This window comes from Tamandua tetradactyla, chromosome 21 (genome assembly GCF_023851605.1).
Source record: "Tamandua tetradactyla isolate mTamTet1 chromosome 21, mTamTet1.pri, whole genome shotgun sequence".
Classification (NCBI taxonomy): Eukaryota; Metazoa; Chordata; class Mammalia; order Pilosa; family Myrmecophagidae; genus Tamandua; species Tamandua tetradactyla.
The window spans coordinates 2655335-2799513 of NC_135347.1; the positions used below are offsets into that span (position 1 = coordinate 2655335).

The 144179-nt window shown below is 38.4% G+C and overlaps 2 long non-coding RNA genes and 2 pseudogenes across 3 annotated transcripts; 2 read left to right on the forward strand and 2 right to left on the reverse strand.

The window, feature by feature from the left end:
• Positions 1-21570: 21570 nt before the first annotated feature.
• Positions 21571-49140, reverse strand: LOC143665248 (uncharacterized). Of its 2 annotated transcripts, none has more exons than XR_013166811.1 (4): positions 49048-49140; positions 47850-47938; positions 32938-33015; positions 21571-21681 (listed from the first exon to the last, which is right to left on the reverse strand). It is a non-coding gene; the product is annotated as an uncharacterized LOC143665248 (long non-coding RNA). The 2 variants fall into 2 exon arrangements; XR_013166812.1 differs by having other exon boundaries at positions 48996-49113.
• A 119-nt stretch (positions 49141-49259) lies between these two features.
• Positions 49260-93463, forward strand: LOC143665249 (uncharacterized). Its single transcript, XR_013166813.1, has 3 exons — positions 49260-49365; positions 81555-81644; positions 93169-93463. It is a non-coding gene; the product is annotated as an uncharacterized LOC143665249 (long non-coding RNA).
• On the reverse strand, positions 59213-64325 carry LOC143665741 (monocyte to macrophage differentiation factor pseudogene; annotated as a pseudogene).
• Positions 93464-103001: 9538 nt separating the features above from the next.
• LOC143665250 (26S proteasome regulatory subunit 4-like) lies at positions 103002-104280 on the forward strand (annotated as a pseudogene).
• Positions 104281-144179: the final 39899 nt, after the last annotated feature.

A 144179-nucleotide genomic window follows, 5' to 3' on the forward strand; every position in this document is an offset into this window, starting at 1 on the left:
GAAGAGTCTTTCCTTGCACTGTACTGCCAGAGAGATAGACAGGTAGAAAATAATAATCTCTTAAAATAAAATTATTTTTCATACCAAAATTTGATTTTTCAGAGAATTTTCAATGATACTTATTTTTCCCCTCAATATTAGATGATATTTGAAATGGATTAATTTATTGGCTAGAAGCTCTTCTTTACAAATATTTTATTCCACCCTTTTTTTAACCAAAAAATATTTAAACTATTTGATGATCTACTCCATGTTTCAGCCACATTTGAAGAGAGCTTTTCATATTAAAAGATAGTAATTGTCCACCTACAAATGAAGATGCATTGGTCTTGGGGAGAAAGCTGCAGAACTGATCTTGCCAATGAGAGTTACATAACCAACGGTAGTTATTGAGTGTTTACATTATTCCAACATCCACACCCTGATTTACAGGGAGTAATTGTGGTAGTTTGAAGATATAGAGACCCCACAAAAAATATGTTCTTAAACCTAATCCATTCCTGTGGGTATGGACTCACTGCATGAAGGAAGTTTTGATGAGGTCATTTTAGTTAAGTAGCCCACCTCAATCAGGATGGGTCTTAATCTTATTACTGGAGTCCTTTATAAGAAGAATGAAATTCAGTTAACAAAAGAAAGCCAAAAAAGCAAGAAGCTGAAATTCAATGGAACCCAGAAGACAATATAGAGGCCAAGAGAGGCTGCCATTGCTTTGCCACGTGACAAGTTAGGGGATAAAGATCACCAGCAGGCAGCCCCAGAATGCCACAGTCTTCAGGGAAGAAAGCATCACTTTGATGGCAACTTGATGTGGAATTTCTCTTTGTCTCAAAACTGTAAGCAAATAAATTCCCATTTTTTAACCTAACCCAATTCACAGAATTTGCTTGAGCTGCCGGTGGAAGCAAAAACAGTCACATTTTGCCATACTTACATTTTCTCTCTCCCCATTTGTAGGCATCACCCTGAAGTTGGTTATATCATCCTCATGCATGTTTTATGCTTCTCATATACTGCACAATGCGTTTACAAATAATATGATAGCAAGTAATTTTACGGACTCTGAAAGATGTAAAATGAGTGGTAGACACAGCATCACTTAATTCAGGACCACTGAACCAAGAAACTTCAAGGTGCTGTGAATTTAATAGTCCAGGAAGGTGTAGTTGGCTGGGCTTTTACTGGAAAGGAAAGTTGCACTGGCTAAAGAGGATGGGGGGACATTCTAAATGAAGGAAGAATGGGAACAGAGAAACAACTGAAAAATGTATAAAACATTCGCTTACTTGTCTATTTCCTATCTCCCGTCATTTGCATCAAATTGAGCTTTACTTTACACCTTGCACTACTCTGGGCAGCACAGGAATAACAAAAGTTTAATACTATAATCCCCTGAACCTCATTGAATTAAACATATACATTAATGTAAAGTGAACTAAAATATTTACATTATTAGTAATATTGCCCCTTCCCATTATGAACTATGGTATGACTCTCCATATCCAGAACTATCCAGTTACTTTATATTTCTTAGAAAAGTTTGTATCACTTTTTTTATATGTAGAATATGAGAAATTTCACATAATTCTTAGAGAGCTGGTTCATAGATGGTGTATGGGTTGTATTTTTATTATCAATAGAATTTCTTTATTCTCACTATACTTCCTAACTACCTAAAGCTGTGCACTGGAACTCTTTAGATATTTGGATATTCACCTGATATTCAGGTGCTTTGCTGAGTCTTACAAATCATGGGGAGTTTTCAGCTAATCATTTTTTACATTTCTAGGTATTTTTGAATCCTCTATTCCAGTAGTTTTAACATTTTGTTTTGTTCATGTTTTATTGCATAGGTCAGAATTTCTGGAATAATACCAAGGAAAACTAGTTGTAATAAGTAGCCTTGTTTTATTCCAACTTGATAGAAATGCCACAAGTGATTGATTTTTAAGTATTATGTTGGCTACTGCTTTGAAATAGATTATCATGCTAAAGAAAAATTTCTACTGTTATAAGTATTACCAGTCATCATTATTGTATAAACCTTAGAGTACATGCTCTCCTGATACAAGACTTGGCCCTTCCTACTACTCATAAAAAACCCTCCCATGGTGTACCAGTTTGAATCTTTTATGCACCCCAGAAAAGCCAAGTTCTTTAATCCTCATTCAATGTTGCTGGGTGGGAGCTTTTGCTTGTTTTTTTCCATGGAGATGTGACCCACCAATTGTGGGTGGTAACTTTTGATTAGATGGTTTCTATGGAGATGTGTCTCCACTCATTCAAGTGCGGTTTGCTTACTGAAGCCCTTTACAAGGGAACCATTTTAGAAAAAGCTTTAGAGCCACCAGAACCAACAGAATGGACAGAGCCCCTGGGAAGCCATTGAAGATTCCTAGAGAGAAGCTAGCAGATGCCACCATGTGCCTTTCCAACTGGGAGAGAAACCCTGAACATCATCGGTCTTCCTTGAACTAAGGTATCTTTCCAGGGATGCCTTAGTTTAGACATTTCTACTTCCTTAGAACTGTAAACTTGTAACTTGTTAGATTCCCTTTTTAAAAGCTGTTCCAGTTCTGGTATATCAAATTCCAGCAGCTTGCAGACTAGAACACATGTGAAATCACTAACCTTTACTCCCTTCCGGAGAGTGAGTTCGGCTCCCATAATCCTACATCCCTAAACAATGGAAATCACACCCTGCATGGTACTTTGTCCAAATAGGACTGTTACAAACCCATCCAGGTCCCTTCTCTGCATGAAGTGAAAAGGTCATGTTTCCTAATGGAGTGGTGAGGAACAGTGGGGGGGGTCCACAAACAATAGTTTTGGGGATGTCAATCCAGTCTAAATATGGATTTTTAAAAGAAAATGATCTCTGATCTGAAGATACACTATTTAGCAATGCTAAAAACAACACCACAAGGTGATCATCTGTTTTCAGGGTCGTGATGACTTCAAAGATTTTGTCCAAAAACAGTGGGGGAGAAAATGCAATATGCCCTGCAACTACAATATGCCCTGCAACTCTCTCCCATACCCCATCCACATGTGCTTCTTTTCTTGGCCTAGTCATATTCGGACATGCCACGTAATTTACTTATTTATTATACTACTGTCTCTCTTCTTCATCTAGAATGTGAGGTCTGCAAAGATAGAAATCTTGGCTATTTTGTTCATTAATGGATCCCAAGGATGCAGAATAATGCATGATATATGATAGTCACTCGATATATATTTTTTAAATAAATGAGTGAAAAACCAGGTTCTGATACTTTCTGTAAAACAAAGAAAAGCTATTATAAAGGAAAATCGATGTTTTCCACCCATGGAAGTAGAAAATTAACAGCAACTTTTGAATTATTTCTCTCTGAGTTTGAAAGGTAAAATTCCATCTTCCTGAGCCCCCATCACATTAAATTATTTTTCTCAGTACTGTAGGTTCTTGCCCAGGAATACACAATGAAGAATGCAGTGTGTTGAAAAAAAGAGCCTACCTAAGAAGACAGAGGTATCAAAACTAACCACCATATGTGATGATGAGGTGCTGAGGCGCTGGAGGAAGGAAGCATTCCTCTTTAGTGAGGAATGATGCTGAGAAAGTAATGAATGTTTCATGCATGTTTACTAATTAAATGAGTGGACAAATGAATTTTAAAAGGAAATATACTAATGATATAAAAAAAAATTCGTGTGTGAGAATGTCCAAGAAAGTTCTGGAAAGCTAATGCATTTCACTAAAGAAATAATCCTTTTAAAACTGGTTTAGCAGTTGAGATCAGGAGAGGAATTTTGACTAAAGAAATCATTCTGGGAGATTCAAATTACCCTGGAGATTTACTAATAATACTCCAAGCCTGCAATGGAAGATAGGAACAAATCGTGTTTCGTAGACATCAAATACTGGCCATCCCTACATTGTCTACTTTCCCCCATTTCCTATCTTAACACTCCTGAACTGAATGTGGGATGTGTGAGTCAAGGAGATGAAAGAGTTATAAAAATCTACGAATCTAAAATACCACCTCGAGATGGTAAAGTAAGAAGCTTCAGGGGTCCATCCCCCCACAGAAGCATCGAAAAACCAGCAAATGAGCCCCCAGTCTTGGGGTTTGTTCATATGAAACTTAACCCTGCAAAGGATAGGTCAAGTCTACTCAAAATTTAGGCCTAAGAGAGAGAGCCTTTTTTGTTGCTCAGATGTGGCCTCTCTCTCCAGCCAACACAACAAGCAAACTCACCCCCTCCCCCTGTCTATGTGGGACATGACTCCCAGGGGTGTGGAACTTCCTGGCAATGTGGGACAGAAATCCTGGAATGAGTTGAGACTCAGCAACAAGGGATTGAGAAAAACCCTAGAATGAGCTGAGACTCAGCATCAAGGAATTGAGAAAACCTTCTCAACCAAAATGGGGAAGAGTGACATGAGACAAAGTGTCAATGACTGAGAGATTCCAAACAGAGTCAAGAGGTTATTCTGGAGGTTATTCTTATGCATTAAATAGATATCACTTTGTTATTCAAGATGTAGTGGAGAGGCTGGAGGGAACTGCCTGAAAATGTAGAGCTGTGTTCCAGTAGCCATGTTTCTTGATGATGATTGAATAATGAGACAGTTTTCACAATGTGACCGTGTGATTGTGAAAACCTTGTGTCTGATGCTCCTTTTATCTACCATGTCAACAAACAAGTAGAACATATGGAATAAAAATAAGGAATAGGGGCAACAAATGTTAAAATAAATTTAGTTTGAAATGCTAGTGATAAATAAAAGTGAAGGGTAAGGGGTATGGTATGTATAATCTTTTTTTTTCTTTTATCATTTTATTTCTTTTTCTGTTGTCTTTTTATTTCTTTTTCTGAATTGATGCAAATGTTCTAAAAAATGATGAATATGCAACTATGTGATGATATTGAGAATTACTGATTATATATGTAGAACAGGATGATATGTTAATGTTTTTGTTTGTTCTTAATTTTTTTAATTAATGAATAAATTTTAAAAAAAGAAAATCTAGCAAAAACTGGTAGAAACATCTTTCTCAAAGCTCAAAATAAAAAGTTAGATTGCAGTAGCAGGGAGAGCCCTAAATCAAGGAAACTGCACCTTAAAAGCAGTAGGATCTCCTAGTACCTAGGATCGCCCCTTCCCCACTCCTCACTAGCTCACTGCAGAGCCACTCTGAGCCCCCAGCTTGGATCCCTGGTCCTGACTCCAGAGGACACTGAATAAACCTCATGCACGTACTGAACTCTATATATGTCTAGTCCAATCCACTCAGTGGTGGCCAGAGGGGCTCACTATCCCAGAACTTGCTGTGGATATAGAAAACAGAGCTATTCTATAGGACACTATGGGGGAGCAGTCAAATGTCTGCCTGGGAGAAGGGATTGCTGGCTGTAGGACAAACAGCTCAGTGCCAGGACCATAGTAAAACTATTTCCTAAGGAAGAGGAATTTGGAACCATGTATCCAGGTGATTCCTAGGGTCAGACATGATGCCTAAGACAAGATTCATGACAGAAAGAACTAAGGAGACCTCTATGCTTTGGCCAGGAGTTATTCTTTAGCTCATGGTATAGATGAGTTCTGAGGAGGGGCACTAGCTTTGGACAGTCTGTACAGACTGGGAAAGATATTTCTATATTTCCTTCTTTCATTTGCTTTTTTGTTATCTCCTGGCATTTGAGGAAGTTGTCATAAAAGTAGCTAGATACAAGCTTAAGAAATAGCTGCCTCACCTCTCTCTCTCAGCCAACACGACAAGCAAACTCAGTGCCCTCCCTCTCTCTTCATGGAACATGACTCCCAGGAGCATAAATCTTCCTGGCAACGTGGGACAGAAACCCTAGAATGAGCTAGAACTCAGCATTAAGGGATTGAGAAAACCTTCTCAACCAAAAGGGGGAAGAGTGAAATGAGACAAAGTGTCAATGGCTGAGAGATTCCAAACAGAGTCGAGAGGTTATCCTGGAGGTTATTCTTATGCATTATATAGATACCACCTTTTTAGTTAAGGTGTAACGGAGAGGCTGGAGAGAACAGCCTGAAAATGTAGAGCTGTGTTCCAGTAATGATGTTTCTTGAAGATGATTATATAAGGATATAACTTTCGCAATGTGACTGTGTAATTGTGAAAACCTTGTGTCTGATGCTCTTCTTATCTATGGTATGGACAGGTAAGTAAAACGTACGGATCAAAAATAAATAAATAATAGGGGGAACAAATGTTGAAATAAATTTAGTAGAATGAAAAAAAGATATAGCTGCCTCAGAGTATAAATTCCAGTAATAACATTAAAATCAAAATGTTCAGGTTTCAACAAAAGATTACAAAGTATACAAAGATACAAGAGAGAAAGGTTTGGGCAAAGAATAAAATTAAAGCATTAGAAACTTTCAGTGAGGAGGATTAGATGTGGAACATTCCAAAGGCTATTTAAAAATGGTTCTAAGGCAGTGCAACAGTCGCTCAGAAAGCAAAATTCTTGCCTGCCATGCCAGAAACCTGGGTTCGATTCTCGGTGCCTGCCCATGCAAAAAAAAAAAAGAAAAATGATTCTAAAAATGCTCAAAGAGCTTAAAGAACTACAGCAATCAAGAAAATACTAGATGAACGCAAACAGAATATCAATAGAGAGAAGGAAATAATGAAAAGAGACAAAACAAAGGACCACAGTAACAGAGGTTTAAAATTCCCCTAAGAGATTCAACAGCAGATTGGAGCCAGAAGAAAGAAAGAATCAGTGAAATTGAATATAAGACAATTGAAATCATCCAGGAGCAGAAACAGGAAAGAATGAAGAAAACTGAAGAGTCTGAGGATGCTGTGAGACACCATTAAGTATACCAATATACACATTGTGGTGGTCCCAGAAGGAGAAGAAAAAGAAAGGAACAGAGCAAATATTCAAAGAAATAATGGCTGAAAACTTCCCAAATTTAACAAAAGACATGAATATACTCATCTAGGAAACTCAATAAACTCAAAACATGATAAACCCAAGTAGATCCACACCATGCCATGTCATAAAAAACCTGTTGAATTCCAAAGATAAAGAGAAAATTCTAAAAGCCGCAGAGAGAAGCAATGTGTCACAAACAAGAGACCCTCAGCAAGATTAAATGCTGATTTCTTATCAGGAACCATGGCAGTAAGAAAGCAGTAGGAAGATATATTTGGCATGCTGTCAGCTAAAAATTGCCAAACAAGAATTCTATTTCCAGCAAAACTGTCTCTCAAAAATGAGGGAGGAATTAAGATATTCCTAGAAAAAAGATAGTAGAAGGATTCATCACCCTAGACAGGCCCTATAAGCAATGTTATAGGAAGTTCTGTAGGTTAAAAAGAAAGGACACTAGACAATTAACCAAAGCCACATGAAGAAATAAATGTCTCAGGTAAAAGGTAATGACATTTGTAAATATAAATATGAGTACTATTGTATTTTTATCTTGTAACTTCAATTTTACTTCCTAGAGGATCTAAAAGGCAAATTCATAAAATTTAATGATAAATCAATGGTTTGGGACTCATTATGTGTAAAGATGGAAATTGTGACAAGAATTACCTAAAGGTAAAGGGACAGAGGAGTATAGGAACATAATTTATGTATGCCATTGAAGTTAATATGGCATCAAAGCAATGAGATTGTTATGGATTTAGAATGTTAAAATTAAGCCCCATGTTAACCACAAGGAAAATATGCAAACTCATAAAGACAGAAAGCAGAGTAAACGTTACCAGTGGCAGAAGAGGGGACAAGGGTGAGTTAAGGTAAAATAAGTGCAGGGTTTTTGTTAGCATGAAGGGAAAGTTCTACTAATGAATGATAGTGAGAGTATTGCAACATTATGAATGTGATTAAATCCACTGAAGGCATGCTTGGGAGGACAATTAAATGGCATACATGACATTGGATGGGATCTAAAAATGAAGGACAATGTCTCAAAAAGATATTGGGACATAGAAAAAATTGGAATATAAAACATAAGCTTTTTATCAATTTTCAATTGCTGGAACTTTATAACCGCACTTAAAGTGACTGCATGATGTCCTTGGTCATAGGAAATATCCATGGAAGTATTATACGCTTCAGGACGATGATGTGTGCAACCTGCTTCCAAATGTGCAGAAAATCAGTAGATAGGTAGGTAGGTAGGTAGGTAGGTAGGTAGGAAGATAGAAAGGCAGAAGGAATGAAGAAAGGAGAAAGGGAGGGAGGGAGGGAAGAAAGGAGAAAAGGAAGGGAGGGAGAAAGAAAGAAAGAAGAGAAAAATAAAGGAAGAAGAGATGGAGCAAAGTAATGATATGTCAAAGGTGGCAAAAATTTTAAAATTGGTGGATCTGAGTATCTGGGGGTATTGGAGTTCTCTTGTAAAAGTTTGTATTATTGTTGCAACTGCCCTGTAAGTTTGACAGTATTTCAAAATAAAAGGTAAAAAAAAAAGGTCAATATCAATATGAATATATTCCAAGGAGAGCTATCATGGCTAATGACATGTCTGAGGGTCTGTATAAGGAACAGCGGATGAACAAAGGATGTTCACTCTAGGGAAAACCGAGTATGATATGTGTGTGATTGTTTAAAATATCTGAATGACTGTATGTGTTGCCTAGATAAAACAATCAACTACCAAAAAGAGAAGGGAAATATACCCATCTTATCCATTTATAATCAAGAACCTCCAGGCAAAACATCCCATTTCTTTTGTTCAGAAACCATCTCTTCCCCCTACATTAAGGTGTTAAATGAAGGCGACTTTGTGACAGTGATTCAGAATTCCTGGCATTCACCACCCAGTTAATTGTGGCTTCCAATTAGCCTTTCCTGATAAGAAGATGCAGTGTGTCCTCATTGATGTGATCAGACACAAATTGGTCTGTGGAAACAGATTATAGCTTTGTGCCGCAGCAGCACTTTATAAACTGAATCTGAAATTCAGAAGGGAGTTTTCAACCCTGGTTTTCTTGGTATTACTTCAACCTTAATATTGCAATTTACCGCAAATCAGTGCTTACAGGGAAAGAGTATGAGTCTTCAGTGGTATGCCCTCTCTGGTTAATTTTACTGGGACTACACTAATGGCTTTGCTATTTCACAGGACTGCACATTTCATCAGATGAAGTGGGCTCTACATACACGTCTATGGATTCCGCAAGGATTTTATAGCTTTTTCAAAACACTACTTCATGGGCATTTCAGTGAAATCTTTGTTAAGGGAATATGCATTACTGGAAAGGTTTGGGGGTTTTTTTTGTTTGGTTGGTTGGTTGGTTTTTGTTTCTTTCTCTTTTTTTCTTTTTTATTGTAAGCCTACATCAAAACAGAGATTTTCCAAGTGTGGTTTCCAGATCAGTAGCACCAGCATCACCTGAGAGCTTGTTAAAATTCCAGATCCAGGGACACACGCCAAGTCTACCGAATCAGAAACTCTGAAAGTGGGTCCATTAATCAGTGTCTTAATAAGCCGTATGGTGATTTCTGATACAAGCTCAAGTTTGAGAATCAAAGGTTCAAAGAAGTTATTAGAGAAAATTGCCATAGCTCGCCCACTTCATTTTGCATCAGAATTATCTGGAATATTTGTGGAGAGCCTGTTTGCAGGGCCTCGATTCCAGAGTTTCTAATTCCGTAGGTCTGGAGGGCTGCCCAAGAATTTACATTTTTAAATTCCCAAGTGAAATTGATGCTGCTGGCCTGAAGACCACACTCTGAGGAACACTGCAAATTCAGTAATTTACTTCTTTGTTCGCTTTTGTGGCACTATCAGTTTGTACTTTGGGTATGTAATGAATAAAATCTGGCAGAATCTTGGAAATCAGAAGAGTTCCATAATCTCAGAAAATTTTAAGTGATGGAACTAAATGGAAAATGCTAACGGTTTTAAGGGGTCAGAGAGAGATTTGCTTATGATACTACAACTTTGAAAGGCCTCTTAGGCAAGTTCTGTGCTCTGAAATGTACCGTAAGCTGGTAAATGACAGGGCATAGATACCTATTTAAATTTTTTGCTGGTAGTTATACTGGAGAAATATGTCTATCAGCTAAGAAGTATAGCAGTAAAGGACTACAAAGAATAAAGCACCATACAGGAATTGAGAAGAATATAATCCTAGTTGCCATTCTCTCATTAATTTGCCTCATGAACAAGTTTTTTAATGTCCCTGGTAATCAGTTTCTCCTTTTATAAAATTCAGTTAACAAATATCAATTGACTCAATGATGTGCAAAACACCAAACTTCATGTTGCTGAAGAGACAAAGATGAATTATATGTTGTACTGGTTTGAAGCTATTACGTACCCCACAAAAAACATGTCTTTTAATTCTCATTCAATATTGCTGGGTGGGACCTTTTTTAATGTTTCCAAGGAGATATGACCCACCCAATTGTGGGTGGTAATTTTTTATTAGAAGTCTTCCACAAAAATGTGTCTCCACCCATTCATGGAAGGGTTGCTTACTGGAGCCCTTTAAGAGGGGACCATTTTGGAAAAAGCTTTAGAGCCATGTTAGCCACCAGAATCAACAGAGTCCACACAGCCAGAGACTTCCGGAGATAAAGAAGGCAAATGCCTCCAGGGAAGCTTCATTAAACAAGAAGCCAGGAGAGAAAGCTAGCAGACATTGTCATGTGCCCTCCCAGCTGAGAGAGAAACCCTGAACTTCATTGGCCTTTCTTGAGTGAAGGTAACCTCTTGTTGGTGCCTTAATTTGGACATTTTCATGACCTTAGAACTGTAAATGTGCAACTTAATAAATTCCCCTTTTAAAAAGCCATTCTGTTTCTGGTATAACACATGCCAGTAGTAAGCAAACTAGAACAAAGGTCTTCGCTGAAGAAATACATACGTGTAAGTAGTTACTGTACATGGTAGAAAATGAGAGTGTTGCTGAGAAAAGCACTGTAAATACTATGAAATGATGGTTCCTGTAAATGCATCCTAATTTACAGGATTAATTAGGATTAATTAATTAATTAACTATGCCTCCATTCACCCAGGTCCCAGGCTTGATGGTTGAGGGTCATCTTCTTCCTCCTCCATTTCCACTACTCTCCAAGGCTCTACTGATCCTCCCTTGAAATTTCCCTAAGCATCACTTCTACTCCTTCTCCACAGCATCCTGCCATTCTCAGTTTTTTCACTTTACTCACAATGACTGCAGCAGACCCCACATCCCACTCTAGATGCCTGCCATCTTCCTTCCTTCTGAGGCATCCTGTTGCCTGTTACAGATTCATCTTTCTGAACTGCTTTTAGCAACCTTTCTCAACTCTGATCTGCCTCTGTTCCTTGGTTCCTGCCTAAACTGCTCCATCTGGTATGCAGGAATCTTCATGAAGTGCCTCCTTCTCCAACTACCGCACTTTCATTTCCTCCCTAGCTTTATTCTGTTCTTAGTGCTAAGAGACTTGGCTGTTTTCTGCTTCACCAAGACATTCTATGCATCAAAACACTGAGGCTTTATTAGCAATTCTACCAGGCTCTTGACAGATCCCGTAGCCTACTGCACTCACCAGCACTTGGCATATTATTCAAGAACCCCTTTAAGGGTCTTTCTCTCACTTCTCCAAGCACAACATTTTACTCCTGCTCTGAATTCCTCCTACCTGTATCAATAAATTCATCAGAGTCCCTTTCTTTCTGTAATTGATTTTAGAGTCTAGAGACTCTAGAGACTCGAGTCTAGAGACTCTTTGAGGGAAGGGATCTGGCCTTTGACTTTTGAATTTCTCCCCCCTATTCCCATCACCCACTCCCGGTCCCACATGGTTTGATTTCTTTTGCTCAGATGTGCCTTCAGGGCAGGCATGCAGCAGAAACTCAACTGATGTTTGGTGGATGAGTGAATAAAGGTGGTGGACATCTGTTGTTTTCTTTTTGCCAGGCTGGCACGCATTTGCTCTTCTGAGTTCGATGCTCTCTTTATAGTGGTTTGGGTAATGCTGAGAGATGTGGTCCAGGCCTGGCTAACTGGAATTCTGGATGCCTGGTCAGCTGTGAATGCTCCTGAGTGATTAAGTGGCCCAAAGCCAGGCTGAGAAGGACCAATGAGCCTCAATTTGAAGCCTTCTGTCAGAACTATAAGAAAAAAGAGACTGTTTATCTGCTGTTCTTGAAGATAATTGGAAACTTAATCTGGACATGCTGGCTGATATCTTAGCAGAGAAAAACTGACTCAGAAACATGCCAAGCCAGAGGAAAGAAGAGCTACAAGACGGAAAAAGACAGATTTTCACAACATCATTGATATCCTGAAACACGCTGTGCCTGAAGTCAGTGCCTTGGACTTTTCATAAACAATAAAAGCCATGTTTTACTTAAGCGCTTTGACTTGGTTTCTATATTTGCTATGAATAAAGACCAGACCAATTTAAATTAAAATAATAAAAAACTGATGCAAATTGAAAATTTACTTCATGTAAGGTAACATACTAAGTATTTATAGAAAAAAAAATTTTAATCTTTGATAAAAGACCCCTTCTAAATAATTGTGGTTTATCAATAATTTTTGATGGCTGTTTCTGGTTGAAATCGGATACAGATGGCAAATTTTATACCAGTCAGTATTATGGATACTTTTATGATAGGATCTCTAATCCTAAAATGTGGGAAAGTGCTGGAGAAAATGTCAAAACCTACATCTGTAGCTACTGAGTTATACCTGCTTGTATCTGCCAATCACATTTATTCCAGGAACAAAAACATTTAATTCCATTAAAAAAGTTGTATGAACGTAGCATATAGAGTAGATTAATATATCTGTGGGTCAGTTTTTCCAAGTACAATTAACTCATTAAACATCTGAACATTAATGTATGTATTTTAATTTTTTAAATAATATTATATAAAATCTTTAACACATAAGTAAAAGGTTTAGGTATGAATATTATTTAGGATCTTCTGAAATAAAGATCATAGGCATGCATTTTACAAAAGAGTGACAATTGAAATTAGTATGCATGCACAAACACCAATTTGGGACTATGAGGGGTGATTTGGTTAACAGGAAGGCTTGAATTCTTTTCATGTTTATTGCTATAATTATTTTAGTCTTGAGTTCTATTTGTAGTCTTTAAAATATGATTCCTCTATATATGTGGACATGTAGTTTAAAACTTGGGAATAAATGAGCATTCTAACTTGGATTTTAATATCTCCAAATACTATCTTTTTTCTGAAAAAAAAGAGAAGTCTGGGTAAAACATCTTAAATCTATGCTTAGTGAACTGCCAGGGTTTTATTTTTTAGCTCCTTTCAGCAGAATGGTTTGTTAAATCGAAAAAGCTCTATTAGTCTTATTAAAACTTGGCTGTTTGACTAATAAAGGTTTGCTGTCACATAGACCATTAACTATCTTTTCCTTCCTGCAGTATCATAAATTTGATATCATTATTTGTAAATCATATATTTTATCTGTCACATTTTTATCAATTTTATTGAGATATATTCACATATCATAATCATCCAAAGTGTGCAATCAGTGGTTCAGTGTCAACATACACTCGTGCATTCATCACCACAATCATCAGACATTTTCATTACTCAAAAAAAAATTTTTTAATAAAAATAAAAAAACAATATCCAAAACATACCATACCCCTTACCCGCCCCCTCACCATTATTTATTTACTTCTTGTTCTTATTTTCTTGCTCATCTGCCCATAAATTGGTTAAAGGGAGTGTCAGTCACAAGGTTTTCACAATCTCATGGTCACACCATAAAGTTCTAGAGTTAGTCAGTCATTTTCAAGAATCAAGTTTGCTGGATTGCAGTTCAATACTTTCAGGTATTTCCCTATAGCTATTCTAATATACTAGAAACCAAAAAGGAATATCCATATAATGATAAGAATACTCTCCAGAATGACATCTCAACTCTTTTTGAAATCTCTTAGCCACTGAAACTTTATTTTGGTTAATTTCTTTTCCCCCTTTTGGTCAAGAAGTCTTTCTCAATCCTACAATAGTGACTCCCAGCTCATTCCCAGGAGTCCTGTCCCACATTGCCAGATAGATTTTCACGCATGGAGTCATGTCCACATAGTGAGGAGGGCAGTGAGTTCATCTGCAGAGCTGGTGTAGAGAGAGAGGCCACATTTGAACAACAAAGGAGCTTCTCTGGGCATAATTATAAGTAGGCTTAGCTACTCCTTTGCAGGAATAATCCTTTGCAGGAATAAGTTTCTCAAGGGCAACCCCCAAGATCGAGGAGTTGGCTTACTAAATTGATAGTCTGTAATGCTTGTGAGAATATCAGGAATTACCCAGGTGGAGAAGTTTGATATTTTCACATTTTTCCCAGTCCCTCAAAGGGACTTTGAAAATACATTTTTGTTTTCTGCCAAATTACTCTGAGATGTATCAGGGTATTGTAGTAACCTGCACAAAATAACAAGATCTCATTCCCTATTTAAGTTTTCATGTAATGATGTTGCTTAAACAAACTGACCATACAGGTTAAATTGGATAGTGTGATACAGAAAACATAAATTTTGTACCAAATGAACATCTCTTATAAAATACAACCAATATCAGTCTTTGCCCTTTAGTCTGATTTACCTTGGTCCTTAACCACATCAGCTCATTCATATCTCTAGTTGAAGTCTGATCTCTTTTTCAACTTCTTTAACAGTTGCTGTATGGAGTAATGGTGACCTTCAGAGCTGCAGAACTCTCTGAGTCTCAGGCATCACACACATACCCAAAGTTACAAGGAATAGCCAGGTTATACACAAAGAGCTCATTATCTCTAGGTTCAGATTCAAAGGAATAGATGTGGCTGCTATAATAGTTTACAATCTAGAAACCTTTACAATAACCCTTATTGAATATTCTGTTCTCCTTAATCAATTGCCAATCTCTGCCCACATTCTATCCCCTGATAACCTATGCTCTCTAATTTAATTCTCAGAGTTGGCACATTATAGTTAGTCCATATTAGTGACACCTTACAATATTGTCTTTTTGTTTCTGGCTTATTTCACTCAGCATACTGTACTCAAGTTTCATTCACCTAGTCACATGCCTCAGAACATCATTGCTTCTTGCAGCCACTCAATATTCCATTGTGTGTATATACCATAGTCCTCCCTTCCAATCATCAGTCAATTTAGGTCACCTCCTTCATTGCAAATCATGAATACTGCTGCCATAAACACTAGTGTGCAAATGTCCATTCATGTCCCTGCCTTCCATCCTTCCAGGTATATATCTAGAAATGGGTTTGCAGAATCCCATGGTAACCGTATATCCAGCCTCCTGCTGAACCACCACACTGCCCTCCAGTGGGGCTGCACCATTATACTTCCTTACCAACACTGAACAGGTACATCTCTCTTTCTACATATTCTCCAGCACTTGTATCTTTCTTTTTATTTTAAAAACAGTTTTATTCACACACCATGCAATCCATCCTAAATAAACAATCAATGGCTCCTGGTATAATCACATGTTTATGCATTCACCATCACAATCTATATGAGAACATTCCCATTTCTTCTGCAAAGAAAGAAGAAAGAAAAAAATGAGGGATTGAAACAAAAAAGGAGGAACACTGGGGATGTCCCCTTCTTTTTGACATTTAACTTTTCTACATTGCCTTTGCTGCACTTAATGGAACTATATTACAATGCTACTGTTACCTATAGACCCTGGTTTGTGCTGATTCTGTTTTTTCCATATACCATCCCATTTTCAATACCTTTCAATGTTGACATTAATTTGTTCTCCCTCATGCAAAAACATTCTTATATTTGTAGATTTTATCACCATCATTGTCCGCCCTAGGTTTCACTAAGTTATACAGTCCCAGTTTTCATTTTCTATCTTTCCTTCTGGTGTCAGACAAGCAGTTGGCCTTCCTCTTTCCACCATATTCACACTCAACATTGCTCAATCTACTTACAATATTGTGCCGTCTTTTTTTCCCTACAGATAGCCTTCATTTCTACATTCTTCTCCAGACCTCTCTCTCCTGTCATTCCCTATCTGCCTGTAGTGCTCCTTTGAGTACGTCTTATTGAACAGGTCTCTTGTTCACAAACACTGTCAGTGTCTGTTTCGTCTGAAAATATTTTAAACTTTCCCTCAGTTTTGAAAGATAGTTTTGCTAGATATAGAATTCTTGGTTGGCAATTTTTCTTTCAGTATCTTAAATATATCATACGACTGATTTCTTGCCTCTATGGTTTCTGCTAAGAAATCCACCCATAGTCTTCTTGAGCTTCCCTTGTATGTGATGGACTGCTTTTCTCTGGCTGCTTTCAGAATTCTCTTTTTCTTTGACATTTAATGATCTGACTAATAAACATCTTGGAGTGGATCTATTCAGATCTATTCATTTGGGGCATGCTGCACTTCCTGGATCTGTAATTTTATGTCTTTCATAAAAGAAGGAAAATTTCACTGATTATTTATTATTCTCTCTGCCCTTTTTTTTTTTTTGCCCTCTTCACCTTCTGGGACACCATAATAGGTATATTCATGCATTTCATTTTGTCGTTCAGTTCCCTGAGATCCTGCTAAGGTTTTTTCCATTATTTGCCCTGTTTGCTCTTTTGTGTATAGGATTTCAAATGTCCTGTTTTATAGTTCACTAATCCTTTCTTCTGCCTCTTCAAATCTGCTATTGTATGTCTCCATTGTGTTTTTCACCTCTTCTATTGTGCCTTACATTTCCATAAGTTCTGCCATTTGGGTTTTTTTTTTTATTTTGATTGACAAATCTTCACACACATACAATCCATATATAGTGTACAATCAATGACACACAATATCATCATTTAGCTGTGTATTCATCATAGTGATCATTTTTAGATCATTCCAGAAGAAGAAATAAAAAGAAAAACTCATACATCCCAGGTCTCTTACCTTTCCCTCTCATTGACCACTATTATTTCCAACTACTCAATTTATTTTGCCCATTATCTCCCTATTATTTATTTATTTATATACATATTTTTTTACTCATTTGCCATATTCTGGATAAAAGGAGCATCAGACACAAGGTTTCATAATCACACAGTCATATTGTAAAAGTTATATTGTTCTACACTCATTTTCAAGAATCAAGGCTACTGGAACACAGCTCAACAGTTTCAGGTACTTCCCTCCAACCAAAATGTACCACAAACTAAAAATACATAAGAATAACCTCCAGGATTACCACTTGACTCTGAAATCTCTAAGCCACTGAAACTTTACTTTGTCTCATTTCTCTTTTCCCACTTTTGGTCAAGAAGGCTTCTCAATCCCATGATGCTGAGTCCTGCTAAATCCTGGGAGTTCTTTTCCATGTTATCAGGGAGATTTACACCCCTGGGAGTCATGCCCCATGTAGCGGGGGAGGGCAGGGAGTGCCATTTGTTTTTTCAAGTTTTCAAGTTCTTCTTTATGTTCACCTGATGTCTTCTTCTTTTTCTAATTTTTTGGGGGGAGGTGGTATGCATGGTCCAAGGATTGATCCCAGGTCTCTTGCATGGAAGACAAGCATTCTACCACTGAACCGCCCATGCATCCCAATGTCTTCTTTATATTCTTCTTCTCTTTTGCCACTTTTCCCTCAATTCGTTGATTTGATTTTTTATTTAATTTAGCACGTTTGTTTGAACATCTTTAATTAGTTGTTTCCACTCCTATGTCTCATTTGAAATGTTAGCTTGTTCCTTGACTGAGTCATATCATCATTCTTCCTCGTATGAGTCATGATTTTTTTTGTTGGTGTCTAGGCATCTGATTAGTTTACTTCTCTCTTTTACTTAGGCTTTTCTTGTAGGTTGACTTTGTTTTCTATTCTTTGATATTCAGTTCAGCTTATTCTAGATCTCTACTATAGCTTCTTTTTAATTATCAGAATTTTTCAGCTCTTGTTTTTTTTTTTTTCTTTTGTTCTTGCCCTGCCAGATAGGATTGACCCCAATCAGATTTTCACAGAAAACACAGGTCCAGGACTCATGATGAGGGAGCAATCAGTATCAAGTTTCCCTAAGGAAGCTTGTTCTGTGTGCCCTTTATTTGGGGCCATAGCCTTTTTCCAGTATTCTGAACTTGGCCAACTCCAAAAACCTCTTTTTTTCTCATCAATCCCACCTCCTCTCTGCCAGTGGGAAACCTTTATGTTCCTTTCATGCTTGCTGCAGGTTTATCTGTGCTTGGAATTGTATTCAGCAGTCCAAATTTGTTCATTAATTCCACAAGTGGAGATTCCTTGAGCTACCTTCCCTTGCTCCTATAAAGATTGCTTCTTTTTCCCACAAGGCAGCAACTCCAGAACCTCCTGCCATGTTAGTGGGGGACAGGTGCTAGCCTCCGCATCTTGGGAGACAAGTTCTACACTGTGATCTTGGCCTTGCCAGCCATTCCAGACTGGTGTACAATGTGTATCCAGTCATGGGAGTCCCCCAAAGTGTTGCTACAAACAATTCCTGGCTATTTCCTAGCTACCCTAGAGAAGGAACTAAACTCCATACCTCTCTATACTGCCATCTGGCCTTGCCTCTCCCCCACCATTAACTTTTTTTTGGGGGGGGGGGAGGGTTCATGGTCCGGGAACCAAATCCAGGTCTCCCACATGCAAGGCGAGCATTCTACCAATCCCCAACCATTAACTTTTAAATTCAAGGTCAGTTCATGTGACCTTTATCTACTTCGCAAGGATAAGGTTTCTGACTCTTGAGGAGACCTAAACCTGGGAAACTCTAATTCAATATGGTGATAGAAGCCCTCTTTCATCAGAGGCAGATGTCCACACCTGGGCTTGTTGGAAGGAGGAAGTAGAAAAAAAATTAAAATTGAAGAAAGGGAGAAAATGAAAGGGAGGAAGAAGAAAAATAAAGAGACCATCTTGCTGTGAAAAGTTAAGGAAAAAATTTGTTTCTTCTGGGCATTCTTTTTATGAGCTTATAATGCACTTCCATACCCCCACACTTCTTTGCTTCTCTTGTCACCACTGGTGTCCATGTAGAAAAACCAACTTTATCTAGAACAATCACAAAGACTTCGAAAAGACCTGGCTGTTATATAGTTGGTGTTGACCAGCTTGAGGCCAAGCCTAAGTTTAAATTCCTTCACCTTGAGAAAAGAAAATGAAACTGATGTTTATACAATGTAAAAATTATGCTGGAGAAATCTGAAAATACTTGATCCCCAGTGCTTTTGAGCCAGATTGCTCTGGTGGGACCATTGTGAAGAGACAATAGAGTCTTCTCTGACTCATCATCATGCACTAGCTGTGAAATGTAATTTTAGAGCAAGTCACAGAGAAATAGAGACCTGTTTGTAAAAGGGATCAGCGACTCTGAAATTTCTCAAAGCCTCTAAATGCAAAATGACATTAGCCTGCATGCAGTTCTGGACACGGCATATCACTCAGCAGTGTTGAAGCAGCAGATTTTGGACACGCTCACTGAACATGTGGAGCAATCCAAAAGGGCGGTTGTCATTTTGTCAGAGCCAGGAAAATTGTGGCAGAAGAAAAGCTCAGCCACAGATCTGAGAGCAGCAGCTAAGGGAAGCAGGCATGTGGGAGCCAAGTCTCCATCGACCATGAAGAATGTCTGCCCCTGAAACATGAATTCACAGAACCAGGCAAATGTTTGAGCCACGAGAATGCACCAGAGGGATATCTTATTTAATGACCCTCTAGCTGAAAAGTCAAGTTCAAACTGGTATCTGATCCAAAAAACAGAAACAAGTTTTGCTTGAACTTGAATCAGAAAAATATATATATATATAAATTTCTTGATCTCTAAACCCAGATAAAACATATGTAAAATAAAAAGCTTGGCCAAGACAATGACTAAGATTCCATATCTTTATTTTGTCAAGTGAAAGGAGAAAGAATTAAAAATCTCAAAGGATAGAATGGCAATAATAGAGCTTGCTAAAAAGATCCATTTAACTTTTGCTGAGTGGTTTGCACTATCTTAGAAATTATGAAGCCTATAAAGAAATCAAGGGTCTTGATCTTTTAGGGGAAATAAGAACCACTTAGAAAGTTAACAATGCATTTACTCATAGAAAGGGAAACAATCGTTCAAGACCACAATCCAAGTGATGTCACAAAGCTGAACTGGTGCCAGGTGGCAGTAAGTTACTGCTACAGATCGCCCCATCATTTGGCAGTCACTACATCATACTGGTATCCAACAACTGGGACATGCAACCCTTTACAAGCCTTCTAATGTCTCTGATTATTAAGGTCGGCACCTCAAAACTAAATGTCGGACTTGAGGCCTCCTCCACACTCAAATCTCTGTGGATCTTTGACATTTTACTGCAGTATGAGATCCTATACAGTCACTGTGGTGTACAATTGACCTTTTTTACTCTCCAAATAGAAAACTAACTAAAGCTGATATATTGAAAGTCAAAGATGAACACAGGGATGCTAGAGCTTAAGGAGTAAAATGCTTCTTCCTTTACAGATACCTGTTTATGTACAGTCAGCCAGTGTCCCTAGATTGATAAACAAGAATTATAACGTATAGAATTCTTTATCAATTTCCTACAGCTTTTTAACTTCAGAGTCTATATAATTCATCAAGTGGTTAATACTTGAACCGGAAGGCTGAATGAAGAGATGTACTTCTTACTTTCAAAAACAAAAGATAGAACATAAAAAGTTAAAATTTTTTTTGCTTGTGTAACATGCTCTTTACTCTGCCATACCCCTCAGATTTTAAAATATACAAGTGATTATCATCAATGGCAACCCACGCGTATCTCAAATAACATTCTGTCCTTCAGGAACAAAAACTAGAGCAGCGGTATTCAATAGTTGGAATTCGTGTAGGCTATTTTTTTGGTTTTTATTTCAAGACTGATTCTATGGCACTTAAAATTTAACCAGTGCCTACAAATCATCATATTGACTTCTTTAGAATAATAACCATCTTTCCTACATTGATTGCTTCTCTTTTCCTCTCACTTTAATTAACTAACAACTGATAAAGTTGGAGCATCCGTTTCCCTTTTTCCTACTTTCACTTAAAAGACAGTAATAATATTGCACATGTAATGTCATGTGAGAAGGTTTTACATTTATTTGTATTGCACCACGTCTCTTGAATTGTCATTGTACTAGCAAGAGTAAATGGTAGAATGCAAAGCACAACTAACTCATGAAATGCCCACAGAGAGTTTTATCTTTAAAACATAGAAGAGCAAACTGAGGCACAGGCAATTAAGGGATGATTTAACAAATCACTAAGTCAATCTTAGTTTTCCTGGACCATTGTCCTAAACATAGGAACGTGCTAATTTTGGGCTGACGTAGAAAACTACCCCAATCTAATGTCACACTTTAACTTTCTAAACACCAAATATTTGACAAATAATTTACAGAAAAGGCACATGACTTTAGCTTTCAGACATAACTCCCTCTTTTCATCCCAATCATTCATTTCCTAGCATAATTTGTCTTTTATTATGGAGCATTTTCAGCTGCTGTACTTCCATTGATGATGTTAATTGCTAAGTATATTTGCAATCTTTGAAATACATACTGGAATTTTGATGCAATATTGAAAAATTAGAGAGTAGACATAACAGAACTAGTTGAGTACAACTTTTACTTTGAAAGTTCATAAACAGAGGGTGCGCAGGTGGTTCAATGTAGAATGCCTGCCTTCCATGTAGGAGGGAGACCCAGGTTCGATTCCCGGACCATGTACCTGAAAAAAAAAAAAAAAAAGAATTTCATAGACAGGACAAATCTTAGCTTCTTCATTTTAACCATAGCTAACACTTTTTAAAATTTTTAAATTTGTATTTATTCATCACTCCATCATACATCAAGGATTTAGGGCAAACATAACCTAACCAGCAGCATGACCATGTTGTCATTCTATTATAGAATAAAATTGCTCATTCGCTCTCCTTTCCCATGACCCACCTCTGTGGACACCTTTCCCTCTCATTTGCTTCCCCTCAGTTGTTGCTCTCACTTCATTTGGATCACGATATGGAAAGAGATGACCAATGGAGTCACTCTCCATAGTTCAGTGGAGAGTGACCCTTCCTTGCTCCAGACTCAGCAGTGGTATTGGAGGAGTAGTTGTGGGGTCATGTGCTTTGGAGAGAGGACAGTTGCCACTGTTGCCACTCCCTAGTTACATGATTGTGATCAAATTGGCCAAACTCTTTGCGTCTGTTTTTTTATTATATTATCCATGCATTCAATTCTTAATCTATGAAATATCTACTTCTTGGGTTTTATGAGATTTTTATGGAAAAAAAATTATCTTAAATGGCTCTTTTCCTGTGTTTCAGAATTTCCTTGTCTCTATCCTGATACCCTTTCCTCGAGCAAACCAGCATGATAGATGAAGCTCTTCTGCCCCATCCCTAAGGAGAATGCAACAGGAGTACCATTCTAACTTGAGCCCAGTATCCATGTCTTACTCAAAGAGAGGCCTCTTTACCCCTCCATATTCCCACTATTTAGCCTGTCCTCTCTCCAAAGCGCATGACCCCACAACTACTCCTCCAACACCACAGCTCAGCCTGGAGCAAGGAAGGAAGAGGAGTATTCTATATACACATTAACACAATGCAAATGACAGAACCACACTAGAGTTTACCTGTGGTTTCATCAGCATGGCATTGTTGGAGGTAAGCCCCTGACTGCAATACTTTTACTTTTAGAAATATGAAGACCTAGAAATCATTTCCTGTCCTTGAGTACCCCAAATTCTTTTGACCAAAGCATTTAAGAAGTTGCTTATGTAGACATAGCATTACCTTCAGCTGCCAATTTTGTAATTAAATGGTTTATTATATGACAATATTTTAGCAGAACGTATTTTCCAAAATAAATGACATTTAATCTACATTCCCACCAACCAATTAGGGACTTGAACTCTGAAAATATGGCAAAAACAGCAGAGCAATGACAAAAAAGAAAAGCACATGCTCACTGCGTATGGTAAAAATTAGTCTTCCCTTCTTCTCACATGAAGGCACATACACTTGGGGAATCATTAAAGGGAATTCAGCTTCCCATAAGAGCAAGGACATCCTAAAATATGTCCACTTGTTATAAGTTAAAGTTGTATTAGACATTGTGGTGAACTGAATTATGTACCCCGATTTAGTCATATTCTTAATCGTACTACACATTCCTGTGTGTATGAACCCATTGTAGATAAGATCTCTTGGAGAAATTATTTTTAGTTAAGGTGTAGCTTCAATTGAATTAGGTTGGGTTCAGACATAGTAAGAGAAAGCCAATGGAAGGAGCCAGAAGATAAAAGTAAATGGGACCCAGAAGAGACAGGAGAGGAATCAACATGAGGTAGAAACATAAGCCAAGGAACTCAAGGGATTATTGGCAGCCAGTGCTGTGATGTTACAGATTTTGGGGAGAAGTCACCTCAATTTAGGGCTTCTCCTAGTCTCAAAAATGTGAATCTGATCAGACTTCAAATAGAGATATAAATGAAGCTGACCTGGGTAGAACTAAGGTAAAGCAGACTAAAGAGTAAAGTATAATATTGATTGCATTTTTTAATTTCAGTTTCTGTATGAGACCAAAGGAAAGGATATTTATTTGATGCAAAATTTATATTTTCAGTAGCACAGTATCTAAGTTAACTTGTGTTGTCAGCTTACTTGAACACCATAGTCACATGGAACAATCAATAGAGAGTCAAAGCCTCTTGGTTTGTACAGGTTGGTGAGATGCCCCAATATATCCCAGAGTAAGCTAAGATGAAGAGTAAAAAGTATTCACAAAGTTCTCTTGAGAGACTGGGGAAAAGATAGAAATATTAAACTTCCCCACCTGGGGAAGACCTGATATCCTTGTAAGCATTGAGGACTGTCCATTTGATGGGCCAAACCCTCAATCTTGGGGTTTCCCCCTTATGAAACTCATTCCTGCAAAGGAGAAGCTAAGCCTACTTATGATTATGCCTAAGAGTTACCCCCAGAGAGCCTCTTTTGTTGCTCAGATGTGGCCTCTGTCTCCAAGCCAACACAGCAGGTGAACCCACTGCCCTCCCCCCATGTGGGACATGACTCCCAAGGGTGTAAGTCTACCTGGCAACATGGAACATGACTCCAGGGGGTAATCCTGGCCCTGGCATGGAAAATGGAAAATCTTCTTGACCAAAAGGGGGAAAAGAAATGAAACAAAAAAGAGTTTCAGTGACTGAGAGAGTTCAAATAGAGTTGAGAGGTCATTCCGGAAATTATTCTTATACACTATATAGCTATATCTTTTCAATTTTTGGTGTATTAGAGTAGAAGGAAATGGTTGAAACTGTTGAATTGTAATCCAATAGCCTTGATTCTTAAAGATGATTGAATAACTATAGAGCTTTTAAGTTATAACTGTGAAAACCTTGTGGCTTTTGAGGTGTGGCTGTGTGATTGTGAAAACCTTGTAACTGACACTCCCTTTATCCAGTGTGCACACAGATGGATACAACAAAAATAAATAAATAAACAATAGGGGGATGTGGGAGTTATGGGGTTTTTTGGGTGTTCTTTTTTTACTTTTATTTTCATTCTTTTTTTTTTTAGAGTGATGGAAATGTTCAAAAATCTATTGTAATGATGAATGCACAGCTTTATGATGATACTGTGAACCATTGATTTCATACTTTAGATGGTTATATCTCAATTAATAATCACTGAAGGAAAAAAAGCATGTCAATAAATACGTGTTGTTTATTAAGCCCATTATGTAGTATTTTTCATAGCAACCTGGTAAACTAAGGCAAACGTATTCAATATATGCTGTCACAATTTACAGTTCCATTTAAAAATTAATATTGAGATCTTCTTTATTTATTTTTATTGATGAATTAAAAACAAACTTAACCTGAAATACTAAACCAAATGTTTTGATAAGTCAGGACAGCAGTTTAATTGGAGAAAGTTGCACTAGGAGTCTTAAAAATAATTTAAGCATTTTTTCATGGAGCTGAGGACCCTACCTATCTTCGGAAGACTTGTATTTACAGTTCTCAGAGTTAATGAGCCAGGAAGTGATCGTTTAAGGGCTTGTGTCATAGCAGTGGCCATATGAGTTTGTCATTGAGATGACATTCCTTGGAAAAATCATCGCAATTCGTTCCCAGAGAAAAGACATTTATACTTTATTCCTACCCATTTTCTCCATCTGGGAATAGAAGCAGTGTCTGATTAAACATATGGCGCATAAACAGTAATTTAATTAAATGTGAACAAAGCCTTTGCATGTACCGTATTTAAATTTTTGAAATGTGGCCCGGTTTTCCTTCTATTTAAAATACACGGGACAACATACAAAAAAAAAAGTCACATAGTTCATGGCAGATGTGATAGTGGCGTGGAAACTGCTCTTGCTCTGTGAGATAGCCTGGCACCATCCACATAAGCTATTTTGAGGATGTTCCATCTCAGTCCTCTACAGGATTGAGTAATTTTGTTTTGACCAACCTATCATTTTAATAAAATTGCATGCATACTTTTGTTTTGTGCTTTCATCCAATGCTTGCATCTGAAATGGTTTGGCCTAAATCATTCTTGTTTTTACAAGCCAAACCACAAGCTAACCAGAGACAGTTTGTTTAAACTTTTATGTTCTCTTAGAAGTTCCTCAGCAAGTCAGGAAACAAACACAAGTTTGGGAAAAAGGACAGTTTCTACACACTGCCTGTAAAAATTTGAAATTTATTTAGCTACAGCAAACTAGAGAATTTAAACAAGGACTTACATAAATCAAAATTAACAGGATAATTCCTGAATATCTCCCATCATGGGGGAGCCAAAGGAGTAAAAGTAAAAACAGACTGTGAGAATCTTGAAATATTTATTTTTCCTTGATAGAAATTATCAAAATGCCTCAAAGCCCCTTACTACCAAAATGTCTGAGGCAGATTAAATTGTATATATAGAGCATGATCCACTACTTGCACTACTTTTTGTAAAGCCTTAAAAAGTTTAAACAAAATTATCAAATATCTTTGTAATTACAATAGCCCAGTTACAAATCTTTACTCAGGTATCACACTCTCTACTATGAAACGGATAACTCACAGCCCTGTTCCTGGCTCTCACACAATAAATTTGGATAGATACCTGTTGGAAATTTTTTTTAGCCATATAATTAGGTCAAACACTAAAAATACATCAAGACTTTCTGAATGGAAACTCTCAGACTGAATGTCCTGACTGCTCGGTCTAACAAAGTGTCATGTGTTATATAAATATTTCAAACTGATGATTGCTTTTGGCTCAGGTGTCTCCACCATTTGTCAGCTTCCATCTTCTAGAGATCATAAGAGAAAAAAGAACAATAAAATTCAAAACATGTTGTGCCGAACACTTTTTTCCACTAATTTTTAAACCCATACATATGGCAAGGGAAATAAAATCCGCGTGTTTCTGACTCATTTACACTTAACTCATCAAAGTGTTCTTTTTAAAAAGACAACTGCTGCCCAGTGAGTCTTCTGAACCTTTTCTGCTTTTACATATCAGTCCCATCTTGTAGACTCACAGCTTCCGAGGTTCAAGGTTGGTTCACAGCTTTGAACCCATATGCTGAGAGTAACCTTGAAACTTCACAAAACAAATATGTTTTGCTCTGAAAATAACTCCAGACAAGCTTTGGGTGTGATATTTTGTCACTTCTACTTCAAATTTGTGTTAAAATTAGAGTCAACAAGGCAAGCGAAAGCAAAAAGAGAAAGATGAAGAAGGAGAGGGGGAGAAAAAAAAAAAAATGAGTAATTTGTTTGCAATATGGCACACAGAAAGAATGCTGGACCAGAAATGAGGGGAGACCCTAGGGCCAGAGAGGTCAGTTCACCCCAGATCTGACAGTAGGTAGTGTGTGGATGGCAGGGTCAGCCATGAACTCTAGGCTACAAGATTCCTGACACCTTTTATACCTGAACAATAAAGCAAGCGAAACCACTCAAGAAGCTCAGTGATCATGCCAATTGCCCCAAGTTGGCATTCATTCCACCTCTCATTCTGTTTTCGCCTTCTCTACTCTGCACGCTTCTCCAGGAAATTTGTCTAACCTCTTGACTGCTTCAAACACTCCATCTTCATGCTCCTATTGATACATTCCTGTTAAATGCTCTTATTGACCCATTGCTCTGACTTTAGAGTCTTCTGCTTAATTTCACAGTCCATAGTTGGCCATGAATTGGTTCCTTGGGTCCTGCCATGGGATTTGGCCCCAGTACACCTTCCATGGTTTACAGTCTCTGAGCTCCTGCCCTCCGAACCTCTTCAATTTCCAAAGGCCAGATTCCTACAGCTCACAATTTCTAAAAGCCTTTGTGTAAATACTGTGAAAATTAGTTTAGACTTAACTGAAGCTTCAGTCAGCTGGAAAACTAGGCAATCAAACATTAATCCATGATAACTTTTGCTCTAGTATTCTGTTCTGAAAACACTTCCAACCTGGGGAAGAGAAAAATTACTTCTACCCTAGTTTCATAAATATAAAAAAACTTTTTAATAGATATATGTTCACTATATTATCATTAAAAAGAAAGACAGTCACTGGGACAACAAAAGTTTTGAGGAATGGCACTTATCTTTTTTTGTGGAAAAATTAACCTACTAGCTTCAGCACAATGTTAGTTACATCTGGGCCATGAAGGGCTGTTTTGTGCTGATTTTAAAGTTCTTCCACTTCAGGAATATAGGTATAAGATGACCTATATTGCAAGTTCCCTGACTAAACATTCTCACATTCCAGAGACCCCACTTATGCTTGTGATGACTTTGACGTCTTTTGGTAACATTAAAGACTCTGTAACCATGTGTGTGAAAAATAATTTGCCAAGTTTCAGACCTCTTGGAATTTCCTTAGTTCTGTTTGGAATCAGGCTTAAGCTTTTCCAGGTTCTGTTTACTGTGAGCTAAATGATGACTTCCTTATTCGAATGGGGGAAAGACTTGTGAACGTATATTAAAATGTGTGTATGATTTCTGAGACATCAAATAGCTGGAATAACAAGTTAACATTCTGATGAGTTAAGTGCAATTAACTAAAAACATATGAACTAAATTATCCTTGAAGCACAGATGGTTTTAGAACCCAGAAGTGCTTGGGAAAAAAATATATAGCTTTTATTTTCATGAACTCCCAAAGTTTGAAAAAATAGTTGAAGATCAATTCCCAGCTCTTTCCAATTGTTGTTTCAGATTTTTAATACATTGTATCCTTTTCGTTTGTTTGTTTTAACTTGTATCCTCTAAGGAATGACATCATTTCTTCTTCTTCCTCCACTTCCTTACTCAAGGATGAGTAAACATCAAGGACAAGAAACTTAACTTCCAAGTGGGGAGAGTACTAACCTGAGAAATTAAATTCAAGACACTGGCCAGCCATATATTCTAATGGATGAAACACTAGAGGTTCAGTAAACCTGTATAGTGTTCTGCTCCAATCTTATTTCCCTTGATGCTGGCAGAAATATCTTTTCACATATCATTAGATACATGGAACTTCTGGTGTAGCCTTACAAAGATAACATGCCCTGTGTTCAGAATGCTTTGTTTCAGGGCTCATGGCAACCAATGAAGGAGGGAAAAGGACCATGGGTGGTGCAGACAAGTTATTAGAATCTTCTGGGCACATGTTTATTTTTTGTCTACTTGATTAGTCAGATTATAAGAGAAGTATATTTAAAATCTTCTTCTATAAACTTGCATCAAATTCTCCTTCTATTTCTGAGACTTTGGGGCTGAATGTTATCTGGTGCCTAAATATTGTGACTATAATAACTTCTGAGCAAATGTTACTACTATCATTTCTTCATTTTTCTTTTTGTCCCGTTTAATGATTTGTGTATTGAATTTCACTTTATTTGATATTAATATCGCCAATCCAGCTATCCCTAAATGTCATAATATGCGTCTCTGCTAATGTAATAACAGTTAAGCATAACTATGTCTTCACATCAAGTATTTTCACATACCCGTCTCTCTGCCCACGTCATCGCATTCTTGCTAGCACACCAATGAAACCAGAATATGCATGGGTTTCCCACTTACTCTCTCAGCTCCTTTTCCTCCAACTCACACCAACTTTTCTGCTTTTACTGAGCTTGTATAGGATTTTCCATTTCAGGCTTTTTTTTTTCCCTTCCATTGATATATGTCTCTTCTATTTCAGCAACATAGATGCATGCCTAGTCATATTGTCACTATTTGTTTAGACTAAAGATACATCGCTTAAAACTATTTCCTGTCTTCTCTTCCCTTCCCTTGGTTGAGATTTCTTCTGACTTTATAAGCATTGAGTGTAATATTTCCTTGACTATTTTTGTCAGAAAAGTAACATGGATCATAACATATCTACTGCCCTCCATTGAATGTTACCTTAGCTGGCTATGGACTCTGGAGCCATTGCCATTTTCTTTTCATAATTGAGCTTCTCACTTCTAGTGAAGCAGACATTAGAGCTGATGCTAATCAAACTGCAGTGGGTCTTCGTCATTTGTGGCCATACATGCAGTTTTTTCACATCTTCTCCTTATTTGTATAGTTTCCTAACATTGTGAATTGCTCCTTCCCAAGATAGAATACCAAAGCCTACATTTTCCAGCCTGTCTTGCAGCTAGAAAGAGGCAGCCAACTAAGCTCCAGCATCTAGTGTACACGCATGAAACTCTGATTTGGATGTATGCTGCAAGAAGAAATGGCTGGGAGCAGGGCAGCCATATCACTGGTACAAGGAAAAAAAAAAAGAAGGGATTTGAGTTGTGAGTGGTGACAATACCCTTATCAGGCTAGAACCATACAATAATTGTAGATGTTTTTCCTGAACACATAACCTTGATCCTTTTTCCCCTGCCTATCCCACAAATTTCTGAGCTATTGAAAATCCTTTATTAAACTCCTATTCTCTTTAAACTAATCAGAAAGGATTCTGCTACTTGTAATTAGTACGTCTTTCAAATCTAACAATTTATCTTTTACTAGGGAATTATCTGAAAACTTGTTGAATTTTTCTTTTTATCCTTTATTTTAGAAATTTCCTTGCATTTGCAGTGAAAATATCTTTTTTATATTACTCATGCCTAGAATCCCAAGTGCTCTTTCTATTCTTCCTTTTGATCAGATAAATTTTTCTTTAATGATGATGATGATACCAAAAGTAATAGTGTAAGATGTAACAAGAATAACTAACTAATAATAAGTGTTTGTTAAGCTGTTGGAATGCAATCTACCAGAAATGGAATGGCTTTTAAAAATGAAATTTAATAAGTCAGAAATTTATAGCTCTTAGGCCATGAAAATGCCCAAATTAAGGCACCAACAAAAGGTTACCTTCACTCAAGAAAGGCTGATGCCATCTGGGACACCTCTGTTGGCTAGCAAGGCACATGGCTTGTGTCTGCTGGTCCTTATACCTGGTTCATTGTTTCCAGCTTCTGATGCTGGTAGTTTTCTTTCTAAGTAGCTATGCTGGTTTAAAAGGATGTATGCCCGCTAGAAAAGCCATGTTTTAATCAAAATCCTATTTCATAAAGATAGAATAACCCCTATTCAATACTGTATGTTTGAAACTGTGATCAGATCATCTCCCTGGATGATGTGATTTAGTCAAGAGTGGTTGTTAAAGTGGATTAGGTGACAACATGTCTCACCCATTTGGGTGGGTCTTGATTGGTTTACTGGAGTCCTATAAAAGAGGAAACATTTTGGAGAATGGGAGATTCAGTGAGAGCAGAAAATATTGTGGCACCATGAAGCAGAGAGTCCATGAGCCAGTGACCCTTAGAGATGAAGTAGGAAAATGCCTCCCGGGGAGCTTCATGAAACCAGAAACCGGGAGAGAAAGTTAGCAGATGACACCATGTTTGCCATGTGCCCTTCTATCTGAGAGAGGAACCCTGACTGTGTTCACCATGTGCCTTCTCACTTGAGAGAGAAACCCTGAACTTCATCGGCCTTCTTGAACCAAGGTATCTTTCCCTGGATGGATGCCTTTGACTGGACATTTCTATTGACTTATTTTAATTGGGACATTTTCTCACCTTATAACTGTAAACTAGCAACTTATTAAATTCCCCTTTTAAAAAGCCATTTTGTTTCTGGTATATTGCATTCTGGCAGCCAGCAAACTAGAACAACATGTCTCCACCCATTTTGGTGGGTCTTGATTGGTTTATTGGAATCCTATAAAAGAGGAAACATTTTGGAGAATGGGAGATTCAGAGAGAGCAGAGCAGAACAACATAGCCACAAGAAGCAGAGTCCACCAGCCAATGACCTTTGGAGATGAAGAAGGAAAGTGCCTCCCAGGGAGCTTCATGAAACCAGAAGCCAGGAGAGAAAGCTAGCAGATGACACCATGTTCACCATGTGCCCTTTCAGCCAAGAGAGAAGCCCTGACTGTGTTCGTCATGTGCCTTCTCACTTGAGAGAGAAACCCTGAACTTCATCGGCCTTCTTGAACCAAGGTATCTTTCCCTGGATGCCTTTGATTGGACATTTCTATAGACTTGCTTTAATTGGGACATTTTCTCAGCCTTATAACTGTAAACTAGCAACTTATTAAATTCCCCCTTTTAAAAGCCATTCTGTTTCTAGTATATTGCATTCTAGCAGCTAGCAAACTGGAACAGTAGCTGTGGACTTAGCTCCTCTGGGACACAACTCTGGGTTCTGGCTTGCTTAACATCCCATGGGAAGGCACATGGTGACCTGTTTCTAGGCATCTGCTCTCTCTGTCGTCACTCTAAATATCTCCAAATATCTGTGTTTCTATCAGCTCTGAAGCAACTGTTCTCTAAGTGTCTGTACCTGTGGTTTCTTCCTAATATTTCCCCTTTTAAATGACTCTAGTAACCTAATCAAGACCCTACCTGAATGGGCAGAGTCACATCTCCATCTAACCAAAAGCTCACACCCACAATTGTGCATGCCAATCTTGGTGGAAATAATCTAATCAAAAGTTTCTATCTTACATTATTGAATCAAGATTAAAAGAAATGGCTGCCCCCACAAGATTAGATCAGGATTGGAACATGGTTTTTCTGGGGTACATAATAGTTTTAAAATGGCACAATGACTTATTGATATCTTACTTTTCCAGGAAATGTTATACATGCTTTACCTACAGTAAATTGCTGAATGCTCACTCTAAGCAAATATCTTGCATATAAGGTAAATTCCATGATTATTTCAAATTTATAGATTAAGACTCTGGTGAGCTATTTAATTATTATTTTTCTGTTTCTGTTTCCTGTGCTGGAATTCCTGTAACTTACATGTTAAATTTTCTGGATCTGTTCTCTTTTTCCATTGTCAACTGATTTATGGTTTTCATCCCCTTCTAACTTTGCCAAATGTTCTAAACTATTTCTACCATTTGATCTTCCTGAACACTATTTAGTTCTCAACAATGGTCAATCTTTTCTGCAGATCATATAATAAATTATAAAATTTGGAAAATAAATAATATATGCTACTCCCACATTAAGGAATTCTAATAACCTCAACTTTGCACTCTTTTGGTTAAAGGAGATGTAGTATATCACCAAATTTCTCCATTGTATCAGGTCAAGTACACATAAAAAAAAAATCAGAATTGTATAAACAGTGCTTTACTATAGCTTTGATTTATTCCAACCCACATAAAGGGTTGGGGGGAGTGGAGTAGGTGGGGAAGAGATTCCAAAGTGGTTTGGCTTCTCTATCCAGCTCATTCCCAATCTTCTCACATAAGTAGGGGCATGAATCCCTAGTGACACAGATATTTGCCTTCCTCCCCTTCCCACGGCCCTTTGTTTCATTTAAATCTTTAGGTGCTCTTCCATGAACGTATAAACGAACTTCTTGTACTCAACTTTAAGCAGGGGTGGTCGCCCAACTCAGGTCCATTCTGATGGTGCTGGACATGGCCAGATGACTCTGGAACTTTAGAGAGTAAGATAGGAGCCTGGAGAATAAAACTGCAAGCTTACCTTGGAGTAAGCTGTCGGTAAGATAAGCACACCCCCTGCAATGCTGATGTTCCAATTCTTCTAGCCTCAGGAGCCCAACTGTAGGAAATAGAGGGTGAGGATGGGAGAAATTACTGTCATGATGATACTAATTAAAGAAATGAGATAGAGTTGTATGATTGATATGAATGGATTATAAAGGACATGATATAGTGTTACGTGAAAAATAATGTTAGAAGGCAAAGCAATACATATCATATAATTCCCTTCTTTTAATTCAGTGAAAGAAAAGCCTGTGGCAAAACACTATGTATAATACGGTTCTGTTTTTTTAAACTATATATAATTGTCCTCATATGTAAAATGTGCATGCTTGCATATGTGGAAAACTAAGTGTAGAAAATTCACACAAAACTGACAGCAATGAGGCCAGGTTAAAGGTTGGAACGGAGGGAGAGTGAAGGACGTATTTTACTTTTTATTCTTTACACATTTGCATTGCTGAATTTTGATTAGAATATATTTCCTTCATTTAAAATGATGATGAGAAGGTTTTTTGTTTTGTTTTGGTTTGGTTTGGTTGTTTTTTTGTTTTTTTGTTTTTTGTATGCTGTATAGCGGGGTCACATTTCATTGTTTTTCCATGTGAGTATCCCATTACTGCAATACCACTTGTTGGATTTTATTTGTTTGTTTTGTTTAGTCTTATTTGTTTTGCTTATTTATTTGTTTTTTGGGAAGTACATGGACTGGGAATCAAACCTGGGTCTCCCACACAGCAGGTGATAATTCTACCACTGAACTACCTTTGTACCTTCCCCCAATGATAAGTTTTATAAAGAGAAAATTGTAACTGTAAAATTTAACACAGAACAAGCAAGAATGAGTTAGGCCATGTATTGACACAGGAAGATGTCCATCACAAACTAAGTAATAAAATCAAGGTACAAAACCAATATGAATAATATAAATTTCATTATATAAAACAAAACAATATGTAAAATTTTCTCATAGATGAAATCCAAAACAGTGCTTGCCAAAATGGTAACAGTGTGGTTTCTGAGTACTCTCTTCATAGGGAAGGAATTTCATGTTTTAGTCTAAACACACATTTGTACTGTGTAGATTTGAGGGTATATTATTTAATGCTTAAAAAATGCAAAAACTCTTAACTGATAAAAAGTGGTTGCAATGTGCGTTAGAGTGGTAATACTGCTTTCTCTAGGCAATAAAACCTCCATTTTCTTACTTTGATGAGTATGAACATTGTGTGTTGAATTTCACTTTGTTTCCTAAAACACTGTCAAGCTCAGGCTGATATACACCAGGTAGAATTAATTTCTGAGCTAAATCTTTCTGGCTGCTCAGTCCCTGACTCAATCTAATTAAGAACAACTAGTTTAAGTCGCATTACCTGGGCAAGAAAATTAACACCAGGAAAACACTTCCGAGTGGAAAGTTTGTACCTGTTAAGACAACATTTCAATTACCAAGTTGCTGTTGTCTCAACATCAATTTTAGAGACTGATATTTGTCACCACTCTGACAATTTCTGCTGCGAGTCATGCTCAGTGTATAGCAATGGCATCTATGTAACAGACCAATTTCCAAATTGGTTCAGTGATATAATTTTATTTTTCTAAGATATTAATGTCATTTGTAATTTTTCTGTCTGAATGAAGTACATCTTACTCTAGTTAGTAAGGTGTTTTAATCACTTAAACTCAAAATACAGTGGCATTAACAAAAACAATTCTATTAGTCAGGATTCTCAATGGAAACAGAACGAAGAGGAGATTTCTGTAAATATTATGAGGTTTTATAAGAATTATCTCACACGACAGGGGAGATGGGCAAGTCCAAACTCCACAGGCCACATTGCAAGTTAGGAACTCTGATGAAGGTTTTCAATGAACTCCCCCAGAGAAGCTGCTGGCTGAAGGAGAGAGAGAAATTCTCTCTTCTAACTTCTAAAATCACCACTTGGCCTCATAAAGCCCTCAACGAACTGCATGAGACTTCTCTCATTGCTGAAGGCAGTTTCCTCAGTTGACTGTAGATGTAATCAGCCACAGATGCAATCAACTCACTGATGATTTAAGTCCATGAAATGTTCTCACTGTAACAATAAAGCCACTGCTTGCTTGACCAAACACCATAACCATAGCCAGGTTGACACATGAACTTAACTGTCACAACAACTTTACCCTTTTTTAGTAAATTACAGAAATAGAGTTGTACGATTTTGGTCTATGAGTACACAAACTGATCAATAAAATGAACAGAAATAAACACTATTTTTCGTATTATTATATTACACGTAATTATATATCACATATATTATAAAATTCACATGTCAAATAAAAGATGATGTGCTCGTTAATTATATGTGTCAAACTGGCTAGGCAATGGTGTCCAGTCATTTGGTCAAACACCAGCCTAGATGACGCTATGAAGGTGTTTTGTGAATGTGACTAACATCTATAATCAGCTGACATGAAGTAAAGGAGCTTATCCTCAACCCTGTAGATGGGCCTCATCCAACCAATTGAAGGCCTGAAGAGCAAAAACCTGAGGTTTCCTGAAGAAAAAATTCTGCCTTGGGACTGCAGCATCAACTCTTGCCTGAGTTTCCAGCCTGCCAGTCTCCCCTATGGATTCAGATTCAAGATTGCAACATCAGCTCTTGTCAGAATGTCCAGCCTGCTGGCCTGCCTTACAAACTACTTCATCCTTGCTAGTCCTTACAAACATGAGTCAATTACTTAAAATAAATCTCTTAATATAGAGGTGTATATCTTATGAGTTCTGTTTCCGTGGAGATCCCTCACTGATACAGATGGATTATTCAATAACTGGTGGCAATACAACCAGGTAACGATCTAGAAATTAAAAAAAAAAAAATGATTCAATCCTCACTTCATACTTTATGTCAAAATAAATTCCAGATAGCTCAAATATTATAACATGAAAAATGAAACCAAAGAAGTACTAATAATATGGGAGAATTATTTCTATAGTCTCAGAATGGAATAGGCTTTTCTAATGCTGTACAAAGCTAGGAAACGACAAAATAGAAGACTGAATAATTTGACCACATAATAAGAAAATGTCTGCATATCAAAATATACCGTAAGCCAGATAAAAGGCAAACGACAAACTAATAAAAAAAAGTTTAAATGACATATCACAAAACAAGAGCCAATATTTTTAGCTTAGAAAAGCTCTTAAAATCAATAAAAAAGACCAATAAATTTATAGAAAAATGGAAAAAGGATCAGAATAAATGGAAATGTACAGTCTCTTAAAAAATTACATGACACTCAACTTCATAACAAGAGAAATGCAAATTAAAACTTTGAGATACTATTTTTTTTTTTACCTTTTACTGGAAAAGATAAAAAAGTTAATAACATGCTCTCTTGGTAAAGGTAAAGGAAAATAGGCATTTCTATCTTATTCATGTGGATAAGATGGTAAATCAAAATAATTCTGTTGCAAAGAATTTGACCATACCTCTTAAAATAAAATATATATATATTTGACCCATCAATTGTACTTCTAGGAAGTTATTCTACATATTGACATGTACAAGGTCAAAATAACAAATGGCAAAGGATTTTTATTATAGTACTGTTTGCAAAGAGAAAAATAATGGGAAGCAATTAATAGAGTTCTTATGTTTTTTCCTTATGTTCGAATACTATGCAGCCATTGTAAAAAGGAGCTAGCTCTAGGGTACTAATATGTACTGATAAAGACATTTTAAGTGAAAACTGGGAGATATGGAACATAGTACACTGCAAATTGCTTTAAAAAGGAAAAAGTACACATGCATACATGAATAAGCATAGAGTACCTCTAGGAGTGTAGATTTAAGCCACTGGAGACAGTTGTCTCCTTTGTGTAGAATGCATGAGCTCCTGAGGGATGTGGGTGGGATAAAGACTTGCCTTTCACTATATACCTCTGTTAAATTTTGTGTTGTATCATTTCCTCAAGTATCCCAAGAAGGGTCGTTGCTCCTCTTCAAGGGCACTGCCTCCTATTTGTACTTACCAATTGAGTGACTGGACGCCAAAGAATAAAAGAAAACTTTCTAAACAGTAAGAGTGCCAAGCCTGGGAAATCAGATCATAAAGTTTTACCATCATCCATATCATAGAAGCCGGAAGACAGGATGTAATGAAGACCTTTCCCCTGCTCTTGTATGAACACATGTGAAGCCTAGCTTTTAGGACAATTATTTTGCAGTGGCGTGAAAAGCATAGTTTGGCATCCACACTAAACCATGACTTCTTTGTTGTAGGTGTGCTCAGTCCTCATCCTCAAACAATGAATGGTTTGATGTAATATAGAGGGAGTCAAAAAATATCACTGATAGAGACTGCAAAATGCACTGGTGTAATATATCATCTCTTTTACAGCAGTTATGTCATTTTTGTTTATTGTAAAGCAACTAAAATTCTGTTAGGCATAAGTAAATGTGTGCTACTATACACTCTGACTATAATGGTGAAAAATCAATTGTTTGTCAAGGACTAATAGCTATTGCATATTTGTAAATGAGAATTATATTTTCCACTAAATATTTACTTGATAAGCAGAAACTACACAGGACATATAAATACTTCCTTTTTGTTGGGATCCACTTCTCTCCAACTTTGAACACACAGTCAAGACTCCAGTAAAATCACCACTTTTAGCTTCACCTGCTCTAAAAGCATCAGCATGTCAATTACCCAAAGAAAGTCAGAAGTGTGTGTGTGTGTGTAAGATATATGGCCTGACACACACACAAAATAAAATCATCAGGTAAAGCAGCAATCAACTATTTATAGCACTTTAGGTGTATTTCCAAATATAATGTGAATAAACTTGGAAACCCCCAAAGTATTTCTTGCCTCGTATATTCATCAAAGCGTTGGAAAATTATACCGAGAGCAATCAGATAAGGCAGTTAATATGGTTGGCACCAATGTGACTGCTTTACTCCTCCCTTCATGATTAATTACAACTAAATTGACGCTACCAGTGATGATTAATTTACAACTTAGGTGCAAAGTAAATGAACTAAGCAAATTGAAATTGGCACTCACAATTTCTTAAGCTCAGCAGAGCACCCCAATCATGATAAGCCATTTGCACAGAATAATTTCTCCCCCAAAAACGGTTAGAATGCATAGGTGTAGGCTTTGGTTTATTTTTATGAACAGTTATATTTTCTTGTATCTTATTAAGTAAAGCTTTAATATAAAAAAATAAACTTAGATATTCTGTGCTTGGCTAAACTGCATAAACATGCCTGGGAAGACCAGTGTCTCAAGTCTTTTATTAAAAATAAATGCAAAAGGTTATCTTCTGTTCTCATCTTTTAATATTGGTTTTAAGACCTTAGCTTGAGTTGTGTACTCAAGCTAACTGTGCTAGTTTGGAGCTCCATATCCATCACATTCCTGAGGATGTGACTCTTGTAAAGAGGGCATTTTGATGAGGTTACTTAAGGTATAGCCCAATCCTACCAGGATGGATCTTGAGCCTATTACTGAAGGCCTTATAGAGAAGTTTACAGAGAGAAAGTCAAAGGGAACAACCAGAAGTGGATCCTCAACAGAACTCAGAAGAGAAGAAAGAAGCCAAGAGGGGCCACCATATACATTACCATGTGATGGAAAAGCCAAACACCAAGGATCACGGTCAACTAGCCCCCAAACACCACAGACTCTGGGAAGAAAGCATTACCCTGATTATGCCTTGATTTTGGAGTTCTAGATTCAACACCATGAGTCAATAAATGTCCACTGTTTAGATCAACTTATTGCATGGTATTTGCTTTAGCAACAAGGAAAGTGAAACAGAGACACAAGCCCATCCTTGGTTAACTCATGCAAACTCTGAGCCAATCTTCTCATATTTAAAAAATTGTAACTATTCCACTGAACTATATACAAAATAATAGCTGAGAAAATATTTAATATCATGCACAGAGCAGACTGTCTTGGCTAACGAGGCTGCTAAGACAAATATTTGTAATGGGTTGTCTTAAAAGTAGGAATTTATTGGTTCATGGTTTTAGAGGCTAGAAGGCTTACATTCTCCTGGGTTATTAGTGTGTCATAATCCTTGATGCTCCTTGGCTTACATCTCTGCTTCCCATTGCATGGTGATGTCCTCTCCTTTCTCTTACAGTTTGCATTGATTTCTGGCTTCTGGCTTCTCCCCAGCTCTCTCTTTCTATGTCTGAACTTCTGCTTACGAAAGGCTCCAGTAATATGGATTAACTGAATGAAATTGGGCCACACCTTAACTAACATAACATCTTCAAGAGATGTGGATCAAGTTTACCCTTTTTCCTATTTGGGTGATATTCTCTTCTCATCTTTATTACGTTAATGTCTTCTCATTGTTTACTGAATTACAAAGCTTAAATATGTTGGGAAACTACCTGAAAAAAAAACCGTATTAAATCTGTCCATGTGAAAATCCTCTAAGATATGGAAGCCCATGACAAACTCTGGGATCTGTCCTGTAACTACTTGTGAAGAGTGCTTGGAAAATTATTGCTTTTTTCTTTCTTTGCTTTTTATATACATTACATTATACAATTAAAAGGCTTTTTAAAAAAGAGAGATGTGGCTCAAGACCAGGAACATGTCTAAATTGGGGTACATGATTCACTCTACCACACAGACCTCTTTAAGATTGCCCAGCACAGTTTCAATAAGTTCTATTAAACACAGAAGGAGTTTGTTCTAGTTTGCTAGCTGCCAGAATGCAATTTACCAGAAATGGAATGGCTTTTAAAACAGGGAATTTAATAAGTTGCTAGCTACAGTTCTAAGGCTGAGAAAATGTCCCACTTAAAACAAGTCTATAGAAATGTCCAATCTAAGGAATCCAGGGAAAGAGACCTTGGTTCAAGAAGGCTGATGAAGTTCAGGGTTTCTCTTTCAGGTGGAAGGGCACATGGCAAACCTGGCAGTGTCTGCTGGTTTTCTCATGGCTCTACAAGAGGGACTCTCATCAAAATGTTTCCTCTTTTAAAGGATTCCAGTAAGCAACTCCATCTTCAATGGGTGGAGACACACCACCAAGGAAATCTTCTAATCAAAAGACAGTATTTTAGTTATTTATTTCAAGCACTTAGAACAGGGTCTGGTATGAAGGTACTCCTTGATAATTCTTTGCTGAAATAAGTAAATGTTTTAGCCTTTATGATTCATAATTTATGGACAGTTAGTTCAGAATAATGAATTTTTCATAAAGAATATACCAACAATCTTTATCGTGTAAAATTAGCCTTTGACACAAAATTTTATACAAAGTCACATATCCACCGAGTTAAGGGACATAAAATATTATTAATGCCTATTATCTTTCTTTTAAACAGTTAAAATTCTTGCACGTTCCTATCGGGTGGCATCTTTTACACATTTGAAAAGATACACTTTGGTGATTTTAAAGGAAATTACTAGGTTGCCTATAAATGCTAGGTTTAATCCTAAAACCAGAGATATGCTGATGAGAGCTGAGTTTGCAAATAGAATTTTTTTAAAAGAAATGTGTTGCAGTGGATGGGATTACACAGAGGAAAAGTAGGCAAGAAAAGTAGAAGAGAATCAGCTCCATAATGTGAAAATATTAAATATATGATAGGTACAGTCTCAGACAGGAATGGAATAGTAAGCCCTTAGTTAAGTTAAAGTTGTACTTAAGCTTTAAATTAAGTTAAAACTTAACTTTTTCCACCGTGAAGGCTAGCTCTTTTTCCTTCTGTTCTCCTTGGTATTGACCATTTGATGGGACTCTTATACTATCCATCTCTTTACATACATCACTTTAGTGGCCTGAAACACTCTTTACTAGCTTCCTTTAGTACCCTTACTTTTTAAGTACAAAGCAAAAAAGTAGAACCTTTACTTCAATAACTAAGCTATCCCTTTATTTCAATACCTTGCCTCAATTTAAGTAAAAAGCTTTATGAACAGATGTTCCTTTTGTTGCTTTTACTTTTACCACTGAGACAAACTTCTAATTTGATTCCCTTCAGGACCACATATGTGTGGCTCTGTCCTTAAGAGATACAAAGGTGAACAAGAGTCAGTGCACACTTTCAGGGCATCTAAAGTTTAGCAAGGAGTTTGATATATATATATATATAAATATGAAGGTGTAACAAATTCCACAATAGATGCACTAGTTGGACTTTTGTGTCATTCAGGTGGCAAACTGAGTATGGTGGAAAAGAGTTAAAAAGAGGGAAAATATTACATAAGTAAAATACCATGAGTCAATGGTACATCTTGGGCCACTTAAATAATGTGATTGGAGAAAGACGGCATTCAATGTTTAGAATCTCTTTTAATGTATATGTGCAAGAGTGTGTGGCTGCATTTATGCAAAGTATATGTATTTCATTTCTGAGTGCTCATTTTTTCCTAATTCACCTCAGATAACTAGGGGAAATAGATGAAGTTGTAAATTAAGAAAACAGCTGACAGATTTTACTTCCTTCTCTTGGATTCTACTGAGTAACATCATCCATTGATATGTAATTATAGAATCTTTATGATTCAGTGGAAGATGGTTTTCATCAGAAAAGAGCAGAAAACATAGTGTTGCCAAGGAAGTGAGATGGACACCATTCTTCCTTTAGGTATCTATCATAATCTAACATAATTTATGCATCTCCTGTATCATCGCCACACATCGAAGGACATTTTCCCTGGTATACTTGGGTTTTCTACTATATTAAACTTCCCCAGCTAGTATTTAAAGACATTTCATTTCATTTTTCAGCCACTTTGATTGTCAAATTCTTAACTGCTACACCCTTCCTGTGCTAAGCTTCAGACTCTAAAGAGCAAGCAGGGTTATTTCACTTCAACAGCACAGAGGATACTGGGAACTGTAAGGGCACTTAATAATCTCCAGTAGCCATAATGTGGATTGACAAAAATCACATAAAATCGTCCTCTTCTTACATTAGCATTTCAATTTCCCTCTGGCTCTAGGAACAACGGAGAGAGAGAATAATTTATATAATGAGCAAAAGAAACACTTCCCCACCGTTCCTGTGGCACTGTCCATTAACGTCCCTCGGTGCTGTCAGCATTTGTCCACTCCCTCTTCATTCACTAAGTGGCCTGGCATTCCAAGTAGAAAGCACAGGGAGCGAGTGGACCAGGCAGAAGCACCCTTCTCAGAAGTAGCTTCTGGGACCCAAGGCTTCTGGCCTTAACCATTAACCCAAAGCATTTACCTGAGTAAATTATTTAAGCTATTTAATTAGTACCCCAATTAAAGGAAGCATTGTCATGCATATTATTATTAAACTTAAGATCAATTATATTTAGTCCCTGAACTCAGGATAAGGATAAGATGACATCCTTTAGCCTTCCCGACTGCAATAAAAACCAAGATGATGGCAAACAGCCGATTTCCTGCCTCCAGGCATCAGAATGCTCATAGGTAAACAAATCATGTCATTAAAAACTGAAATGCATCCTTACTTTAAGAATGAGAGTTTTACAAATGAATGACAGTCCAAATCAAACAAACCAAAGTAGTAGAATATGAACCCCAAGCCAGAGCTTATTATTTCTCTTTTTTCTTTCATATAGAGATAGAGATATGCCAGGCTATTACTAAAAGGGAAATTAAAAGACTGAAGATTTTAGAAAACGTTACTATGTTTCCTCATCAAATATACCTGGAGCCTACATGTTTGCTTCATGTTAGCTCTGTATTTCCTAATAATCCTTGATAAATTTCCTTATATTCTTTTCAGTTTGGCTATAAGGTTCTTAAGGCTAAGTATTTTATTTCAGCCTACATAATGTGTTCTAGAATTCATAACCAAGTAAGAAACTTTCAGAGAAAGTTCTACAGTTTACCAAAATATTCCCTATAAGCAGAATATAGGGCAGTACACATAGGTTTTTTTTAAATTCATTATACTTAGTAATTTATCAGTCATTTGTAAAACTTCAACTTACAAATTATTTGTAGATATATACTGATCATTCTTATAGCTTCTATGTATGTTATTCATTCATCGGCAATTCATTTTTATATAAAATTTTAATCATATAAAATAAAAACAAGAACTAGGTCTTATACAAATAAGAAAGAGAGCACTCTTTTCTTCCCTTCCTTCCATTACTATCCTGTAAGAATCTCCATATAAGATCCGGACTCAATATCTCTGATTTTAACTACATAAGGGTATGATGCTTATCATAATAATGGTTTAGTCCAGATTGCTCCATCTAGCCTTTCACAGGTAACAAGAATTTGGCCCCACATCTGCCCATTAACATCCATAAGTCAATTTGACTCATTTTATCTGCAGAGTTTCATTGGAAGAAGATTATTTTTCCTTTGGTAATGAGAGAACCACTTTCATCTCCCTATTCAGTACAGAATCCTTCTATTCTCACATTCCAAAGAAGCTTTCCTTGGCAAGAGTTTTATCTTGAATATTAAACTGCCTCTGGCCAAGAGCACAGGAAATCATTGTAAGAGGGTTCTGGGACTAAATTTCCAAAGTATAGTGACTTGCCAGTAAATTCACTTACTTCCCTATCCTCGTTTTTGGCTCTTGCTCACATCTCTCTTGGTAAGGAAACAGTAATTTCAAAATCCCTGACGCTGTAACACACATAACTATCTCTTGCCAGTGCCTGTCCTGGGATGGGAAGGCATATAAATCCCATTTTAAGGTAGCCATATTTGGAGAGAACTAAGCCTCCAGAGAGAGATTTGTGCTTCCCAATTCTAGTCCCACTTGAGCTCAAAGTTTATTTACTTCATGGGTTCAGTGAGATACTCTGTGACCTTGCAAGATACCCCTCTTCCCTGAGCACTAATCCTAAAACACCAACAGCTATGACCTTCCAAGGTCCTGTCATTTGCTTGGGGAACAACACAGCAGCCATAACAATGAGCTTTGGTCTGCTCAGGTCCCTTCCTTAGACTTCAGAAAAAAATCTCTGTCCCTCTCTCATCTATTTTGTCTGCACTCTCTCCTCAATGGAAACAATTTCTCCTTTTTCTCCTTAAGCTTCTCCAATGAGTTTAGCTTTCTAAACCAAAAATCAGGAAGAGAATTGACTTTGAGCTATTTCTGCTCTGACCCACACAACTCAACCAACCTAAGGCAGGGAAAGACAAAAGTCCAAACACCTATTAACTCCATAATTTCAATAGTTGAAGTATTTATCTGCTAGTTGCAAATGAAAAATTATTGACTAAGAGGAAAGATTATTGAAAATAACAAATGGCAGTTATCACCGCGTCATTACCAGAGCCAAGTCTGATGAATAAGGTGGCGTTCAAGATGGGTAATTCAGTTTTTGGTCCAAAATGAGCTGTAACTATAAAGTAATTAAATTGACATTATTAATGACTTGCAAGCTGGCTCTTAAATCAATTCCAAACCATTGAAATGATTATATAGTTACCCAAAACAGCAATGATAGACGGCTTTTATTTGCATACGGAATTGTTGGTGATGTGTTTCTTTATTTTTCAGAAGTTTCAATGTGTCCTAGCTCATCCACTCAACAAACATAGGTTGAATTGCTATGTGCCAGAAAATGTGCTCTGGGTTCTAGGGATACTTTGGTGAATAAAACAAAGAAAGACTGTTTGTGCTCGTGAAGCTTAATTTTCATGAGTGAAACACACAATAAGCAAGTAAGTAAGCAAATTATATGTTATATTGTGTGGTAATATGTGCTGTGGAGAAAAATATCTCAGAGTAGAGGAGTGGGATAGGAAGATGGGGACAGAGGACTGAGTTCCAAATCGGTGATCAGAGGAGGCCTTACTTAGATGACATTTGAGTTAAAGGAAAAGGAAGAGCCGTTAGGAAACCACAAAGGAAAAGCCTTTAGGCAGAGGTCAGTAACAGTGAAGGCAAGGCATATTTAGGGTAGCAAATACACCAAGTAGCTGGAGGCATTGGACAAATGGTAAAGTAGTGGGAGAGACGTGAGAGAAGTAACAGAGGGTTAGTCCTTTTGAGCCCTTGCAGACCTTTGCAAGTATATTGGTTTTTACTCTGGTGAGATGGAAGGCCTTTGTACAGTTGACATGCTATGATTTGTGTTTTAATAGGATCATTATGGCTGTTGTATTGAAAATAAACTACAGGATGTCAAGGATAGGCTCGGGGAGACCCTCCAGAAGAATCATGCAATAATCCAGCAAGAGATTATACTGCTTTACAGTAGGCTGAGCCCCCAATCTTGGGGTTTGTTCATATGAAACTTAATCCCACAAAGGACAGCCTAAGCCTACTTAAAATTAGGCCTAAGAGTCACCCCAGAGAACCTCTTTTGTTGTCCGATGTGGCCTCTCTCTCTCAGCCAACACGACAAGCAAACTTATTGCCCTCTCCCTGTCTATGTGGGACATGACTCCCAGGGGTGTGGACCTCCCTGGCAATGTGTGACAGAAACCCTAGAATGAGCTGAGACTCAGCATCAAGGGATTGAGAAAACCTTCTTGACCAAAAGGAGGAAGAGAGAAATGAGACAAAATAAAGCTTCAATGGCTGAGAGATTCCAGACAGAGTTGAGAGGTTATCCTGGAGGTTATTCTTATGCATTAAATAGACATCACCTCTTTAGTTAAGGTGTAATGGAGAGGCTGGAGGGAAGTGCCTGAAAATGTAGAACTGTGTTCCAGTAGCCATGTTTCTTGAAGATGATTGTACAATGACATAGGTTTCACAATGTGACTGTGTGGTTGTGAAAACCTTGTTTCTGACGCTCCTTTTATCTACCTTTTCGACAGATGAGTAAAACATACAGATTAAAAATAAATAATAGGAGAACAAATGTCAAAATAAATTTAATAGATTGAAATTCTAGAAATGAATGAAAGGGAGGGATAAGGGGTATGATATGTATGATTTTTTTCTGTTTTCTTTGTATTTCTTTTTCTAAATTGGCACAAATGTTCTAAGAAATGATCATGGTGATAAATATACAACTATGTGATAATATTGTGAATTACTGATTATATATGTAAAATGGAATGAGCATATGGTAAGAATGTTTGTGTTTGTTGCTATGTTTAAAATTTTTTTTTAATTAATTAAAGAAAAAAAGAGAGATGATAGTGCTTTGAACCAGCATGTTACTAGGTACAGTGGAGAGAAGAGCTCAAATTCAGGATGAAATTAAAAGGTAGAAACTAGCAGAATTTGCTGTCAGATTGAATATGAAGGGAGATAGAGAGAAAGTCCTTTTGTTTATGGTGTGTAGGAATGGCTGCAGGGAAGTACCTGAATCTGTTGATCTGTGTCCCAGTAGCCTCAGTTCTTGAAGATGATTGTATAACTATACAGATTTTCCAATGTGACTGTGTGATTGTGAAACCTTGTGGCTGATGCTCCCTTTATCCAGGGTATGGACAGATAAGTTAAAAAAGCAAAAAAGACAATAAGTAAATAAATAAAGGGGGGAGCATAAGGGGTAAAAAAAAATTGGGTAGAATGCAATACTAGTGGTCAATGAGAAGGAGGGATAAAAGGGTATGTGGTGTGGGGGGTTTTCTTTTTCCTTTTTATTTTTTTTGGAGTGATGCTAACGTTCTAAAAATTGTTATGGTGATGAATACACCTCTATGCGACAATATTGTGAGTCATCGATTGTACACCATGGATGGACTGTATGGTGTACAAAGATATCTCAATAAAAAGATTTAAAAAGAAAAGAAAACAAAGAAGGAGGCAAGGATAAGCAACGAAAATAATTGGTTTACCATTTAGAGATGGGTAAGAGTTCCATCATATTTAGGGCAAGAGGATCAGGAAATCAATTTTAGGTATAGTAAGTTGGAATAAGCTAGAAATAAAATTTGGGGAGCTATGGCTCTACAGGCAGTGTAAAGATTTTTATTAAAGGCCCCAGACCTAGTGTTGACTAAGCAGAGCATTAACTTATAGATGTTTGTTTGGTAGGGAAAGTTATGGTTTATTATGTGGTGAGACATTAAACTGCTTTGTATCTAACCCTGAAATCTCATCTTAACGTTCCTTCATTAAGTTCTCTATAAATACGTAGCTTCTCCAGTATTCTTTGAATTAGTCTTTGCCTCGTAATAGTCACTTACTCATTAATTAATGAGTGTAATAAAACATTTGGCATGTGTTCATTATATATTTGTCTCATTATATAGAGATTTCGCGTTTTGAAAGTTAAAGTTTATCTACAATATTTAAGTGAAATAATCCACAAAATGAATGCAAATCAAGAAGAGAAAAGGTTGAAGGACTGACCCTTAGGCACTCCCATGTTGAGGTTAGAGATGAGAAGCACTCAACAAATGAATCGTGGGAATGACTAGTGAAACTGGAAGAAAACCAGGGGATTGTGTTCTCCTGAAAGCAAAGCAAACAATGTAGTTCAAGGAGAAGAGTGATGGAATGCATCGTTATGTGACTGACAGACAGACTTGGGTAAGTGAAGAGTAAAAGCTTATCACTGGATTTGGCAATTTCGTGGTCACTGGTGACCTTGACAAGAACGCTTTTGATGATATGGGGTCAAAAACTATTTGGAGTGGGTCTAAGAGAATGAGTGGAAAGAATTTGGAGACCATGGTATAGAAGACTCATCCAAAGAACTTCATTGTGAGGGAAACAGAGAACAGAGAGAGAAGACTATAGCTGGAGGGAGAGGATTGAATTTTTTCTATTGTTTTCTTTTTTTTAGTGAAGAAGTAAGAGTATGCTCTAAGCTGATGGGAATGGCCCATTTCCATTTCCACGGAAAAATGCCTGGTACAGAAGACAGACAGGAGTTAGAAGAGTCATTCTATTCTCCATACATTTCCTGTTCATTAAAACGAAAAAAAGAGAGAGAGAGAAAAGAAAGAAAAACCTTTCAAAATCTATTTTATAATAATAAAATGATTACTGCTTGTGGTGTCTAATCCCAGCTCTGCCACTTTCTTGTTTTATGTCTTCATGAAGTTTCTCAAGTCCTCAGAGTCTAAATCTTCTCATCTATAAAACAAAAGATCAGAACGAATTATCCCGAAGTATCCTCTCAGTCTCATGGTTCTAAAATTCTCTGATATTCTCTGATTTATTTTATTATGAGATCTAAGAATATTTTTATAAAATCCACCCTCTTCACATTCATATCATTGGATCTCCTCAGGCTTCCTTTTAAAAAAAATTCAAAGCTAGACGGATTTATAGCAGATTAAATAAAGGGAACACACAAGATGAGCAAAGAACTTGAGACGGGCTAGATGCAATCAGAGACAGCTGAGTGGATTTAACACCACAGCTTAAAAACATCTGGGCAATGTTAGTGCTCCAGCTCTGGAAATCATACATTCCTAAATCTGACGTTACTTTGGATGAGCAACTTGTATCCTTAAGAAGCATGATGCCTCATTTTGGCAAAAAAAAAAAAAAAAAAAAAAACCTCATAAGCAAAGGAAACAAGACAAAAGAAAATAAAAATCAGAACATTCCTAGCAGAATGTTTTAATGCAAACATTGATAGTGATGGCAGAATGTTTTAATGCAAAAAGCTGGGACCTAAATATAATATGTTTTTGATTCCTAGACTATAGATATTTGATAACCCACTGGCTCATTGAATTCAACCTGCCTGAACTAAAATTGTTACATTTTCCACAATACTGTCCTGTGTTATTTGCCAATCTTTATTGCTTTCACCTGTAACCATGTTCAGAACTAGGAATCATTTTTTACTCTTTCTGCTTCTTTGGGCCCCTTCCCTCCATCCAGTCATTTTTTGCTGCCTATAGATTTCTATCTCTATCCTGTTTCCGGCTGCTTTCTTACATTATTACTGTTATTCTTTCTGCTAACTCCATATTCCCTGGAGCCTAGATTGCCCCAAATTCCAATTCATGTCATTTGACCAATTAATCTTAGTGGGCAAACCAACCACAGTAAGACTGGACCCAAAAAGCTCCAATGCCTGGCCCCAGTGGGATGGCCCACCTACCCACCATTGGTTGAACTGAGCACACATGCCTAGGACTGAGTTACAAATCTTCTTGAAATGTGGCCTGACACTTACTTCCAGTGTGTCAGGACAGAGCCCTAACCTTCTGGCAAACAAGAGCACTCACATGTCAGCATAATGATGATAACCGTTCTTTAAACTTGGTCTCGTCTTTTTGTTTTTGCACTTCTATATAATTACCTGTTTAGGCAGAAACAGCCATAATCACACAGATTAGGATTACTATGACATAAGTACAAAGAGAAAGAGTCACTGCTCAATTATGACTTCAAAACTGGGTCAGGGTTTCAAGGGTGCACAGGTGGTTCAGTGGTAGAATTCTCACCTGCCATGTGGGAGACCCAGGTTCAGCCGTCTGCCCATGCACCACCTCCCAAAAAAATTGGGTCAGGATACTCCCTTTATCCAGTGTATGGACAGATGAGTAAGAAAATAAAGACAAAAAAATAAATAAATAATAAGGGGGTGGAGGGGATAGGGTATTTGGGGTTCTTTTTTACTTTTATTTTTATTCTCATTTTTAATTTTTTGGAGTAATGAAAATGTTCAAAAATTGATTGTAGTGATAATGCACAGCTGTATGATGATACTCTGAACCATTGATTGTACACTCTGGATGATTATATGGTGTGTGAATGTTTTAGTTTGCTAAAACTGCCAGAATGCAAAACACCAGAGATGGATCCGATTTTACTAAGGAGATTTATTTAGTTACAAATATATAGTTCTTTAGAAGATAAGCAGCTGACTTTCCTCTAGCTTTCTCTGTCACATGGGAAGGCACATTTTGTGAGCATCTGCTGGACTTCCTTCCCAGCTTCTGGGTTCAAATGGCTTTCCCTGGGCGATTCCTTTCTGCATGTCCAAATGTCTGGGCTGAGCTGTGATTGCTGAGGTGAGGTATGCTGAGCTGCTGAACTCTCTTCTGACCTCTTTCTTTTAAGCCTCCAGCTAATTAAATTAAGCATCACTCACTGTGGAAGGCATGCCCATTAGCTGACGCAGACGTAATCAGCCATAGATGAGTTTCATATGCTGATGATTTAAGTCCCCAGCAACAAAACAACAGGGCATCATCACTGGCCAAGTTGACACCTGAGCCTAACTATCATAGTGAATAGATATCTCAATAAAATTGCATTTAAAAAAAAAACTGGGTCAGGTGAAGAACACAGAGTGCAGAGACAAAAGGACCAGAGGCTCTGGCAGGCCCTTGCTGTAACCTCGGCACACAGGACCAGTCATCTGCCACTCTCCCCACCACTTCTGCCACCCAAACTCCTCACTTTTCAATTGACAAATTAAGCTTAACAGGACAATTCCTTTCAGGGAAAGCACCTTGTGCTTTGGAAGGAATAATATAAAACCTCTGAATAGGCAGGGAAGACCACAAAAGGAAAATTCCTGAAACAGAAGGTAGCAAAATTGCCATTTAAGGAGGTTGGTTTTGTTCCCTGTAGCATTTATGGTTTTACTTCCTAGAATCTGCCCTTCAGAACCTTCAATTGTATTAGTTTCCTAGGGCTGCCATAACAAAGTCGTGTGAGCTTAAAACAATAGAAGTTTATTTTCTCACAGTTCTGGAGTCTAGAAGTGTAAAATCAAGGCTTCACCATGGCCATGCTCCCCCTGAAACCTGGGTATTGGAGGATCCTTCCTTCCCTCTCTTAGCTTCCAGGGTTTTGCCTGTAATCCTTGGTGTTCTGGTTTGCTAAAGCTGCTGGAATGCCATCTACCAGAAATGGACTGGCTTTTACAATGAGGATCTATTCACTTCGGTTTATGATTCATAGGCCCTGAAAATGTCCAAATTAAGGCACCACCGGATGATACCTGGACTCTAAAGAAAGGCTGCTGGCATCTGGGACACCTCTGTCACGTGGGAAGGCACATGGCTGACGGCTGCTATTCTTTGACTCCTGAATTTTGTTGCCTTCAGCTCTGGTTCCAGTGGCTTCCTCTATGGGACCTCTCTTAGCTCCTCTGGGGCATTTCTTTCTCAGCTCTCTCCAAACTTGCCTGAGTATTTCTCTCTCGAAGCTTTCTCAGTTTCTTCTGCCCTTTATCCTCTTATAAGGATCCAATAAAGGATGAAGACCCACCCTGAGTGGGGTGAGTCACATCTCAGTAGAAGTAATCTAACCCAAAGCTCCCACCCACAGTAGGTCTGTCCCCACAGGAATGGATTTTTAAAAAAAAACATGATCTTTCCTGGGGTATTTAATAGCTTCAAACCAGGCACTTGGTATTTCTTATCTTGTAGCTTCAAACGTTGTCACCATCATCACACAGCATTGTCCCCAGCCGTGTTTATCTCTCTCTGATAACAAATTTCCTCCACTTATAAGGACACCAGTCATATCAGATTAGTGCCACCCTAATCCAGTTTAACCCAATCTTAATCGCAGCTTCAAAGACCGGGACTGGGGCTTAAAATTTAAACATATCTTTTTAAGGAACATAATTCAACCCATAACACTAGCAAATCCCACATTAGGTAATCCATACTTTTGGAGCATTTTGACTTTTTAAAAGGCATTTGAAGAGGTGTCAAAGGCAGTATCAGTTTTGTTATACAGTGAAATCCATGGTGTTCTCTTAAAACAACCGTACACTTGTCTGCTGGAATTTGTCCTTGAAAGAAAGGAATGGCAGACTTCTCTAAGGTCATGTTTGGTATTAGTGTTGGCACATGAATTTGAGTTTCATTATTTACTATTACTTTGTAAATTAGCTGGAAAAATTATCAATTCATCATGAAATGCTGCAGAGTTGATAATACTGATTGCTAGAAACATAATTTTAAAAAAATATCTTTAGATAAATTGGTTAAAGTTACTTGTTCAAATGTAGATAAAATAAATTGGAGGGAAGGGTTTCCAGACAACCATCCACGAGACTGGAAAACAAGTTTATCGTTCATAAAATACTATAGATTTAAGCACTTAGAACGCTTAGTGAAGGTTGTTTCAGAATTCTTAAAATAACAAAACGGAATGGATGCAAATTACAAAGGTCAATAGTATTAGGCAAATTGTTTTTGGTTCTCTTTATCTGTTACCAGGAATTCAATGCAATTGAGCTAATTCAAGCTTATTTAAAGAAAAAAAATCTCTGGGGCCTAAACTATACTCCAAACACCAATATAACAATTAAATGTGATCGCTAAAATATATTTTATCCTCAAAGGAACTCTGAGTATTAGCTAAGAAAGGTTTTGCCTGCCTCATTTTGTTACCCTGGAAGTTGAGACAAAAAGTGGTGGAGCTCAGGATGGGTAGAGGCTAGGATGTGAACTCAGGTCACCAGATTCATTCCCAGAACTGAATGATGGGACCTGCTTAGCTAAAGAGGTAAAATTAATCAAGTAATTTCCTTCTTTTCATTATCATTATATATAATGCCAAGAAAGACAAAATTGAGAGAGAAGGTTTTCAAGAAATTTTTATTTTCAATGTAATCTGGTAAGTGATAAAATATATGGACAAGAATTACCAGCCATGTCAAAGTTGCTGATGGCTAACAAGACAGACAACATCATTCAGGATCATTTGGCAGTAGTGTTTTCTCCTAGCTTGGACTTGTAGTGATAAGATGGATAAGGTCATTTAAAGCTGGTGACATGTGGTATCCATTAACAAATGCTGGGTCACATTTAAAACATGCTGAGAGCAGCACAGGGGAAGGGCCAAAATGTTTTTAGTTCTTCAAGCCTAATATTTCTTGCACTGTATAGAGTTCCATCAATTGGGTCTATTAGATAAATTGCATCTGACCTTTATATCCCAGTAAAGGTAAATGTAATTTAAGAGTTTATGAGCATGGGAGTAGGGAAAAGAGGCAAGTCCATGAACAAAGGAGGACTTGTGATCTAATGACACAGATGGCTTTAAATGGATGGCCCCATAGTACGTCTGATAAATTCCATTGGGACAGGAATTCTTTGTTCTTTGTTGATCTGTTTGTTTTTTTCCCTCTGTGAACTAAATCTCAGAGCTGGAACTGAATTCCTTTCTTTTGTTCCAAATTCTCACTTGGAAATTGCCCATTTTTCCAACCACTATATATTGATAACAGCACACAGACAGCAAATGCTCAAATGCTCCGTGGGGCAGGTATTCTCAAACTCTGTGATATAGATATTGGGACAAACTTTCAGAAAGAAAGTTTCCTCTGTTTTTTCAAGGGCCTTAAAAATATTCATAAACTTTGTCCCAGTGATTCAAATTTTAAGAATTTACTCAAAAGAAATGATGAGATGCAGACAATGATTTCTACAAAACACTTGTTATAAACATAAAAACTGGGAACAACATTGATGTCCCAAAATAGGAAGTTAAATTGTAGTATATCTTTACAATGGAATAAAAGGAAGCCACTATAATCCCACCTTTTAAACCAGACTTATAGCTATAGGTATAGTTATATCTGGAAAGAGAAAGAGATGAGATCGTCTCCAAAAAGTTAACAAATAAATTTTGGGATTGTGGGTGATTTTTCAAACATTTCAGGATAAACAAGTATTATTTTCATAAGTCACATAAAAGCAATTATTTTTTAATATCATCTTTGGAGAACATGTAATAGAATAAATAATGTTCAAGATTGTTGTGCAACAAGACTGGATACAAAAACTCAGAAATGGATAGCACAATACTACCTAACTGTAATATAATTATGTTAAAACACTGAATGAAGCTGCATGTGAGAATGATAGATGGAGGAGGGCTGGGGACATAAATGAAATCAGAAAGAAAGATAGATGTTAAAGATTGAGATGGTATAATCTAGGAATGCCTAGAGTGTATAATAATAGTGAAATGTACAATGTACAAATTTTAAAAATGTTTTTGCATGAGGAAGAACAAAGGAATGTCATTATTGCAGGATGCTGAAAATAGATGATAATTAATACTTAAAATGTCACCTTACGTGTGAGAATAAAGCAAAAAATGTTTATTTGTTACAAAATTTATATTTTGACTAGTGCATTTCCTAATATAATTTATGTAGATAGTTTGATTGAACACCCTAAGTACTTGGAATCTTGAGTAGGACATGAGATTTTGCTGGTTTGTCCAGAGTGATGCCCCGATGAATCCCAGAGTGATTTGATCAGTGACTGGAAAAGTATTTGCAAAGTCCCCTTTGGGGAATGGTGAGAATGGGGAGAAATTCAACTTTCCCAAGTTGAATTCTTGATATTCTCACAAGCAGTGTAGACAACCAAAGCTATAGGCTGAGCCCCCAGTCTTGGGGTTTGTTCATATGAAACTTAACCCCACAAAGGATAGGTCAAGTCTGCTTAAAATCTAGGCCTAAGAGTCACCCCCAAGAGAGCCTTTTTTGTGGCTTAGATGTGGCCTCTCTCTCCAGCCAACACAACGAGCAGTCTCACCACCCTCCCCTTCTCTGCATGGGACATGCCTACCAGGAGTGTGGACCTTCCTGGTAACATGGGACAGAGATCCTGGAATGAGCTGAGACTCAGCATCAAGGGATTGAGAAAAACCCTAGAATGAGCTGAGAATTAACATCAAGGGATTGAGAGAACCTTCTGGACCAAAAGGGGGAAGAGTGAAATGAGACTAAGTGGTAATGGCTGAGAGATTCCAAACAGAGTCGAGAGGTTATCCTGGAGGTTATTCTTATGCGTTAAATAGATATCACCTTGTTAACCAAGATGTAATGGAGAGGCTGGAGGGAACTGCCTGAAAATGTAGAGCTGTGTTCCAGTAGCCATGTTTCTTAAGGATGATTGAACAATGATATAGCTTTCACAATGTGATTGCGAAAACCTTGTGTCTGATGCTCCTTTTATCTACCTTGTCAACAGATAAGTAGAACATATGGAATAAAAATAAATAATAGGGGGAACAAATGTTAAAATAAATTTAGTATGAAATGCTAATGAAAGCAAGGGGTAAGGGGTATGGTATGTATAATCTTTTTTTTCTGTTTTTGTTTTATTTCTTTTTCTGTTGTCTTTTAATTTCTTTTTCTGAATTGGTGCAAATGTTCTAAGAAATGACGAATATGCAACTAAGTGATGATATTGTGAATGACTGATTATATATGTTGATGTTTTAGTTCATTTGTTAAATTTTTTAAATTAGTAAATAAATTTTTTTTTAAATTCTTTGAATTCATTTTTTGACCAAACTACCATGTGCGTATAGGAAAAAAAAAATCAAATAGTACAGAAAACTTATTTTAAGCATTTCTATTTTTTATGTTTCTGAAACTTGCTCCAAAAACTCTAAATCACAGGTTCATACATCTTTTAACAAGCTCCCAAGGCCCTTCAATGGCCCTTGCTTCCTAGATGGTATTCACACCCTTGCGATATTCCCTTCCAGAATCAATAGAGCCAACCTGTGTGACCAGTAGGATATTGCAGCAGTGACAGTGCGTGTCTTCTGAGGCTAGATGATGGCTGGTTCCTTGGAGTGTTCTCTCAAGAGGAAGCAGTTGCATTGTCCATCATGAGGATGCTCAAGCAACCCTGTGAAAGAGGAGCTTGAAAGTTCATGTGAAACTGAGGCAGCATTTCCCAGTCAATCAGCTCCAAATTCTTGACCCACCGAAGCCACAAAGTTCTGGACTAATTTGTTATGCAGCAGAGAAAAACAAATACATCTTTCTTTATTTTCTTTTTTTTTTTTTTGTCCAAGTAACAATTTTATTCTACTTTACAGCACAATCCTTAAGTACATCTTCATGGTTTTGACAGTGTTACTTTTTTTTTTCTTAATTTTTTTAAACATAACAACAAACACAAACATTCTTACCCTGTGATCATTCCGTTCTACATATATAATCAGTAATTCACAATATCATCACATAGTTGCATATTCATCATCATGATCATTTCTTAGAACACATGTATCAATTCAGAAAAAGAAATAAAAAGAAAACAGGAAAAAATTCATACATACCATACCCCTTATCCCTCCCTTTCATTGATCACTAGCATTTCAACCTACTAAATGTATTTTAACATTTGTTCCCCTATTATTTATTTGTTTTACTCGTCTGTCAAAAAGGTAGATAAAAGGAGCATCAGACACAAGGCTTTCACAATCACACATTGACAGTGTTACTTTTGAACAGACTTATTTATAAATGAGTCCACAGAAAGTTAATAGATTAAAATAAAGTAAGGTGGGCCACAATGGCTCAGCAGGCAGAGTTCTCGCCTGTCATGCCAGAGACCCGGGTTTGATTCCCGGTGCCTGCCCATGCAAAAAATAATACTAATAATAAAATAAAATATATACAGCAAAACTCTAGCCCAGATGTTGAGAGTCCTGCATACAGGAGCATGTGATTGGTGGTATCACTGAGTACCTCATCTATTTAGAAATTCACCAGCATATACCACTTTTTTTGGGCTTTATTCCCATATAATTCCCCTAAATCAGAATGTTCGAAATATATACACATAAAAAAAGCCCTCTTTTTTTAACCTCGTTCTCCCTTTTTAAAAAAACATCTTTATTGTGAAATATAACATATATACAAACATCGATAAATTTAAAGTACAATTTAACAATAAGCTATGGAACAGATTTCAAAGTTCGGTATGGTTTATAGTTCCATCGCTTCAGGTTTTTCCTTCTAGCTGCTCCAAGACACTGGAGACTGCAAAAATATATAACAGTTCATTGATTATACTCATTTGTTAAATTCCAACTTCTCTGTTATAACACCTCCTCCTCCTTTGATCTTTCTCCCCATCTTTAAGGATGTTTGGGTTATACCCATTCTAACATTTTCCATGTTGAAAAGGGATGTTGACAACATGGGGCAGGTGGATGGAACCAGATGATGCTTTTAGAGAGACTGGCACCTCTGGGTTTCAGGACTTATCTGGCCCAGGAACTATCTGAAGATCTGAAGTTTCTAGAATAATCTTAGTACGTGCTACTTTTGTAGGATCTCAGATAGAGCCCAGGGTGTCTTTTAGGGTTAACAGGAGTGATGTTGGTTCGGTTTGGCAAACCTTGGCAATTAGCAATATGTGGTGAAGCTGGCATTAGAGTAGATTCCAGAATAGCCTCTAACTTTATCTGAACGCTCTTAGCCACTGATACTGTGCTGGTTTGAAACCGTTGTTTACCCCAGAAAAGCCATGTTCTTTAATCCTGATTCAATATTGCTTGGTGGGACCTTTTATCCCAATTGTGCGTGGGACCTTCTGATTAGGTGGTTTCCACGGTGATGTGTCTCTACCCATTTCAGGTGGGTCACTTAGTAGAGTCCTTTAAGGGGGAACCATTTTGGAAAAAACTTCAGAGCCCACACAGGCAGAGACTTTTGGAGATGAAGAAAGAAAACGCCCCCTGGGGACGCTGCTTGAAAGGAGAAGCCAAAGACCCCAGCAGATGCAACTTAAAAAATTCTCTCTTTAAAAGCTGTTCCATTTCCAGTATTGCATTCAGGGAGCGCTAGCAAACTGACTGATACTTGATGTTGTTACATTTCTGTTCTCCTTTTTGGTCAGGAAGTCTCTGTCGTTCCCAAGGTGCCAGGGCCAGGCTCATCCCTGGGAGTCATCTCCCACATTGCTAGGGAGACAAACACCACCGGAGGCGGATGGGGAACAACCTTTTATTTGCAGAGCTGGGCTTAGAGAGAGAGACCACATCCAAGCAAGCTTCAAGATCAAGGGCTTAGCCTGTTAATTTGGGAGTTCCTAGTGTTTAAGAGAGTAGTCAGGGTTCCCCAGGTGGGAAAGCTTAATAGTTTCATATTTTTTTATCCAGTCACTCCAGAGACTTTGCCAATACTTTTAATTATCTGCCCAACATACTCTGGGATATATCGAATATGACATTAAGACTCACAAACCCTCCTTCCCATTCTGGGCCCCATATGTTTGGGAACAAGCCCTCTTTTAAAGCCACACCTGCACAAAAATTCAATAGCAAACCAAAATGTCATCAAATAAACAGACAAATCCACTGATTGAGCCGGCAACTAGGAAATAGGCAACATCTGGCATCTGATCTAAAGGCAAGTTGTTTAATTTATTAAAATACCAACAGGAGAGATTAATCAACAAGGCAATGGGTATGTAAATCTTGATATAAAGGCACTGCGAGAAAACCAAAAATAATATATTAAAAACCACTCACTGAGCCAGAGTATAACCCATGGAGTAAAGACGCATGAGTTTCTACCTGTCACACAATGCTTTAAATACTTTTCTGTGGGGAAAAAAAGTATTTATATATATGGAGATGCAAAAGAAAGGCACGAAAGTGAATTTATGCATTTAATTCCACAATTTAAGAGGAACATCAAACTGATCGTGTAAAGCTAAGTGACAATGACTTAACCAGCAGGCATCAAATAAGAAATACAACCATTCACTTCAATTCTTACTATTCTTCAGTTCTCAGTAGATGGCCTACCAACAGTACTATCATAATACAGACATGCGCACTCACCCAGTATTGAAAGAGACCCTCAAGAAAACATGGCAAAGGCTTAGAAAAATAATTGGATTTTTTGAAAATGTTAATATCAAAATAATTTTCTATCACTGGTAAAACCCGCTAGATCAAATATATGGTCCAAAGCAGCACTGAATTCAGAGTCAGAAGTTAGCAGAAAAGTTTGGAAAACATATTTTTTTTAATTGGCATTTCCTTCATGCTTAATAAAACCATCAGTAGAGGTATAGTGTTCATTCTTTTATGGAATGTTGACTGCATGCTGCAAAAATTCACATGAATGAAGAACCACAGAGATGACATTCAGTGGAGTATTTTCTTTAACAAAAAATTGAAGTTTCCAGTTAAAAATGTTATGTCAAGATGAAACACACTAAAAAGTAGTTTAAGTTCTGTCCATGATTCTTTACACAGTTAATGGGAAAGTGATAGAAACAATTTTTTTTCTTAAAAAGGAAGCTTTGTTATTGCACTAACTTTTATGAATTTAGAAAAATCACGTAGCAAAATCTATAAAATGAAAATACAAGATTCTGCTTAGTAAACATCAGTTGGCCAAGCCTATCCAGAGTCCAGAGTCCTTCATGATAACGGAATATAAGGAGTAATTTGTTCTCTATCTTATGCATTTGTTGTGAGGGGTGGGGAAGAATTTCAGAACATAGCTTTCATATTTTCGCAGTAATAATATTCAAAGGATGTAAAGAAAGTTAGTGTCCTGGTCTTTGCTTTTTTGTTTGTTTTTCTGCACAATATTTAGCTCTACCCTGCTCCCGAGTGCCATCATTGAAATAATACTGGTTTCGAGTCCTAGCACAGATTGATCATAAATGAAGCATCAAGTCTGCAGGACTTGGTAAAGATGTTTCCACATGCACAGCTGCTATGGCCACAAGAGGAGCCAGATGGCAGGGCAAATGGAATTATGCCATCACTTTTGAAGAACTCAACTCCCAATTAAGTTCCCATGGGCAAGTATGGAAAGTCTATTGGTATTCTTCATTGATGTCACCACCAAAGCTGGAGAAAATCCCATTGTGAGATAGAAAAAGAGCTCCATCAGTATATACTTTTCATGGTAGAGAAATGCATAAAAGTTTCCTTCAGCTGCCAAGAGCCAGAAAAACCAACACAGAAGAGATGCCAGAGGTCCAAGTTTACGGGGATTTAACCATGAAGCATAAGAGGCAGCAATGAAGAAATAGATAACAATTCCATCACACACGTGAAACCGATGCTCCACTTTCCTTCAGTGGCTCTCTGTCCATGATACAATGTGAAATATGGTGGAAGTGATGAAGAGGGCACAAAGGCCCATCCCATAAATCCATGCTGCCTTTGCCCAGCAGTCATCAGAGAGCCAGTGGCGGAGAACAGTGCCCACTATGGCCGGCACAATGAGGAACGCGTGTGTGTAACAGCAGCATGGTCACAGCAAGTTCAGTTGTAATGGTCATTGGCTGGGGCCAGATTGGTCTGAATGGTTGGAATCAATTCTTCAGCCCCACTGATGCTCCTCTCTGCCTCAGGGCCGGGATGCTCCCAGCTTCAGCAGCTCCAGGGCTCCCAGCTTCAGCAGCTCCAGGTGTTGCCTGCATGCCCGGTAGAGTCACTTAGGGGGCAGAGCAGGAGTGGGCCAGGTGGGGAGTCACCAAAGAGCCCAGGCCAGGCAGGCTGCTGGGGGCGAGAGGCAGGTGGCTTCAGTGACTCCAGTCCTCGCTATTTCATAATTTATCAATCTTCAGCATTCTCTAGTGCTGCCCGACTATGAAAGATAAAAAGTAGCTCTCTTTCACATTTCCCACTTCCAATCCTTTTCTCTTTGTCCCAATTTTTGATACTTGTACCATTTGTGAGAGATTGCATTCATTAAAGTAAGAATAAAAATGATACGCATGAAGCTCGTTTCTCTTCTCATCAATTTTCAATGACATCTCTTAATCTTGAATGTAACATGAAAGCTCTAGTGACCCTACCCTGCTCTCCAGTCCTCTCCCACACCCACCTCTTATTGTCTGTCTTCCATACCTTTGCTTAGAATCCTAAAACCTGACCACGTTGATGCTCTGCTCTTGACTGCAAGTAATTCATTACTTATAGGTTGATATCGATATTTGAAACATTAATAGTATTAGGATGATGTAAAAAGAAATTCTTCAGAAAAGCCATGTTCCTGGTAAGATTGTATTTCAATTTCTGTTGACCCAATGTGAATGACTCATAGGGGAACTAAAAGAACAAGTTTTCGGTATAAGAGCAAATGAATTCTCTTTTCTTAGATCCATTGATTCCATCAATTTCTCAAAATCAAGGAGAAATTCAATTTGCTTCATATCTGGTCATGCATTCTTTAGTTTTCTGCCTTTGTTAGAATTTCATGTGTCTTCCCCATTTTGTTGATAAGATCTTCCCAGGTTTCTGAGCAACTGAGGAAATTCAATCCATTCTTCCTGATTTCATTCTTGGAGTCCCCTGAGTCTTATACTACTTTGAACTCATTTCTTCCAGTGCTACTCAGGTAGCATTCTGGCAGTTCTTTCCCTAGTACTCTTGTGTTCATTCTACCATTTCTTTTCTTTCATTTCTTCCTTTTACTTGTTTTATTTGCCCTCATTTCATTACGGCATAATGTCAACTAATGTCTTCTGATTGACTCTTTAAGAAGAAAACTTGGTGAGCTTGCCTGAAATGTCTTCATTTTACCCTCATATGAGATAAAACAACTGCTTAAATATATACTTCTTGTTTCAAAAACTTTATTCCCTTGGGATTTTGAAGCTATTGTGCTATTTCTTATATACCCATTGTTTCTAAGGAGAAATTTGGTAGCAATCTGTTTGGTATCAAACATTATAAGCTAGTTTATTTTCTCTCTCTGAAAGCTTTTGGGACCTGATCTTTACCTTTGTTTTATTGAAATTTCATGAAACATTGTCCAGACCCTTTGGTCATACTTGAATTCATTTACTGTGAAGACTCATGATTTTACTCAACTGTAGCAAATATTTTTCCATCTTTTTTTTTTTTTTTGGAATATTCTCACCTATCCTTTTTCCATACTCTCTAATAATTGAATATTGAAACTTCTGAATTGATCTTCTCTGTCTCACCTTTTCTCTCATATTTTCTGTATCTTAATTTTGCTTTTATTTTCTGTTTCCCCAACCTTATCTAGCCTTTCTACATAAGTGTATATTTTAATTTTCTCAAACTTTAATTTGCTCCTGTGAGTAACTGGTTTTAATGAACTGTGATAATGACAAACTAATTATACACAGTGCAACAAACGACTTTGATGAAAATCGGAAATCAGTCTTTGGTGGCCATTTTCCACCCCTGGGAATCTCTTATTTGCTGCCGCAGGTCAGGTGACTTTCTCCAATCCAGTACGCGAGAACAGAGATTGCACAATTGGGTCGTACACCATAGGACCAGAGACTATAGGTAAGAAGTTCCTAAATTTCCTTGGGATGGCAACAGACTAGAGGTGGGGAAAGACCTAGAGAACATTTTTCCCTCCCTTCTCTTTCCTGAATCCAGCTTCCCCGCTCTTCCCCTATCTGCTGGAATGTCCAGAAAAAGCCAAAAAATCCCTTTCCTTAAATATGCAGAATAACTAAAGTCCCTTTTCTCCAACCTGCCCACTCAAGACCATGCTCTATGCATTGTCTTTTGTAACCACAAGACAAATCTCTAATTGACAAAAAACAAAAAGTGGAAACAAGTCCATAAAAAGATGACTGGATAAGCAAAATTTGACCTATCCTTACAGAGGTCTATTATTCAGCCATAAAAAGAAATGAAGTATTGATATACAAGCTATAACATGGATGAACCTTGAAAACAGTAAATAAAAAGAAGTCAGACAAAAAAGGTAACATGCTCTGGGTGCATGAGTGGTTCCATGGTAGAATGCTTGCTTGCCATGCAAGAGACCCATCTTTGATTCCTGGTCCATCCACCCAAAACAGAAAAAGAAAGAAAAAAAAGTATATGCAGTACTAATGTAACTTTCCAGAAACCTATAACTTCCAGATGGGTCCCTGGACCAGATATGTCCTGAAACCTAGAAGGCCCAGCCTCTCCAGAACATCAAATAGTTCCATTGCTCTACCCCAGATCATTGACAGTCCATTCCAACGTGAAAATTTAGAATGGCCATAGACCAAACACCCCTAAAGGGAGGGATAGAAAGATAAATGGTGATGGTGGAGTTATACAGAGAAGATAGAATTTAACAAATGAATATGATTATGGAAACATTAAATTGAAATATCAATTTAGTCTCCAGAATCTTAGAGCAGCTAGAAGTAAAAACCTAAAATTGTAGAATTGTAACCCATGATGAACTCTGGATTATGCTCTACAACTAATTGTGGTGCTCTGCTTTGAAATTTATAGCTCTTTTGTATATGTGTTATTTTTCACAAAAAAAGAAGAAAAAAGTCGACTGTGATGATAAAAAAAATATTTATGCCTTCTAGCCTCCTATATTCTGGAGCAGCTAGAAGGAAAAATCTGAAAGGATCATATGGTAGCCCATGACAAACTCTGGGATCTGTTCTGTAACTACTTGTTGAAGAGTGCTTTGAAAACTATTGCTTTTTTTTTCTTTGCTTTGCATATATGTTATATAATACAATAAAAAATAAAAAATATATATTTTTTTAAAAAAAGGTAGCATGCAGCATGATCCATTTATATGAAATATCCAGAAAAAGTAAGTCCATTCAGACAGAAAGCAGAGGGCTGGTTGACAGGCTTTGGGAGGAAGGAGGGACAAGGAATATATGTATAATAGGTATGGGGTTCTATTTTGGGAAGATGAAAATGTTATAGAAATGTATATAGATGGTGATTGCACATCTTTGTGAAGGTGCGAAATGCCACTGAATTACTCATTTTTCAATGGTTGATTTTATATTATGTGAATTTCACCTCAATGTAAAAATAAATCTCTAATTTACTCAGCCATTCAGCAAATCTTGATGCCCAAATAGTCAGTGTAGCCAAGGGCTCCTGTTCTTGGGGCTAGAAATTGAGAAGTAAACAACAGACAACAACACTTACCCTCATGGAGCTGAAATTTTAATCAAGAGATGGAAAATATAAGCAAGTAAATATGTGCAATGTTATGGAGAAAACTAAGGCAGAGAAGAGATGAGGAGGAGCCTGCAGTTTTTAATAGAGGTCACCAAGGAGGGCCTCAATGAGAAGAGCACCATAGAGGAAATCCTATCCAACCAGATAATTAGACTTTCCATTTTTGCCTTCCTACTATCTACCCAAACCATGTCAGTCCAATTCAAACAGGTACTTTCAGTAAGAAAAAGTAGTATTGAATGCCCCCAAATTCTTAAGGTGATAAGTGGACTTAGTCCATACAAATGTCCAGGAGATGGCAGACCCATCTTAGGCTCTCTGGTACTTGGGAATATCAAATCAAGAAAGGTTTTTATAGAAGAGACAGGAACATTTAATGTTTAGTGAGCACATACTCTTGTGAAGATCATCTGTTCTACATTAATAGTACATCCATCGGACAATAGCAAGTACTCTTTCTGCCTTCTTACAAGAAATATTAACATCAGGCTAAAAATACCATCTCTCAAGACTGCAAAAGTGTGGTTAAAAGAAAGAAGAGCACATGGCAGCAGGGGCAGCACAGAGGGTGGCAGAGGTCCTCAGGACCACCGGCTGGGAGGGCACGGGCAACTCGGGATGCAGAGCATCAGGACCTCGGCATCACGATATGCAAAGATACAAAGAGAACAGAGACTTCTGAGAAGATGGCCAAATAGAGTAGCTCCAGATTAGTCCTACTCCATGGAAAAGTTAGAGAAGGGACAGGAGGGCAGCTGAGGTGGCAATTCAGGAGTGTGGCTGACCTGGGAGAGTCTTCTGCATCTCGTGTTACAGCCATAGTTGCAGAGACCGAGGAAATGAGGAGCAGAAAGGTGGGGCCTGGCATGGAGGTGTGGAGCTAAGGAGCCTATGGGAGTGCACGGACAGGTGCCCACAAGGAAGTAAGCCAGGATGTGTTCCTTGGGCATGCTACCCTCACCAGCGCAGCGCTGTGACCAGAAACTCACACTACACTCCATGCATCTGAACCCCATCACCTGTTCACATTCCCCACACTCCAGGTGCCCCCACCCCACCAGCCTCCAGCGCACATACCTGCCCCACACCCCCACCTGAAGTGCAGACTAACCCACCTCTCTTGCACCCTTCCTGAGCACTACCTGCCCCTCCCTGTTCCCTACAGGCTGTTGCCAGCACATAAAGGCTGCAGGCACTGACCTCCATACCTAGGCTATCACAGCCCCCCCACTGCCCATAGTGTCACACAGCCTCACCCCACCCTCCCTGAGCTCAGCACATCATTTATGGAATTCCCGGGCCCACACATGTGCATAGGCCTCAAATCACATCATTCAGATCTGGGAACTGCACTTTACAGCAATCTTAGAACCACCCGTGCACACAACCCTCAGCTCTGAGAAAGTGCCAACCTGCAAAGTCGGGCCACATCTGCACCCAATCCACAAAGGCATAACACCTGCTGCCACTGCTCTATACATGTGCACAAAGGGCTCTGTGCCTTAGACCAGCTCACATCAGGGTTACACTCCCCCCCAGATCAGTGCACCCACACACCTACATCCTTCCTAGCCACTGGGCACCCATGTTCACAAGCATCAGCATAATGTTCCCAACCTGCAACCATATCTGCCTTGAAACAAATAACCACACAGAGTACAGCACCCTTGCCCTGCTCCCTGCTGTGCAACCATCCTGCAAACACAAGGCCTCAGACTACTCAAAGAAATCAACTCCCAAAGTAAATCAATCAAGATATTTACACATGATGAAGACAGCAGAAGATCACAAAGCATATCACAATGGAAACAGATATAGCCCTGCCTAATGACCAAATTAAAACACCAGAGGAGACACAGATGTTGGAACAACTGATCAAAGATGTTCATATAACTCTACTTAATAAAATAAGTGGGATAACAAATGACATAAAGGAGATCAAGAAGACACTAAAAGAGCATAAAGAGTAATTTGTAAGAATAAATAGAAAAATAGTGGATATCACAGAGATTAAAACTCTCTGTTGACCAAATAAAAAACATACTAGAAGAACACAACACCAGATTTGAAGAGACAGAAGAAAGAATAAATGATATACAGGACAGGATAATTGACTTCGAAGACTCAAAACAGCAAATGGCAAAAAAGATGGAAAAAATTCAATGCAAATTCAGGGAAATGATAGACAAAACAAAGCACACAAATATAAGAATCATTCATTGCTGTCCCAGAAGGAGAAGAGAGGAGTAAGGGCTAGGAAAAGTAGTCGAGGATATAATGGGGGAAAACTTCCCAACCCTCATAGAGAAAATAAATATACAAGTCAAAGAAGTCCAACAAACTCCAAACAGAATAAATCCAAACAGGCCTTCCCCAAGACACATGCCAATCAGTCTGTCAACTGTTGAAGAGAAGCAGAAAATCCTGAAAGCAGTAAGAGAAAAACTATCTACTACATTCAAGGGAAATCAAATAAGATTGAGTTCAGACTACACAACTGCCACCCTGGAGGCAAGAAGGCAGTGGTATGATATAACCAAGATCCTGAAAGAGAAGGACTTCTAACCAAGAATCCTGTACCAAACCAAATTATCCTTCAAAATTGAGGGAAAGATTAAAGTTTTCACAGACAAAGAAGTCCTGGAAAATTTTGCCAATGAGACACCAGCCCTGTAAGAAATACTAAAAGGACTTCTGCTGGCTGAAAAAAAAGATTGGACAGGGAGGTCTGGAGGAGGGCACAGAATTGAAGAATAACACTAAGGGTAATTTAAAGAACATGAGGAGAAAGAGGGAAAAGAATATATAGATATGACAAATAGAATATAAAAAGATGAGATAGTGGAATCAAGAAATGCACTTTCAGTAATAACTCTAAATGTTAACAGACTAAACTTACCAGTTAAAAGGTACAGATTGGCAGAATGGATTAAGAAACATAATCCAGCTATATGCTGCTTAAAAGAGACTCATCTTAGACACAAGGATACAAATAGACAGAAAGTGAAAGGATAGAAAAAGACTTTCTATGCAAATTGTAATCAAAAGAAAGCAAGAGTAGCTGTACTAATATTGGGCAAAATAGACATTAAATGTAAAGACATTATATGAGACAAAGAAGGATACTATATACTAATTAAAGGGTCAAGTCACCAAGAAGATATAACCATCAGAAATGTTTATGCTCCCAATCAAGGAGATCCAAAATACATGAGATAGACATTGGCAAAACTGAAAGGAGCAATAGATGTTTCAACAATAATAGTGGGAGACTTCAATACACCACTCTCCTCTATAAATAGAACAACCAGACAGAAGATCAACAAGGAAATAGAGAAGTTAAATAATTTGATAAATAAATTAGACCTAACAGACATATATAGGTCATTACATACTAAAGCATAAAATCATACATTCTTCTCTGGTGCTCATGGAATATTCTCTAGGATAGATCATATGCTAGGGTACAAAACAGGTCTTTACAAATTTAAAAATCTTGAAATTATTCAAAGCACTTTCTCTGAGCACAATGGGATGAAGCTGGATCTCAATAACGACCAAACAATGAGAACATTAGCAAATATATGGAGATTAAGTAAAACACTCTTAAAAAATCAATAAGTCAAAGAAGAAATTGTTAGAGAAATCAGTAGTGATCTGGAGATGAATGAAAATGAGAACACAATTTATCAGAACTTAAGGGACATGGCAAAGGCTGTACTGAGAGGGAAATTTATTGCCCTGAATACCTATATTAAAAAACAAGAAAGAGCAAAAATCAAAAATTTAACAGCATACCTAGAGGAACTTGAGAAAGAACAGCAAACAAACCCCAAAGCAAATAGAAAAGAAATAAAAAAGATTAAAACAGAGATAAATTAATGGGAGAACAAAAGAATGAAAGAAAGAATCAATAAAACCAAAAGTTGGATCTTTAAGAAAATCAATAAAATTGATGGGCCACTAGCAAGGCTGACAAAGAAAAAAAGATAGAGGATACAAATAAACCAAATCAGAAATGAGAAGGGGTGTGTTACCACCAACCCAGAAGAAATAAAAGAAAACGTATGAGGATACTATGAACAACTATCCACCAACAAACGAGAAAACATAGATGAATTGAACAAATTCCTAGAAATGCACAAACAAGCTACACTGACTCAGGAAGAAATAGAAGATCTCAGCAAACCAATCACAAGAAAAGAGATTTAATCAGTCATCAAAAATCTTCTGCAAAGAAAAGCCCAGGGCCATATAGCTTCACAGGAGAATTTTATCAAACATTCCAGAAAGAGCTAACACCAATCCTGCTAGAACTTTTCCAAAAAATTGAGGAAAAAGGAACTCTACCTAACTCATCTTATGAAGCTAATATCATTTTAATACCAAAACTGGGTAAAGATACTATAAGAAAGGAAAACTACAGGCCAATCCCCTAATGAACATAGATGCAAAAATTCTCAATAAAATATTAGCAAATCGAATCCAAAAGCACATTAAAAGGATTACACACCATGACTGAGTGGGGTTATACCAAGAATGCAAGGATGGTTCAACACAAGAAAATCAATTAATGCAATACAACACATTACCAAATCAAAAGGGAAAAATCACATGATCATCTCCATTGATGCTGAAAAAGGATTTGACAAAATTCAGCATCCTTTTCTGATAAAAACCCTTCAAAAAATAAGAATCAGAGGAAACCACCTTAATATGATAAGGGGAATATATGAAAAACTGATAGCCAGTCTCATACTCAATGGAGAGAGAATGAAAGCTTTTCCCCTAAGATTATGTACAAGACAAGGATGCCCACTGTCACCACTATTATTCAACATTGTGCTAGAAGTTCTAGCTAGAACAGTTAGGCAGGACAAAAAAATAAAAGGCATCCAAATTGGAAAGGAAGAAGTAAAACTCTCATTATTTGCAGATGATATGATACTATACTTAGAAGATCCTGAGAAATCTACAGCAAAGTTATTTGAGCTAATAAACAAATCCAGCAAAGTGATGGGTATAAAATTAATGTGCAAAAATAAGTAACATTTCTATACACAAGCAATGACCTAGCTGAGGAGTCAGTTAAGGAAAAAAAAATCATACAAAATAGCACCTAAAAGAATCAGATACTTAGGAATGAACTTAACTAAGGATGTGAAGAACTTGTACACAGAAAACTACATAACATTGCTAAAAGAAATCAAAGGAGATCTAAATAGGTTGAAAGACATTCCCTGCTCCTGGATAGGAAGGCTAAATATAGTTGTCAATCCTCCTCGAATTGATCTACAGATTCAACATAATACCAATCAAAATTACAATGACCTATTTTGAAAATTTGGAAAAGCTAATTACCAAATTCACCTGGAAGGGAAAGAGACCCTGAATAGCTAAAATCACCCTTAAAAAGAATGAAGTGAGAGAATGAACACTCCCTGACTTTAAAACTTATTATAAAGCCACAGTGTTCAAACAGCATGGTTCTGGCACAAAGATAGAAGCATTGTCAATGGAATTGAATTGAGAGTGCAGACATAGACCACCAAATCTATGGTCAACTGATTTTTGACAAGGCTGCCAATTCCTCTGGACTGGGACAAAATAGTCTTTTCAATAATTGGGCATGGAAGAACTGGATATCTATAGCCAAGATATAAGAGGGCCCCTAGTTTACAGCCTACACAAAAATTAACTCAAAGTGGATCAAACCCCTAAATATATGAAGTAGCACCATGAAGCTTCTAGAAGAAAATATAGGGAAACATCCTAGTAATAGGATGTAGCTTCCTAAACATTACACTGAAATCACAAGCAACACAAGAAAAAATACATAAATGGGAACTCCTCAAAATCAGATGCTTCTGGAACACAAAAGACTTTGTCAAAAAGGTGAAGAGGCAGCCAACTCAATGGGAGAAAATATTTGGAAATCATATATTAGACAAAGGTTTGATTTCCTGTATATATAAAAAAAATCATGCAACCCAACAACAAAAGACAAATAGCCTGATTATAAAATGGGCTTAAAGATAGAAAAAGGCATTTTTCTGAAGAGCAAATTACAGATGGCTCAAAGGCACATGAAAAGATGCTCATTTTCATTGCTTATAAGGGAAATGCAGATCAAGACTACAATGAGATACAACCTCAGACCTATAAGAATGGCTGCTATTAAACAAACAGGAAACTATAAATGTTGGAGAGGTTGTGGAGAAACTGGGGCACTTATGTACTGCTGGTGGAAATGTAAAATGGTGCAGACACTGTGGAAGACAGTTTGGCAGTTTCTTAGGAAACTGCATATTGAGTTGCCCTATAACCCAACAATAGCACTTGGTATATACCCAGAAGAACTGAAAGCAACAACACAAACAAACATTTGCACATCAATCTTCATAGCAGCATTATTCGCACTCATGAAAAAATGAAAATAAACCAAATGCCCATCAACAGAAGAGTGGATCAACAAAATATAGTATATACATACGATGGAATATTATGCAAAAGTAAGACAAAATTATGTCCTGAAGCACATGACAAATTGGATGAGCCTTGAAGACACATGGTGAGCAAAATTATTTACACCAAAGGATAGATACTGTATGAGTCCACTTTTATTACCACATAAAGGTGTAGTCAGAGTCTTATAATACAGAATATAGGGGACTTAGAGATACATAGATGCTAGAGATGAGTGAACCATTAGCTAATGAGGTTTAACTACAATGTAAGGGAATAGATAGGAGCGAAGGTGGTTCTCTAGTGGGTCTATAAGTAATATTACCAAATTGAAGATTAACAAGTCTGAAAGGGGTTGTATAGACCTATATGTCCCACTGATTCACACTAAAATGTGAATTAGTTCTCCCAAGAATTACTTCAAAGATGTGATTCCTTTATAAAGAGTGTTTAAGTCCAGGGTAAGGAGGAAAACTGTGTTTATTCCTTTTCTTTCTCTTGGGAACAATGAAATTATGCTAAAATTGAGATGTCAATTCATCAATTTTCAATTGACATCAATTGTCAATTCATCAATTTGAATGTTGATGGATTGTGGACTTTGGGCCCTCTACATGATGCCCAATTAATGCAAGTGGCTGAAGGATGCACTGACAGAGAAGTAGATTGGCGAATGATGGTGTATGCTTATGAACGAAGGTTGTGCTGCTACAAAAAGAAACAAAGTCGTGAGGCATGCAAAGTTGTGAATGAACATGTGGGATATTTGATGAGACAAAATAAGCCAGAAACAAAATAACAAGAATGGTATGGTCACCTTTAGAAAATCCTTATAAGAAAACAGGGGCCTAGATGGTAAGCTTTTAGAGCAGACACATTAAATCCGGAGTGCTGATGGTTATTTTTGGATTCTGAAAGGTTGTTTTATATACAATCTGATATTTGGAGATTCAAATGAAGCTGAAGAGGCTGAGGTTGAAGTAATTCAGAACATAAGGGTAAGGAAGACAGTGTCTATATTTTAGAGCCACACATACACCTGGAGACCAATGGAAGAAAGGTTAGTTTGATGTTTGTATTACTTAGGGTTCTCTAGAGAAATAAAATCAGCAGGAAATATCTGAAAATATAAAATTTATAAAAGTGTCTCACATAACAGTGGGAACACAGAACCCCAAAACTGTAGGGCAGGCTGTGAAGCTGACAACTCTGATGAAGGGTCTGGATAAACTCCGAAGGCTCGCCAGCTGAAGCAGGAAGAGAGACTGTCTCTTCTGAATCTTCCCTAAAAGACTTCCATTGATTAGATTAAAGTCAGTTATTGCAGAAGACACTCCCTTTGACTGATTACAAATGGAATCAGCTGTGGATGCAGCTGACAGGATCATGATTTAATTCTATGAAATGTCCTCATCACAACAGACAGGCCAGCCCTTGCCCAACCAGACAAACGGGTACCACTACCTGGCCAAGTTGGCACATGAACCTAACCTAGATAGTCCAACCCTTGCCAACTTGGCAGCTAAATACATCACCTTAAACTATACTTAACTTCTAAATAGAAAGCAATAAAAGACACATTTTTCCCTCACCTAACAATACTGACCTGTCCTGCATACAACCGAAAACACATTAAATCTCCCCAGAATAGGGTGCAAATCCTTGGGTAATATTCATTCTTAAACTTGATATCTTACAGTGTAAATACTATAACATGAAAAAACAGCATTACAGTCCTCCTTTCTGTAACCGATCACGTGGTCATAGTTCCTGTTTACCACTACCTTCTTCCACTACCCATTCCATGTTCTCTTTACCCTCAGCAAGCACCTCAGCTGGCCGTGTTTCTTTGCCTGCTGGGGTGACCCAAACCTTCATTTCTGAAGTTTCAGAGCCATTAGTAGTCCTATCTGGATGGGTCATTGCAGTTTTCCATTGAATTTAATCACAGGGCATGGTAGTACTAAAAGAAGCCCTAGGGGATTTCCTATATTCCAAGAAAACTCTTCTTTACCTCCATTCTGTAGTTGCAGTCCTATTTTCCCCTGATAGTCAGGGTCAGTCATCACAGCCAGTAAATGTAATCCCCTTCTTGACTTGTGGTCCAGGGGCACGAGTAGCCCAAAGTGACCACGAGGCAGTCTTAGATTCCAGTTCAATGGAATCACTGTTATTTCTCCTGGTGGAAGCACTCCCCCTTTTGGAACTGAAACCTGTAGACCAGCAGACCTCAAGGTCACAGGGACAGGAAGTAAAAATTTTCCTAGTGGATCAATAGGGTAGTAATAAGTGGTGCCACTCCCATTTCCAACCCTTGGTTCCTGGACCCATGGATCCTGTCTATGGGAGAAACAACACCATACAGTGGACGCTGATTCAGAGCATACACAGCTTTCTCGAGAACATTACCTCAGTCCTTCAAGGTATTGCCATCTAGTTGGCACTGTAATTGAGTTTCAAAAGGCTATTCCACCCTGCTATCAATCCAGCTGCCTCTGGCTGATAGGGAACATGGTAAGACCAGAGAATTCTATGAGCATGTGCCCATTCTCACACATCATTTGCCATGAATTGTATTCCTTGATCAGAAGCAATGCTGTGTGGAATACCATGATGATGGATAAAGCATTCTGTAAGTCCACAGATGGTAGTTTGGGCAGAAGCATTGCATGCAGGGAAAGTAAACCCATATCCAGAGTATGTGTCTATTCCAGTTAGAACAAATCTTTGCCCCTTCCATGAAGGGAGCAGTCCAATGTAATCAACCTGCCACCACATGGCTGGCTGTTCACCTTGGGGAGTGGTGCCATATCAGGGGTTGAGTGTGGGCCTCTGCTGCCGGCAGATCTGGCATTCAGCAGTGGCTGTAGCCAGGTCAGCCTTGGTGAGTGGAAGTCCATGTTGCTGAGCCCATGCATAACCTCATCCCTACCACCATGACCACTTTGTTCATGAGCCCATTGGGCACTGACAGGAGTTCCTAGGGAAAGAGGCTGACTGGTATCCACAGAACAGGTCATCTTATCCATTTGATAATATTCTCTGGTGCGCATTCACATGGGACGCAAATATTTTCATGTTTTGGCCCATTCAGAAAGGTCTATCCATATACCTCTTCCCCAAACCTCTTTGTCGCCAGCTTTCCAATTAGTCATTTCAAGTCCCTGACCATCCAGCCAAACCATTAACAACAGCCAATGAGTCGGTATACAAATGCACATCTGGCCAATTCTCCTTCCAAGCAAAATGAATAACCAGGTACACTGCTCAAAGCTCTGCCTACTAAGAGGATTTTCCCTCACCACTATCCTTCAAGGACACCCCAGAAATGGGTTGTAGTGCTGCAGCTGTCCACTTTTGGGTCATACCTGTATATTGTGCTGAACCATCTGTAAACAAGTCCTGAATTTTCTCTTCCTCAGTCAATTCACTGTAAGAAACTCCCCATGAGGCCATAGTTCTGGTCTGGGAAAGAGAAGGTAATGTGGCAGGAGTGGAGACCATGGGCATTTGGGCCACTTCCTAATGAAACTTACTTGTGATTTCAGGACCTGCTCGGGCCCTATCTCATATATACCACTTCCATTTTATGATGGAATGCTGCTGCACATGCCCACCTTTATGGCTTGGTGGGTCATACAACACCCAGCTCATGATAGGCAACTCAGGTCTCACTGTAACTTGGTGGCCCATGGTTAAGCATTCAGTCTCTACTAAGGCCCAGTAGCAGGCCAAAAGCTGTTTCTTAAAAGGAGAGTAGTTATCTGCAGCAGATGGTAAGAATTTGCTCCAAAATCCTAAGGCTCTGCATTGTGATTCTCCTATAGGGGCCTGCCAAAGGCTCTAGACAGCATCTCTATTTGCCACTGACACTTCCAGCACCATTGAATCTGTTGTATCATATGACCCAACTGGCAGAGCAGATTGTACAGTAGCCTGGACCTGTCACAGAGCCTCCTCTTGTTCGGGTCCCCACTCAAAATTAGCAGTTTTTCTGGTCACTAGATAAATGGGCCATAGTAGCACACCTTAATGAGGAATGCGCTGTTGCCAAAATCCAAAGAGACCAACCAGGCATTGTGCCTCTCTTTTTTTATTGTAGGAGGGGCCAGATGCAGCAACTTATCCTTCACCTTAGAAGAGATATCTCAACATGCCCCACACCACTGGACACCTAGAAATTTCACTGAGGTGGAAAGTCCCTGTATTTTGGTTGGATTTGTCTCCCATCCTCTAGAGTAGTTGCTACTTCTTGCTCACTAGGTCCAATCAACATGATATCATCAATAAAATGGACCAGTGTGATGTTTTATGGAAGAGATAAATGATCAAGGTTCCTGCAGACAAGATTATAACATAGGGCTAGAGAGTTGATATGCCCCTGAGGTAGGACAGTGAAAGTATATTGCTACCTTGCCAATTGAAAGCAAACTTTCTGGTAGTCCTTACTAACAGCTATTGAGAAGAAAGCACTTGCCAGATCAATAGCTGCATACCAGGTACCAGGAAATGTATTGATTTGCTCAAGCAATGATACCACATCTAGAACAGCAGTTACAATTGGAGTTACCACCTGGTTGAGCTTACAATAATCCACTATCATCCTCCTAGACCCATCTGTTTCCTGCAGAGGCCAAATAGGAGACCTGAATGGGGATGTGGTGGGGATCACCACCCCTGCATCCTTCAAGTCCTTAAGAGTGGCAATAATCTCTGCAATCCCTCCAGGAATATGATATTGCTTCTGACTTCCTATCTTGCTAGGTAGGGGCAGTTCTAGTGGCTTCCACTTGGCCTTAACCACCATAATAGCCCTCACTCCATGAGTTAGAAAGCCAATGTGGGTATAATACCAGTTGCTCCGTATGTATTCCAATTATGTATTCTGGAATGCGGAAATAACTTCTGAATGGGTACAGCGCCCCACTGGGCCCACTGTGAGATGGACCTGAGCTAAAACTCCATCAAACACCTGACCTCCATAAGCCCCCACTCTGATTAGTGGACCAGAGTGATGTTTTGGGCCCCCTGGAATTAATGTCACTTCTGAACCAGTGTCTAATAATCCTTGAAATTTCTGATCATTTCCTTTTCCCCAGTGCACACTTACCCTGGTAAAAGGCTGTCAGTCTCTTTGGGGAAGGCTTTGAGGAAGGTTAACAGTATAAATTTGTGGCAGTGTAAGAGGGTCCTCCCCCAAAGGGACCTAGTCTCCCCCTCATTCAAAAAGCTCTGAATCGGTAAACTGTCTCAGATCTGGACATTGATTAAGGGGCCATGACTCTTTGTTTTTGTAATTCAGGTTAGACTTCTGTTCACTTGACCTAGAACTCTTTTGTTTATACAGCTCAAGCAAGAATTTAGTAGACATCTAGGTACCCCATGATTTACTAGCCAATGCCACAAGTCTCTGCAAATCAGATTACTTTGACTCCTGCTTTGAGTTTGTTGTCTATTATGATAGACACGTCCACCTTGTCTTTGGCGATTAAGTGCTGCCACCTGGCTTCTGCCAACTCGGGACCCTATCATCCCCACTGTATTTAAGGATTCCAGCTCAGTGACAGCAGTTCCCACAGTAATATCTGACCTACAGAGAAGTGCAACTACAGAGCTCTTCAGGGATGATGGCGCTAGTCTCACAAATTTATTTCTCACAGTTCTGGTAAAAGGTGCATCCTCTGGACATTCCTGGGGTATAAGAGCAGGCTTTGCATGATAAATCCACTCTAACACTTCAATCTCTTTAAGCCTCTGTATCCCCTCATCTACATTATACCAGGGCAGTTCTGGCATTTCAACCTCAGGTAATGTTGGCCACCTTTCGATCCAAGTTTCAGCCCACCATCCAAACAAACTGTTGATGCCTTTTCTAACCACTCAAGCTATACCATTGAATGCAGAATCTCTGCTTAGTGAGCCCATATCAATAAATTCAGTCTGATCCAGCTTTATATTCCTCCCATCATTATCCCACACCCTTAAAATCCATTGCCCCACATATTCCCCTGATTTTTGTCTATATGAATAGTAAAACTCATGCAGTTCTTTTGGAGTATAAAGTACCTCAGCTTTTGGAACCTGTTGGGACTTTAGTCTAGTTATAGGACTAGAAGAAATAAGGATTGATGGAGGTGGGTCATGAAAGGAATTAGAAGTATCTTCCAAGCCATTTACTCCAGGGCTTTCATTTGCAGCCTCATCTGATGAAACAAGATTAATCACTCAAAGTCTAATTCCTTCTTGTGGAGATTGGGTGGTCAACTCCTCAAGGCAAGCTGGAGGTGGGGTGGCTATGTCCTTAGGGTTATACTATTACAGGGTTATCTAAAGAAGATATAGCCATGATCTAGGGTTTCAACCTCACCCCCAACATCATTATCAATCCATATGTCGCCATCCCATTTTTCAGGGTCCCTTCCTTTCCAATCAATGTGCTCACTTTAACGGCAGACACCATGCAAGATTGAGATTTCAGTTTATGTTGTAAAGTTGCTACTCTAACAAGATTCTGAGTCTGACTTTCAGAGATCTCAAGTCTACAGCTACAGGAAATAAGATTTTCCTTTAGGACACTCATAGAAACGTTTACATCTGTCAGACAGTGCATAAGCTTCCCATTTGAAGTCTTAAGCCCATCCCTGTCCCTCTTTAATGTATATAGTATATCTAATAACAACCAACCAACATCTGTATGCCTCCTATTTCCACACAACTCTGTAAAGGTGTCAAAAACATTATCTCCCAGAGCCTAGATTCATACAAGCAAAGCATTGGAAGAATCGAATGGTGATATTTTGACTATCTCTTTGCCAATTCACCCCATGAATTCACCAGTATCATTCTGATTATGGGAATCAGAGTCCTTAATGCTTTTGAGTCCAGTCAGAGTAGAAAACCAATCATAAAAAATCCATTTTTAAGATTCTGTTTCTTAAGAACCATTCCTGGTACCAAGCTGTATTAGTTAAGGTTCTTAGAGAAATAGAATCATCAGGAAATATCTGTAAGTATAAAATTTATAAAAGTGTCTCACATAACCATGGGAATGTAGAGCCTGAATTCCACAGGGCAGGCTGTGGAGCTGACAACTCCGATGGAGGGTCTGGATGAATTTCACAGAGGAGGCTTGCTGGCCAAAACATGAAGACAGACTGTCTCTTCTGAATCCTCCTTAAAAGCCTTCCATTGATTAGATTAAAGTCACTCATTGCAGAAGACACTCCCCTTGGCTGATTCCAAATGGAATCAGCTGTGAGTAAGGCTGACATGATTATGTCTTAATTCTATGAAATGTCCTCATAGCAAAAGACAGGCCAGCGCTTGTCCAACCAGACAAATGGGTACCACCACCTGGCCAAGTTGACCATGACAATGTGGAACTGAAATTTTCTGTAGTGCATAATCTAATTCAACCTATCTGTATAGCTCATTTGAACAATTGAAACACAGGGAGCACAGAATAAGAAAGAGGTCCTTTAATCCTATATAGATTATTGTAATGCCTGGAAATATCCTAGAGTATATTAAGCAGATAATCAAAAAGTATTGGCAAAGTTCCCTGAGGGAGGGGAGAAAGAATATGGAACCATTAAACCTTACCATCAGCCCATCAGGGAATCCCCTGATACTGTGTCACACTTTAGGGACACCCAAATCAAGAGGCCATGCCCTAGATCATGAGGCTTACTCTTTTGAAGCTTATATAGGTAGCAGAGAAGCTTAGACTACCTATAGGCATGCCTAAGAATTACTTCTGGAGGACCTCTTTTGTTGTTCAGATTTGGCCTCAGTCTTCTAAGTTCAACTCTGCAAGTGAAATCATTGCCCTCCCCCCATGTGGGACAAGACATCCACAGGTGAAATCTCCCTGGCAACGTGGGAGGGGACTCCCAGGGATGAATCTAGATCTGGCACCATGGGATCAACAATTCCATCTTGACCAAAAGGGGGGAAAGAAGTGTAATTAATAAGTATCAGTGGCAGAGAGAGTTCAAATAGAGTTGAGAGGCTACTCTGGACTTTGCTCTTATGCGAGCTTCTGGTAGACCTTGCTACCTATCATAACCTGCCAAGCCCCAACCAAGACTGTTTCAGCCAATCCTAAAGCACACCTAGGGCAATTAATGAGAGTCCACAAGGTTCCAGGCACTAGAGTAACTTTCCAGAAACCTACAACCTCCAGATAGCTCCCTGGTCCAGATAAGTCCTGAAACCTAGCCCTGCCTCTCCAGAATATCAGATAGTTCCATCTCCTACCCCCATTAGTGAAAAACCTTTCCAATATCAAGAATTTAGAATTGCCATAGCTGAAATACCCCTACCGGGAGGTATGAAAAGATCAAAGGTGATGATGGAGCTATACATAGAAGATACGATTTAACAAATGAATATGAATGCTGAATCATCACATTGATATCTCTTTTAGTCTCCAGTATTTTAGAGCAGCTAGAAGTAAAAACCTAAAATTGTGAATTTGTAACCTATGTCCAAGTCTGAAATATGTTTTACAATTAGTTATGGTGCTGTGCTTTGAAATTTATAGCTTTTTTGTATATATGTTATTGTTCATAAAGAAAGAAGGAAAAAGAGTCAATTGTGATGATAAAAAAGTATTTAAGCCCTCTAGCCTCCTATATCTGGAGCAGCTAGAAGGAAAAATATGAGAGTATCATGGTCAGGTTCATGTGTCAACTTCGCCATGTGGTGTTACCTGTTTGTCTGATTGGGCAAGTGCTGGCTTGTCTGCTGCAATCAGGACATTTCATAGAATTAAATCATGGTCATGTCAGTTGCATCCACAGCTGATTCCATTTGTAATCAGCCAAGTAGAGTGTCTTCTGCAATGAGTAATGCCTAATCTAATCACCAGAAGTCTTTTAAGGAGGATTCAGAAGAGACAGGCTCTTCCTGTTTCAACCAGCAAGCCTCTTCTGTGGAGTTCGTTCATACGTACATTGGAATCATTGTTTTCACAGCCTGCCCTGTGAATTTTGGACTCTGTGTTTCCACAGTTACATGAGGCACTTTTATAAATTTTTATATTCGTAAGTGTTTCCTGTTGATTCTGTTTCTCTAGAGAACCCTAATTAATACAGAGAGGATAGTACGGTAGCCCATGACAAAGTCTGGGACCAGTCCTGTAGCCACTTTTTGAAGAATGCCTTGAAAACTATTGTTTTTTATTTCTTTTCTTTGTAAATATGTTATATTGTTCAACAAAAAAGTCAAGAAAAAGAAAAAACACCTGCTAAAAAAAAAAGACAGTAGCCATTATTGCCTTTGAAATTAAAATTAAGTCATAAACACTCAAACCCAAGTTGGAGGTAATGTGTTCTATCCAGAGCCATTGATCCACAGGTTAAAAGGAAGTGGTTGAAAACATATATTTTTGAGTTGCTTTAATTTAGTTTTGGAGAAAAAAGCATAAAACACTTTAACCCTTTGCTTTTTAAGATGAAAAAAAAATCAAGGTTTAGAAAATTTGAAACTTAATCTTTGATCCTTTGTTTCTTTCTTTTATGTGGAGAACCATGCAATCTGTGATGGTTTGAAAATATTATGTACCCCAGAAAAGCCACGTTTTAATCCTAATCCAGTCATGTGTGAGCAGCTATTTTTTTTAATCCTGATTCAATAATGTATGTTGGAAACTTTTGATTAGATTATCTCCACAGAAATGTGAAATGCCCAATTGTGGGTCTGAACTTTTGATTAGATTGAGGTGTGACTCCGCCCATTCAAGGTGGGTCTTGATTAGTCTACTAGAATTCATTAAAAGAGGAAACATTTTAGAGAGGGTCAGAAATTACAGAAGCCTCAGAACTGGCTGAGGGAGCAGATGTATTTGCTTGAAGATGCGGATATTTGGAGATGCTTGGAGCCCAGCAGATGTTGCCACTGGATGTTAAGCAAACCAGAACCTGGAGTGCCAAGGGAAGCCAAGAGATGAAAGCCAGCCACAGAGAAGCAACATGAGGAACCCACACAGGAACAGAGCCTGAAAGCAATGGAACCCAGGAGCAAGGGACCAACAGATGCCAGCCACATGACTTCCCAGCTGACAGAGCTGTTCTAAACTCATCAGCCTTTCTGGGAGTAATACTTACCTTTTGTTGGTGCCTTAATTTGGACATTTTTATAGGCTTAGAACTGTAAACTTGTAACTTATTAAATTGCCCTTTTTGTGCATTTCAGCAGCTTGCAAACTAAAACACAGCCCAAGCATTGAAATAGTGGCCGCTTCCATAACAACCTTCAAAAGAATTTTACCAATCCTCCTAACTTATAGCAGCTTATTATAGCTACCAGTATTTTTGAGTGTGTTGCCTCGGTATCTATCTTTCTTTGGCTAAGCCACTTGCCTCAACACTGCTTTTGACCTAGTTATTGAACAGCTTTCCAGCCCTGGGCCACAAACATCCCCTAAGAGCTCAAGCCCATGTCTGTGGCCACCACACACACACATACATGCACACCTCCTCCCAAACCTTCAGCTGGTCCCAAATGATGAGCTAACCATTCCCACCACCTTCAGACCTCCAGTCACTTTCTTCCTTCTTGTGTGGTTGCTTTAAACTAACCAATTCTTGATCCCTACAGGAAATTAGCTCCCACCCCCGGACCACTATAACAGCACAAGCCCAAAGGTCCTTTTGGTTCTGCCCGTGTGCTCCCCACACTCTGGTTGAACTACCCAAGCTGATCATGCTTCCTGACAACCCCTCATGGCATCCCACTCCCTCTGGGAGCCAACTATATTTCTTCATGCTTTCTGGCCTCAGTTTCCCGTCGTATCTTACCTAAACTCCACCTAAATCCAAATTTAAAATCCAATTCCACTAATTCAAAACACCTCCTTCCTGACCATTGGGAACCAAGGCACTCCAGCTGAAACTGAGACAGGACTTTGACCCAAGGGCAGTCAATCAAATAGGCTGACCCACAGCCTAGAAGTTACCTAGGATGAAAGCTTTTTCTGAAAATGTACTGTGCCACTTTGAAAGGATTATGTACCCTGAAAAGCTGTGTTTTAATCCTGATCCAGGAGATGATTAGAGAGAGATGTGACTCTGCCAATTCCAGGTGGGTCTTGATTAGTTTACTGGAATCCATTAAAAGAGGAAACATTTTGGGGAGAGCAGCAGAGTCATGCAGAGAACTATCAGAGCCTATGCAGCCAGAGACCTTTGGAGATAAAGAAGGAAAATGCCCCCAGGGAAGCTTCATGAAACAAGAAACCTGGAGAGAAAACTAGCAGATGTCACCATGTTTGCCATGTGCAGTTTCCAGTTGAGAGAGAAAGCTTGAACTTCATTAGCCATTCTTGAGTGAAGACAACCTCTTGTTGGTATCTTAATTTGGACATTTCTATAGATTTGCTTTAATTAGGACATTTCCATAGATTTGCTTTAATTTGGACATTTTCACAGTCTAGAACTGTAAACTTGCAGCTTAATAAATTCCCCCTTATAAAAGCCATTCTGTTTCTGGTATAATGCATTCTGGCAGCTAGCAAACTAGAACAAATAGTAACAATTATCCATCCCAAGTTCCCTTTTGGGTAATTTATAATTCTATACAGGTAACAAGTCGTGAAGTTTTTATTGGAAACCGAAAATGAAAGAAGCAGAGAGAAGGTGGGGCCATAAGAGATCACAAATAAGCAAAGACTGTGAGTAACTAGAAGCTAAGGTCTTGGGAAAGACCGAAGAGGGGAAGAAGATATGAAGGGGAGTTCAGTCACCATAGTGCTCTCATCTTAAAACAGAATGTGTCCACTCTTGAAGCAGTGAAAAGACAACTCCAACCCGTGAGAGAGCTGTCATGGTTTCTGCATTATATTCTAGTCTCCAGGTTCCTGGATCTCAGAAAGCTAAGATGCTTGATTGAGGTTTGGGCTACATATAACCTTACTATAAAACTCCTTTACGAGAGAAAACTTAAGAAAGCCTCTGTCCCTTATAGCTGCAAGACCCTATTACCCCAGGATGCCTTTCCTATCAGTCTCTCAAGATCAAATCTATCAATTCCTTAAGGCCAAGACCAAATTCTACTCATTCTTCAAGTCTTTAAATATTTCCCCAATCTAAAAGGAACTTCCTCTGAATTCCCACTATAGATTTTCATATACGACACTTTCTCATGATACTTACATCATTTTACTTTGAATCTTAGCTGATGTAGCCTATGATTTCTTATTTACCCTACAAAACAGAAAGCTCCCTAGAGGGCCAGCATGATACCGCATTCATGTTTTTATGACGAGAGCTGACCACTATGGCTGGCATGTACCATTCTGAGGGAAGAAGTGAAGGGAGGGAGGGGGGAAAGGAGGAAAGAAGGGAGAAAGAGATTGTAGCCCTTGAAATTTTAATTTATACAAGATTTTTCTGGCTTTTATTCATCAAATATCTTCTTACCATCATACACTTGAAAAAAATCACAAATCCCCACAAATCCCCATTAAGTTACAACAAAAGACAATAAAATGAAATGGTAAAATGTGCAATAATTTCATAATTCATAGGCCTCAGGGATGAACATATATTCAAATCTTCATAATTAAATCAGTCTCAGTAGCCTTTCTCTTTTCTTTTTCAAAGAGATTGAAATGTGTAAGTCTAAAATTATCAAGAGAATTTTCTAATACTTATATTTTCATGGTTTTTTAATTACTTAAATATGAAAGAGAAAAACCTATGATTTTTTTGCATTTCAGGTTGGGTTAAATGTTTCAGGTATCTGTTACTGCGTAACTAACAACCCCAAAACTTAGTGGCTTAAAGTGCTTTATTATTTCTCATAGTTCTACAATCTAGCCGAGCTCAACTGAGTATATCTTCTGTACGTGTGGTATTTACTAAGGGTAGAATATCCAAGGTTGGGTCATCACTCATATGTCAGGAGACTTAGCAAGGGTAGCTGAAGTGGCCAGGGACTGGGCAAGCATCTCTTTCTCTCCACGTTGCCAGCTTGATAGTTTCTCAAGAGAGTCAGATTTCTTACATGAAAATTGCCTTCTAATATGAAGGAAACAAAGGCTGCCAGTCCTCTTAAAAGCATGGCCTGAAACTGATAAAGCATTGCTTCTTTCGTATGCTTATTGGCCAAAGCAAGACACAAGACCAGTCCAGATTCAAGGGGAGGGAAATAGACTGCACATCTTGATGTACATAGTAGATCATTTATACATGAAAGGAAGAAATAGACAGTGGGATATCTTTGAAGAATCTCTATACTGGTGGGATATTTCACATCTAAACTAAAATTCATATTTGGAGTTCTACATTGTCCTATTAGAAAATGAATAATTAAAACAATTCCTGCTTATTTAAGAGACAACAACAGTACAAAGTCCAGATATTTTTAATATTTTTATTGACAACACACATATAGCCTATATATGGTGTACAATCAATGGCTCACAATATCGTCACATAGTTATGTGTTCATCAGCATGATCATTTTTGGAAAATTTGCATCACTTTTTAGAACATTACATGAGAAAAGAAATAAAAGGGTAAAAGAAAAAACTCATATTCCATACCTGTTACTCCTCCCTTTCATTGACCACTAGTATTTCATTCTACCCAATTTATCTTACCTCTTATCCCCCCTACTATTTATTTTTAATTCCTATTTTTTTACTCATCTGTTCATACCTTAATAAAAGGAGCATCAGACACAAGGTTTTCACAATCACCCAGTCACATTATAAAAGCTAAATCATTATACAATCATCTTCAAGAATCTACTTGAATCAGCTCAACAGTTTCAGGTACTTTCCTCCAGCCACTCCACTATTCCATAAACTGAAAAAGGATATCTATATAATGCATAAGAATAACCTCCAGGATAACCACTCTACCCTGTTTGAAATCTCTCAGCCCCTGAAATTTTATTTTGTCTAATTTCTCTCTTCTCCTTTTTGGTTAAGAAGGCTTTCTCAATCCCATGATGCCAGGTCCCAGCAAATCTCAAGAGTCTGGCCCACATTGCCAGGGAGATTTATACTCCTGGGCGTCATGTCTCATGTAGTGGAGAGGGCAGTTCATCTACTGATTTGGTTTAGAGAGGGAGGCCACATCTGAGCAACAAAAGAGGTTCTCTGGGGCTGACTCTTAGGCCTAATTATAAGTAAGGTTAGCCTATCCTTTGCAGGAATAAGTTTCATAGGGGTGAACCCCAAGATCAAGGTCTCAGCTTATTGATTTGGTTGTACCAACTGCTTATGAGAATAACAGGAATTCTCCAAATGAAGAAGTTGAATATTTCTTCTGTTCTCCTCAGTCCCCCAAGGAAACTTGACAAACACTTTTTTGTTCACTGCCCAAATTACTCTGAGATATATCAGGGAATTACACTCATCTGGACAAACTATCAAGATTTCATGCCCTATTCAAGATTCCATGTACTTATGGCATTCAACTAAACTGACCATACAAGTTAAATTAGGTAATGTGCTTCCCAAAATATAAATTTTCCACCAAATGAACATCTCTTCCTTTGATCTCACATGGAAATTAAAGTTTTAAAATATGGATATCATCCTTTACCCTGTATTCTGATTTACCTTTGTCCTATGCAGATCAGCTTCCTTCATACCGTTAGTAGAAGTCTGATTCCTTTTTCAACTTTTTAAGCAGTCCCTGGATGGTCTTCCCTAAAATAGTCGTTATTAAAATTCCTTAAGTTTTCTTCCAAGCACATCATACATAAAGCACTCTAATTTCCTTTTTCACTTAAAAATTTTTGTTCAATGTGTTTTCATGTCAGTACATTAGAACCTACCTGACTGTTTTTATATCTGTATGTATTCCATTTTAAGACGTACCATATTTTATCCAAACTTAGTGGTGGATATTGAGTTTGTTTCCAGATTTTTACTATTATAAGCCAGACTGCAAAAACATTCTTGTAAATGCGTCATTGCAAATGTGTAAGCAAAACTGTAAGACAAATTCCTATGTGCATTTTAAGTTCTGAAATGACTAGATTGAAAAGGGGAGATATAGAACATAAGTCAGAGCCTCAAAACTGTCCATCATTGTTCCAATGGTTCTGAGCTGCAGATTTAATTTCCAGCACACTCTCCATTTTTTTCTTTTCCCCCCCAAAAAATTATAAATTTGCCTCTCAATCTCATAGATTTTTGCTTTGATTTTATTTGATTTAGCTTTCTTGTCAAATCAGTTTTTCAGATTTTTTAAAATGTTATATTTTCCCTAAAAAAATGGTCTTTTCTTCAACCTCACTGCTTTGCCATGGACACCCATCCCCTTTGAAAAATAAACTTAACACCTTTGGCCATTCCATGCCACAATACTCAATGTTAAATCAACTCACCTCATGTTTCTCTGTGTGATGCAATATCTCATATATAAATTAAGATTAATTTTTATATGAACACAAAGAAAACAAAACTACACTGTAACATAAAGCCATGGAAAGCAGCCATTTGTGTGAATATAAACATGATAAAAGGGTCAAAGTCAGAGGAGTCTTTTTTAATGTACCTTGTCACTCCATATCCATCAAGAACAGTCACAATTTAGGCCAATAATTCTGGAAAGCAAACTTTGATTCAATTAAAATTAAAACATCAATAGTAGTCATTTCTAGGCAATAAAGTTGAAGTGATTTTTATTTTCCAATTTTTACAACTATTTCCATAATTGGAGAGAAAATAGTTATCTAAATTTTCCTTTAAATTTGGCTTGAATAGTGAGTGTTAGAGGAGAAACTTCTGACCATGCTGAGTGATCATTCCTGACACAGAATGATCTCGGCGGATATTACTGATTTATGTGTATTCTAAAAGGGTATGGGACATAGCAATTAATCTCCCAAAACGTCTGATTATAAATGCCTTGAAATCTTGTCTGGTTTAAGATCCAGCGCCAAACATCGAAAACAAGTCACGTGGAATGAAGGTCCACTTTCCTGATCACATTCTTACTTGGTATCATGGAAAGACATAGAGGGAAGGTAGTAAAGGAATGTGTTTCAACCCACATTTTTATCACAGCATCACAAAAAATTGTCTGCTTAGTATCTTTATGTTTGCAAAATTGATTTTAGAGAAACCAATTGCCTTGAACATACAATGAACCAAATCAATTGTTGAAATAATCAAAAATTTATCCAACCATGTCATATGTTTGATTGTGTGGCTGAGACGTGGTTTCCCTCTCCTACATATCTAGACACGTTGCAAAGTTTACAGCACACATTTCCTTTACTTGTAAAGCAAATTTTGACCAAAATAAGCTAATGTAAAGAGGAAAGTGGAAGAAAAAAAAAATCCACTCAATTAATCCCCTGAATTTGCAAAAATCTCAACTGGGGGGAAAGGTCTTTTTTAAGGCTATTGATTCGCAGAAGCCTTAAATTGAAAATGCCTGTTTTCTACTTTGATGTAGCGCATGATCAGATTCACCTGGTTCAGTAGTATGCACAGTGTGTCTCTAAATATAGCACCTACCTCTTTTAACAGGAAATAGAAACTTACTTTCTTACTTACCCAGCAAGACTGTGAGGTTCTCTTAGGCAGGAATCAAATCTGACTCAGCTTTCTCTAAGTGTGGAGTACCTACCTAATCGATCCTTAATACACTTTGATGGCACAGAGAGCTTCCCATTTTAACTCATCCTAAAAACAAGAGCATCAGCTAGCGTTTGTTGAGCACCTACTATTCGAGGCAGCTGGCATCATCGTAGCAAATGGAAAAGTTAAGTCCTGTGCCAGTTTTACAGATGAGAAAACTGAGACTCAGAAGACTTATGTCATTTTAGTCAAAGTGTATGCAAATAAGTGTAAATTTCGTCTAAATGTATACAGCAAGCAAAAATGGGAAGGCTAGGATTCCACCCCAGGTGGCATGACCCCAAACCTGTGCTGACATCTTGCATTACACCCTCTGAATCTCTTAAACGCAAGTGGGTGAGAAGTCTCAGAAGGAACAGGGAGGAGGGAGGTCATTTGTTCCTTTTGTTTCTAGAAAGTCCAAGAAAACAGTCCCAGGACACCTTAGCAAGCATAAGGTAAGATTCATCTGTTGCCACAGCCCTCCCTTTGCAAACTTTAATGCATGACAAGCCCAATGACCACTGCCCTTTAATCCTTACGTCTCAGGCACATTTAGAAAGAGATGAAATTGAGGTACCATGAGGTTAAATGGCTTCTGATAATAGGACCCACAATCTCTATTAGAACACTTGAAAGGCTCTATTATTTCCCTAGTTCCCTTATAGAGGAACTTAAAAAAAAAAAGGCCCCCAAATGGCATGCAAACCAACTCTGAGGTTAACAAGAATGTATAAAGCATTGTTTTTTCTGTTCTGGAAATCTTGTGCTGCTCGTATTTATTATACACATCAGACCAGGAGAGTCCATCCTGTAGAACATGTCAGAATTAGAGATGTCAAGTTTTAGGCAACTCTTGGCTACCTTGAGCTGTGCTTTGAGCTTGACCCAGCCAAGTCTAACCTAGCATGCTGACGTGTGGTTTTCCAGACTTTGTTCAGACTCTCGGATGTTCTCTCCCAGCTAGCAGAGCTATCGTATGGTTTATTTGGCATGCTGTCCACAAAGGACCTGAGTTATGTAAGGCTATTAAATCAGAACTTGCCTAGGCATCTTCTGAAGGCTGTCAGGCTAGTTCGTTCTGGGCAAAAACAATTAAGGTCTTGGTTGTTATTTACAGCAAATACCAGTGAAAATAACCTCAAGTTCCTGGGTTTATTAACACTGAGGCTGACGGAGACAGGGGAGGATCGATGTGGACCGTGTTCAGTGTTGCAGCTTGCACTGATTAAAACCCTACTTGTCATATTCTATATCGTTGCACTGCAGTTATAGTAAATGTTCCTTGTAATGCATTTTCAAGTACAAAAATCGCTTCAGAAAAGATCATTTAGAAAACTAATTCTATTGAAACCAACGAAGTGTTGACATATTGCCTGATGCAGATTTGTTTAAAGAGGCTTGTTTGAAGTTATAAAAGTACAGTCCTGGAGGCAAAAATCAGTGACTCCTCAGTCTAGTGGCTGAGAGAACAGTGAAGCAGTATATTCAGCCAACACCCCCTCATTAATCCTTTCCCATAATTCTACCCCAGTCACCTTCTCTCTGGCCTGACTCTATAGAATTTCAAACCTGCTGCCTGCCCAAAAACTCGCTCAGAAACCATTCATTAGTCAGGCGAGGCATTTATAATGTTTGCCGATGTGTTGGTGAATAGGAACACAGTGTAAATCTGGACTGAAGAGTGCTCTTTTTTTGTCATCTAAATTGTCCCTGGGTGATGTGTTCCATAAGCATCAGAAATCACCCAGGGTTTTGACACCCTCATCTTTCTGCAAGTAGCATTTCATTATGCCCAACTCTGGGAAGGAAAAAAAAAGGATAGAGAATTTCTGCAGCTGAAAAGAGAGATATGGCATTAAGTAAAAAGCTGATTATTCACCTCAAACTAGGCCACTCGCTTCCACTGAAAACCTTCAATGCCTGCAGCCGCTGCTGGACTCAAACACACCAAGCAGACATCTCTTGCATTCTAAGCAGGCTCACAGTGGGACCAAACTAAGCAGTTTAGTGATGAGAGTGTATTAGTGAATAAAGGGAGTGGTCAGAAAAGAAGGCTGGTTCATCCCAGGATGAGCTGGGACCCAGCATTCTGGGATTTGAGAAAGCCTTCTTGACCAAAAAGGGGAGGAGAAATGAGACAAAATAAAATGTCAGTGGCTGAAAGATGATTCCAAACAGAGTCGCCAGGTTATCCTGGAGGTTATTCTTATGTATTATATAGATATCCCTTTTTAGTTCATGGTATGTTGATGTGGCTGGAGGGAAGTACCTGAAAGTGTTGAGCTGTGTTCCAGTAGCCTTGATTCTTGAAGATAATTGTATAAAGATATAACATTTACAATCTGACTGTCTGATTGTGAAAACTTTGTGTCCAATGCTCCTTTTATCCAGGGTGTAGACAGATGAGTAAAAAAAAAAAAATGGATAAAATTAAATAAATAATAGGGGGGACAAAGGTTAAAATAAATTGAGTAGATGGAAATACTAGTGGTCAATGAGAGGGAGGGGTAAGGGATACGGGATGTATGAGTTTTTTTCTTTTTTTCATTTCTTTTTCTGGAGCGAGGCAAATGTTCTAAAAATGATCATGCTATTGAGTACACAACTATGTGATGAAAAAATAAATAAATCCAATGGATCACATTTCCTTCAAAAAAAAAAAAGACAGAAAAGAAGGCTGGTTCAGTTTTTATCGGACAAGAAACCTATGTGGAGAGAGATTCATGCAGGAGCCCTTGTTAGGTGGTAATTCTGTGTTTCCGCTGGTATTTAGAGATATCTGTGATGGCAATGTGGAAACAGGATTTCTAGTAGGGTGGATAGAAGCACACTTTCTTTTGTTCACTTGGGTGACAAATTCATCAGATTCATTTGCTGTTTGCATCTGCACCCATCTGTCTGGAAACCCAACTGAAGAGCTCTTTTCCAAATATATATATCTTTTCCTGATTATAGAAGATGTTCCACAAACCTTATGCAATCAGGTTTTAGATCTTCAAATGGCACAGACAACCATATCTACCTGTCCTGAGGGATAAAAGGAAAAAATAATCAGAAGTCCTGGTTATCATGAATATCAAGTTTCAGATTTTAGAAGACTATTCTGATAAAAATGTAACGGAAGACAGGGAAAAGCATAGGCTCTGATGACAGATTCAGGTCTCACCAATTTCTGCCTGGGTGACCTTAAATACAAGTGGCTTAACCTCTCTGAACCTCAACCTCCTCATCCATAAAATGGGACTAAGTTTCATTAGGTCTTGAGATTTTAAACTTATAAACATAAGATTGTGGCCCTAAAAGTCACTCTACAAATATGATGTTTGCCTTTGCCTATATAAGAATTGTGGTCACATGGAAATGTCCATGAAAATCAAAAGTTACATTTTAAGACTATAAGAGTATTTGCTTCTTTAAAGGATTTTATGGTGAGTGTATCTTTTTATAAGTAACTTTCTGGTTTTTCTAATTGTAAATCTTTCTTTTCATTTACAGTCCACATCAGGCTACATATATATATATTTTCAAGTGTTATAAGTCAGTTTGGAATTGAGAAGGTGTTTTCCACTGAAATAATTTCAGTATTGTGATTAGAATCCCAGGCTGGCCCACAAGCCTCTATAACCTGTAACAAGCTGAGCTGTACAACTTTAGGGATCAGCCTCACCATAAGACCTTCGAGCAGAGGGTACCTGGGGCCAGGAGAAGGAAGAAGGCACACAGCTGACCATGAGCAGAATCTTTTTTTTAATTTTTATTAATAAAATCAATCAACATACAACACAAACATTCTTAATGTATGACCATTCCATACTTGGTGTGTAATCAGTGGCTCACAGTATCATCACACAGTTGTATATTCATCACCATGATCATTTTTCGGAACATTTACATCACTCCAGAAAAAGAAATAAAAAGAAAAAAGAAAAAACTCATACATACCATACCCTTTACCCCTCCCTCTCATTGACCACTAGTATTTCCCTCTACCCAACTCATAGAATTTTGAAATAGACAAAGTGTGGTTTTGTATCCCCCATATCCTCTACCATGGGGGGCCCTTCTCATGTCTCCATGCCCACCATACACTGCAGTTGCCTCTCCTTCAATCTTCTGTACACCAAAGCAACCCTCCAGTCCTTTGAAGTCGCTCTGAAGACACCTCATCTCTTAGTCAAAATTGTCATTTCCTCTGTGCCCTCTAAGTGAATTCCAAAATGTCCCTTAAACTTCGAAGCTGTATCTTCATTTTGGAAATAGGAGATTTGTTAACTCAAATAAACAACCAACTGTTGTAATAACAGCAAAGAATTCTTGTAGGACAGACTCCTTCATGAGCAAGCCCGCTTCCCCCAGAGCGTTTCTCAGATCAGTGTCCCTAAGCCACAGCATGTTAACCTGACTTCCTCTCTTTCTTCCTCTCTGAGCCCAGAGTCTCTAAAAAAACCCACAGTTTTTTCATGGTGATTGTACAGCAGCCCCCAGTGTAAGTGGTGGGAGATAATGGTGAGACCTCAGGCCTGGTGGAGCCACTGCACTGAGAGGATTGTGTGTCTTTCAGGTGGTTGCGAGTTTAGGTCAGCCTCTATTTGGTTTGGAAGACCCAAGATTCATAAACCAATCCCCTTTCATAAGGAAATTCTTGGGCGTCATTTGTGGTTTACACCCCACTGCCCATTTTTCATAATTGTTTCCATCTTTGTTCCTCTTGCATTCACCTCCTTTCAGAGAGTCCAAACAGTAAATATTACTATCCTATTTCACAAATAAGGAAACGGAGGCTTAAAAATCTTAAGTAACCTGAGTGCACAGAGGGTCCAGTGGTAGAATGCTCACCTTCCATGCAGGAGACCCGGAATCCATTCTGGGACCATGCACTCAAAAATAATACTACTAATAATCTTAAGTAACCTATGCAAGTTAAATAGCTAGTAAGTGGCAGAGCCCCATTCCCCACCCAGAGATGTCTCCTTCTAGAACCTGAGCCCTTATCCACTACACTATACTACCCCAACAATCAACTACCCCAGACCCTTAGCCCAGGAGCTGACCTCTGGGAGCAAGCCCAGCTAACTCCCTACTCAAATAAAAGAGTGCTGTGAGCTCTCATCATCTGCCTTTCCTGCCATGTACAACATTGTCCACAAGTGTCAGAGTGACACAGCCCTAATTTCCCTGAAGTGAGTTCTTGTGTTCTTTAAATACAACCATCTCATGTTTGTGAACCACATTTCACTCTCTTTGTAGCTACCGGTGGGGAAGCAACTCTGGAATGACTATTTAGGTGGACAGTTCAATTTTGCTAGCGAACCTTACGATCTGAGCTACATTACGGGAAATCCAGCCTGACATGTGCAGCCACAAAGTGGCTTGGCCTGTGAAACCCTCTCAGATTTCCTTCGAGGCAAAAAGGCAAATGCTTTGGTTAATTGGTGTGGTCAAGGCTCAGTGTGAGCCAGCCATGTTTTCTTGGCCCACAGTTTAGGGTTTCATGCTGATTTAGTTGACACAGCTCAGATCAGTTTGACCCACCTCTCCCATGGTTATCCTTTGATCTGGAGTCTAGTTTGTAATTTGACCCATTCAGATAGCTTTCCTATAATAGCTGAGCAAGACAAAACCAAAATCAGCCCATTTATCTTAATGGGCTTTTTTCTTTTTCTTTTTCTTTTTTTCCTCTTTCTTTTTTATTTATTTATTTTTTTTTAAGAGTGAGGCCTTGCTGATCTTTTGTAGAGAAGAAAAGGAATCTGTGTATCTGATGGGCTTTGAAATACCATCTGGTGTTTAATGTTAGTGTGTTCTGTTCTCACAGTGATGTGCTGAATCATATCTTAAAAGTTCAACAACCATTTCAGTCACAGTCACCATTCAATACACTTTGTCATTATCAAAGATTTGAATTTACAAAATGCTACCTGGAAACAAAGGACATTTAACAGGCGGTTCTCCCTGAGGCCAACTCTGCTGCGTGACACAGGGTTTTCAAGCGTGAAGTCAGTTTGTCTGACATTTGTAACTGCCCTTTGGGTACCCAGCAGAAGTTGTAACCCTGAAAATTGCTGGTTGAATTATATAGCTTTGTGTGACAAAAGAAACGTGACAGTGTTTTTACTCTAAGATATAAGTCCGGGCATGAATTTCTTTTCTTTTATCAACACCCACATATTGGCAGTGAATGTGTGAACAGATAAACTTCATTTTCATCATTAAGTATGTGCCAAGGGGGTTGTATGTTCACAGATATTCTCTAAGTGTTAACGGCAGTAGGAAGACCCATGAGTGAAATAAAAACTTGAGATGCATTATTTGTATCAGGGAAAACGTTTCCTAAGGAAATAATCATTCCAGAATGTGTCTGCTTAGCAGGTAAGAATATTTTTTAAGTGGAACACACACCCATATTTAGTGCACTTTCACAGGCTTAAAGAAGCTTTGAGAAATACCTGGATGTAACGTGTGTTTACTACTTTTAGAATAACTGTGTGACTTTCCGTTTTCACTTAAGGATGATCGTGATTACTTGTATGAAACACAGCAATATAGTACTTTATGCAATGGTTATAAACACCGTCTCCTAAAATGCATTTTTGCTTTTATACCTCAGTGAACAGCTCTGCTGGAATAAATGATCCATCCTTGAATCGTGCTCACTGAGAGAAGATCAGCGCTGGATTGTTGTTTTAAGAAACTGGAAGTGTGCCAACCCTCTCTGGGAAGAGAACAAGGATGTTAATGCAAGTGTGCAATCGAGTCCGTGTTTGGATTTAAGGCGGAATTTAATCTTCTGTCCTCCTTTCCCTCTTCCCCACCCCCTTTCTCAGTTTTTTTCCTTCCCTTGATACACAGTCTCTTTTCATGGAGCTAACTCAGGCTGTGTTAAACAGCATGAACTAATAAAGGATGGCATTTTTTTTAAAGGGAGGCATTCACAAATGTTGGAATGTGGAACATTTAAAATTCTTTCTACGGTGCTTAATTTAAGAGAGTGGTGATTAATGAGTTTATGTTATCTATCAAAATGCTTCCATCATGCTGCTGATGTGACACAGGATTTGTGGTAATGAAAAACCTGCAATGCATTGCCGGTATCTAAATCTATCAGCCTCACATCCAGACAAAAAAGCACTAAGTGATATATTTGTAGCTATCTGAAAGCAAGATCATTTTTAAGAGATTATGTACTGCCAAAAGGGAACATTCTTAAAATATAGGAAGAAAACGATTTCCTTTCCAACCTATTGCTCTAGCAAGCATCATACTATGAATATCAATCTTTTCTTGGAAAAAAACAAACAAAAAAATAGCAGGTGATAATCACATGATCGGGCACGTAATGCTCAGTGAATTTCCTGTAATTTTCTTGGAACTCCTTTGTAATACATTTGCTAAGGGGTGTTCAGATTTTCATTGGAAGAATTTGTAATCGCCCTTGGTGCTGAAGGTCTTAGAAAGAAGATCCACTGGTACCTTGAATAAAACTCACTTGGTTCTATCTGTCAGATCAGAAAATTCCAAACAACCCAATAAAAAAAAACTTCTTCCATTCTCAGTAATTGGAAGAACATATGTGTACCATCCATCCCTCCCTCTTCATTTGGCAGCTATTTCTATTTCTGCAAGGGCCTTAAAAAAAAAAAAAAGAAAGAAAAGAAAATGCATTTTTAAAAAATATGGTGTATCTTGCTTTCCAAGGCTCTGCTCGAAATGGTGACAAAAATGTAGACATAACACACCACATGGGTGTGTAAATGTATTGGAGGAGAGGGACACCAATTCTGGGTTCAGGAGTCAAGGTCTGAAAACAGAAGGGTATCAATTAGCTGTGAGGGATGATGAAGAATTCATTTCTACAAAGTACTGAATTTTGCAAATGATCTCCTTTAAAAAAAAAAAAACCTTTTTTCTACCAGATCAAGGATAGATCCATAAAAAATTCAATTTGCATTACTCACTCTTTGATACGCTTTGAAGGATGGGAGAAGAGCAGGAGGGGGTATACCTAGACAAAGCAGAAAATTCTCTATAACCCTAGTCATTGGAAGTGTGTTTCGCTTGTGAACACAATCATATGTCTGTCCCGGTGGGGGAGGTGGAAGACGTACTGGTCTTTGCATCACACAAGGCGCCCGTTACAATTCTAGATTCTTACTTTGCGGAGAGTCATTTTAGTCAGGGTCAACCACATGTCAGCATTTCGGTGCCTACATTTTAAATTAATCCGGTTTTGTATGCTTTGGAAAGCAGACAAAGAGCCCCGTAGTGGAGTATTTGTTTAAGGCGGTATTTCTACCTCTAGAGTGCGGACACAAACTTAGTGTGTTCCAGCAGCAGCACAGACTTGTATTTCCTTTGCCATTTCCCTGCTGCTTTTGCGTCTTCTGCCTTGGAGAAAGGCAAAGGATTCAGAAACCCAGCTAAAGAGAGAGGAATCCCAGAGGCCATGGAAGGCGAGTGGTAACAAGCACGTGTGTGTCTTCTGTGGTTCAGTGTTCGGTTTGAAGGGTGTGGGGGCTTGTTAAAATCACAAAAACTGCTTGTGCAGCAGTCAGATTCTCCTCGCCCTCCTCCTACTCCTGATGCTGTAGAAAATGCCATCTATCAAAATGCTCTTAAAAGCAGTACCTGATGATGTGGGAATAAAACGATTTATGACAACTGTGATGTAGGAGGAGCCTCGTTCCACCAGCTGAATGTCAGACACCGTGTCACAGGGTCTATAGATGGACAGGGTCACCTGGTTCCCCATTGAGAAGTTCTCCTTCTGTCCCCTCCTCCACCCCACTCCCAGACGCCCTCAGGCTCGGCCCTTGGGGTCAAAGTCACAGAAGGGGCAATGTCATTTCCTGTTGATTATGCTGGTCTTGGGTTTTGTTGTGTTATGTTCCTACTCTCAGGGTTTCTGGCTTCATTGGCAACCCCAAATGCCATCGCCAATGCTCTTAGATGGTGGAAGCTTAGAAAAGAAAATGATGAACTGTTTTCGAGTTCGAAAAGCCACTTTTCTAGTTTACATCGAGGTTTGGTTTCACTTCTGAAGATATAGCATAAGTCAACATTATCGTCCTTCATTCATTGTCTGCCTCGATGGCTCTCGATGTGAAAAAGCACTTGATAGTTTTATTTGTTTGTTTTGTTGCCAGCTTGGTAAGAAAATCATGAAAATTTCAGTCCCTCATCAAGGGTAGGCCATTTTTCTATAACCAGGGAAAAGGAGGGGGAAAAAGTTTGTATTTTTTGTGTACTAATAAGAAGAAAGCTAGAAATGCATATGAGAAAACAATTTTAATTGTTTAAATGTGTAGGACAGAGAGAACAAAGAAAGCAGACACACTTATTTCATGCAAAAAAAAAATCAAACTTTGCTTCTTAGAAAGAATAGAGACTAGTCAAGACACAGAAAAAACTGGAAGAAAAAAGGATTTTATGCACATGAGTGTCAGTATGTGGAGACTTTCTCATGTCTGTCTCAGCCACCAGACATATTAAAAACTTTCTCAAAGGCCTAACAATAAGGGAACAAAAGGAGTTGCAGGATTGTGACAGTGCTGGACTGAGCCATACTGAGGCAAAAAGAAATTCAGTAATACTAAGAATATTTTCTTTATATAATCTTTTTTTAAGGCAAAAAGAAATTCACTAACAATAATCCTATCTTTATTTAAAATTTTGATATTTTGCTTATCATGGGTTTTTGCACTAATTTTGGTTTTTGTTAAATATTGCATTAAAATATTCTTTATATTGATTCCTCAATTTTGAGACACCCTAAATATTTCACCCAATACAAGTCCCTCATTCACATCAACCTAATCTCAGCCCTGCTTTCAGGGAAAAATAAAACAAAATAAAAAGTTTAATCATAGATACCATGCAATTTTCTTAAATTCAGCAAGGCCAAGGGTATATAAGAACTGAAGAGTCTAGGTGATTGTTGGCGACACCAAGGCTCATTGTTTTCTAAAGCACATGCCAAGTTCCTTAGGAGACTGGAGCATTTTATTTAAATAAGGTGATATATTTTGAGATAATATCTACTTACTTAATCTGTGACACTTATTGCCACTCAGGGGCATATATCCCCAGAGCAAAGAAGTGAATTGAATGGCTATTTGTAAAAATAAAGCTGAAAAGTGTAAGAAGATCAGTTTTCAGTTGTAAAAGCCAAGTGATTGAGAGAGGAAAGATTTTTTTTTCAATTCCAAAGGGTAAATTTTAATAGATGGGTACAAAACATAGAACATTCAGGCAGAGTCTTTAAACATTCAATCACACATGGGGAGAATGTGCAATGGTATAAGAACCTACCATTTTCCCATGTGAAATGAATAAATAACAGTTCAATAAGAAGATGGTAAAAGAAGAATTTTAGGGAATGTGATGAAGGCAGGGGCATTGGTAGTTGCCTGAGACACTGGTAGGTCTTGTATCTGCCCCCTTGAAAGGTGAAAATCTTCAAGAGGTGAAGAAATACCAGGTAGCTACCAGAATACCAAAAAAGAAAGATTATTTCTAAGGTTTCATTTTCTAGTTTGAGAGACTATGCACCACAAAAACTTCACAATTAAATAATCCATAGGACTCAGTATGCAGAAATGAAAGTTACTTTATTTCTCTGTAAATAAACTGAACCAAACTTTGGTGCCTCCATTTCTATGGTGGAAAACTTAAACTGACATTTGGGCCATCTGAACCAACAGATCCAATATTGCAAAGTTTTGTTGCAAATAGAGATGCTATTTGGAGCCTTTGGCAGATCCTTAGAACTTTGGAGAAATGCTCTGTTATCCTGCAGATAACTATTCTTCTTTTGAGAAATAGGATTTTGGTCTAGTACTGTGCCTTAGTAGATACCAAACACTTAACCATGGACCACCAAGTTACCATGAGACTTCAGTTACCCATCAAAAACTGGTTATTGTCTGACCCACCAAGCCATAAATTTGGGTGTACCCAGGAGTACTCCATCAACAAATGGAGTGGTATATATGAGATCAGGCTCAACCGGGCCCTGAAGCAAAAGTTAATGTGGTCCAAATGCCCACGGCCCCCAGTCCTGCCACATTACCCTCTCTTTCCCAGCCTGCAGTATGACCTCATGGGGAGTTCCTTTTCCATTTTGGGGGGAAAGTGCATGGGCAATTGAACCAGGGTCTCCCTCATGGCAAGCGAGCATTCCACTACTGAACCACCTATGTACCCCTTGTGGGAAGTTCCTTACATTCAGTTGCCTAAGGAAGAAAAATCTTGGGCCAGGTTAACAGCCAGTTCTACATAATATATAGGTACCACCTAGAAGTGGACAGCTACAGAACTATAGCCCCTTTTGGGAACATCCCCAAAGGACAGTGGTAAAGATAAATTCTGCCAGTGGACAGAATTTAGTGCAATGTACCTGGTTATTCATTTTATTGGGAAGGAAAAATGGCCAGAAGTGCATTTGTGTATGGATTCATGGACTATGACCAGAGGTTTGACTGGATGGTCAGGGATATGGAAGGAATATGATTGGAAAATTGGTGAGAAAGAGATCTGGTGGAGAGATACGTGGGCAGACTTTTCTGAATGAGTGAAGTCACCAGAGGGTGACTTCAGCAGAGGAAGATTTTAACAATCAAGTGGATATGATGACTTGTTCTGTGGATACCAGCCAGCCTCTTTCACAGACCACTTCTGCCTTTGTCCAATGGGCTCATGAACAAAACAACCATTGTGGTAAAGAGGGAGGTTACCCATTGGTTCAGCCACATGGACTTCACTCACCAAGGCCCACTTGGCTACAGCCACGGCTGAGTGCCCAATCTGCCAGAAGCAAAGACTAACACTCAATCTCCAAAATGGCACCATTCCCCAAAGTGATCAGCCTACTACTTGATGGCAAATTGATTACATTGGACCACTTCCATCATGGAAAGGACAGTGTTTCATTCTTACTGGAATAGACACAAACTCTGAATACAGATTTGCCTTCCCCGCATCAATGCTTCTGCCAAAACTACCATCCATGGATTTATAAGAATGCCTTTAAGTCCACACAGCATTGCTTCTGATCCAGAAACCCACTTCAAATGAAGTCCAGGAATATGCACATGCTATTTATTGATTTTACCATGTTTCCCATTATTGTGAGCCAGCTGAATTGATGGAAAAGTGGAATGGCCTTTTGAAGGTTCAATTTAGCACCAACAGGGTGGCAATATCATGCACGACTTGGATGATGTTCTCCAGGAGGTTGCATATTCTCTAATCAGTGTCCTTTCAATGGTGCTATTTCTCCAGGATTCACAGGTCCAGGAATCAGATTATCCTTAATTACCCTTCATGATCCACCAGAAAAATTTTTGCTTCCTGTTCCTGCAACTGTAAGCTCCGCTGGTCTATAGGTCTTAGTTCCAAAAGTAGGAATGCTTCCACCAGGGATCGAACAATAATTCCATTGAACTGGAAGTTAAGACTGCCACCTGGCCTTTTTGGGCTTCTCATGCCACTGAATCAACAGGCAAGGAAGGGGATTACTGTGCTGGCTGGGGAGATTGATTCTGATTATCAAAGGGAAATAGGCCTACAACTACACAGTGGAAAGAGTTTGTCTGAAACACAGGAGATCCCCTAAGGTATGTCTTAATATTTCCATGCCCTGTGATTAAAGTTGATGGAAAACTACAAGAACCCAATCCAGACAGTACTTAAAGGAGTGAAGGCTTGGGTCACTCCCCCAGGCAAAGTGCCATAACCAGCTGAGGTACTTGCTGAGGGTAAAGGAAATATGGAAAGTTCAGTAGAAGAAGGTATATATGCAAACTACGTCCATTTCACTGGTTGCAGACAAAAGGCTATAATTGTTATGAGTATTTCTTCCTTGTTTTGTTAAAGCAAATATCTTTGTTTTCTTCCCTATCTTATCCTCTTATCATATAATATAATTTGTAGCAACTTTATGTCATAGGATTTAAGTTACAGAATATCAAATTTAAGAGGGAATATTATCCAAGGGCTTGCATTCTCTTCTGGGGAAAGGGTTATTTCATTTTCAGTTGTACATAGGGTAGTTGAATTATGTTAGGGGAAAATATGATAGCTATTATTTTTATTTAGAAATTAAGTATGGTGTAAAGAGATGTATGGGTGTCAATTTCATGAGAGGTGGACTGTGGTGCTTAAGTTCATATGTCAACTTGACTAGTTTATGGTGTCCACTCCCTTGGTCAAGAAACCATTGGCCCATTGTTACTGTGGGTATATTTTGTAGGTTTAAATAATTAATCAACAGATTACTAACTATCTATTGCTGATTACATCTACAATCAACAAAGAAAGATTGTCTTCAGCAATTTGAGAAGGGTCATCTAACAGTTGAAGGCCTTAAAGGGAGAATAGATGACTTCAGCAGTCTGAAGGAAGAATTTCTCTCTATACTTCAGCCGGACAACTTCTCCTGGGGAATTCGTCAAATGCTTCATCAGAGTTCCCAAATTGTGGCCTGGCCTATGGAATTCAGACTTGCCATTCCCCATGGTTGCATGATCCAATTCCTATAATAAATCTCATAATACTTACATATGTACACATATATGTGTGTGTCCATATATCCCTTCGAGTCTGTTTTTCTGAAGACTAATACTGAAAGTAATACTGTATATTTACATAATTAAAGGAGTCAACTTACATAAAGAGCTTAGACTATTACTTGGCTTGTACATTGTAAGTACTATTTTAAGTGTTCGCAACCTGAGAGAAATGGCAGAAAAGTAATATGAGAATCCTGAATTAAGAGAACTGCATAACAAGTTAAGTCATGTTTTAAGCGAATAGTGACTATGTTTACCTTGACAATTTTAAGGTTTCCATCAAAAAAAACAAAGGAGATTTCCAAAGCTAAATTCAGTTCAGTTACAGAAATTAAAGAAATATTCCTGTATGCTGCATCTGCTGGGAGATAAGTCTTCATTCCCTCATGTTTCTGTACATCATATGAACTGAGGCAGGGACTGCCTTTTTTCCAGATTTTATTGTCAAAGATGTCTCCATATCAAAAAGCCTTGGAAGATATAGCATCTCCCTCCAAAGAAAAGGAGGCAGATTTGTTTACTGTCCAGTAAAATAAATACAGTGTCTCCCTCCAGGGCAAAGTTCTGGCACGCTTACCGTCCATTAAGAAAGACTCAGCTTCCCTAAGCTCAGGATCCTTTCTTGTACTAAAACCACTGTGTGTGTTGTGTGTGTCACCTCTTTCTCTTCGCTTAGCCTTGTGGAAGCCAAGGCTTAGGAAACAGGGGCAAATGCTAGTAACTCTGGCTATTGCTATTGCTCTGAGTAATAAATGGTCCTTTTCCTCCAACTCAGGGATCTTCTGCCAACATCTCCATAACCAGTAGGATGACTAGTTAGCATCAAGTAGGGTCCAAACCTCAGAACCTTTCTATCCCATGTAGTCTGTATCCCTACCCTAACAAAGAGAAGCTTGTTTAACTAATGGTATGCATTAACATTATATGATCATGAGAATATTCACTTTTTACTTTTATAAGTTTTTCAGTTTTTTGTTCTCAGGCCATTTAAATATATATTCTTATTTTAATCTTTACCCACAATATGTCCTTTAAAGAGAGAGAAATACTTGTCTGTACTTAAGCAGTAGTTAGAGGTTTATGCTGGTGACCAGAGGCATCCAAATATGGTATATTCTAAACACATACAAACCCAGGGGTATCTCTTAACCTAAAGTAAGAGTATTGCAGAATACAGATTTTCAAAGAGTACAAATTCCATTTCTCCATTTGCTGCATTTAAATGAGGTCATGAAATCAGAGTGCATTTGCATTTCAAACCCAAGTTCAAGATAGTGTCATAAAAAAAGTAACAAAAGCAAAAGGATTTAAAGTCACAGAAAACAAATCCACTGATGGTTCTTCTAAAATCACACAATGAGCTCACCAAGGCAAACATACAGAATATGTATTCACAACACCCCAAACATCGAAGAAGGAAGTCAGCATTTTTCTCTAGCTCTATCCACGCCTGGCCATTCTGGAATAACATGTTTCTGCCATCTGCCCATTTGTGAATGACTTGTAGAAACTGACATCTAAAATAACTTGATGGGGATAATTAAACCTAACCAGTCTTGGCTACTTTCTCAAATGTCATAATAAAAGAGTAAAATTATATACTAGACATAGTTGTTTTCCAAAATGGGAAACATAAAAATTTAGGGAGATGAATTATAATGTTATGACAGCAGTATTTTTACTGAGTAGACCCATGAATGTGGTGGGGCTGAGACGGGTCTCCTTATGCCCTGCTACTGGGAGTTGTCACTCCTCCCTGTTTAATTCTTCCTCCACTTGCCTTACTCCGTCATTATCAAATACCCCCATTTTGTTTAAATAAGACCATTCTTAGCCTCCGTTTGATGTTGAGAATGTAGGGCTGCTGAAATTACAACCAGGAGGATATAGAGAACATGAGAGAAAAGGGCAGAGAGGAAAAAAGGGAGAAATGTCATGCTTAAGCCTCACAATGACCAAAAATATTTTAAGGTCAAAATATGACATCTATTTCTGGAAGGAAGAAGCCAAACAGCCAACATTTTAATTTGGTAAAACTGCACTTGTGGATAGCCATATATAGGCTGAACATTTATTTCAGGATTTTTACTTATCATTAACATATCTTAGCTCAACGAGCCCCCACCAATACATAACATTTCTTCAATCAACTCTTCTAGAACCATGACACTAGAAAGGAAATCCAGTAAAGTGAATCTTAATCAGGATGGGCTTTGTAATCACCTTTGAAGTTTTCAAAAGTTTAGTCTTTTAACAAGCTTTACAGTGACTTTGAAGGTATCCATTGAGAATCATTGCTGGGCCTTATTGGTTGGGTAATATGTATCTGCCCAGGTAAGACTTTCAAAACAGACCTTCATAGTGTGGGCTTTTTAAAAGGATATTCAAGCAATGCTGTTTTAGTTTGTTAATGCTGCTGAAAAATGGGTTAACTTTTATAAAAGGAATCTATTAAGTTACAACTATGCAGTTCTAAGGCCATAAAAATGCCCAAACTAAGACATCCAGAGGAAGATACCTTGATTCAAGAAAGGGCCGATGGTGTTTGAGGTTTCTCTGTCAGCTGGGAAAGAGCATGGCAATGTCTGCTAGCTTTCTCTCCTGGCTTCTCATTTCAAATGGCTTCTTGGGGCGGGGGTGTGGGGCGGTTATTTCTGCAGCTCCAAACTTCTCTGTGTCAGCTCTGAATCTTTTTCCAAAATGGTTTCCTGTTAAAGGACTCTAGTAAATGATTCACCTCGAATGGGTTTCCATGGAAACCACCTAATTAAAAGTTGCCACCCGGGTAGCAGCAGCTTGAGCAGCTGAAGCAAGATGGGTCAGAGTGGTGGTCACAGTCCAGAAAGTGCCACAAAGGATGGTGAGGACACCTCACACTCAGTGCCAGTTAAAATTATTGAAGTTAGACAGAATTAAAGATCATCTTCTCATGAAGGAAGAATTCATTAGCAATCAGGAACAGGCGGGCCACGGTGTCTCCGTGGCAGAGTTCTCGCCTGCCATGCCGGAGACCTGGGTTTGTGCCCCGGTGTCCGCCCGTGTGAAAAAAAAGCAAACAAACAAACAAACAAAAAAGAAATAAGAATAAATGAAACCATTAGAAGAAAAGCAAGAGGAGGAAAGAGCAAAGGTGGATGATCTGAGGGGGACCCCAATGTCATAGGAACTTTGGAAGAGATCATTGATGACAATCACACCATTGTATCTACGTCAGTGGGCTCAGGACACCTTGTCAGCATTCCTTCATTGGTGAACAAGGATCTACGGGAACCAGGCTGCCCTGTCCTGCTCAACCACAAGGTGCATGCTGTGACAGAGGTCCTGATGGAGGACACCAGTCCCCTAGTCGCTGTGATGAAGGTCAAAAAGGACCCCCAGGAAACCAACACTGATATTGCGGGGTTGGACAACCAAATTCAAGAAATAAAGGAATCTGTGGAGCTTCCTCTTACACAACCCGAATATTATGAAGAGATGGGTATAAAGCCCCCTAAGGGGGCCATTCTCTATGGTCAACCAGGCACAGGTAAAATATCCTTAGCCAAAGCAGTAAAACCAAACCTCGGCCACTTTCTTAAGAGTGTTTGGCTCTGAACTTATTCAGAAGTACCTAGGAGATGGGCCCAAACTTGTGCGGGAATTGTTTCAAGTTGCCGAAGAATATGCGCCATCCATTGTGTTTATTGTTGAAATTGATGCCATTGGGACAAAAAGATAGGACTCAAATTCTGGTGGTGAGAAATTCAGGGAACTATGCTGGAACTGTTGAACGAGTTGGATGGATTTGATTCAAGGGGAGATGTAAAAGTTATCATGGCCACAAACTGAATAGAAACTTTAGATACAGCTCTTAGCAGACCAGGCTGCATTGATAGAAAGATTTAGCTCCCCCTGCCTGACCAGAAGACCACAAAGCCCATCTTTCAGATTCACATGAGCAGGATGACGAGGGCCGATGATGTAATTTGGATGACTTGATCATGACTAAAGATGACCTCTCCGGTGCTGACATCAAGGCCATCTATACAGAAGCTGGCCTGATGGCTTTGAGAGAATGTAGAATGAACGTAACAAATGAAGACATCACAAAATCCAAAGAAGGTGTTCTTTACAAAAAACAAGAAGGCACTCCTGAGGGGCTCTATCTCTAAGTGAGCCACAGGCCTTCAAGTAAATAGTTGGGAATTTTCCCAATCTCTATGAGGATGAGATTGGGGAAGTTGACCAGGGGAATCTATATTCCAGTTGTTGTTTTCTGTATGCTGCATGGTGGGGTCACATTTCATTATTTTTCCATGTGAGTATCCATTATTGCAGCATCATTTGTTGACTTTTCTTTTTTGTTTGTTTTTTTTGTTTTTCTTGGTTTTTTTATTTGTTGTTGCTTGGTTTTTTTGTGGGGGGGGGGGGAGTGCATGAACTGGAAATCAAACTCAGGTCTCCTGCATGGCAGGCAAGAATTCTACTACTGAACTCCCTTTGCACCTCCCCCACCAGCTGACTTTTATTTACAAAACACTGTGTATCTTTTTGAGTGCGATGTGTGGGGAGCCCTTTGGGTTGCATTTGTCTGTTGGTCACGGCAGCACTGTTTCCCAGTAAAGTGCACTCTTTTAGAAGTGGAAAAAACAACAACCAAGTTTCCACCCACAATTGAGTGGGCCACATCTCCCTGGAAACATCTCAATCAAATGGGTCCCACCCAACAATACTGAATCATGGTTTTTCTGGGGTACGTGACAGTTTCAGCCTGGCACAAATGCCATCTACTTAGCAAACTGTGTAGGTCACAGAGCTGTTTAGGACTGGAATGAACAGTGAGTTTCATACAACAGAACAATAGCTCAAAAATGTTTGTGGAAACAACTGAACTCAGGTGGCCCATCTCATTTATTTACCTAGCATTTATTTTTCCCAAAACCATGAAGGTAGGGCCAGTATTACTCCATCCAGTAAGGAGCACTTCTGTTAGCCAGGAATTTACACTGAACCACATCACAAACCTCTTCAATTTTCAGCCCATGTGTAACTGTCTTTGGTTCAAGTCCTGTTAACTAGCTCAGTTGATGCACCTTTGGATACAAGTAAAAACACGTATATCTAGCCTATATCAAAAGAGGTCTTGTCGTCTGGCACATGTCCACACAAGAATGGCAGGGGTATAAAGCCCAGAGTTAACAGAAACCAGAATTCAGATGAACCAAAAATCTTCACTCTCATCTCTGTAGTTCGCTACATGCTGGCTTTTTCCTGGAGACTAAAACTGTGACTTCCAATGTCTTTTGTCTTCCCAGCTGTGTGACTAGAGAGAAAAGTACTCTCTTCTCCTGCAGTAAATACATACACACACACACACACACACACACACAAACACAAGATCTGGAGGATGTTTTCTTATTGCTTGGCTTGGTTCATGTGACTATCCCCTTGGCCAGAAAGTAAAGGAGCTCAAAGTGGCAGATCCAAGGACACCTCGGTGGCTAGAGTGAGAAGGGAAAAATTTCCTCAAACAGGAAGTGAATGCTAAGCATGCAAAGCAATAGGTATCTATTACCCTGGGGAAGAAACCTTGGCTTTACTAAATGCAATGTGGAATGTACCATGGCAATCTGTGTAAGAGAGAACTCCCCTGGGCTGCATTATCTGCGACTTCTGGATTCATGGTATAGCCTACTTTGTTCCAATTCCCTTCATTAGACAGATGGGGAGACAGAAGCTAGAAAAATAGACGGTAATCCACCCCCATGAATCTTGCAAGTAACGGGAATAAATCCAAATCACCGTCAACCCATATGTGGTAGGGTGGACTGATCTCCCTCCTAACACGTACCTCCCAGGGCATAAGGAGGTATGACCGTGAAGTGGAGTCTGGCAATTATAGCTAAGATGTTTTTTGACCTAACAGAGAGCAGAGAGGGGTTTCTTAGGCTGGTCCTACTTCATGATGAAAGTTAAATCGTCATGAAATTGTTACGAGTTTAATGCAAATCTTGGAGGACAGCACAGCGGCCACCCTAAACGGAAGGCTCTCACGTTCCACCCTCTGCCTCCTCCCCACTCTGCTGTCATGGGCCCATCCCATTCCCTCCCCATTTCGTCTAGTGAACTCCCTCAAACAGCACTCTACTGCCCTTCCTTTCAAACACTGAGCCATTTATATTTACACAGGGTTTTAAATTTAGAGACCGGGGTGAACAATGATCTTGCTTCATAGCTGTTTAACTGAAATTAACCTAGAATGTAACCTTGAATTGGGAAGATGATGCTTTTCTGCTAATGTATGAAAATGGGAACTCTTGAGCTAAGTTTATTTCAATTATTCAGAGATAAAGGACAAAATCTCTTCTGGGTAAGAGTCGATTAAATTCAGAGCTAGGCTCTTCCAGGTCCTATCCCCTATTCTTACCTGCAACATCAGGGTAATCCAATTTCTAGTGTCCAGTTCTCATGCCACCCTTTGTTCCACTGGCCTCCGCTTAAGCACAGGCTGCCTGCTGACTGAGACATGAGGCTCTCTCTCCACCTGGTATCCATTGCCCTCTATAGTTCTCTTCTGACCATGAAGCCTTCTCCAGCCCAATGACCCTCTCAGCACTTCCAGTCTTCCCTGGGGCCCCAAACCACTCATCCACATTCTCTGATTGCTCTAGGGCCAAAGAACTAGGTGGGTTGTCCTTGAACCTACCTGCCTAGGGCCACCTCCGTCTTGCTACCCTTTCAGGGTAATACCTGCTGCCCCAGTGCTGTATTGGCCCTGGGGCTTCTCTAGGAAGTGAAAGCTTCTTTGGGCTACACCCTCAGAGCTGACACACAAAGTCTGAAGCTATCAGATTCCTCTGAATTTATGGAGATATGTCCTTCACTCGTGCGCACACACACACACACACACACACCCTTTGGGACTTTGACTCCACTTCTATCTATCAACATCCAAGCTCTAATCTGATCTTCCCTAATTCTCCCTCTTCGACCTCTTTTGAATCCATTTTGGGGAGGAAAGCTACTGTTTCATTTTCCCCAACTCTATGGCTCATGGACTATATAAGTCCATGCTCCACATTCTCAAAGTTTTGGTATTTAGTCACCCAACTTAAAAATTCGGGTGGGGAGAATACTAAACAAAAACCTCTCTGACTCAAACACTTAGCTCTTTCATATAAGAAACGCTTCACTCTGCCAGACCAGGGACTCTAAATCAATTGGTCAGCACTGGAGGATGCTAAGGGATTATTAACTCATTGTTTTTTAAAGCTGACAAATAAAAAGAAAGCATTCGCACTTACTTTGATGTTCTATATGATGTGTACCTCACAGCAACCAAATTGTAGATGGGAGAACTTGCTCCTTATAGAAATATCCCAGTTTACAAATTAGGAAGAAATGTTACACTTATGAAATCAACCATTTACAACTACTAACAAACTAATGCATCTAGGCATCAGACGTCAACAGTGACAAACATCAAAAAGATGGACCACAGGCATCATGTACCACTTGATGGAAGCTATAAGCCACTGCCTATGAAGTATTCTGATGTAAGTAAATAAATAAACTGATCAAGTTCTAAAACCTGTTCACAGGAAACACAGAAGATAAGGAAAGGTGTAAAACTGACCCCTCAAAGATGTAATCAGCAAAATCTGGACTGGAGGAAACTACAGGACAAACAATTTTACTTTCTGCAGCAAATTAAATTCCAAAGAAAAAGAAAGCAAGCAGAGGGGAAACCTATAGAATAAAAAGAATTTTAAAAACATATGACCCAACCATAATACATAAGTCATGTTTTGATCCAGGTTTAGGAGAAAAAAGAAATAAGTGTAAAAAAAAGGTACGACATTAAAAGAATTTGCTTGATTTAGTGTTGGTGATCTTAAGGAATTGTTGATAGTTAGAGGATTTAATGATGGCACTATAATTCTGTTTTTAAAAAAAAGACTCCTGTACTTTTGGAGGGGTATACTAAAATATTTACAAATGAAATTAAATTATATCTGGGATATACTTCAAAATAATATAAAGCTACATGCAACATAGCATTCTGGATTCAATTCTAGAACACAAAAAAGTATGTTAATAGAAAAACTGAGAAAATCGGAATAAAGTCTAGTTTTAACTAATAATTATTATTTTCTTCATTTCGACAAATGCACTGTAGTGATATATTAACAATGGGAAACTGAATTTCTCTGTTCTATCTTTACAGCTTTGCTGTAAACCTAAAACTATTCCAAAACAAAATGTTTTCTTATTTTGCTGTGAATCTAAAACTATTCCAAAAAAAATATTTATTAAAATATGATGAGGGGCAATGTGACAGTGACTCAGTAGCAGAATTCTCACCTGCCATGCCAGACACCCAGGTTCAATTCCTGGTGCCTGCACATACCAAAAAATATATACATTAAAAAAAGTATATATATAAAATGAGAAGTAAGAAAGGGATGGAAGTGTGGATGCAAGATTAATCATGAATTGATGATTTTTTGAAGCTGGGTGATGAGCATAAGGAGTTTGCTATATTACTCAGCCTCCTTTTGAGCAAGTGGCAAATTTGTCATAACAAAAACAAATTAAAATATACTCTCTTCTAGAGATTCTTAAGAGTATACATAAACATTTAAAATCTGATGATTTGAACTTTGGTCTCTCTGTATCGTTCCTGTCTTTAGGACAATGGTGCTTAAAGGATTGGGCAAAGGCAGGAGTAGAAATAATTGGAGCGCCACAGCATTCAATATGGAATTATTACCTAAATACATGATTTGCTTATTTTCCTGTTTTGCCATTAGAGCACCACAAATTTCTTCTTCTTCCTTTATCTTTTTAGAATCTTTTTTCACTTCCATTTTTAGCACTCTCTAAATCTCTTCTACCGCCATGTGTCTATCACGCATCACTTAGCAGAAGATCCTACTGCACTCTTAAGAAACATCAAAATTATCATGGTTTAAAGGAGACAGAAGCTTGTTTCTCTTACACAGGAAATAAATCTGGTAGTCAGCCATCGGGACCGTCATGGCAGCTCCACAAAGTCTTCAAAGATCATGTTCTTTCCTTTCCTCTCGTCTTCAATGCTTAGAATGCAGCCCCTGTTCTCATGTTTATAAGATTGCTTCCAGAGTTCCAGCCATCACACCCACATTCCAGGCAACAAGAAGTTGGTCAAGCACCTTCACTTTAAGGAAACCTTGCAGGAGTCCCACATAATAGTTATGCTAACATTTCATTAACCAAAACATACACATATAGCCACTGCTAGCTGTAGAGCAGAGGACTGTAAATGGGCCCCAGACTGTCCTCCATAACCAGGGATCTATGGCTGAGGAAGGAGGGGAGAATGGATATTCTGTGACAATTAACAAATTGCCACAATCGGTAATGGGAAAAATCTGAACATGCATCTGATACATGCTGCAACATGGATGAATCTTGAAAACATTAATAAAACAACAAACTGACGCAAAAGAACAAATATTGTATGACTCCACCTTAAATGAAATATCTAGAACAAGCAAATGAATGGAGACAGAAAGTAGAATAGAGGATACCAGGAATCTGGGGGAGAGGGATGGAAAGTTAGTACTTAAGAGTTTCTGTTTGGGGTGATGAAAAACTTTTGGTAACGGATGGTGGTGATGGTGGCACAATGTTGTAAATGTAAATAATGCAACTTAACTGTACACGTAAGAATGGTTAAAATGGGAATTTTTGTGTTATATATATGTTTCCACAATAAAAACAGTAAGTTGAAGCTGCGATGGCAGAGCAGCCCAACCATGATGTATGCCCAAAGTCCAGTACAATTGACACAGATCTAGAAGTGTGTCGTTCCACACCCACTGCTGACATACACATGCACATGTGGACTGGTTTGACTGAAAGTTAGGAAACTGTCAGTAGATTCGCCCTTCACAGCAAGATGCCATCTATCTGCACCAGAAGCATCTATCTGCATCTGTGCATTTGTGTCAGCACCATGTATCGCGCTGCCTCCTCCCGCTGTGACTGTGATGTCCTCTGAACCTAAAATGGAATCTTTATAGATGCCTCTGGCAAACCTGCCGGCCTCTGGGAGACCTTCTGGCCTCCTGGCCAGTCTCCAGAGACATTCCTGTCATGCTGCCTGTGAGGAGACACATTCTGGGCTCCCTGCCCACACCCAAGCTCCTGCTCACACGGATACAGAGCTGTGTTTATTTGGGTCAGTCCTTCCGACTGAGTATTCTGGTGCCATTAAGGAAGCTCACTTGAATGCTGTGCATACGCCAACCATGCAAACGGCACATTGGAGCGCCAGTTGCCCAGTAAAAGCAATGAGGAATGGTGGAAAGCGCACCTGTTATCTGAGACTGAGGATTAAGATGAAGCTCTTCTACGTTTCTGGGGTGACGTCTTGGGAAACTTATTTAGGTCCTCTGAGCCTCAGTTTCCTCATATGCCAAATAGGAGTATTGTGACATACTCAGATTTCCTTGCAAGCTTATTGTGAGGCTCCACTGCTATGAGAGATCACATGTCAACATGTTTAACTTTCCAAAAAAAAAAAAAAGAAAAGAAAAAAAAATGTGGCCATTATTATCAACCTAATGAGAATATGGCTAACTTAGAAAAAGAACAGAAAAACAAGTGTTGATGATGTGGGTCAAGCCAACCTGAGTGGGGCTAAAAAAAGAAATACATTCAGTGACTGAGAGATTTCAGAGTTGAGAGATTATCCTAGAGGTCATTCTTGTGCATTATATAGATACCCCTTTTAAGTTTATGGGGTATTGGAATGGCTGGAGGGAAGCACCTGAAACTGTAGAGCTGTGTTCCAGTAGCCTTGTTTCTTGAAGATGATTGTATAATGATACAGGCTTTATAATGTGACTGTGTGATTGTGAAAACCTTGTGTCTGATGCTCCTTTTATCCAGGGTATGGACAGATGAGCAAAAACAGACAGATGGAAAATAAATCAATAATAGAGGGGACAAAGGGTAAAATAATTGGGTAGATGGAAATAATAGTGGTCAATAAGAGGGAGGGGTAAGGGGTACAGGATGTATGAGTTTTTTCTTTTTTCTTTTTATTTCTTTTGCTGGAGTGCCACAAATGTTCTAAAAATGAGCATGGTGTTGAATACACAACTGTGTGGTGATATTGTGAGCCACTGATTGTATACCATGTATGGACTGCATGTGTGTGAATATTTATCGATAAAAATATTTTTAAAAAAAGAAACAGAGTAGCCAGTGCCAAATCTACAGGATAAAAAGATGAGACAAAAGGATTGGTGAAATTATACCTGTCCCAAAGTGCTAAATACTAAATAACTGCAACCACAAGTAAATTCATAATATTCTAGCCACCATTTCCATTTATTATTAGCTATTCTTCACATGAACCACTAGTCAAAAGAGTAAATCTATTGTTAAATTTTCATTTCTCTCCTCACTGGAAGGGTAGAATAAATTTTATTCCTTATAACTAAGTCAAGTGTAAAATAAAGTTAGACTACCCTCTGCCCCCATCTCAACAGCAAAGACCCAGAACACCCACCTAGAATTTTCCTGCCAAGAAATCAACCAGGACTCACTTCCATTCATAAATAGAAGGCTTCAGGCACAAGTGTACAAGCAATTCTGTACGCATGGATCAATGCTAGGATATGTGAGTTCTGTAAATACTATATTGGCTACATGTTTATAATTTTGTAGAGTTTTTAACAAGGGAAATCAGAAACCCTTTAGTTTTTGCCAAAAGGAGCTTTATTTTACTCAACATAAAATTAAAATAGTTTTTTCTTGCTACTTTAATATTAATATTTTTATCTAAAGCTTGACCCAAGACTAAACTTCTGTGATTTGACATAACAAATTGTGCCCCGTAGCTAAAACAAAAATAATTTGGGCACTATTTGGGAGTTAGGGGGTTTTGCCTGATTTAACTTTAGAGAATGATTTCTCTCAGTTTCTGGAGAACACAGTCCGTGGCTTGACTGCAGAAGCCACAGAAGTCAATGAGCAGACTGACCACGCACCGGCTTGAAGCTATTATGTACCCCAGAAAAGCCACGTTCCTTAATTCTCATTCTGTATTGCTAGGGGAGAGCTTTTTGATTGTTTCCATGGAGATGTGACCCACCCAGTTGTGGGTGTTAACATTTGATTAGATGGGTTCTGTGGAGATGTGTCTCTGCCATTCAAGGTGAGGTTGCTTACTGGAACCCTTTAAGAGAGAACCATTTTGGAAAAAGCTTGAGAGCCACCAGAATCGACAGAGTCAGCAAAACAGACAGAGCCCAGGAGAAGCCATTGAAGAAGTCTGGAGAGAAAGCTAGTAGATGTCTCCATGTGCCTTTCCAGTTGAGAGAGAAACCCCAAATGTCATTGGCCTTCTTGAACCAAGGTATCTCTCCCCAGATGCCTTAATTTGAACATTTTTATAGCCTTCCCTTAATTTGGACATTTTCATGATCTTAGAATTGCAAACTTGCAACTTATTGAATTCCCCTTTTTAAAAGCTGTTCTGTTTAGGTATATCACATTTCAGCAGCTTGCAAACTAAAACAGACCATTTGTGAACTTTTCCTGTGAACCATAGCTGGAGCAAAGGACCTCTTCACTGTGAGGAAATTTTCCTGGTGAGATTAGAAATTTCTCACTCCAATTTTCCTAAATCCACAACTGCATAGAACACACATGCACACGCACGTGCACACACACACACACACACAGAGTCCAGAAGAGGAATCCAATCTAAGAGTGCAAGAGGCCATGCATCTGGCTTTTATGGTCACAAAGGGAGATTTTGGCAGAGGGCCACAATGATATTTTGTGTCTCCCAAACTCGAAGTCTTTAAACTACACTGCAAAATTTGCATAATTTACAGTGTATGATTTTTCACTAAGAATTAGGAAAACAAAATGGGAGAATTAGTTGAATTTTTTCAGTTCACAATGATAGAATTTGTGGTTTCCGAAACACAGGTCTAGGTAAATTTCTCAATAAGAATTTTGTAAATCTTTGTACTTCACCCGCCACATTGAGACCCCAAGAACAGAAAACACAGCTTATCCATCTTTGTTCACACAAAGCCAGGAGTGCGTCTCCCAACATATTTAATAAATAAATGCTAACTGAAGGAATGAAGGAAACCAGAATAGAACAAGTCAAAGGATGGACATGAATCCCTGACATGAGCCCATTTTTTTGTATGAGAATTAATCAAGGGTTAATATCTTTCATTCTGCTAATGACACATTCTCTCACATTTGAATTTTCTGCTGTCAAGAGTAGCTAAGCATTGAGAGACAATAGCACCATGCTGGGAAATACAGCCCATTGCTGAAAAGCAGGTGTTCTATTCCTGCAGACGGAGATATTAGGGGACAAGTAGCAGAGAAATGAAGTTGATTTCAATGCTGTGTTTTGGTGACATAGAGCAAGAAGCAAGGTGATATGTTGCAAGAAAAATGGGCTTAAGCTCAGGTAAAGGCTGGAAATTGAGTTTTTAAGATACAGTACATCAAGACCTATTCTGTACCAAGTAGTTAAGTAAGATGAAGTCTCTGTCCACTAGATTATAAACAGGGTCTAAACCAAAGAGCACTGGGCTTGCCCTCAGTGCATCCCAACTTTCTAGCATTCCCAAAGTATGTCCCATGGAACCCCATTTATCTTGGAACTTTGATAAAAATCAATAAATAAGGGTATATGGACTGTATGTGTGTGAAGATCTCTCAATGAAAATATTTTTAAAAAGAAAGAAGTAAATAAAGGTGGTCAAATAAACACTAGTCATCCTATTTCCCTCTTTAGATTTACAGTGTACATTTATATTGTAAAGAAAACTGTTTAATTTTATGCATTCAGGGTTTTCCCCAAATTATTTGACTATGAGCTGTCTATTCACAAAGTACCTTCCAGAACTAAATTAGAAAACTCTACGCCAGGAAACTTACATTTGCTGAAATCTAAGTTTTCTTTAAGTGCTAACATTCTGTATCATTGGGTGTCATCACTTTTAGAAGTGATAGAGATTTGCACCAAAAGAACAAGAGCTGGATGGGCCACGGTGGCTCAGCAGGCAGAGTTCTCGTCTGCCATGCTAGAGAACTGGGTTCGATTCCCAGTGCCTGCCCATGTGGAAAAAAAAAAAAGAACAAGAACAGAAGAGCTGATGTCTGGAGATTAAGATTTAGCAAAGCATTAACTTGAAGACCAAGGCGAAAAGAAGCAGCGGGCATCACTGCCCCAAACTGAAATATTCTTGATAAAAAAACTTGAACTTGAATCCGATCAAGGCCATCCATCGTTCACCATCAATTTAAAGGGGTGCAATCAAGAAAATCCAGAACTGAGTGACTCTAGAAGATGACATGCTGTCATCAACAAATAAATTTCAAATACATAAATTTCCAGACATTTTAAGTAAATGTCAAGAAAAAATAATAATAAAGAAAGGTAGGAGGAACCTGTAGATTAAGATACAACTAAGAGGTCCATCAACCTTGTATTATTTGAGCTGTATTTGGATGACACAGTTAGGGAATTTTAAACACTTTTTAGATACTTGATGATAAGAAATTATTGCTAATTTTTAAGTGTGACAAAAGTAGTTTGGTTGCTGTGTGATTGTAAAACCCTTATGATGACACTTCCTTTATCCAGTATCTGGGTAGAGGAGTAATAAAATAAAGATATGCATGGAAAATAATAATAAGTCGGTAATATGATGAAAAAATACCCCTGCATAAACTATGGATAATAGTAACAGTACTACTTTCATAATCTTTAATCAACTATAACAAATGCAACTACTGTTAAAAAATAGTACAATTGAAAAAAAGAAGTGCTATCATCAACTGTAACAAATTTTCCTCACCAATGCAACTGTTGGTGGTGGGGTGGTATATGGAAATTATCCATTTTATGCATGATTGTTCTGTAAACTTACAACATCCCTAATAAAAAATAATTTATTTAAGTATATTGGTTATAATTTTGTAAATCTTTTTATTTACAAATGCATTCCAAAATATTTATGGACAAATTATATGTTGTCAAATAGTGAACATTAATGTAAACCATGGACTATCACTAAAAGAATAATTATAAAAATGTTCTTTCATCAAATGTAACAAATACACAACACTAAATCAAGTTGTTAATAATAGGGTAATAAATGGGAAATCTGTATTTTACACATGATGTTTCTGTAAACCTATAACTTCTCTAATTAAAAATAAAGTAAAAGTCATATGTTTTCTAGCATTTGCTATAAATAAAATGGGGAAGGAGGGCATAAATTTTGAAAGATTGGCCATAGTAAGATGGGTACAAAAGGGTTTGTTATACTATTCCTCTCACTTTGATATTTTCAAACTTTTCCAAAATAAAAAGTTTTTAAAGGGCAGTTAGAGGAAAAAGAAAGGGCAAAAAGATTGTTACTAAATATGGAGTTTGGAAATCCATGAGAGGAAGGAATTTGGGCCAGGAGGGAGCAAAACAGCATAGATGCATCAAAGAAGTCAATGAGGAGAACTGAGAAAAGAAACAAATTTCTATGGTGTCTTGAGAGAGAAAAGCAGGTTGAGGAGACTCAAGGAATGGTGCCTGGTAAAGAAATGCTGCAAGCAGTTAAAACATCTCATTTGAGGAAGATAATTATAAAAAGAGATGGTGGTTGGAGGTCAAGTGAAGGTTTGTCAAAATGAGTAAAACACACACATTGACTTCATTCGCCTTTTTTTGCTACTTAGTTCAATATTTGTCATGTGCTTCTTTTATTATGTTGGAATTAGACATGGAAAAAAACTAATGTCGTTGAAAAATATAAAGACTCAGTAATTGCTTCTTTCAAATTTTATTTTCGTGACTTGCTCTTTCACTGTGTTCACCCTTTACTTCTTTAAAGGAAGGAGAAAACACAACCTCACAGCTTCAGTAGTAATCAGAAAGCTTGGATAAACAATTTCAATTCAAATATTTCTCCCTTATGACTTTCAAAGGCATAGAGACCCCATTTCCTTCAACTATTAAATATGTCCTACTTCAAAATCCTCTGTTTTTTTCTGACTACATTAATGATCTTTGTTTTTATTGTGTCAGGGGTCCCCAAGGCCACCCCCAGGTTTGATGATTCATATCCAGGTTTGACTCAGCATATAGTTGTACTCACGGTTGAGATTGATTGTAGTAAAAGGATGCAAAGCAAAATCAGCAAATGGAAAAACTGAATGGAGTGAGATCCCAAAGAAACCAGGCATAAGCCTCCAAGAGTTATCTCCCAATAAATGTGCTAATTCCTCCGGCAATAAGTTGTGACAACACATGTGAAATGTGGTCTACCGCGAAAGTTCACTAGAACCCTCAGTGGCCAGGGTGCTTACTGAGGGCTGCTCACCTAGGTGTGGCCTGGCATGTACTAAAATTCCAGACTTGCAGGAAGAAAGCAGTTGCTCAGCATCTCCCACATCGTTGGTCCCAACAGTCCAGGCACAGCGAGCCACTCTCATCAGTTACGGGATGGTGGGAAACTTCCCAAATGCCAACCAAGGGCCAACTTTCAGGCTTGCTTTGTTAACCCCTCTCTGCAACCTATAAGAAACCCTATCATCCTTCAGGATCAGTCAGTTCTCATCTTCTGTGACCTTGTAGCCTTTCATACTCTCACCAGGCCCTCCTTCTGGAAATCCCTTCCATGGTTTTCATTCCATGCTGCACAGGACTGTTTCTGTCCTTTTGTTCCAGAAAAAGGGATTAAAGGGCAATCCTGTGGTGAGATACTGAAGGGCATGGCTGACCCCAAGCTAAAACTCTTTTTATTTTTTATTTTTTCAAAATAATCTGAAGTCAGAACACCAAACATCTCAGTGATAGAGGAGTTATACAGAGAAGGTAGGATTTAACAAATGAATATGATTGCAGAATCATTATATTGATATTTCTTTTAATCCCTAGTGTCTGGGAGTAGCTAGTAGTAAAAACTTAAAAATGTGGAATTGTAACCCATACCAAACTCTGAAATCTGTTCTATAACTAACTGCTGCAATGTGCTTTGACATTGCTTTTTGTATATATGTTATTTTTCACAAAAGAAGTCGATTGTGTGAAAGGGAGTGATAAGGGGTATAGGAAAAAAACAGGGGGAACAAAGGGTAAAATATATGGGGTAAATACTAGTGGTCAATGAGAGGGATGGGTAAGGGGCATGGGATGTATGAGCTTTTTCTTTTTTCTTTTTATTTCTTTTTTGGAGTGATGCAAATGTTTTAAGAAATGATCGTGGTGATGTATATACAAATATGGGACGATATTGTGAGTTATTGATTGTATACCAAGAATGGAATGATCATATGGTAAGAATGCTCGTGTTTGGATGTTGTTATGTTTAAAAAATAAAAATAAAAAGTCAATTGTGGGTGAATGGGTGATTCAGTGGTGGAATGCTCACCTTCCATGCAGGAGACCCAGGTTCGATTCCCGGACCATGCACCTAAAACAACAACCACCAAAAAAAAAATTGATTGTGATGATAAACAAATTTAAAAAAATTGTAAAAGTCAAACATCGAGAAAATGGAAACCCTTCAGAAGACCAACCTATGATGTCTTGATGAGAAATCTATATCCTCTTATTCCAAGTTTCTATCCCTACCCTTGGTAGCATGATATCTCCAAACTTGAACTAAAGTGGCATCTGCCCTAACTAGCGTGTGGCTTCTTTAGAAACCAAGCACAGTTGCTTCTTTCTAATTCCCAGGTTTCTCACCTGGCCAGAGGAAGGGAATAGGGAGAAGTTTTACCATAATAAATTCTGCCAGTTCTATTTTCCACGTATTTCACATGACCTAGTTTCCATTCTCAAGGCCATAATGCTAGTTAAGGCTTTTAGTTCCTCCTGTTTAGATTACTTCTGAAATCTCCTAATTGGCCCCTCTCCTTTCATTAAGTCCATTCTAGTAATAACTAGTATATTAATTCCTAAACCACAGCTATGATTTTTAAGTTACTCTATGATTTAAAATTTTCAATGTTGTCTATTACCTAACGCTCCTTGGCCTAGCGTTAAGACCTTCCATGATTTGACTTCAGTGTCTGTTTCTAGTCACATCTTTCTCTACTCCTATTCCCATAATCCCACCACTTCTGAGGCAAACGAGGCAACCATTTAATAATGCATTCTAAGATAATTTAGTCAGAAATAGTATCGAATAGCCAATTTTAAAAAGATAATGTTATTTTTCTCCAGTGAAAATTTCTCTCCAAGCTGTTGGGTAAAGAAAAGGATCGAGGGCTAAACTCTGTGGTTCTTTAGCTTTTGCCTTCATACTGGAATCATCTGGAGAACGTTAAAACAAACTGACGTCTGGCCCCCACACCTTAAGTTTCTGATTCAGTTGATCTGGGGTGTGGCCTGGACACAGAGATTTTAAAAGGTCCCCTGTTATTCTAATGCATAGCCAGGATGGAGACACAATGACATAAGCAATCTACCTCTGCCCAAAACAGACTATGCAACACTTGCAAAATACACTCCTTGCAGTCTTTTCATTTCTGTTTCTGTTCTGTGTTCTGTAATTACTATCCTCTCCTCAATTGCCATCTCACCTCACTGAAGTTTTCTTAAAAGACTTCCCTGCCCTCCAGCTGGAAGCACCATCACCTTACTCTAAAGACAAAAATGTTTGCTCACACCCCTAGCTCCTCTGTCACCTCTTATTCAGTGCCTGTGCTGCCCTTTTGCCTTCAGTGCCTCTCCAAACACCCTTCTCATAGTTGATTTTTAATCAAATTTTGTGGTTCATTGTTACATGAGAATTTGAAAATTCAAAACATGGGTTTTGTTTTGTGTTTTTTGGGTTTTTTACAGGAGTTGTGTAAATGAGAAATTCACCCAGTAAATTAAGTACAATTATTTTAATACTTTGCATGTCCAGAATTGCTCTGAGATTAAAATGTTCTCCCCTGCCCATTTTAAAGTTTGAATCATCTCTATTGGGTACATTGATTTCACTTCTCACTGAGAACTTGACACTTTTCAGGCTGCCAACTCCAAAATTGTTTGTATGGGATTCCAAAACAAAAGAAAATAAAAATAGTCACCTCTGCCATACTGTCACCTGTTACGTATTAGGTTGGGTTTGTTCCCCAATTTTAGGACAGAACAAGGAAATGAGAATTAACATGCATCGTTGGTTTGCAATAGCTTGATTTTCTTTTCCTGATTGCTTCGGGCTGACAGCTCACCTGTGTTTTAAAACAGACACCTGTTAATTCAATCTCCCAGCCTTTAATCTCACCTTCTACCCCAGGCATTTTAATTACCCTACAATTAATATACTCCTGGTTTTACCCACAAGGAAGGGTGGGATAGGAGGAGGTTGATGGGAGAGGCTGGCCTGATATTAATTCATAACCCAGATACCCTGGATTCTTTGTTCCTGGAGGAGATCTACCTGCTTTGATGTCCCTAATCCTGATTCATTCTAACAACTGGCCACAAAAACACTTTCACCACCACACCTCCCCAACACACCCTCCCAAAGTAGTAAAAGAGAGTATGTCCCATCCTGTGATATAATCATCAGTTTCTCACTTTCAATACAAATGTAGGCCTCTGCCAAACCGCCCCTGGATTTCACTGCACAAACCTGGAGGCCCTATCTTTAAGTGGGAGGAGAAAGTGGGTTGGAATCCTGGCTCTACGTGAGAAAGCAACAAAGAGAGTAAAAGTTTCTGAAGAAGTTGGGAGAGGAGGGAAAGGGGAAAATGAGTCAACAGAGGTGTTTTTCCCTGCCCTTTGGATATTTTCCATGACCCTTGGATGAATTTCAAATTCTCTGTGGAAGACTCAAGGCCCCAACCTGTCCCCTATTATATATTTTATATAATATATATATATATATATATATATATTATAGCTATTCTGAACTAAGTAAGGTCAATGTGCCAACCTCTTCCCAAAAGAAAACCAAGCTGGGGGTCCTCTGAGGTCACAGTGGAGCCTCTTCTGCAGTACAATCCACCCACCCACTCTGCCTCCATAGAAACTGACCTTCAGCTGGGCCTGGGGCCTGAGGCTGTGCATGGGTAGTCCTTTGGGTGAGTATTTGTCTAAGAGGACACCACGGAGTTGGTCTCTGGCCATCTAGCCCAGGCTGCGTACTGGGGCTGTGCTTCTCCCTCACTCGTGTACACATGGAAACACGGCTTTGCAGAGAAATTTTACCTGTCTTGGCAGAATTTACTTTTTTTCTTTCTCTCCAACATGGGCTCTGCTGATCACTTTAAGTAGCCATTTGAGAATTCTACAGGGTCCAGCCTCTTCCCCCTTTAACACTCCTAAAACAGCCTTTTCCAGATCCCGGCTTTGAATCGCAGAGTTTTAAAATGCCAAGCTTTTGCCTTGGTGCCTTATTAATGTTGACTGACCACCAACTTTGTGCTGAGAAATTTACAATTCATTTCAGTTAAGCCTCCCATTGAGGTTCCCATATTGGTGCCCTTGTCCCCATTTTACAGGTGAAGACACTGAGGCACAATGTCTCACCCTACTTGGAGCAAAGGTTCTCCCAACTGTCTAACTATGACATGCAGTTTCACGTTTGTACTCGGTACATTCGGTGCTTGAAGTGACATGTGTGATGCTTTGTTTAAATTTGAAAAAAGAAGAAAGAAGGTGATTTATCCAATGGCATGATCTGGAAAAATGAGAAAGGCTATGTTATGGTTTCTGAGAAATTAAAGAGGCACCTTTCCAAACCCCAATTCCTCTCCAGGAATAATTAAGATGTGTGCCAAGCGCCGACAATTTGTGATTAAATAGATTTGGAAATGTGGCAAGAACTTCAGCCTATAACCAGGTCAGCACTACTGCTGCAGAGGCCACTGTTGCAGTCTCACGCTTACCTCTTTCTTAAATCCTGACTATGCATTAACTTGAGAGTACACACAATACAAAATTTTAAATGATTTACTTGGTTTCTCCTTGAATTTTCTACTTTAAATTTTTATAGGTCTTTTGAAAAATCCCTTCACTTGTCTCCTGATTATCATTTTTCTAGTTCTTCATTTTACAAATGAAACCACAAATTTTTTCTTGGGATTCAGACGCAAGGTTCCTTCCACTCTTGCATGCTACCTCTGTTCTTCAAACAGGAGGGTAAAGAAAATGCTCATGAGGCAGTATCTGGATACAGATATTCCAGATCTGGGCCAAAGCTTGGATTTGGGCTAAAATATTTTCTAGATTCAAGTAGATATAGGTTGTTCTGCTTTTGTAAAAAAGCATATCATCTGTTGCTTAACTTTTTTAAAGATAGTTTTATTGACAAATCCTCACACACATACAATCCATACATGGTGCACAATCAATGGCTCACAATATCATCACACAGTTGTGTATTTATCACCATTATCATTTTTAGAACATTTGCATTACTCCAGAAAAAGAAATAAAAAGAAAAAAGTAAAAACTCATGCATCCCTTACCCTTTACCTCTCCCTCTCATTGACCACTGGTATTTCAATTTATCCAATATATTTTACTCCATATTGCCCCTATTATTTATTTATTTTTATCCATATTTTTTTTTACTCAACTGTCCTTACCCTGGATAAAAGGAGCATTAGACACAAGGTTTTCACAATCACACAGTTACTTGTAAAAGCTATATCATTATGCAGCCATCTTCAAGTAACATGGCTACTGGAGCACAGCTCAACAGTTTCAGGTACTTCCCTCCAGCCACTCCAACACACCATAAACTGAAAAAGGATATCTATATAATGCATAAGAATAACCTCCAGGATACCCTCTCGACTTTGTTTGAAATCTCTCAGCTACTGTGTTGCTTAACTTTTCACAAACATAGTAAAGTTTCTTAAACTTCTTTTCAGATCCTCAGTGGGAGGAAACTTCCTAGCTTAAATGTTATTTTTCAAAAGAACTGAAGTACATAGCCAGCCTTTGCTGATTTCTGCTACCTAGCCCTGTGCTGCTGGCTGGAGCCTCCTTGCATCTAGCGCCTTTTCTGAAATATCGTCCTATAACAGTGGTTCTCAAACACCAGGAGAAACACTAATAGAAACACCTGGTGAGTTTTGAAAATTCCAGTGCCCAGGTCATGACGCCAGACCAGCTAAATCTGAATCCCTAGGGGTTGCTCCTGAGCATGGGATCCATATTCTTCAGCTTTCCCGATGATCCCAGTAAGTCCAGTCAAATCCAACAGCCTACAAATTCCTTCTGGGCTCTATTTCATCAAAGGACAAGCTTAAGTAAATCCCCTGCCAGATTGTAAAGCTTCTAGAACAGGGATGAGCATCTTTCCACAGCTTGTTTTTGTAAATAGAATTTTATTGGAACATAGCTACACCCGTTCATTCACAAGTTGTCTATGGCTTCTTTTGGACTATGATGGTAGAGCTGAGTATGACAGCAGAGACGGTTTAGCCCACAAAACCTAAACCATTTACTATCTGTTCCATCAGCGAGTTTGCAGGAGACCAAAACTTGTCTGATGTATCTTTTCCTCCCACAGGGAAGATCCAAGCAAAGGGCTTTGCACTTGGTAGAAGCCCAAATGAATTCCATTGAAATTAAGGGAACTGAAATGAGCTGAATTAAACTGAATCTTCCTCAACAAACTATCTGAAAACAATCCAAAGTATTATGCTTCTGAAGGGTATCATATAAGTAATTCATAAAGACCCCAAAGCCTTTATTTGAAGATAGAAAGGAATACCTAGTCACCGAAAGTGCAAGCACCTGTAATTATGACTGTGCAATTTCTGTTCTGGTGGATCGTGAAATCTCCCCTGAACCTTTAAGTTGTACCCAGGAGGCTGCCATCCAGTTTAACCAAGTGTAAAATCTAATCTACTGAAATACTCCCACTGGAGGGCTTAATAGTCCTTACTGTGCACACATACACACACACACACACACACACAAATCTGTAAGTTTTTATTTGTTCTTTTCTTTAGCCCAACAAGTTCTCCCCATGGAAAACCTCACTGGTTTTCTTAAAAGGTGTCATTACTTTCTTTTCCCTAATTCCCTAATTCCTAGAACTTTCTTCCCATGTGAACAAGTATGTCAGCATAAATATGTCAGCATAAATATGTCAGCAAATTTCATTATTTAACTTTTTGCCGTAGTCTATAAGTGATGGGAAACTGCTCTGAATTTAATTTCCTTAATGTCAAATCAACTTAACTAGGGAATTTATCAGTCACCTTACATTGGTAGAGGGGCTTCTAAGACCCTCCCAAACTAAGGTGTTCTTATATTTTAAATTTGTTAATGTGGATGCTCATGAAGAACAAATGGCACACTTTAGTGTCAGATAACTCAAGCTTGCCCAGAGGAAAGCTTTAGGCAGACAACCCAGGAGTAGGAGAGATCAAGGTTTGCATTTGGACTCTTCTCACTTACTAGTCAATGAACTTGATAAGTTCCTGAATCTCTCCCAACATTATAAATGGGATAATAAGAGTTATAAGGATTAATGACCTGTTAAGAACTTGATGCAATGCCCAGCACCTAATAAGCATTAAATAAATGCTATCTCCTCCCTATGGTCTTAGCTGAAATTAACTGACTGCAGTAGGAGCTTGCATCCTTGAGCCAGATAGTTCTAGAGAACTCTAACCCATATTTTCACAAAAGGAAGACACATGATACACTATCCCATGATTGTTACATCAAATCTGGGTGTGTGCACCTATTTAATTTAAAAACGCAAATCTCTTACAGCATCTACTAAGCAAAACATTACAGCATTTCATGCCTCTTAAACAATAGTCAAATCTCTTTCCTGTCTAGAAAGTCATTCTATGCACTACATCTTCTTACTTTCTCCAGCTCGCAAGCTTCAAATGGCGCCTTCTTCCTACCATAACAAACATGAACTCTTCTGCTTGTTTCAAGAACCATGACAATCTGACTCCCCAGGAGCTATGCTTACTTAATACCTCCACAGGTAATTTTTCCCCTATTCTGGACTTTTCTCTTTCCATTCCACAAGCACACCACATTAATCCTCTCTTCTGAAGTCTCAGCCCTAAACTTCTTTAGCTTTACTCTTCTCTTCCCTCTGCCTTCTCAAATCATACCTACCCTTAAAAGATTGAGCTGTAGTACACCGTCATCCCTATCAGGGACTCCTTCAGCCCTCTTGAATTTCTTTCTGTTTCTGAACTGATAGTAAATATAGCCTGTGTCATACAATTTAACAGTCTACTTAACACCATCTTTTACTCTTTACTGATACTTTATGTACCCTAGTTATGGTTGCTTAATCTGACTATATAATTCTCAAAATAGGAAAATATCTCTTCCTTTCTATGGCCCCTGTTTCTAGGTATACCATGTAGTGTGACAAACATCAAATTTGGTGTTATATTCAAGTCCCATAGGATGCCCACCTGCCATGCAGAAGACTTGGGTTTGATTCCTGGCCCATGCACCCCTAAAAAATAAAAATTCAAGTCCCATGTCCTGTGACTTTGGGCAGGTTTCTTAATTTCTCTAGTGCAAAATTTCATATAAAATATGGATATTATCCTGAAGATTAAATTACATGATTCCTGTCTAGTTCCTGGCAGATGGAAAGCATTCTGCAAATTCTAGCTATTATTTTATATTTAATGAATGGTTTGGTTGAATACCTAGATCTTAAATGAGAATGGTACCTTTGAACTCCAGTGTGTTTCTGTCTGTGTCTATCACACAATGTGGTGTTCCCCTGAACAGGGAGCCTGAGGCAAATCTTGGGTGCTGCCACTTATTAAGGGAGTGCAATCCAGGGAAGCAGATGTGACAGAAAGGGGAAGCGAGGCAGAGAAAGAGGGAAGAGCCAAATAAGAGAGTATTGCTTTACAAAGCTGACTATCTCTACGCATGGAGTGCTATAGACTGCTTGATCTTGTGTCAGAGTCTTCAGACAGGCATAGGAGCCACTGGATCTCAGGACAGGGCAGCCACTGGATGAAGAGAGAAGACGTGTCCACTGGCTCCTGTCTGATATTGCTCAAGGGTTCTACCCACAGGGCACTAACTCACCTATACCCCTGGGCTGTGCTTGAGGAAGGCTCAAAGTGGAATCCAGATGACATCTCACACCTCAGCTGGGTTGGGAGGCAGGGAGCGGTGAGAGTGGACATGCAGGGAGAGCCTTTTGGGCTTGACCATGACCCCAGGCAGACCCAGTCATGAATGCCAGCAGGGGGATGGTAAGTGGCCAAAGCTTCCAGAGAAAACTGAGACCAAGAAGAAGCATGATAAACTATGAGCTAAATGAAGCTACCTTATAATTCAATTCTCCCTGTTACATGAGTCTTGGATTCTTTTGAAAAGTACTGTATCAATCATATGGCCTAATTAATTTGTATAGCCCCTTTCCCAAGAATGCTAGTGGGAAAGCATATTTTCTTCCTTTTATAGATCACTTTGTTAAATTATAAAAGTAACAAATGCTCAGTATAATTAGAAAATGGGCATAAACAAAGAAAATAAAATACTACAAAATCTCTTTATCACAATGTATATTTATCAGCTGTTTTCAACTTACTGTTTTGAATATTTTTTCTTGTTAATAAGTGTCCAGAATCCCATTTTCATGATTTCATAATATTCCATTTTATGATCGAACCATAATTTGATTCATTAAGCCCCTGCTATTGGACATTTCCATTGCTTAAATGTTTACAGTTATTAATAGCCCCAAAGTAAACAGATAAATATTCCTAAAGAATTCCTGGCTTAAGAGCATGCACCCTTTCAGCATTTTCAGTATATATTACCGCCTTCTAGTCCAGAAGGCTATTCTAATTTAAACTCCTCCAGTGGCATTTGAGGTTAAAATATCCATTCCAGATCAGCAGATGCTGTGTAATAGCCGTGACCCTAGCTGAAGCCCTGCTGAGCGCATTGAGTTTGACCAGGTGTGAGCTGGGTCAATTCAGCATCATCAGCAGGGCAAAGGGTAGCATTAGCTTCTCCAAGTCCTGGAGCCACCTCCCTCCTTTCTTTCATCTCTACCTGAGAAATTCATCATCTCATCATCACACTGCTATCATGAAATAATATTCTATTCATCTAGGTGTGGATATTTTGCAAGTCAACACTACTTCTAACAAATGATATTCTGAATTATAAGAGGACTGTGCCATGAATTCTTAGTTTGATGTCTGGCCACACCACCTATATAGCAAATAATGTTGACAATGTTGGGACATTTTACGTTCCGGTGAGAGTAATTCCCACATGTGTAATCCTGAGTAACCTGTTTGCCAACTCACCATTCTAAATTACAATTTTCCATGCTTCATAATCCTTTCATCTCTGGGAAATGCATTCCCCTGCCCAGTTATGCCCTTGCAGGGCATAAAACAATAATAAGTATTTATGCTGGGCTTTTAATCTTCAAAGTACTTTGTGAACATTAACTAATTAATTTTCACAACACTCTTGTAAGATTAGTAAGTACCACTCCTCCCCTGAAATGAGAATGGTTTAAACCATTGAAACATTTGACACATCACAAAAACCCTAGAACCTAATAGTCTGGGAAGAGAAGATTGCCGATTCCCACTCAGTTATGAGAATGGAAGAAATCCGGGCAGGTTAGTGATGTATCCAGAATCACAAAGGGAATCAAATGAGCTGGCAGGGTAGAGGTAGACTTGACTTACCGGTACCCGTTCCTATGTTTAGGTCAAAGAGCTGCTAGACCATTTAATTCAGACACAATGCTGTACAAGGGTTAAGGGTATTTGACAAATTCAAGGTCACCTATATATAGCCAAATAATACTAAGGAAAGGAAGACAGAGACATAAATATTCATATCAATGATATGAGAAGAACTGTATCTCAGAAAACGGGCACACAGGGCATTGAATTTAAAGGTTAGCTATTAACAAGGATACTCAAAATATAAATGCAAATGGCAAGTGACTATACAATGAATTATAAGAGAACTGTCCCATGAATTCTTACTCTGACATCTATCAGCCCCAGCTATAGCAGATAATGTTGACAATTAGGACTATAACATTCCAGGGAATAAGTAAGCACACAGATTTATCGCTCAGAAAAAAAATTTTTAAAAACTTGTTTTATCTCTCTGGGAGGTCCTAGGGATTACTTTTTTCCTTTGTGCTTCAGATACATAATAAAATAGAGAATTCTCAGTTTAAAACTTTCCATCACCTAAATCATGAACTTCATTGTCCTCCAAATCCAATCTAAGAAGACAAGCATCACTCACTGTCTGCCATTTTCTAACTTTAAAAGGCAAATACGAGAGGCAATGTGACAAAGTGTGCTAAACTCCTAGAAATCACAATAACAATGACAGCTATAATATAATGATCCATGTATGTTGTAAACATTTTACACTGTAATATTGCTTCCAAGTATTAGATCCCATATTCAGAGTAGTAATGGCAAAGCCTGCTGCATAGAATGAGTGTGGACTTCAGCAAAAAGTCTGAACTTTGAACTGCAACGTTACCACATATGTTAACTGTGTGTCTTTGAATAGGTTATACACACGCCTGAGCCTCGATTTTCTCATCCGCGTAATGAGAATAATGATACAGAATTGGTTAGGACCCTTGGTTGCAAGTGACTCTTCTGTGGTAGTTAGGTTCAGGTGTCAACTTGGCCAGGTGATGGTGCCTAGTTCTGTTGTTGCGAACTTGAATCATTACCATGTGAAACTCATCTATGGCTGATCACATCTGCAGTCGGCTAAGGGGCATGCCTTCGTAATGAGTGATGTTTAATTTAATTTGCTGGAGGCTTAAAAGAGAGAGGTCAGAAAGAGAGCTCAATGCAGCACAGCCCAAGCAGCTCAGCATACCTCACCTCAGCACTTGCAGCTTGGAGATGCAGAAGGAAATCACCGCAGGGGAAAGCGGGTGGAACCCAAAAGCCAGGAGAGAGGGGCAGCAGACATCGCCCTGTGCCTTCCCATGTAACAGGGAGCCTCAAATGAAAGTCAGCTGACCTTCCTCTAAAGAACTGCATGAATTTTTACCTAAATAAGTCTCCTTTTATTAAAAGCTGATCCTTCTCTGGAGTGTTGCATTCTGGGAGCTTTGGTAGACTAAAGCACTTCCCTTGACTCCATTTACTCTTCTAGCTATTGTACCCTTCTCTGTTCCTCCGAAAGAATTGTTCCTGCTCTGACGCTATATCCTGATTTCTCTATCTTTCTTCAATCCACCACAGGTAAGTGCTTGTCTCTACTCCCACTCCATGGAAACTTCTCTTTTCAAGGCTGGAAAAACAACATTCAATTATCAGTTCTTCCCTTGTTAGAGCTCTCAGGAGCTAGTCCTCAGTGGAAGTAGCTGTGCACTTTCTTTCCTCTTGAAATTTTCCTTCTCTCGCCTTCCTCAATATCACAATCTCCTAGCTTTTGTATGACCTCAGTGGTGGTCAATCTTTTCAATCTCCTCTGCTAACTCTTCTTTCTCTGCCTGAGTTCTACATATCGGAGTATCCACAGGCTCTGTTCTTGACCCTTTTCTTTATTTATCCCCACACCCTAGGAGATCACAGCATATCACAAGGCCTCAAATAGAGTATATATGTATATCTCCAGCCCAGAACTCTTTCCTAAGCTCCATACTAGCAAATCTAACAGTCTATTCAACATCCGCTCTTTTATAGGTAAGAAATATAACATACCTAATATCAAAATTGTGATATTTACCATACCTAATATCAAAATTGTGACATCCGTCCACTCATCTCACTCCCAGTCCTGCCAACGTTTTCTTCCCAAGATTTTCTTTCTCCAACTTCTTTAGTGACACCACTATCCACCCAGTTGCTTATGCAAAAAACCTAGGAAACATCCTTGAGTCTTCCTCTCCCCTTCTTCATCTCTCCCACTCTCCACTTACACGTCAAAACCATCAGGAGGTACGGTGTGCTCTAATCTAAGAATATACCCCAATTCCAGCCACCCCTCCATCTCTACCACAGCCACCTGGTTCAAGCCAGAAACATCTCTCACTTGATTTCCTGCTGCTTCTGCTCTTGTCCCATGATACCATGTTCTTCTTATAACAGCCAAAATGCTTCCTTTGTGACATGACTCAAATAACGTTATGCTTCAACTATAAAACCACCAATGGTTTCCCAGTACAGATACAATAAAATTTAAATTCCTTAGCAAGTTCCAACAGGCCCTATGTGAACTGATCATGCCTAACCCATTTACCTCATTCACTGTGACCTTCTTTATGATGATTGAATGCAACAAACTCATTTAATTTCAGAGACATTGCACTTGTATTTTTCCCTACTGGGAAACTCATACCCCCAGATTTTCACATGACTGGTTCACTAACCATCCAGATCTCAGCTCAAATGTCAACTCCTTAGGGAGACTTTCTTTGATACCCTAAATAAAGTTGTCTATACACACACATATTTTCTTCTCCATTAGTCTTTCTAAATTTTTCCAAAGCATTTATTGGTATCTGAAATTACAGTAATAATTTATCTTTTTATCAGTCTTCCCTACTAGAAGATTCTGTAATCTCGGGACCTGTGTTTTTTCAATTTCTTCTACATCCCCCACACTTGTTAAAGTTTCTACTTGACTCATAGGCATTCAAGAAGTATTTTTTGCTGGTATAAACAAATTCAACTCAAATTGGCTTAAGGGAAAATAGAAGAAATAAACATAACTTAAAGGTTTAGGGATACATTTATCTGAAGGTATGGCTGAAAGTAGGTACCCAAGATTGACACATTGTATGTTTCTTGGTCTCTTAGCTCAGTTTTTCTCTCTGTTAGCTTCATACTCAGGCTGATTAGACAGGAAAAAATGACAAGTGGAAGCTCTTGAATAAGATGGTCCTTACAGTTCTGACTCAAAGGAAAGAAACTTCTGCAGGAAAAGAGACATTGTTTTGCCCATATATTTATCCCCTAAACCTAGAGTAGTAGCTGGAATATAGTAGATATTCATTGATATATTTATTGAATGAATGAACAAATATATTCATTGGACCTCTTCTCTCCAAGCATCCACATACCATCTCCTACAGGAGACTCTACAGGCCCATTCAAGAAAGACAGATAACTGATAAGTCACTATTGTCATGTGTCCATGCAGCAGACAGAGTTCTGTCAGAATCACAAATGATGGGTAACGGGTAGCTCCCATGGGAAGAATATGATAAGCAGACAAAAGATACTTACCTGGTTGGGGGGTTATTTAAGGATTAAATGAGCAGCTGTTTGTGAGAAAGCCTAATTCAAGATGGCAAAATAGTAATTCGACATTTGTTATTTTCTTCCTTTACTTCAAAGATTTTAACCAACGTGTGTCATAGAAATGAAGTGTGCAAGGGTGCATGGGTGGTTCAGTGGCAGAATGCTCCCCTGCCATGCAAGAGACCCAAGCTCAATTCTTGGCCCATGCACAACCCTACCACCCCCTCAAAAAAAGACTTTTGTATTAATTGGGTTCTATTCACTTGGGGAACTAAGACTATTAGAAAAGGATAATTTCACAGAGTGCTAAGTCTGAAAAACCAGTTGTATACAAAGATTCTTTTGGACCTCAAAACATAAGCCCTATTGAGTTTCAGATAGCTGTTTTTCTATTTTTCCATTTGTCCAAGATGCCAGAAAACGGCTTTTTTCAGGCTTTCAATTCCATCGCTTTGCTATTCCATTCCAATATCAGTTGTCTGCCTTTGTGCTAGTTCTCTCCTACTATAGGTAGATGATCTGCAGACAAATGGCTATTATTTGGGTTTTGTGTTTTGAGGTAGATTTCGTAATGTACACTTTTTTGGGTGGGAGAGGCAGCATAGGGGAATGAGTATTTCTGGCTTCAGTGGGATTTGATTTCACTTACTAAGAATGTGTTATTTAATTTATCCATACTCACTGCTCTGCAATCTATACATTTCTGTAGTCAACTCATTCTCCTATTTTCCCAGACAATATTTTTCACATTATACCCTCTCCTCAAGCCTTGAACAATTTCTCCCCACTCTTTGATCTCATCTAAAATCATTGCTCTTATTTTTCTAAGAAAATAGAGGTTAATAAAAGAGGACATCTACATGCTCCCACCTTTAAGTCTAGTCTTCTGCTTGACTAAACCTTGTTGTTTCTGAAGATCAAATGTCTTGTTCCTATCAATGGTCCACCCCAAGAATTGTGTACTGGGTTCCACCCCTCTGCTCTATTCAAGAATTTTGGTCTAACTAGCATTTATTCTCTCTCTTTCCTGCATCTTCAATTTCTCCTTTGAGGGGACCCATACTTGCAGCATGCAAGGATCCTTGCAACCTCTCTCTTGATCATACATACCTATACAACAGTTGCATCATTTCTCCACTCCCCTTTACAACAAAATGGGTTGTCTCCACCTCCCAGCCTCACTTCACCTTTGAATCCAGTCCAATCAGGTTTTTGCCCCTATCTCTAACCAAAACAGTTCTTGTGAAAGTCACTACTGACCTCCAACTTTCCCGTGAAGAAACTTCAAGTCTCATCTTACTCCATCAGAAGCAATTGATACACAAGCATTATCACTACCTTCTTCCTTCTCGAAATGCCTCTTCACCGGGCATCTGAGATATCACCTTTCACTGATTCTTGTCCCAGCTAATTGGCATCTCCCTCTGCACTTAGTTGATTATTATTCTTCATTTTCCAGCCTCTAATATTCAAGTGACACAAGGTCCCCTCTTCACAGTTCTCTTACCTCTCTCCACTTACTGCTTTAGGACTCTCACCCAGTATAATTAATATCAATATGCTAATAACACCCAAATATACACATTCAGCCCAAAGCTTTCATTTCAATTTTTAACTCATATACCAAATTTCCTAATCAATATCTCTATTTAAAATTTTAATAGTTTTCTCAAATGTAACATGTCTATTTAAACTCTCCAAACTAAGTGTTTGATTCACAGACGCCCCAAACATGCTCCTTTCTCATGTTACCCAGCTCAGTTGACGGCAACTTCATCCTTTAATTTATGAGGAAATCCTATCAACTTTACTTCCAAATATTTCCAGAAATTGACCATTTCCCATCACTTCCACTACCACACCTACTCCAAACTGCCATCATTTATGCATGAATGACTTTAATAGCTTCATGACCTACCATGATTTATTCTTGTGCACATAAACCAGAGAGAATTTTTAAATATATAAGCCAGAATAAAAGGGGAAAGAGCATAAACTTTCCCTTAAAGTAAAATTTTTAAAATTTTTATTAATAAAATCAATCAACATACAATACAAACATTCTTAATGCATGAACATTCCATACTTGGTGTGCAATCAATGGCTCACAATATCATCACAAAGTTGTACATTCATCACCATGATCATTTCAGAACATTTATATCACTCCAGAAAAAGAAATAAAAAGAACAAACTCATACATACCATACCCCTCACCACTCCGTCTCATTGACCACTAGGATTTCCCTCTACCCAATTTACTTTAACATTTGTTCCTCCTATCATTTATTTATTTTTAATCCATATTTTTTCCTCATCTGTCCATACCGTAGATAAAAGGAGCATCAGACACAAGCATTTCACATTCACACAGTCACTTACGAAAGCTATATTATTGTACAATCATCTTAAAGAAACATGGCTACTGGAACACAGCTCTACACTTTCAGGCACTTTCCTCTAGGCTCTCTAATACACCTTAAACTAAAAGGCAGTTATCTATATAATGCATAAGAATAACCTCCAGGATAACCTCTTGACTCTATTTTAAATCTCTCAGCCACTGACATTTTATTTTGTCTCATTTCTCTCTTCCCCCTTTCAGTCAAGAAAGTTTTCTCAATCCCTTGATGCTGAGTCCCAGTTCATTCCAGATTTTCTGTCCCATACTGTCAGGGAGGTTTACATCCCTGGGAGTCATGTCCCAGGTAGAGATGGGGAGGGCAGTGAGTTTGCTTGTTGTGTTGGCTGAGAGAGAGAAGCCACATCCGAGCAACAAAAGAGGTTCTCTGGGGGTTACTCTTAGACCTAATTTTAAGTAGGCTTAGCTTATCCTTTGTGAGGATATGTTTCATATGAACAAACCCCATGATTGAGGATTCGGCCTATTGAATTTGTTGTCCTTACTGCTTGCAAGAATATCAAGCCTTCTCCATATGGGGAAGTTGAATGTTCCCTCTTTCTCACCATTTCTCCAAGGGGAATTTGCAAATACTTTTTTATTCACTGTTCAAATCATTCTGGAATTTATCAGTGCATCACTCTGGACAAACTTACAAAATCGCATGCCCTACTCACGGTTCCATGCTCTTATGGTATTCAACTAAACTGTCCATACAAATTATATTAGGAGATGCACTATTCAAAATAAAATTTTGTACCAAATAAACATTTTTTGCTTTAGTCTCATTACATAAGTTTAAGTTTTAAAATGTGAATGACCATCTAATTTCAACACCCTGCAATACTGACATTCCTTTGTTCTTCCTTATGCAAAAATAGTTTTTAATTTGTACATTTAGTCACTATTCTTGTACACAAAGTAATGTTTTTAAAGCTGTTAATTATAGTAAAAATTTTGTTCTAGAACAAATGAGACACACAAATATAATAAATATTTATATACAAAATTTAAAAATTATACATATATATATTTGAGCCAGATCATGTTACTCATGCACTCAAACCATGCAAGTGTCTTCCTACTACTTGCAGACTAGAATCCAAACTCTTCACCACGACCTTATAGACACTTTGTGATCTGGCTTCTGACCATCTTTCTGACCTCATTTCATACCACTGCCCTCTTCACTCACTAAACCACACTCACATCAGGCTTCTTGTTGCCCATTGAATGCACATAGATTCCTACCTCAGGGTCTTTGCATGATCCATTTGTTCATCTAGAGCAGACTCCCTAGCAGTTTCATATCCCCATTCCATTCAAATGTCTGCCCCAAATCATTTCCCGACCACTCTATCCAAAACAATTCCTCTTCTCTTTCCCCTTACAGAACTAATTTTTCTTTTAAGCACTATCACCACATGCTCTGTAAAGTAGTCAATGTCCAGTCAAGAAACAGAAACCATACCAGGTATTTGAACAGGAGAAATTTAATATAAAGAGTTATTAACTAGTAGGAGGCGATTAACTAGTAAAAGGGGTAGAAGAAGAACTTAAAAGAATCCAAATGCCACAGGTACAAAAGAGAAGCTATTTCTGCTCTGGGCTTAAGAAAATGCCCAGATTAAGAGACTCCCAAAAGATTGAGATTCAGACCTTTTCAGAGTGGGCATGGCTATGGGGAGAACATGCAGCCTCCCTATGACAAAGAGATTTGCCAAAGAGCATGGGCCACCACGAGGCTTTAGAAGCTGCCTGCTCCGACCAGAGCCTGTGCACAGTTGGAACTGGCCCGCCATTGCCAGGGCCTGTGGCCACCCATCACCCACTGTTGCCAGATGGTGTGAGCAGGTCAGAGTTACTGGGGAACAGCCCTGGGAAAAAGAACATGGCCTAAGGGTGCAGTGGGAGCTCCTCTGCTTTAACTGCTGGACTCCCTTACTGAGTAATAATAATGGAGGACAGGAAACTGGAAAGGAAGTATCTTCCTGCCACTATCACCTTGCCCTGTGACTTCTATTGACAAAAAACCTCACAAAGGAGATGTGTTCAAAGGGTGCAGCTCCAGTACTACAAAGCAGGATGAAGAAGGGAGGATTAAAAGAGACAGTAAATTGATCACTGGCACGTGTTATGTCTTTATCTCTTGATTTTCTGTTTTCACCCCAATAGGATACAAACCTTATGAGAGCAGGGACTTCACCTTGTTCACTGCTGTTTCCCAGCACCTAATACAGTTTCCGGGGTATGGCAGGTGTTCAAAAAATATTAATTGAATGAAAATATAAGTATGTAGCCTAGTTTTTTTTTTTTTCTTTTTTTTTTTTTTTAACATGGGCAGTCACCGGGAAACGAACCCGGGTCCTTGGGCTTGGCAGGCAAGCATTCTTACCTGCTGAGCCACCGTGGCCCCCTAGTTATTTTTTTAAGTGATTTGTTCTTTGTATGAGCATCCGTTCTCTTTTCTTTTGGCAATCACGCCCAATTCCCCTTTGATATTTATTGTAAAGGGTCTGAGATTGTAAGCTCTTATGGCAGGCACATCTATTCTGGAGTTGTAACTGTCATTAAATTGTGAGATGCTGAGCAGTTTGTGTATAACCTGGTCATTCCCTAGAACTTCAGATACTTGTGTGACACCTGAGACTCAGAGTTAGAGCTCTGAAGCTATGAAAGTCAGCATTACCCCATACAGCAACTGTTAAAAATTTAGAAAAACTGATCAGATTAGAGATATGAATGAAACTGATCTGGATAAGAGTAAGGTAAATCAGAATGCAGGGTAAAAGATGATATGGTCTATATTTTGAAGCTTCAACTTCTCTGTGAGACCAAAGGAAGTGAAGTGTATTTGGTGCAAAATTTATAATTTTGGTAGCATACTATCTAACTTAATTTGTATGCTTAGTTTATTCAAACATCATAATTGTATGGAATCTTAAATAGGGCATGAGATCTTGTTGGTTTGTACATGTTAGTGTGATGCCCCCGATACATTCCAGAGTTAATTTAGGCAAAGAATAGAAAAGTATTTGTAAAGTCTCCTTGAGGGACTGGGGGGAAAGGAGGAAATATAAAACTCCCTCACCTGGGGAATTCCTGATATTCTAGCAAGCATCGGTGACAACCAATTTAACTGGCTGAGCACTCAATCCTGGGGCTTGACCCTATAAAACTTATTCCTGCAAAGGAGAAGCTAAGCCTACCTACAATTAGGCCTAAGAGTCATCCCCAGAGAACCTCTTTTGTTGCTCAGATATGACCTTTCTCTCTAAGCCAACTTGGGAGGTGAACTCACTGCCCTCCCCTCTATGTGGGACATGACTCCCAGGGGTGTAAATCTCCCTGCAAATGTGGGACATGACTCCTAGGATGAGCCAGGACCCAGCATTATGCAATTGAGAAAGACTTCTTAACCAAAAGGGGAAAAGAGAAATTAGACAAAATAGAGTTTCAGTAGCTGAGAGATTTCAAATAGAGACAAGAGGTTATTCTGGAGGTTATTATGCATTATATAGATATCACTTTTCAGTTTTTAGTGTATTAAAATAGCTAGAAGGAAATACCTGAAAATGCTGAGCTGTAACCCAATAACTTTGAAGATGATTTTACAGTGTGATCATGTGATTGTGAAAACCTTGTGGCTGATACTCCCTTTATACAGGATTTGGACAGATGAGTACAAAATATAGACAAAAAGTAAGATTGGAAGAATAAGGGGTAAAAAAAATTGGGTAGATTGCAATACTAGTGGTCAATGAGAAGGAGATGTATGGGATATGGCATGAATAGGGTTTTATATTTTCTTTCTTTTTCTTTTTCTGGAGTGGTATAAATATTCTAAAAATGATCATGGTGATGAATACACAACTATGTGATGACATTGTGAGCCATTGATTGTACAGTTTGGATGGACTGTATGGTATGTGAGGATATCTTAATGAAAAAAAATTTTTTTAATTCTCTTTTGGAGGCAAGATAGCAGCTTAGTGAGGTATGGAATTTAGTTCGTCCTCCAGAGCAGATAGTAAATAGCCAGGAACAGTACAGAACAACTGCTGGGGCCACATCAGTGACCGGACACACAGTGTATACCAGTCTTGACCAGATGGGTTGAGATCCTACATAGAATGTGATGCAAATGTTCTAAAAAATAATCATGATGATGAATATACAACTATGTGATGCTATTGTGGGCCATTGATTGCACACCATGTATGAACTCTGTGTGTAAAGATTTGTTAATAAAAATGTTTTTAAAAAGAGGGAATCATTTTGGAAAAAGCTGCAGAATCAACGGAGCCCACACAGCCAGAGACCTATGGACACACAGAAGGAAAATGCCCCGTGGGGAAGCCTTATGAAATGAGGAGAGAAAGCTAGCAGACATTGCCATGTGCCCTCCCAGCTGAAGGAGAAACCCAAACTTCATCAGCGCTATCTTTGGAGTTAAAGTGTCTTTCTCTGGATGCCTTCACTTGGACATTTTCATGACCTTAGGACTGTAAACTTGCAACTTACTAAATTCCTTTTTTAAAAGCCAAAGCAAAAATCCCATTTGATAACATTACCCGTTTCTGACTCTCAGGTCACATGGGTGCATCTTCAGCAGTGAGCATGACATCCCATCCTTTAGCCAATGTGAATTAGGCCCAGATGTTTTCTGGAAATTGTTAGTGAGAGGAGCCTTTTATCATGGCTTGTGAGTGGTAAAGAGGTAAGCCTGGGGCTGCTGGCAGAAACCTCATAGCTGGGATGGGAGGGCTTGTCTGAGGAAGGAGCTGACCCAAATAAAAGGCAAAGAGAGAGATAGACAGACATTAGATCAAGAAGACGTCACTGGAATCCCCAGGCCCGGTCAGCTGCAGACATTTCAATTACTTAAGCCAACAGATTCCCATTTTGCATAGCCAGTTTGGTTTGTTCTTCTGTCACTTGCAGCTGAATGAGTTCTATTCAATTCACTAATAAAATTCCAAGTTCCTACAAAAAGTGTCTCTGCTTTATACCTTATACACCTCATGAAACACCTGATCTCTACATGGAAGGGACTCAGGACACTCGTAAATTGCCTTACACCAACATGTGCCAAATTTCTGAAAACTTACGTTCTGTTTGGCCCCTTGCTCCCTATCCCAGAATAATTCCTTTGACATATACTCCTCCATGAAAAGATTGGACAGAGAAAATGATATTTCCAAACCTTTTATTTCCTTACACATGGACAAGGAGAAATGAAGGAAGTTTTGAGACAGCCAAAACTTAACATAGCCAAAAATCACTCAGAAGATACCTAAATACCTAAGTTTAGAATCCAATCAGGGGACAAGTTTTACAGCCACAGTAGGACAAAGAATAAGAATGGCAATAAAATGAACAGACAACTGCTTTCTTTTAGCAGTGCAGCGGATGTGGCAGTGCCCCACCCAGTCCCTGTGGGGTTGGTCAGGGCCAACCCCATATCCCCCAGCTGCTGGCATATCAGCTGCTGATGGACCACAGCTGAGATTGTCAGTAGATGTTGTCTCTGGCCATAAGGAATGCCCTCACTGAAGGTTACACCCACTCTCAAAGAACAAGGACTAGCTAATACAGCATCATGATGGTCCAGCCCCCTTGCCTCGATTTGGAACAATCCTGAAGGGCCATCACAGTTCCAGGGGACCCTGCAGGAAGGGCTGAGACCTCAGTTGCAACTGCTTCTCTTCCTCATTTCGTGACAGGTATATCTCCCAAGAGCACTCAGCAACAAATCTTCCACAGGTAGTTTCCTATCTCAATGTCTGTCCCTAGGAACTGATCTAAAACAGGTAAAAGAGGAGAAGATATTAAAAGAAGGTGAATAACATGAGCCTTTTCACATAAAAATAATGGAGAGCAGGACCTCAACCAAGAGATGGCCACAGATAATTGTGGAGCCACAAACTTCCGATTCAAAATGCAGCTGGCAGAATATGGTCTCGGCTACCGAATCCTATAACAGGAAGAAGAGTATTCTAAAGGCAGATCCCTACCTTTACCATTCCTAACACCAAAATGGACTGCAAATGAATTAAAGATTCAAACAGCAACAAAGCACAAGACATTAGGTAGACAGATGGCTAGATAGACGGAGATAAGTGATAGAGGGAGATAGATATTATGGTGATGATATAGATAGATAGATAGACAGAGACAGACAGACAGATAGATAAACATAGAGGTGAAATGAAGAGATCCATTGCAGTGGTTCCACTTCTCTGATTGAACCTGACTGATGCCTCATTGAATTGTTTTGAACTACGTTGAATTCCTGGAGCATTAAGAAAAATGAAAATGGCAACTCCTTGAAAATTTTACACAAGATATCAGAAGGACAGTAAAAATGTGGGCAATTTCATAATGATCTAAATTTCTACTGTCACTTTAGCTGCCCCTTGACCTCTTGTTCTATTTTACTTTTGAAGTGCCAGACGCCAAGTGAGAAGAGAAACAACTTGGTTAGAAGAAGGTGGCTTATGCTAAAGGCATTCAAGACTCCAGACGTTTCTCTTTGACATTTACTTTCTTTTGTTTAAGTTATTTATTGCTTTTAAAAAATAATATTTCATTTCTGTTCCCCCAAAGGACAGGAGGTTACAGCTAAAAAGAGAAAAAGAATGTGCATCTTTACATAGTGTATAACATAGTGAAAATATTTCCATCAAGATTACTTCTGATTCAATTTCTTCATAACATCTGTTTCCACTGAACAAAAATAATATGCTGTCATGTATCTGGGACAAACTCCCACTTTCTATTTTCATATTAACAGCACAAAAACCATCATTGTTAACTTGATATAACTGCCACCAACACATGGACACATGCTGCATACTGACAAATTCATTATTACTCTAAACTTGGAATATTCTGCAAAAATAAACAATTTCCCTAGTTCATTTTAATCTAGCTCGTTGTGTCATAATCTTGACACAACCTGATGCTCTTATTCGTATGCAGTAAAATGTCTATATCATGTAAAGTGACATTATTGTTTTCTATATTTTCCAAATACCTTTCCTGTTGAGGATGTATTATACTTCTAAACAGAAATTTGTGATATACTTAAGAACATAAAAATATATAAATTTTGTTTCTTTAAATGAAGGGAAAATGGATAACAAAAGAGAGACTTTCAACAAAGTAGGAAAAGATGCTCAAAACCCCAACATACATTGTAAGATCATCTGTGACTAGGCACGTCCCAAGCCCACTCTTAACAGTCTTTCCAACTACATCTTTCCAACACCTACCTATCCATTTGTACCGTATGATTTGCATGTGTGTGTAGATCTTTTTAAATCTTCATATTGCTTTATGTGTGCCTGTGTGTGTGTGCATGTGTGTGTTCATAAAATCTCTTCCTAGCTATCTTCCATTTCATTAAAAATAGAAATGGAGACACAGTATCCACTCTCTCTCTTGCATTTCTTACCATCTCCCTCAGGTCTCCCCCCGACATGTCACACTCTAATCCTAAATATCTTATCTTCCAACAAACAGTATTCCAGCCTCTCAGTTAACCCCAATCCAAATCAGAAATCTACATGTTATCCTACTCTCTTGCCTTCTATATCCAACCTGTTGCAAAATCTTCAAGTCTTCATCCGGAAATTTCTCTTGAAGCCAGTGCCTCTCCTCCATCCCATTTGAAAACACCTTAATTCTAGTTCCACCAATTTTTTTACTGACTTCTTCCTTGGATTTGCACTTGATTGTTGGGGAGTGCAGTTTATTGGGTTAAACCTGGAATGGTTTTATTTCTTCCAATAAGAACCCCAATTATGCTACGTTGAATCTCTCATTTTACACCAGGTTTTATAGCTTTCCCAACTTTTAATTATGAAAATGGCATCTGTTTTTTTTCATAAGTAGACTAGGAAGCTAAAAAAGAACCAATGCCTCTTTCCCTTGGCTTTGGTGTGGGAACCATCATTCTCCAAGAACACTGCATTTCACCAAAAAGCCATTGAGACAGATTGCTACCTGTTTTAGTTTCCTAGCTGCCAAAAACAAATACCGTTAGTAGGTTGGCTTAAACCACAGCGATTTATTGGCTCACAGTTTTGAAGCTAGGAGAAGTCCAAAATCAAGGTATCATCAAGGTGATGCTTTCTCCTCAAAGACTTTGATATCCTGTGGCTGGCTGCAGGTGATCCTTGGCTTTTCCATCACATGGCAATGCATATATGGTGGTATCTTCTCTTTTCTTTTCTGGGCTCCATTGGCTTCAGCTTTTGGTGGTTTTCCATGATTTCTTCTTCCATCAAATTTCTCTGCTTACAAAAGACTCCAGTAATCTGGACTAAACCCCAACCTAGATTCACACCTCCCTGAAGTAAAACCTTGAAGGGATCTTACTTACAATGGTCCACACCCACCATAATGTGGACCAAGACAAAGAACATGTGCAAACTAGAACACACAATTCAGTTCACTACACTACCCTTCTAGCCTCCTTTCGTGGGTGGGTGGAAGAAGGGTCTGATGATGGGTGGCAGGGACAGTTTTAAATTTGTTGTCCTCTTAGTAATCCCAATTGCTGGTGGTTCTTTAAACTTTTAAGATGACGTACATAATGCTTTTGTCTTCAAATTTCGTATATAGTCACAATTCCTGAATATCAGGGGGAAAAAAAACACTTGATGTCTTATTATTAATTAATTGGTAATACTGTCCATCATCTCCTTCTTTTTCCAAACATCAACTCATTTATTTCTGAGGAACTGTAGCAGAACCCAATTCCCTGGAAATCAATTTTCTGAAAGTCAACTGAGCAAACGACCAAATTCCCAAATTTGTTAAGTTCACCTGTTTACCAAAAGCTTATTTCTTAAAACCCAGTTCACTTCCAGATGGATCCCTGGACCACATAAGTCCTGAAATCAGAGGGACCAGTCTCTCCAGAACATCAACTAGTTTCATCCCCATATCCCATATTATGGACAGCCCCTTCCAACATGGAAAAGAGTGGGAGAAAGATCAAAGGTGATGGTGAAGTTATAAAAGAAGGTCAGGTTTAACAAATGAGTATGATTGTTGAACCATTATACTGATATTTCTTTTAGCCTCCAGTACCTTAGAGTAACTAGAAATAAAAACCTAAAATTGTGGCTGCATGGGTGGTTCAGTGATAGAATGCCCACCTTCCATGCAGGAGACCTGGTTCACCATGCACCAAAAAAAAAAAACCTAAAATTGCAAATTTGTAACCCATCCTAAGCTCTGAAATCTGTTCTACAACTAATTGTTGTGATGTACTTTGAAATTTATTGCATTTATGTACATATGTTACTTAAAGAGGAGAAGTATAACAGAGAAGATAGGATTTAACAAATTAATATGACAGTTGAATCATTATATTGATATTTCTGTTGGTCCCCGGTGTCTTGGAGCAGCTAGAAGAAAAATCGTGGAACTGTAACTCCCACCAAACTTTAAAATCTGTTCTATAACTACTTGTTAAAATGTACTTGGAAATGTGCTGCTTTTTTGTATATATGTTTTTCACAATTTAAAAAGTTAAAAAAAAAAATGGAAAAAACAGTGAAAACAAATTGGAATACAGACTCTTTTGATGCTTATTTTCATGTCAACTTGGCTAGGTTACAGTATCCAGTTGTCTGTCCAAGCAAGTATCAACCTTGCTGTTACTGTGAGGGTATTTCATGAATTTAAATCATCATTCACTTGATTGCATCTGTGGCTAATTACATCTATATTCAACAAAGGAGATTGTCTTTAGCAACGAGAGGTATCACCCAATCAGATGAAGACCTTAAAGGGGGAACTGATCACTTGAGCAGTCAGAAAGGAGAATTTCCATCTCTTTTCCACCAACCAGCTTCTCCTGAAGAACTCAACATCAGCTTCATTGAGTTTCCAAAGTACAGCCTGCCCTGTGGAATTCTGTCTTACCAATCTCCACAATCATGTGAGTCAATTCCTATAATAAAGCTCTTAATGTGTCCATATATATATATATATATAGTAGTTTCTGTTTCTCTGGAGAGCCCAGATTAATACAGATTCTGAACTTTATATCATGCTAAATTTCTTGAAGTTGATAATTGTACTTACTTAAAGATGGTTATATAAGTGAGGATCCTTGTTCTTAGGAAAAGTACATGGAAGTATCATGTGTTCAAAGAACGTGATGCGTGCTACTTTTTCAAATGTTCAGAAAGGAGATAATATAGATAGGTGGATGGATAGATAGAGAGCTAGGTAGGTAGACAGATGATAAGTGAATAGATTGATATGGCAAATTTGGCAAAATGATAAAAGCTGGTGGATTTCAGTATCAAAGTGAGAGGTATGTTGGAGTTCTCTGTATGGATTTTGTATTATTATTATAACTGTCCTCTACAGTTGAAATTATTTCAAAATAAAAAGCAAAAACAACAACAGCAAAGCAGTTCACCAAAAATTAATTTACCTAAGGTCATTTTGCTGAAAGCCTATTGGCAAAAAAAAGTCGAATTATGGATTCCCCATACATGTGTTTTTTTCTCATCTACTAAAGTTTATACCAAAGCTGTTTGGGAATTTTCAATAGTGCTGAGGCTTTGTTTTAAAGTTTTGGTTTATTTTAATTTATATTTTGTTTTGGATGGAGTTTAAGTTTGTATTTCACTGTAGTAATTTCATCCAGCTGATTATGCAATAAGTTTGGTCACCTCTAAAAGTTGTATATCAATCCTATGTATGACTCACATTTCAAATGTTGAGCAATTCTCAAATTTTTGAAACACATGAAAAATATTCTTGGAATTGAGGCAGTTAAAAAAATCTATGTATTCTGAGAGGTAAAAGGGCAATGCACTCTACTGGATATGTTTTTTTAGTGATATCCACTCAATTGTTTAGAAAATCCTTGACATCAAGTTATGCACCACACTTGTAATTCAAAACATACTACAACCGTACATTTCCAAAAGATTTAGACCAAAAGTACAGGAAAACTTACACATTAATGAGGTTTGCCTGGCCACAGTAAAATAGTTGCAACCCAGAAAAAGCAAACTATACTAGGACTTCACAATAGTCAAATATAATTTCACAGAAGTCATCAAAAGCTCTTCAAACTATGCATTTCAATCAGAATTGCCCTAAAACTTTTTAAATAGTTATAAGAAGTAACTCTTTGTAAATTAGTGAGTTTGGTAAATTTAATAAATTGGGCATTTGATGACTGCAAACCAGGCATGACAATGAGGTTGAAGTGTGCAGCTAGCATTGGGCTTGATTTTAATTCCAAGCATGGGATTATAACCACAATGTTTGGGAAGGATGCTTAGATCTCAGCTAATGTGAGGATAAGAGGTGGATATGTGCACTGAGAAAGCTCTCCATGCCCAGGAACAAGCATTTTGGATATGTGCACGT